Below are 144179 nucleotides of genomic sequence, written 5' to 3' on the forward strand. Positions count from 1 at the left end.
AGCCTTTTCTTGGGATTATGGGGATATGGTAGGACTGATACTAAAACTCTACACCCATAGGATCTACATTAATGATGGAAGCTTGCCACTCCATCAGCCATAGAGGAGAATAAATCCAACATTGCACGAGATGGTTAAGTCTGAGTTGCAGAAGTTGTTAGATGTTGGATTCATCCATCTAATCTCTAATAGAAAATGAGTATTAGCATTAGTTATTGTACCTAAGAAAGGAGATAAGTGGTAGATATGTGTAGATTATAAAGAGTTAAATAATGCCACAAAGAAGGATCACTCTCCTTTTCCCTTTATTGACCTAATTTTGGATACTTTGGCTGGAAAGAAATACTTCTCATTTCTGGATGGATATAGTGGTTACAATCAGATAAGTATTGCTCTAGAAGATCAAGAGAAGACCAAATTTACATCTTGTTGGAGTACCTATGCCTATTTTGTATTACCATTTGGTTTATGCAATGCACCTTCTACTTTTTAGAGAGTTGTAATCAGCATCTTTGTTGGCATATCACATGATTAAATGGAGATATACATGGATGACTTCACTACATTTGGTGTCACATTTGAGAAAGCCCTAAAGAACTTAGAGAAAGTATGAATCTAATGTAAAGAACACAACCTATCTCTAAACAGTGAGAAATTCTTTCTGATGATGCAAGAAGGCATGGTCTTGGGACATTTTATCTCAAAAGCTAGAATCTAGGTAGAGCTTATAAAAATAGAGGTAATTCTCACACTCCCTATTCCTATAAAGAAAAAAGAAGTCAAATCTTTCTGGGGACATGTTGGCTATTATAGGAGGTTTATAAAAAAATTTAGTCAGATAGCTAGTCCTCTATATACTTTGCTTGCCAAAGAGGTTGAATTTTCCTGGACAAAGGAATGTGATGAATCCTTCTAGCAACTCAAGTCACTGTTGACAACTGCACCAATACTTAGAGGTCCTGATGGGACTTTTCCTTTTCAAATACATATAGATGCTTCTAACTATTCCATAGGTGTAGTCCTAGGACAAAAATATCAACACCTTGAAAATGCAATCTACTATATTAGTGAGAGCCTTCATGGACCAGAGTTAAAATATACAGTGACTGAGAAAGAAATATTAGGAGTAGTTTATGCTTTGAACAAATTCTAGAATTATGTAATTAGTTATCCCATATTTGTTCATACTAACGATGCAACAATTAAGTATCTCATGAATAAACCTACCATCACAAGTAGGTTAGCAAGATGCATACTTTTTTTGTAAGAATTTGATATCACAATCATTGACAAACCTGAGAAAGAAAATGTGATAGTTGATTATCTATCTAGAATCTACCATGATGAAGAAGATACTACTTTGATAGATGATACATTTCTAGATGAGAATTTATTTAATATTGCTGTCCAAACCTCATGGTATGTAGACATAGCTAATTAAATTGTAGCTAACAAAATTCTTCCACATTTCTCTTGGATTAATAACACTATTTTATACTGGACCTTATCAAGTTATGAGGAGATTTATGTGAGAAATGAGATGTATGAAATTCTACATGCATGTCATAATGAACCATGTGGGGGGAACTTTGCAACAAAAAGAACAGTGTTGAAGATTTTAGCAACTAGTTACTATTGGCCTACACTTCATAAAGATGTCACCAGTTATACACAAAAGTGTGATAAATGTCAGAGGACGGGTTGACCAACAAGATCAGATGGAATGCCTCTCAATCCATAGATGGTGCTAAGACCATTTGAAAAATGGGGCATGGACTTCATTGGTCCAATAGATCTTCCATCCAATGGAAAATCATGCATCCTTGTATGCACTAACTACCTGACAAAATGGGTCGAAGTCAAAGCCATGAAGCATGTCCAAAACCATAAAGTTTCTAAATTTCTAGATGAAGAAATATTTACTCAATATGGCATACCTAGAGAACTTATTACTGACAACGATGCTCAATTCACTTCCAATCTGATAATAGAACTCATGAAGGAATATAATATCAGACATTGGAAATCAAGCCCCTATCATCCTCAAACTAATGGACAAGAAGAAGTTACAAATTAGGAGATAGAAGTCATCTTGACAAAGACAATTTATTTACAGCATAGAGATTAGCATAGCAAACTACTAGAAGCTATCTGGGCATATCGAACAACATGGAAGACTGCCACAGGGTTCACACCATTCAAATTGTTGTATGGAAAAGTAGCAATTCTACCCATTGAATTTGAACACAAAACTTTAAGAATAGCACTGGAGTTAAACATTGAACTTCCTATAGCACAAAGGGTGCAAACCTTCTTCCTAAAGCTCTTCAATAAGAATTCCTTTGAGCATTCCCATAATAAAAACTTTATGTTTACATAAAGTTCAATTCTCCATTCACTTTCTAAATTATTCTTGTTCAACTCACTTCAGTTCTTTCCCTACCACCCACCCACCTTCCACATCATCATTTTTCTATGCTTTCAATAATATGGTGAGTCTGTTGACATATGTTGTCAATGTCATCCTTCCACTCTTGCCACCTTTATCTAGCATGTGCAATGATCAAATTGATAGGTAAAAGCTTTTCAAATTTTATTCATTTTTAGTGCATAGATTTAGTTGGTTATATCTATTACTCCATTAAATATATCATTATGGCATTATGCCAATTCTATACCTCATGCCAAGTATGATAAGTGAGGACACTTATCCATGTTTCATAGGGGGAAAGGAAGGTTAATAATTACCAATGACATTTCTATTTATTCATTAAAGATCCTCAAATCTTTACTCTCTCTTTGTTTGATTAAAATCTAGTTGCAATAGTACGCAAGTGTCAAGTGTTGTACCTTTATTCCCTTATAATCCCTCATTTTTAGACTAACACATAACTTGAATTAAATTAGATGTGACCCAAATTAAATTTTGAAGTGATTCTCACATATATAGGATTTATTTTGTTAAACCCATATTATTATTTCTCATGATAGAAATTCATAGAAAAGAATGTGAAAAGGGTCTATGGTTTTATAAAGAAGAAGTCTAAAATTCATAGAAGGGAAGAGGGTAATTATTGAAAATAGAGCAAAGGTCAAGATTAGTAAGAACAAATGGGAGGTTAGTGTAGACACCTAAATTTGATTACACCACTTTGGTAATCCTATTTAGTCATCTCTAAAGGCATCATTAATTAAATTTCTATTTAATTAATCCTTTGCCATCCCCTAGCTGATTAATTTAATTAATCATCTATAGTCCTAATTCATAAATCAAATAACCTATTATTTATCAATTAAATCCTATTCTTCTATCTAATTCCAAAAATCCCCATTTATTAAATAAATCCATTTGATAAATAAAATCCTCAAATCTAAAAACCCCTAACCTATGTCTAATCCTCCATTTAGCCTAATCCACCCCATCCACCCATACTAACCTAGCTTAGCCACTAACTCACCCACCCTCATTAATGGCATCCACTTGCACATCTCTAACATACCTAATATAATCCTAAACCCAAGCCTAATCCACCCCCTAATGTTGTCACATTCCCTAAACAAGTTTAAGACTTTCCTAAACCAAACCAAAGTCTCCCCTCAAAAATCCCAACCACCAAGTCATGAGTGCTCTTACAAACCATAAAAGACTCTTACAAGCCCACTCATGACTCTTACATCCATCTTCCACACTCTTCCCTCTTCCACACTCATTCCTCTTACACCTCTCTTACATACTCAACCCCACTCATCATGCCTTTAACCAACCCTTTACCCTACCCTCTCACACTCATCCTCCTTGTGACAAGTGTCACCTTCCCATTTGTGCTAAACAAGCACAATCCATGTGTTCCCCTTTGAGTGCATCTTAGCCCTACTTAACCATCTCCCCATCCTTGCATCTAAGCCCTCCATCCCTCAAGCCCTTAGCCTATAAATTGAATCCAATCCCAAGCCATTCATCAAAAATCTTTGAGCTAAAGTTACCATGCTATTTTGAGAACCAACGCCATCAATCTTACCCTTATAATGCCAAATTAAGAGCTCACAAAGCTACCAATTTTCCATTACCCACCTCCATTGAAGCAGCTTTGAGCATCTTGAGCATACATCCACATTAAAGGACACATCTACAAAATCAAGAAAGCATGGAGTGTTTTCTCTTGTGAGGTTTGCACTTCTTGTTTGCTTTTCTTTGTCTAAACATATATGTGAATTTAGTTTTGGTTTGTGAATGTTTACTTTATTGTTAATGTTCTTTGCATACTAAATCTTGTTCTACAGTTAGTTGTAGTAATGTAAACTAGTAGAACATAGTATTTTACTTTCTAATGTAGAAGTACTATGAAGATTCAAGGCACGTGGTTGGCTAGGATATTTCATGAAATTAATGGAGTTTGATGAAAAAGTAGCTACTAAATTTACAAATACATTTGAGGAAGGTGAAGCAACAGTATGGTGATTGAAAGTCATTGCCATAGAGGAATGAATAGCGGAAGTAATTAGGTTACCAATAGTAGGGGAACACTACCCCAATGTGCACAATGTCAGATCAACTAGGGCCCGATTTTCCCTACCAGGTGAGCCTCCATTGGATATTATGAACTAAATGAGTTGACCATGCATATTATCAAGTATTTTACCTATGAAGGAATATTTTCTAATTTACACACACATAATTTTAAGTTAGTTATGTAAGGCATAATTTTCTAGTAAATGTCCCCAATTTCTTGTTTAATATGTTATGCATTAGTGCTGAGGAAATCGATAAAGGAAAGGATAATTTTGTTACTCATCATCCCCTAATTAAATTTCTCATAGAAGATTCCTCACATATGTCTCTCCTATTTCATGGGAAAAAGTTATCTAGCATAAAACCCTCTAGACTCATATTGCCCCTAATGTGCAACCTAGCCAAGATGATGTAGTCTCCATTGACACATCTATTAAGAAAGGTACCCAAGACATGAAAACCAAAAATGTGCAAGAAAATGTACCTTTACCACTCAAATGAGAAATGTACCTATTTCTACCCAAGAAAAGAGAAAACATAAGTTACAAGAAGAAACTTTAGTTTCAAAAGTAGAAAAATGAAACCCTACAGTCTCAAAACAAAAGAAAATAAAGTTGGTTCCTACAACAGCTACTCCTGTAGTAGAGACACTAAAGAGGGTTAGTAAGAAAAAGGTTGTGGTGCTTGAAGAAACCCCTATACAAAGAAATCCTAGAATGAAAGGATAAATTCCTAAAGTGCCCTTAGAAACCCAGTCCAGTTTACCTAAAATCTGATGAAGAACCTCCAATACAAGATATCCCAGATGATTCCCCTAGTTAACCTAAAATTCTAGACATTTCTTAGAATCCTGATGAGAAATTTAAAACTAAGATAAATGAATGCCATAATGATTCCCAAGTAAGCCAATAGGATACCCCAATTTGTGAAGTAGAAGAAGACCCAATAATGTACTAGTTAGCTTGTTCAAAAACATCCCTAGTTTCCTACAAGAAAACATGGTTTACATGCTTTGTGGAACACTCATGGAGGGAATAGAGGAAGGAAAATAATTGGGATGAAGAAAGTGGCCTGATTACCTTAAAAATGCTTCTTTTTCAGCTATATAATAAACATGTGTTAACAAAAACCCTATGGGAAGAAGAGAAAAAGAAAATGAAGAAGGTAATAAAAAACCAAGGTGAAGAAATTACAGAATTAAAAGAGCAATTGGTGAAACAAAATAAAAAGATGGATCATGCCCTTAAGCTAGCTGAACAAATAATTGCTTGTAGGATGCCACCTAGGATCTATGCCATCTATATAAAAGAGCAATTCCTCTTATTCTAGTTGATGATGACCCTCAAAGATATAGATATAGAATTTAGGTCAGCTTAGGAATTTTATGGTTTGTACTTGACTCTTCCATCATGGTAGAAAAATTTACTTTGTGAATTGTATGTTCATAATTTCATTATCTCTACAGAAACTCAATGGAGCCCTCTATTTTATATAGGGGATATACACCTTAGGGCCCTAATGTCTTGGATTCATAATGAGGCCAATTATGATAGACAACTAAACAATTATAGAGTCCAGGAAAGAACATAACCCCTACCATTAAGAGAAAAAAGTAGTACACTAGAAGAAATCCTTAGGGATTGGTTCAGACTAACCTATGGAGACGTTTACAAGGAAATAAGAATTTAACAAATCTTTGAGACCAAAACAAAAGTGTATGTAGAGTATGATAGCATGTCCTACTTTTCCTTTCAAAGAGCCATGGTTGGTGTCAAAGAAAGATGGAATAGACTACCTGAGGGAGTTAGAAGGTCAGAATGACATAGCCCTATCAACCTAGAGGAAACCCTTCACCACACACAAAAATACATGTAGCTAGGAAGGCAAATTAGACTAGAACTTTGGTGTCCATTATAAATGTAGCCACCCATGATCCTTTGGCCCTTGTATGACATCAACTCTGAACAACTTGATAGGTTGTAGGAGGATCATAGGAGGGAAGTTTGGGAAAGAACAAAAGAATTCTACTACACTTTTAGGAGTAACAGGTGATGGAGGATTGAGGTTGGAGACTTTTGATCGATGGCTAGAAGATGTAATGCTTGAGAACAAGAATTAAATTTACTAGGGGGTAGATGATGAGGCCAATCATTGTCTCTATTTTATGTTAATTCTAATACTTTATTTTTAATACTACTAGGACATTTGTGAACTCATAACAAGTTGAACTTATTATAAATTCCAGATAGAATTATTAAACCATGGGTAGATAGTTATGTCATATTTTTCCAATATTATACATATAATGTAGTATTTCATATAACCATCAGAATGTGTATTCTAATATTTTGATTTAATTTGATTATGCTTATTTTCATAAATATTTTTGCATCACAACTAATTTGCTAGGAAAAGAAGAAGATGGAGAGTGGTCAACAACATTCAAGAAGGAGCGTTAAGGCCCAACTACTACAAAGGAATCATTATGGTACTAGAAGACATGACCACTAAAAAGGAGGAGCTATTATTATAGGAATGTAGGGATGAAGTGTTGCTATATTTCCTCTATGTTTACTATTGTGCTAAATTGGTCACCCAAAATTTATTGCTTATTCCATGGGTTGTTATATTTCCCTCTTCTTCTTTGGTAGATCTTTAGTCAGTTTGTTTTCTTTTCTATTTTATAATAAGTGCTAATCCTTTATTTATAGGGATTGGATCGATAGTTTTAGAAGGTTGGAAAATTTTTATGGAAAAATATTGTTATATCTTGTAGTGAGTTATCTATAGTTTTATGTATTATTCTTCTGTAAGGAATTTTTGAAATATAATGAAGTAATTCTTGCTTTACATCTATGTTAGTAGATTAGAAGAAGCCAAACAAGGGAGGCCACTTGGGAGGTGGATTGGATTAGAGTAGTGTAGATTTACTTCCATCATTTCTAGTATTTTAGATAAAAGTTACAATTTCTTCCTACAACATTGTACTTTGTGAATGTTCCTGTAGCATCTGCAAGAGCAGTTATAGTGAATGGTCTAGGTTGAAATATAGGTTAGCATAGAGTTGCAATTCCAACATTCATTTTAGTAAGGAGTTAATTGTGTTACTTTATTGCAGCACTACTGTTGGTTCTTTATATGCATTTTACTTTCCTATAGCTTAAGCATAATGACTCTTCAAGGAAACTAGTGTACATATCATGCTGACCATGTCAAGTATACATTCCTAGGTTGAAAAAATAAATGCAAATCATGGTGGGAGAAGTAATCCTTAGATTGAATAAACTATTCCTAGGCAAGGCTTTGGGCATGATTATCACACACCTATTGTGAGGCAGACCAGGAGTCATGACATGAATGGGGTTGACATCTTTAAAATGTCATACAAAGAGGATGAGACCTTGGTAGACTATTTCTCAAGTATATTTAACTTGCAGTGCAATAACCAACACTAGTTGAATAATGAATCAAAGAAACATCTTTTTCTAAAAGGTGTAAATGATGCAAGTATAGAGATTTTAGACCTTATAGAGGGATGATACTTTACTCAAAGGAACTAGGCTGATATACATAGTATATGCTTGAATTACTCAAGATCCATTATGAAGAAAGTTAGAAGAATTAGGTCCATGCATAGTAAGACTAATGGTTTTGGAGTATCTAACATTGACTTGTCCAATCTTCTATTTGATTTCAAACAGGAAATCATTATTGATGTTGCCACTCAACTAGATAACATGAAAGAAAAAAGGAAGAAGGAGGAAGCTAAATATTGTCCACATTGTAGAGAAAGGAAAAGGAAATGAAAATAAAAGACTATTGCAAGTTTGGAGCCATAGCTAATGGCTACTAAATTCAAAGTTATTGATGAAAATGAAGAGGTTCTCTATGTTGCTCAATACGGGCCATGGGCCCAAAGACTAGGTATGCCACAAGACCTTCTGCAAAATTATGGTAATAATAGTCAATTACAAATCTATCAGAATGTAGGTCCTCAAGGTTTTATGGGAACATCTATTGGAAAAAACCTCAGCAAGGTTGGCAACAACCTTAGCAAGGTTAGTAGCAACCCTAACAAGGTTGGTAGAAACCTTAGCAAGGTTGGCAGTAACCCCAAAAATGGTTTAATCAACCCAATTAGAAAGCCTTAATTCCACCTCCTTAGAAATAGGCCTTAATGCCTCCTACAACCAATAACAATCTAGCTAAGAAAACCTTACTGCCATCTTAGCCCAATCCTAATCCTAATAATAGCAAGCCAACAACCTAGCAACAAAGTTATGATATCTCTCTAAATGACATCCATTTAAGTTCAAGAACCACTCATGCTTCAACTCAAGGTGTTATAGTCATAGAGGTTGAAGATCCTTCTAATAAAAAGGTGGGAAAGTGCACACCACAAGCTTCTTTTGCAAAAAAAGACCCCTTGTTTACTCAAAGACTAGTAGACCCACCTGTGCCTATACAAAACCAAGATAAACCATATTTTCTTGATTAGGTGAAGCATGTGACTATGAAGACACCGTTAATATATTCTATAAAAGAAGTTCATGTTTACACTAAGATCATTAAAGAATCTCACATTAAAAAAACAAGGGAGAAAGAGGAAAGATCCTAAAACTATTAATGTCTTAGGACAATTGTCTAACTTTATGTTAGAAAAGTTGACAATACCTAAATATTCTAATCTAGGGAGTCCTATAGTTACTATCACTATTCATGGAATTCAAGTACAAAATTCCTTGGTTGATTTAGGCACATCTATCAACGTAATGACAAAGGAAGTCTTATCTCATCTGTATATCATTGGTCTTAGAGAGACCCCAACAATTTTATAGCTTACTGCTAGTTCAACTATTAAACTAGATGGGATGGTAGAGGATGTTGTATTTTCATTAAACTCTTGGGAATATCCTATGGATTTTCTTTTCCTTCCCCCAAAAGCCATTATGGGTGGGTAACCTCTCATCTTAGGGAGATAATGGTTAGCTACTATAGATTCTTATATAACTTGTAGGTCAAGAAAGATGGCAATATCTAATGGGATACATACTAAGAACTTGACCCTATACTCTCTTGCTCAACCTTTGTTACAAGATGACCAAGTAGTTGGGCCTGATTTAGGAGATGATGAACCAAAAATTAATTCACTCAACCAGCGTATGATGATAATTAGAGATCCATTTGTAACCCCTCAAGAAGATGATGATGTCATCTTATCCATTGTCACAAATGAATATGGAGTCCATTCTCAATTGTATTCACAATAGGATTGTACCTTGGAAACTATTTTTCCACCTCCAAACACACCTCAATACTTAGCATCCTCATAATTCCTTCATTCATTACTACCACATGAGATACATTCAACTCCAATTTCTCAAGTATTTATGATGGAAAAAGTAATTAGGATTGAAGTTATCCTGGGAGAAAAATAAAATATTAGTAGTGTTGTGAACCCCTAACATTAGTAAAGTATACTAAAGTTGTTGTATTAGAATCAACAAACATTTTCTTGGGATTATATATACATGAAAGGATTTATCATAAGCTTTGTACTCATAGGATTTACATTAGCCCAAAATATAAGCCCATGAGAAAACCTTAGAGAAGGATTAATCTTGTCTTAAGAGACATAGTCAAGACTCAATTGCAAAAATTGTTAAATGTTAGTTTATAATACCTAATCCCTAATAGTTAGTGGATTCCTCTACTAGTAATTGTTCCAAAGAAAGGTGGAAAATGGAGAGTTTGAGTAGATTATAGAGAATTGAATTTAGCCACTAAAAATACCATTTTCTATTGCCATTCATAGATCAAGTCCTTGATAATTTAGTTGGAAAAAAGTATTTCTCTTTCCTAGATGGTTTTAATGGCTATAATCAGATCCAAATAGCTCTAGAAGACCAGGATAAAACTACTTTCACATGCCCATGGGGAACCTTTGCATACTCAATCTTACCTTTTGGCTTATGGAATGCACTAGCTAAATTCCAAAGAGTTGTTATCAATATTTTTCTGTCATATCTATTGAATGCATGGAAATATACATGGATGAATTCACTACCTATAAGGGCACTTTTGAAGAAGCTAAAATGAATTTTTAGAAGGTCCTCAAATGATGCAAAGACTACAATATTTCTCTAAATAGTGATAAATGTTTCATGATGATGGAAGAAGGTGGTGTATTGGGTCATTTCATTTTTCATCACAAGGCATTCAGATAGATCCAACAAGAATTGAGGTAATCAACACTTTGCCTACTCCTGAGAAGTAGAAGGATGTGAGAATCTCTCTTTGACATGTTGGTTATTGTAGATGATTCATCAAGGATTTTAGTTAAGTTTCTACACCTCTCTACAACTTATTGAAAAGGAGTTTGAATTCTCTTTGTACTCTAATTGTGACAAGTCTTTCCTACAACTTAAGGATGTTCTCACAACAACACTAGTATTGAGAGGTCCCAATTGGGAATTTCCATTTCATATTCACACAGATGCTTTTGACTATGTCATAGGAGAAGTGCTAGGATAGAAAGAAGTGATAGAACAAGCCATTTATTTCATCAGTAAATATTTGTAGGGAGAAAAATTTAATTATATTATGATAGAAAAGGAATTTCTTGCAGTTATTTATGCACTAAATATGTTCAAGCATTATATTACTAGTTATGAGATATTTTTCCATATTGACCATTCAACTATTAAATACTTGATGAATAAATTTACCATATCAGACATACTAGCTAGATGGTTGATGCTAATGCAATAATTTGATATCATCATTATGGACAAACCTAGAAAAGAAAATGTAGTAGCTGACTTCCTATCTCATTTACATGCACCTGAGGATCTTACAGTCATTGATGAAAATTTTCTAGATGAGCATCTATTCCTACTATTAGCACAAAATCCATGGTATGTTGACATTGAAAATTATCTAACCATAGGGAGGACAACATCTCACTTTTCTCCCAAGTAAAGGAAATTGTTAGCAGAGAAAAGTTTTATTTTTTCTTGGATTGCTAGATTTATGTTCTACACTGGTCCTGATCAAGTGATGCATAGGTGTGTAAGAGAATATGAAACATATGATAGCCTTTTGGAATGTCATTATGAACCATTTGGAGGTCATTTTTTTGCTAAATGAATGACTTTCAAAATATTGACCATAGGATACTATTGGCCAACACTTCACAAGGATGTAGCTAGGTACACCAAGAAATGTGATATATGCCAACAAATGGGAAGGCCTACTAAGTTAGATGAGATAACCCTATCACCATAGGTTTCTATAACACCCTTTAATAAATGGCGGATCAACTTTATTTGACCTATTGAACCTACTTCACAAGGTAAATCTTATATTCTAGTTTATATTGTTGATATCACCAAGTGGGTAGAAGATAAGCCTATTAAGCACCCTAGGGATAACAATGTTGCTAAATTCTTATATGAATCCACTTTCTCTAGATTTGGTATTCCTAGAGAATTAGTATCTAACCAAGGTGGTCAATTCACTTCAAATCTTAGCATTTCTTTGATCTAGGAATATAAAATTATGCATTGAAAATCTTCTCCCTACCATCCACAAACCAATGGCCAGGTGGAGGTAACTAATAGGGTACTTGAAGAAATTATTACCAAAATAGTGTTAGTTCATGAAAAGGATTGAGCAATGAAACTTCTTGAATCACCATGGACCTATAGGACTACATGGAAAACCATCACTTTATTCACCCCTTTTCAACTTTTTTATGGTAAGTCAACCATGATGCCTATGAAATTTGAGCACAAGAATTTAAGGAAAACACTAGAATTAGATTTAGATCATACTACTACCCAAATGGATCAAATTTTAACATTGAATGGATTAGATGAATTGAGGAAATCGTCCTCGCATAATACAAAGATGGTGCAACAAAAAAGAATACAATGGCATGATAAATTTATAAAGGATAATTTTTTTTGCAATTGGTGATTGGGCCCTTCTTTATGATTCCAGATATGAACATACCCCTAGGAAATTTCAAATAAGGTGGTTGGGACCATATGAGATTGTTGATGTTTTTCCCAATGGTGTCATTCAATTGTCAATTGTTGATCCTGTGTGTTTCAAGTTTCTCGTAAATGGACAAAGGATTAAGATCTATCATAAGTCTCAAAGTAAAAAAGAGTTCCTGCAGTAGTTTCAATCTAGAACGGATGAAGAAACTCCTATATCATCTTGACTTAAGCATTTTGCTCATGACTATTCTTCTCTTTAGAGTTCAAATCATTTCATAATAATAATTTCTTGCTTTAAGTACATTCTCCATAATAAATTCTATATTTCAACCTCACAATTTCCTCTCTTTCCATCTTTCCACCTCATAATTCTCCACCAATGAATGAAAAAAAATTTCAGCCATCAACACATTTCTAGGTTCATACATACTATTTATGGTATATATTTCATTTTTTTAAATCATTTTTATCAATGCTCTTGTCACATGTGCAGTTGTGGAACCAATTGCTCAATTAAGTTTTTGATTAAGTAAAAAAAGTTTTACAGGGATCCTAAAACTTGAAAGTATTGCAACATATCAAAAATAGAAATATTCAATTAATTCCAGCATAAACAAAACAACTTAACAAAAGCCAACCATAAAGACTAGCCCACGACCAGGAACAAAAAACTAGCAAAACTAGAACAAAAGAGAACCAGCTACACTAGGAAAAAACAACCTAACTATCAATTCTCTTTTTTAAGAACCTACAGGGATTATGTAGCTTATATGGTCTTCCTATTGTCCATGTCCTCCTAGTCCTAGTTCTAAGCATCCACCTTGTCCCTTGTCTCTTTTGGATAATTCTTAGCCTACCTATTTTTTGGGTTGGACTCGTCTAGAATTTCCCCACCAAATCCAACACTAATCAGTGATTCACCCAGGCTGTTAATATTTTTGTTTAGGGTATTTAAGGTAGCAATCACCTGATTCACCAAGTTGTGGTAGAAGAACTTTATCCTATGGACTCTTTGTTCAACCTTTGTGATTCTATCCTCCTTGTCTGCACTATGATCTTGGATGTTAATATGTTTTTGGCTTTCATCCTAGCTTTTGTCCTCTTCATTGTGCCCCTGGTCGTTGCCTCTATTTTGGTTACCTTCCTGACTTTTTCTCCCCTTGAGTTCTTCAATTTCATGAAATAACCACTTGATAGACCAAAAATTGTCTATCATTCTATTCCTAGCATTGTTCAAAAGGTTAAGTTGAGTTTCCCTTGCATTATCTAAGATCACAACTAGACCAGGATCAGTGAGATCATCATAATGGGTTTTTCCATCAATGTCCTCCATCACTTGAATATTCAAAGGCTCCCTGACAATCCCCAATTTGGCTTTATTCAAATTAAAATTCCTCCAAGACCTCCTCCTATTTTTTGTTATCACCTCCCCACTCTCTTTTCCCAGAATGTCAACAGTTAGGGAGGAAGTGGGGCTAGGGCTAGGAATCTTAGGCATATGGTCTTTAGTGTCAAAGGCCTCATTTGCTTTCCTTTTCTTAGGATTCCTCGACATGTCGACATAATCCTCCTCCTCCTTTTCACTATCCTTCCCCTTCTTCTCCTCCTTCTCATCATCCTCTTCCTTCTCCTCTTCCTCTGAATCAATTTCCTCTTCATCCTCATTATCCTCTTCCACCTCTTGAGGCTTAGGCTTAGGAGGAATGAGGGGTAAACCTCTTGGGCTCTTTTTATAGGGAATTTGGGTAGAGGCTTTCCTTTCTTCTTTGGATTTAGAATCCTCTTCCTCCAATTTTATGCTCTGTACTTCCTCAGAGTCTGAGCTCCCTATTTCCTAAGAAGAACACCCAACATCACCAAGGGATTGCTCACTTAAGTTGGGGGGAAGATAGTATTCTTTTTTTTTATGTGATTATCATTTTTTTTATATGGTATTCTCTCCAAATCTTTTCCAATCATGCCACATATCTAGTTTTGTGTATGATGTAACAACTCTTATCTTTGCAAATCTTTCCTCATATCTAGTTTTGCATATGATGTGATATCTCTAAAGAATTATTTATTTTGCATATTATTTTCTAAGGTGGCTTGTACATGAAATCTAAGGAGATAATTATGAGAAATTAACTCATGATATTGACAACTTAACTCTAATAGAATTTTTCATTTTCTTCTATGATTATTGTCATTTTCATTTTCGCGTTTTAAATTGTTTTTGGCTAAAATCCCTTGTTGTGACCTTGAATTCATCTATTCCTGTGATAATTTTGTCTTGCATGTGTTTTGGTACTCTAAGAGAATAGGAGGAGGTTTGGTTCACCATGAACCTACATTATATAATGTCTTATTGGGGGATCAATCATGCAGGCCACATTTTCAAGCCAAGGGTCAGCTTGACTACATTCAGAACCTTACCAACTAGGATGATGAAGTGGATACTTAAAATTTGAGAACATTAAGGAATGATGTAGCTATGGTTAAGGGATTAAGGGTTCCATTCTCTGAGGAAATTTTAGTAGAAGTCATGGGATTTCCACAAGAAGGGAAAGAGTTTTTAGAAAGTTTTGATCCCACAACTACTAGAGCTTAATTTATATTGCATACAGACCCACCAATGGGCATTGAAAAGAAAAAAGGTATGAATAGATTGTCATTGCTAGAACCCTACACATATTGTGTGACATATATCATAAAATATTTTACTTGTAAATGGTAGAAAAAATTGATGCATTCTATTCATTACAAGTTTCTAAGTTGCCTATGCCATGACAACCAACCAATGAATGTTCTCAACTTCCTATTCCATATTATGAAGAAGAGGGATTCACTCATATAGGGAGGTAATATTAACATTGTTTCTCACCATTATTCAATTAAGCTAATAATGGAAAAGGCATTATAGAAACAAACAAACATGTTATGGGAAAATTTTCTTTTAGGAGAATTTGATTAACAAACCCTAAGTCATATAGGGTAGAGAGTAGGAAAATGGGTTCACAGTGAACATGGGGTTACAAAGATAATTGAAGAAATGGAATCAACATCTTCTTTTGGGAATTCTAGAATTTCTAGGCATTAAAACCCTGAGAATTCTCCTGGAGCCTCTACATCTAGGTCAAACTAGGCTAAAGGCAAAAAGAAAGTCAAAATTTCTGAAGAAAAGACTATACTCTCATTTGTAAAAACTAGGTCTTCTATGAGAGAGGAATAAGAAGAAAGAGAAATGCCCTCTAGTTCTTGTCAAAAGACAAAAGAAGATGTTCCTATGGCCTCACCCATTTCCAAAAACTAGAAAAATCCTATAAGAGAAAAAGAAATGCCAGTACAGAGAAGCTATAAGGAGAAACACAATTTGTCTAGAAATGAACCACAAACTAGGTCAAAAATTAATCTTGAATCTTTTGAGCCACTTGAGCAATGGATAAATGAACCTAGTAGTCATCAATAAAATTTGTCTGTTTCACCACCTAAAATTGAAACAAAGTAACCCTCTGTAGATGAAAAGGGTGAAGAATGAATAGTGATTGAAGATGATTATGTTCTAATGAACATAAATTTAGGTTTTAGAGGAAGGGTTCATCTTTACAAGAACCCCAATTATTTAATGACCCTATGAACTCAGAAAATGACAATGTGTCAGAGGGAAACTTTCCTATGGAAGAACACATCCCAGAATCATCTAATATAGCATCAAGAAGAACATTTTATGGAGAAGATTTTGGAGTTGACATGAGTTTCATGAATGAAGTGGTTGAACAAATACTTAAACAAGGTTTATACATGCTAGCTTTAGTTTCTCAGTAGTGAAGACATATGCTCTAGAGGTTAGTGTTCCAATTAATAATAATATTGTTGCTCTAAATAAAACAAGAGGAAACCTTAATGAGAATACCACATTAGGTGCCTCTCATTATAAATCACTACTCTTTGATATTTCTTAGTTGTCCAATCAATTAACTTTGGAACAAGAGTAGTGGAATTAGAAACATAAGAGGTTGAATTAAACCATTGATATTCATTATCAAGATCATTTGGAAAAGGAGGAAGAAGTAGAGAAACTACAAACAAAGCTTACCAAGGTAACTTCAATGATACATTAACTTATGATTTGTCATTCTCTATCTCCTATTTATGCATTGTTCCTAAAAGAACACATCTTGTAGTATCAAATGACTTGTGTAATGAGGGATAAATATCCATCCTTGGTTGAACCCCTTGAATTTTCTCAAGCTTTGCATATTTCTTTTACATCCATACAAAAAATTTTGTGTGAGCTTTTCTTCATAACTTTGCAGTGCTTGATAATAGAGAATGGAATCCCTTGTTGTATGTTGGTGATGTGCATTTAAGAGCCTTGATGTCATGAATATAAAATGAAATAAGTAGGGAAGTACAGGTTAAGTCTTATAGGGAATTAGAGGAAGAAATTCCACTATTTCTAAGGCCTAAAGCTATAGATCCAAAGACATGCTATTATGACTAGTTAAAAGTTGCTCCATTAGATACAGGAAGCCACACAATTTATCCCCTTAGAGATGCAACATTTGATGAATATGTTAAAATGGCTTAAACTGAGTTGCCTAAGGCTATGAAATAAATATAGTGGTGATGGGCTAGTATGACCAAGGATCTCAGAAATAAAGAGCCATATTCACCCCTTAATTTTATCACAGCTAATAGAAGAGCCCCTTGGTACATAACATTAGGCAAAATTTGATAGAGTTCTTGGATTCCTCTCACCTTCCAGCCACCCATGTGTATTTCTCCTTTGCTGGCCAATGTCCAAAATCTAGATGATTATGATATGGCAAGATAGGTGAGAAGAATGGAAAAATATAGGAAAAAAAAAAGGTTTTACTAGAGCTTTGTAGAAGGAGGTACAAGACAAAAAATTGATGTAGATTATAGAATACCGGCCAAGGTTAAGAAGTTCATGTTTGCTAGAGGACTAGGAAATTTTGTTTTTTGGGGGAGATGATGAGACCAATTAAGGCCTATTCGGTTCATATTTTTAAATGTTTTTATTACTAAAACTTGAGAAATTTATGAATTTTTGATGGCCTTATTCATACTACTTATAATTATACTATTATATGTGTGTGTACTTTGACATTTCTAAGATTGGATGAATACACTATATATATATTATATGGTTACATAGAGTGGAATGATGTATCTTTCTATCATGCATTGATTGGGTAGTTCTTATTGTATCCATGTGATAAGAGAAAAGTTGATATGAGAAACTTATTATGAATTTTATCTTGGATATGTATTACGATTTTTGTATGTGCACAGTAATCTTTTATAGGGAAATGACAAGTCAACAATGGAAGAAAAAGTCAATGTCAAAAGACAAAGTGTTGATAAGAAGTTGGTTGACTGCTTTGAGTTCATAATGATCCCATAATTTTTTAGCTATTAGTAGTTATTATTATAAGCTAAGTCAAAGTAGTTATTAATCATTATGGAATAGATCTAGAAGCCATGAAATCCTAAATTCATGTGCAAATTAAGTGCAACCTATTCTTGTATTAAATGATGTTGGTGTGTCTTCAATATTGTCATACCCATGACATTGGAGGAGCCTAGATTTAGGGAGTTTTTTTTTATGTTGATGTTATAAATAAGCTAGAGTTTATATTCCTAGGTTAGTTTTTCTAGGAGGAATTCTCTTTTAATCCATTAGTAGTGATAACTAAAACTTTATTGCTACAATATGTACTTATGTGTTGCTCATGAATGAAATGATATTTACAGTTCTTAATCTTTGTGTTGTTATTCATCCAGTCTTCTATGGGGGCCCACATGGGAGGTGAAATTAATTCATGGATAGGTAGGAATCAGTCTTCCATTTTAATAGCATAGAAGCATTTTAGAGCTCTATTGCTCCTACAACCAAATGGTAATATAATTGTTGGTTGTTTCCTACATCATAATAAATAGTTCATTTTCATGCTTGTAGCATTGTTTATGAGTACTATGATCAACTAAAAATGGTCACCTAGACTATTTCCCCTCTTCTAAACATTTTTTTCTAAATTAATTCATCATTTGCCTAGACCAAATTGCTAAAATCAATTAATTTTATTATAACCTATAGTTTGACTAGGCTATCATAAGTTCATTATTTGATTAAAAGAACATGTCCTCTTTTAATTAAATAAAATTTCCCATTATTCTAACCCACTGAAAGTGCACACATAAAGTCCTTTTTCTATTTTACAAATTAAAAGAAAAGGCTTTGTGATTTTTCTCTTATATGGGGAGTCAACTTCTATTTTATTGGTTGACTTATGTGTGCACATGGGTCACTCCTATTTTAAAACTACACCCTTGATCTTCCATCATCTTGACCTTGATCTATACCATTAGTATGACTTTAAAAGAGAGAGAGCTTTACCCCTCAAAGGACCCACACTCTTGAGTACAATTATGTTGCAAGTTTATCATTTGAATTCTTGAAGAGAATTTGTGGAGAACTTACATTTCTTGTCTACATTCTCTCATACAATAAAATTTTAACTTAGAATCATGTTGCATGTTATTTTAGCTTCTGTTTTGCAATGATCGTCACATAGCATAACTAGGCTGGTTGGTAATACTTTTTCATCTTGGTTACTATTGCTGCACTTTGTATTTCATCTTAGCTTGCTTAACATTTGCATTGCATCTTTGAGGAACTCCTTGTGGACATTTTAATTCTTGCATCTCATCTTTGAAACCTCCAATTTCATGGTTTACTATCAAGAAGAGTATCTCTAAGGCTCAATTGAGAGCCTTCATTTTTGAAGCATACTCTCTTACACTCCATGGATAGGGAGCTCTAAGCTAGCATCCAAGCATTCCAAACTCATGGAATCACTTAGATAGAAGGGTTTAGAGTGTGACAAAAATTGATTGCACATTTTTGGTGCCCATCATGGGGTAGAACCTCCTCATTTTTCTCTTTAGGTCACTTCATTTCTTGCATTTTTGACATTTTTGCTCATATTTTCTTTTTTTTACCATGGGGTAGAACCAAGTTGTTAGCTCCATTTTATTGCTTGCATTTTGATTAAATTATCATTTCTAGTCTTTTATTGTATTGTATTAGATATAATTAAGTGGTTTTGTAGCTTTTTCACTTTGGTTTTAAGGCTAACCCTTGTGCAAATTGGTTTTCAATCTACAACCTTAGGTTTTCAAAGATTTGATCATATCTCCTAAATTGCTTGGATTTCAGTTCTATTTTTTTTTGCAAGTTTGGCATCCATCTGAGATGTCTTAGTCTAATTTTTAGATCATTTTGATTTGATTTATGTCTATTATAATTTTTTCTTTATTTTTCATAAAAATTCATTTTTGGTCATAAATCAATGACTTTTTTATAAATATTTACATTTTTAGAAAGGTATCAGAATTATACAGGGGGTTTTTTCTTTGTGTTTTGAATTTAGAATTCATATTAAGGATCAATAACACAATTTAATAAATCTATTTTATTTTGACAAATGGGTCCCTAGGGCACAAATGAAGAGATATTGCTAAATTTCTTGCATTTTTAGAAATCTCTCTAGTTTTTAGTAGGGGTCTCTTCTTTTTATTTATATTTTTGGAGCCAAAATAATAGCAACAAAATCAGATCTTGATAACTAGGTCAAAAGCAAAGAGTTAAAGGAGATCATTTTGTGATTAGCTTGCACTTTCTTTGCATACACTTGGTTGGAAGATATCTTGGATTTTTCTTTGGAAACTAGCTACTTTAATTTGCAGGTCTTACTTATTTTTTCTGCCCTAACCTTGTTGTTTTGTAAGGTTTGGATACTTAATTGCCAAAATAAAAACAAAAAAAGAGCAGATGTCAAAGCTTCAAATGCATAAGGGCTACTAACACTTGTTTGCAAGGGCTGCCCAAAGCATAAAAACCAAACTTTCTAGTATTTATTTTATTCCATGTCTAACATTCTACTATTTTCTTTATTTCCCAGGCATATTAAACTTGTGATTGAGATTCTTTAGTGATAGGAGAGTATGCTCTTTACCCTTGTGGTGAATCAAAAATCTTGACTCACCTTTGGACTTCAAAAGAAAGGGGGTAGTTGAAACTTCTTGGCATGTTTGGGTAAGTGATAAAGATAAGAGAATATTCTCTTCATACGTATGGTGAATCAAAAATATTGACTCTTGAAAGTGGATCCAATCTATGGTAGTTAGATTCCTTTAGCACACTAGTACATTTGGGTTCATTTTTTGACCTTTATTGGTTGAATTTTCGACCCAATTTTTGACCAAATTTTGACCAAATTTGACCAACCCATTGGTCAATATTTTTTTGGTCAAAATTTCAAACAACTCATTGGTTGGTCAAAATTTTGACCAATCTATTGGTCGAAAACCCACCAAAGCCATTGTTTAAGTCCATATAGGAATTGGTCAAAATTTTGACCAACAAAGGTAGAAAAGAAATTATGCATTGGTGGAAATTTTGACCAAAAAAGGTAAAAAAAATTTAAGCGTTGGTGGAAATTTTGACCAATGAAGGTGGAAATTTTGACCAAGAAAGGTAGAAAAAATTTTAGGCGTTGGTGGAAATTTCGATTAACAAAGGTAGAAAAAAATTTAGGGGTTGGTGGAAATTTCAACCAACAAAGGTAGAAAAAAATTTAGGCATTGGTGGAAATTTTCACCAAGAAAGGTAGAAAAAAATTTAGGCGTTGGTGGAAATTTCCACCAACCAAGGTAGAAAAAACCCAGGCATTGGTGGAAATTTTGACCAATGAAGGTGGAAATTTCCACCAACAGGTAGGTGTAAATTTTTTTCAAGCATTCTATAAAATAGTTCACATGTCTTTCCTATGATATGATGTTTTACATGCATCCTACACTCTCTCATCTAGCTGATGATGGATTATGCAGAGTGATCTGAAACCATGATCCTAAAAAACACACACAATCAAATCCAAAATGAACTTGCACTACAAATGGATTGTGGAAATTTGATATTGTTAATTTTGCATGCATGTCTACCAGGACAAATATATGTTTAAGTTGTGATTGTCTTGGTAGACATGCATGCAATTTTACCAATATCATATTTCCAAAATCCATATGTAGTGCAAGTTCATTTTGGATTTGATTGTGTGTTTTTTAGCATCATGGTTTCAGATCACTCTGCGTAATCCATCATTAGCCGGATGAGAGAGAGTGTAGGATGCATGTAAAATGTCATATCATATGCAAGGCATGAGAACTATTTTATAGAATTCCTAAAAAACACTAACAATAACTAATATGAAGAATATATAATTAGTTATATGAATGAGAAAAATCATTTACCAGTGAGTTGGTCAAAATTTCAAGAAGCAAAATTTCAACAAATGGGTTGGTTGAAATTTGGTTCAAAAATTGGGTAAAAAATTTGACCAATAAAGGTCAAAAATGAACCCAAATGTACTAGTGCAAGTATGCTTGCCAAGTTGACTCTTTGAGTTTGGTCATCAAGTCACCCCACCAAAGTGCCTCATCAAGGTTAGTCTTTAGGTCTGCTCATCAAGCTTCCTCACCAAGTCAGCTTGCCATCTCGCATCTCTAAGTGGCCTTGCTAAGTCAGCTTGCCAACTTGCCCCGCCAAGTTGCCACTTTAAGCCCACTCACCATGTTAGATTGTCAGGCTGACTCCCCAAGTCAACTCGCTGAGCTGAGAATTGAAGTACGCTTGCCAAGTTGACTATTCAAGTGCACTCACCAAGTTGACTCAGAGTTCATTCATCAAGTCACCCCACCAAAGTGCCTCATCAAGGTTAGTCCTTAAATCCACTCACCAAGTCAGCTCACCAAGTTGCCTCACCAAGTCGGCTTGCCCACATGTCCCACCAAGTCCCCAAGTTCACTCGCTAAGTTGTCAATTCAAGTGCACTCACCAAGTTGACTCTTTAAGTTTTCTCACCAAGCCCATCCCCTAGGTCAACTCTCCAAGTCAGCTTGCCAAGTCACTCCCACCCAAACACCTCAATGATTTGACTCTTTTAGTCAGCTCACCAAGTCTATTGTTCAAGTATGCACTTCAAGTCGGATTGCCAAGCCAACCCACCAAGTCATGTCACCAAGTTGACTGTTTGAGTATGCTCACAAAGTTGACTCTTTAAGTTCACTCATCAAGTCACCCCACCAAAGTGCCTCATCAAGGTCAGTCTTTAAGTTAGCTTGCCAAGTCACCACACCAAGTTGACTCACCATCTTTCCCCACCAAGTGGACTCACTAAGTCGGCTCACCAACTTGCCCCACCAAGTCGACTTTTCAAGTATGCTCGCCAAGTTAACTATTTGAGTTTGGTCATCAAGTCACCCCACCAAAGTGCCTCATCAAGGTCAATCTTTAGGTCTACTCATCGAGCTTTCTCACCAAGTCAGCTCACCATGTCACATCTCTAAGTGGCCTCGCTAAGTTGGCTTGCCAACTTGCCCCACCAAGTTGCCACTTTAAGCCCACTCACCATGTTAGAACATCAGGCTAGCTCCCCTAGTTAGCTCACCGAGCTGACAATTGAAGTACGCTCATGAAGTCAACTCTCTAAGTTCACTCACCAAGTCTTCCCCCTAGGCCAACTCTCTAGGTTAGGTCACCAAGTCACCCCCACTTGCCCCACCAACTCGCCATGTTAGCTCGCCAGGCTAACTCCCCTAGTCAGCTCACCAAGCTAACAATTCAAGTACACTCACCAAGTTGACTCTTTATATGCACTCATCAAGTTTTCCCCCTAGGTTAGCTGACCAAGTCACCCCTACCTAGTCACCTCAATGAGTCAACACTTTAAGTCAGCTCACCAAGTCGGCTCACCCAGTGGTTTTACCACCTTACCTCAGCAAGTTGGCTCATTATGTGTGCTTGCCAAGTTGCCCCACTAAGTTTCTTCTCTAAGCCCACTCACCATGTCAGCTCACTTGGTCAGCTCACCAAGTTGACTATTCAAGTATGCTCACCAAGTGGGCTCACCAAGTCACCCCACCAAGTCATGTCACCTAGTCGACTGTTCAAGTATGCTCACCAAGTTGACTTTGAGTTCGCTCATCAAGTCACCCCACCAAAGTGCCTCATCAAGGTCATTCTTTGAGTCAAGAATTACAATTTATAAGAATTACTAGTCAAGACTTTATCATTGACAAAATTCATCTATTACTCAAAGAAGTATTTAATAGTGAAACACTACAGAAGACTAGACACATTTCAATAACTTCACCTATATAACTACAACTCCTCTAGTTTAGCAATCCTTTCATTCAATTTTTCTTTCTCGTAATCTTGTTTAGAAGCCTAGAAATAAAGAAAATATGCAATTGTCAAATACATTCTACAAGCTAGGTTGACAATAGCACAATTCTCTAATGAGTTATTCTTCACCAATATATTGATATGATCAAAAAAGACAGAGTGTTAACCATGATGAGATACTAGGTGCAGACAAAGGAGAAATAACATAAAGAATAAAACTAAAGTGCTCTCATTACAAAGCATAAGACTGATAGTCTATGTTAAGGCCCAAAGAACACACACACAGAGACAAGAAAGCATACCTCAATCATGCTCCTAATTTGATTAACTCTTCTCTGAATAGCCTCCTGATTCGTTCCATCACTAACTATTTTTGTTGAATCTTTTGTCAGCACTATCTTGGCAATAGTTCCCAAAACCTCATTCCCAATAGTTTCAAGGGCCAGCCCCACTTCATCTCTAATGACAGTGCTTGCATTAAAATACATGGTTCAGATTATAGTTGTCTATATTACTGAATAACATATTAGGAGAATGAACTTTGAAATGACAATCCTAAGCTGACAACTTACTTTTTGCACTCAATTTAAACTCATGTTCAAAATATTAAAAAGGCTACTTCATTATGGCCTATGAAAAACTAACCAACCTAATTAACATTAGATAGAAAACTGCCATGATAAATGATTGAGACAAAAATTTAGGGTTCAATTGATAATCATACTACTAAATAATACTCAATAATACCTCCAGTTGACACGACAAGTTGGGGGGCAGGGTGGGGAAGTGTTTTAAACTACTCTTAATTAATTTTCCTTCCTTCAAACTTTAGAACTCCTTCAGCAGACCCTTGAAACCTACAAACATTTAGTAGACCCAACCGTCTCTCTCAATGATGATAAAATTTTATTGAAGGAATATCATTTTAAACTGCCCTTGTCATATGATTGTTCCTTGCTAGGCTACATGTTAACTTTGTTTCTCTTTAAATCTCTGATAAGCATTTTGCATGCTTCTCACCCCAGTTTACATTTGTTTGAAATAGGAAATGCATGTTTCTAGATTCAATTCAATAGAATGTAAAACAAAAAAATAATGATAAAAAAATTAATTAGAAATCTTTGTAGGAAATGGCATAGGATACAAAAGGTTCAAATAAGTGTTCAAAAATTATTTGTACAGACTCAAGCATAAGTAGAATCAATGAAACATGTCTCAAAAAAAAAAGAATGGTGTAAGATGTACATCAGAAACATGTTGGAGGTAAGAGAATTATATTGATTAATAATGGGAAACAATTTGTGAGCCTTTTGAAAATCATTCTGCATGTTCATGCTGCATCTCTCCCCCCTCAACCAGCAGGCATCTTGATGGGTGCAAACTACATTCACACCTATCTTGGCATTTATTTCCTACCACCAAATGAATGAATGCTTCTTCTGTGAGCCAGATGGAATAGCAAGAATACTGCATACAAAAGAAAAAGGGTAAAAAGAAAGCTACCAAAACTCATTCAAAGCTTCGTTGAGATCAAGTTGTTTTGGGAGATGTGACCACTATCACAAATGGTTGAATTATTGTGATTGCAGAACAAGTCATAAGATACATTGATCTAGAGGTCAAAGTTACAGGAAGTACCATCTTCATCTATGCTACAAAAAGCATCAATAAAAATCACTAAAAGTGATTAATGAAACTACAATGCGCATCAAGCTTATTTATTCCCTACTTAAATTCCTAGGCTAGGCCAGTGGATCTAGATTAAGTGATTAATTTCTCTTATGGCATCTCATGACCGCTAAAAGTACATTTGCTATGATGGATACCAATGCCATTAAAGTTCTCAAAGAATGAATTGTACAATTTTCCTCCAAAATGGCGTAGGTAACTATATTGATATTTAGTCAAAGTCCATGAAAGTGCTTAAAGAAACCAAAGAAAAGAAGCACGCCCCTATGTTTGGATCTTGGGAAAATATAATGATATCTAGTGATTATATCTGAACTTGCATTTTTAATAGTATGAAAAATAACACAAAATTATAAACCAACAAAAAAGGTAGAATAATGTTCTTTTGTCCAGGCCATGTACACAAACATGATAATTTTCTTTGCTAAAAATAATATTTGTATTCCAGATTCATCTTTCAATTGTTAATTGCAAATAATGTGCTGTAATTCCCATCTATCTATGATTTCAAAATTTAAATCCATGAAAATTTTTATTACATCATCCTGTTTCTAAGTGATTATCAAATCACTATTTGGTAACATTGCTCTTAATCAAGATATGCCTAACAAGTAATTGACTATTTCTCAAATAGACTAATATGGACAAAGCTATTGTATCCTCTTCTATCCATCTGACACTTCAAGCCAAAGACATGTAGTTGTTCCCTTGACACTACAATAAAACTTAACTTGCACATAGAGATATGCAATTAAATCATAGGAATGTATTTAATCATATTTCCAACTTCATAATTGTTCCCAGCACTTACTGAAAAAATACAATTAAGGAAAGATCATTACTGAAAATACTATTTTGGAGGTTGCATCAGTGAAGCTGTCAAACCCTTGTTTGAACTAAAGTTGTCCTTTCCTTAAAAACCCTACTTATAATATAAGAAAGAGGACTATTTATAATACTAAGTGATAAGACAGTCTACAAGAAGAAATGAAAGTTCAGATTGAGATAGAGGGCATAGATTTGGGAGCATATGATGACTGGACAATGTGACATGTGATAGTGAACTGAGGACAAAGAGCATAAGGATCTTAAGTGAATAGATACATCAAAGTGGGTTAAACTATGAACCTTATGTTGATTCTACTAATAGTTATTAGTCTTTGACATATCTCAAAAATATGGGAGAGAATTATGTTATTTATACTTTGTAACATGCTCACCTATCCATGATAGCTATATGATGCTTATGAGTATCATATGATTATGTACCACCCATTGATATTTATAAATGCTCCCTTGTGAACCCATGAAACTCTGTCAAGATCTAACAATAAAGAAATCATACCCAAAAAATGTAGTGCACTAAAACATATAATTAAGAAGGTATGGTCAATCTTCACTGGTTAAGTATCTTTACATCTAGAGCTTTTTCACCTACCAATTGCAAATACTTTGATATAAATTTTTTTTGTCAAAACTATGATGATCTGCAACTTGTCATATAAAACCATAGGATGTGTCAACCCCCATAGTATTCTTAAATGATATTTTTCCTTAAACAGTTTTAACAGAAAAATTAATACCCATGGATAGGTGAGCATGTAAATTAAGACATCAACAATTACAAGTAATATAAAAAAAGACGTCAACAAGTCTAAAATTTACAACAACTAGCAATTCAAAAATGTTTCACTACCTTTCAAGGGATTCATTTATATTTTGATTTAACATAGTTTTAATTCATCTATAGTGGCTTTTCATTCTAATCATATTACATTGACTAACTGAATTGTAAGTTTCTTCATTGTTATGTATTCAGGCAATAGTTTTGTATAATCCCTTGGGATGGAAGTGCAATGAAGTGATTCAAATTCTGGTAATTTTTTATTCCTAAGGGATTCTCTTCTTTAAATAATAGATTCTAGATCTATGGTAGTTGAGATCATTACATTCACATGTACATCCTAAAAATGAAATCTGAATAAAATGTGGAAGATTTAAAAGCTTTAGTCTTTAGTGACCATAGATGGATTGGTCACCAAAAGGGCTTGTAGCTCAGTGGTAGATCATCCCAGCATCAAACTGGTGGTCCTTAGTTTGACTTCTGGCTGGTACATAAAAAAGTTTACCCTAGTATCAAAGCCAAGGTAAAGTAGGCTAGGGCCAAGATAGGAGCCCCAAGCACTTGCAGTTTGAATGAAAGGGAATGTAGGAAAAACCTAAACCATAGATGGACTAGTAAACAAGAGAGCTAGTAGTACAGTGATAGAGCAGCCCAAGAACAAATAGATGGTCCCAGATTTGATTCCTAGTTGGCCAATGAATTTCTTTATCACTAATCTAGTTGAATTTTCTTCCTTAGCTTTATCCCTAAAACTTGAGTTAACAAAAGTATGACTTTTTTATTTTACTTGATCTGGGTCATTCTTTATTCAATACCAATATTATTCCTAAGACTGCAAGTCATATATCCACTCTTAAGAATGTTCTTATTTTTCTAGACTTTTAGTATATCCAAATAAGCCTAAAGGTTGGACAATGCATAGTGCAAAAATTGTACGTTTGAGACAAATCATCACTTTAGAAAGCTTAAATAATAGTTCTTCTGTCCCATAGGCTATCTTTGTTCTTGTGGATATTTAAAAACTTATATTCAATATTGTACACTAAAAAAATGCTCAAGTCTCTAAAAGAGCCCTCAAAATACTATAATATTTCTAGACCTTATATTTTGAATTTACTTAATAGGTTTCTATGTCTAACCATCATCTACCACTTATCTTTGTTACCTATGATTATAAAGTTGCTCAACAATACTTGTTTCATATCCTAGGTTGGTATGGCAATGTCTTTGAGGGAACTCCATGTAGGAATTGAAGAGAGAAAGATAGTACAATAATTTTTGTGAATGACACAAACATAGATCAACAAAGGGTGTAAACTGTAAACAATCTTCTCCCTTGAATTACACAAGAAGAATGCCACCCTCAAAAACTTGATTAGTAAGAATGGAAAAGAATAAATATTTAAACCTCCGCTACACTTCCTTAACATAAATAGGAAAATTTAGTTGCAACTCAAACAAATTAACTACATTTAGACATCTATATAATGCAAATGTCATCTGCAAAACAAGAGGAATCTATATAATCCAAATGACATCTCTTTGATCAACACTTACAAATAGGCATACCAAACTAGAATCACTAAAAGATACAATAGCTGGCAAAAAAATCAATGTCAAGACTACCACATTGTATAGAATGTAGAAACTATAGAAAGAGATTAATGAGGAAGCTTACTCACCATTGATGGTATTCAAAGTTCAAGAGATTTAGTAACCTCGTTATAATTCAAATTGAATTCATAGTAATAACAACTAAAATGAGAAAAAATGTCTCCAGAGTTTTAAGAGCTTCACAAAACAAAGGAAATAAAAGTATATAAGATGAATAGTCGTTATCATGAATGGAGATAACTTCTAGCCTAGCATGAAAGAGAAGCATAACCAATGGGCTACAAAATCTAGAACATTAGTAAAGTAGTTCAAATTGGCAACTATAATCTTATAGAATTGAGAGTTTATTTTACTTGTAAGCTTTAACCACATAATCATCTACAACACAATGGAAAACATACTTCAAAGATTAAAGCTCTTGTGCATAAAGATGTTGTATGAAGCATAATGCCTTAGGTTCTTGAGCTTCTTGCTTTCAATAAAAGGTAGATGAGTGATTGTGTTCAAGGAAATTCTAAAAAGTAAATGCATCACAAAAGCATCCAGATGACCCATGAGTTTGGAGTATATTTGAAGCAAGAGTATGTTATAGACTGTATCCAAGTAAATTTGGGTCTATTTGTAGGTCCTAGCCAAATCCACAAGAGAACTATGTTAGTACCTAGTCTGTGTACAAACTAGTCCTAGATCCAAGCTACAATATGAGTGAATCAGTAACACAATTTTTAGGCTCCATGAAGCTTTTCACACTAGAGAAAAGGATAACCATGTACTAAGAATTCTTAACACTAATTCATGGTTATTTATGACCAAAAATACATCAAAGTTGCTTGTGGATATATTATCAGCTTACTAAAACCATATACTAATTCATGGCCACTTATTCCTAACTTTTTCTCGAGATTATAATATGAGCTGGAAGAAGTTGTTGAAAGCCAACCTATAACTACCTTTTAGGGATGCCTCAAGAAATACCCACCCTTTGTCAAAAAAGGCCAATAAGCAAAGAAACAAATAGAAATTGTCTCCATGCATTAACCAAAAAAAAAATCCTCTCATAGTAAGAGAGGTGAAAGCTAGAACCATTTTAAGATAGTGCCTCAAGAAACTCTCCTCACTCTATTTAAAGCTTGATTACACAATATTAATCTAAAAAAATTAAAATCAGTTCACAATAGAAAAAGGAACATTAGACATTGAAATGACTAAATCTGAGCATTCTGCTCTCATGAATTTAAATCATAATCTTGTACACTTTGTAAAGCCTAAGTTTAAATTAGGAAAATTATTTGTAGTTCATACCCATATGTGTCAAGCAGTCATGTGATCACCTTAAACAACTTGTAGTTCATTTATAAATATAACTTACCCAAGACTAGACAAATGCTACCATTTCAAAAGCATTCTGCAATATCAACATAAAGCCTCTATTAACATTATTGAAATCCAACATAGACAAGCATGTGTTCTTAAAGTAAATTTCAATCTTAGGACACCTACCAAAAGATCTTGATTACCTAAAATGAAATGAACTGAATCAACCACAACAAAAGTTGAGGTTTACCAAACCAAAAAAGTTGATCACAAGGCTTCAATTGAGTCCCTATAGCTGCATCTATTGCTGCATTTTCCAAAGCTAGTTTTGCTATCACATGTTGAAGTTTTGTGCCAACAAATAGGTTCAACTTTCGTAAGTATGGAGGAAAGTGAAGAGATTTGAATCAGAATAAATAAGGTGGTCTGTATACTCAATAGTTTAGTTCTTGATAGAATTAACTAAACAAAAAAGTCATTGGACATAAGACAATATCAGAAAATAAAGATAAGTACAAAGAAATAAGTGATTGGCTTTAATCGATGAACTTTTCATCACTTACTATCGCAAGGATGAATGATATCTAGAAGTAGAAGTTCAATCCTAATTCAAAAATTAACAAGATTTGATTAAGCAATTAAATATTAAAGATGATGGTTATTAGTTGGACCCAAATATAATTTTAGAATAGATTTCTTTATGAAGATAAGCAAGAACCATTTTTTCATACATAACAAATTGAGGAATTGAGCATAAATTTACCATGCAGATTGAAGAAAATGCAGATAATTGCATATCCCCAGAGTGGCCAACTACAAAAATACCAATCATTACCTAATTTTAGGTTATTCATTCACTTTTACAGATCATATTTTTTTTTTTTCAAAATCATATAGGTAGAGATTGAATTGTTGTAATAAATTATTAATTATGTAGTGGTATGTTCTCTAAAAGAGGCCATATATCGTCAATAAACATATCCAAAATACAAAAGGAGGTCAATAGATTATAGAAATAACTATTTTTCTTAAAGGGCCATGTGAGATGCCACATGTATATTTGTCTCTCCTCTCTTTGGTCCTTTTACATGCATCATTATCTCCTGTATTGTCAAACACATTGTTGTGCAGGACTTAATTTCAATTATGTATTAGTAGGTATTGTCTGTCAGCAATGAACAGTCACTTGAAGTTCTTTCTTACAATTAAATATGAGTAAAAAGGTAAAAAGGTAAATTTATATTTTATAAAATAAATAAATAAAATAATAGGAGACCATACAAGTACACCATATCCAGGAGACCATATATTTATGATTTTATCCAATATTGTCAGCAATGCACTAAAAATAACAAGTATACATCATTGGATGTGCTATAAATGCCAAATGCAAATGGCACTATCATCCATAAATAGATTGTGTGTTTGCAAAATCCAGTGAAAAAAATAATTCAATAAACTTGCCTATATGTTGTTGAATTCCAAATGTGTATAGTACCATCTTCAAAACTTGTGATAATGATAGGAAGTTCAAGATGAAAGCCAACTACTGATACATTATGGGTATGTCCATCAAGAGTCTGGATACAACCTTTTGTCTAGTAATCCCACACCTGATACAAGTACACCAAAGAAAATGAACCATGGACTATTATTCAAAAAGTAACAAATGTCAACCAGGAAGGAATTTGTAAAGAGCACCTTGGCTGTATGATAATCTAAACCTGAAATCAAATATGGTTTGTCACCTCCTGTAAAGTAATCAACACAATTTACACCCTTTGTATGGGCATCAAGGGTAAATTTTGGTTCTTATAGTGAACCAAGACTCCAGATCTAGATGATAAATTCAAGTTAGGAAAATTAGTTCAAATAAACATGATATCTAATAAATAATTCCAATTTTGGCATACAAGAGGTACAAAGAAACTTGTCAAATCAAGCCCAATTTTTTATTTTTTAAACTAGTAAGAGAACAATGATTCCCACCTTTATAGTGTGATTCAGTGAGGCACTCACAAATGTATTTGTTTCCTTTGGATTAAAGGCAACTTGCATCACATAATGTGAATGACCTTCAAATATTTGTGTGCATTTCCAACCTTTATCCTAGTCCCAAAGCTTGATTAGCATGCCATCTCATGATGACAGAACATAGGGCAAGGTTGGATGAACTATCACACACCTGATATAATCAGTGTGTGCTTCAAATACTTTTACCTTGTCCATGGTGTTATAATTATAGACACAAATCATCATGTCATCTAAACTAGCCACAACCAACTACTTTCAGGCTATAAACTTGGTAGAGCGTACTGCTATAATAAATTCTTGTTCATTAATAGATTTTTTGTGGAAGAAGATTGTGGAAAATTTTACATTAAACTAAGAATGTAAGCCAGCTCTTACTTGACATCTGTAGTATTGAAAGATTTGTATCCTAATTTGACAATATGTTTTTGATCCATGGAAAAAAACTTTAAAGTTAAATAAAAATATGTTTCACATGCCAATAATAGGTTGGCACAAGGAAATGTAGGCATTTGTACATTGAATTGACACTAATTTATTTTCATGATTGCAATCTATAGCCAAATAAATATAAATGCATTTCATCCCAAAAGAATTATAGCAAGGGCTTAAGAAACTTACTTTAGAAGTGCCTGGCGCCATTTTGGCTGAAGCTAAAACACAAATTCTAGATCTAGATCCTTGACAATTGTAGTCTCATCAATTTCAAATTTGTCTATTGATTGACCTTGAGATGAGCCTTTTAGACCAAACTGCCTATGTATGCGAAGCTCTAAATAGAACATATTTCCCATAACTATAAGTTTAACCTATTACAAATTTCCAAATCCAAATTTTAAGAATTTGTGATAAGTTTTTCTTCACAATCACTTTGGATTCATAATGGCAAAGGATTCCATGACCCGATAGGCTAGCAACTAGCTCTAATTCCACTATAATATCCTACATTGAGTAGTGTTGGGACAATGTTTTTCATTAAATTTATAGCAAGGGCTAAACAAAAATCTTTGAAGATCTAGAAATCAAACTTACCATGGTCCAAAGGCCTATAGTTTTAAGAAAGAATGTTTGAATCTCAAGATCCAAACTCCAAACTCATGACAATTTTTCCTAGAAAAAAATTTCTTAACGCTCTTTAATGGTTATGTTGTGCATGCTTAGTAAAATACTCTGGTTACTGTAAAATAAGTTTGATCAGCCAAAAAATTGAACATGTGTAAATTAATGTAATCAAACAAAATGTTGCATCTAAAATCAACACAAACCTAGACTACAATTTTCCTACCCTTAACGAGTTCGTAAAATTGCATACAAACTCTTTTGGATCTTGAATCTTCACTGGTCTTCACATCCAATTTGACAAAACATCAAAATCAACCATAATATTACCCTACAATGATTTTCTTTCTCAGATCCTGAAGCTCAACTTAAGCTTTGATACTAGATTAAGAAAACAAAAAACAAAAAAATTATCAAGATATTCAATTGATAAACTAAGAAAGAAAAACTTTCTTATATAGACTTACATAGAGTTAAAAAGTAAATAGAACATAAAGACTTATTTCAGACTAATCTAAACTCCAAAAGACTTTATTAAACTCTAAGTTGCACATTAATTGATCATTAAAGAATATAATTGTATTCTAATAGTGGTAAGCTGAGAACTCTAATTTTGCACATTAATTGATCATTATACAATATGGTTATACTTTAACAAAGGTAAGCTGACAAAAGAGAACACTGAAGATAAATTAGCTAAGAAACACAGCCTTCCCTATTAGGAAATATACCATAAAAAAGAAGTGAATGTAACACCTGAAAATTAGAGTGCTGGCCAGTTCCAGCCAAGCACCACAATATATCGTTCAAAGTCAATATCAGAGAAGAACTGAAGTTTAAACCAGCAATATTAAGATAGAAGAAGAGACTTTGCATGAAAATATGAGTTCAATAAGGAAAAACATCTATGGGAGCAGTGCCATGTTGGAAGTATAATTGTCACTATATCTGCAATAGGAATGCAACTTCCCTAGTTGTATGATGTACATTTTGCAAAGCTCCTTGGAAAATGCTATGATATCTAATAACAATATGCAAAGGCATTGAAATAGGTAGCTGCTGATAAAAAAGATTGGCTTCCATAAACATTAAATATTTATGAGCTCAAGTATATCATAAAAGTACAAGAAGACAACTTCATTTTAAAAAAAAATTCCTAAAAAAAGGGGTAATAAGACGAGCATTTCCAATTTCATTAAATTTTTTAAAAGTATATGTACTAAAATTTTAAACTCTAGTTCTCAAAACTATACTTAAGGTTTTTTTCTCCAAAATGCTTAAATATATAGCTTTTAAATAGTTGACGCATGTGAAGCATTGCACATGCACATAATCAAGAAAGTAGGCAAAAGGAAAAAAAATCACTTTCAAAATATCGGATCCAAGAATGCATCGCCTCTTTGCTTCTCAATCAAGAAAATATAACAAACCTTTCCAGCTAGATTATGATATGTTTCAGCAATATCATTTGTCGGGCATATTATTCTTGACCTACAACTAGAATTTTATTCGAGCTCAAAAAAAGAAAATCACAAAATAGATATAAACCAAGAACATCAACTTTTGTCTAGATTAACTTTTGCCATATGTAATTCACTCTGCATTAAGAGGCAATACTTACCTAGGATCATTGCTGAAGTGGACCAATTAAGAATGGCTCCTATAGCAGCCTACTCATTTTTCCTAAACATACTATAATTAGTTGATCAATTAAGAATGGCCCCTATAGCAGTCTACTCATTTTTCCTAAAGATACTATAATCAATTGACCAATCAAGGATGGCATAGTAGTGGCCTATTCATTTTTCTAAAGATATTGGGAGTATTGCAAAATCTTGAGAACCTAGACTTGGAAAAATTGAAGTTTTTTTGGTGGTTCCATGCTATGTAAGAGTGTTGCATGGGGAACCAAAACATTTGGTGATTATAAATAATCTAAGCATGACATAATTTTCCTACTCATGTCACACATTTTTTTAAGACTCTACCATACAAGATAGAGTGACAAATTCAATTGAAGTAGAAAGTCTACTATAAATATTGTGCAAGAAATATATATTGAAAGGACATTGCCAGCGTAAATTGTGACTTGCATCCATAAATATTCAAATTTAGCTTTTGTATTTTCCTTGGAACAAAATAGATTTTCAACCTTATGAGTTACAAATGTTTGAAGACATATTATACAATACAAAATGATAAATTCAAATGAGAATGACAAGTGTGTTGTACACTATGTGTAAGAAATATTTATTGTGAGGACATTACACGTAAATTTATGGGTGTAAATTGCAACTTGTACCCATACATATTTAATCTAATTTTGCATCATCTATAATTAAAATAATTGAATGAAACAAAAGCAACAACCAAAACTCCAAACTTCACTCCATTGTTGAAGGATACATAGCACACAACATATCTAACTTGAGCAATATATATATATACCACACAACATATCTAACTATTGGCATCATCGTTACACCTTATAGGTGAATGTGTTGGTCATTACAAAATACCAATATTAAATATTCATTAAACTGAATCAGTAAATAATAGATAAGAAAGGCTTGACTTCCTTATCCCTTCGCACACATATACAGAAGAAGTCATCAAATAGGAGGGGGAAAAGATGGGAAGGTATCTGCAAATCAAAGAAATATCAAAGTTTAGCTAGATGGTTTAACTCAATATTGTTAGAGTATCTAGTACTTGGTCAAGTAGCTGATAAATATGTTGGTAGAAGAGGAATTGGTAAGACAAAGCCGGTAAGTTTGAAAGAAAGTGTGCCTAATGGTATCAAAATTGAAATCAATGAGAAGGCAAAGGAGGAAGGTTCTTTTGACATTGATCTACCAGATGCAAAAATTGGGAAAGTTTGTACTTAGTTTCCTCCTGAGTTGAGTGAATATCTTCATATTGGACATGCAAAAGCTATTTTTTTAAACCAATAATTTGCTCAAAGGTATAAAGGGTGCTTGATTATATGCTTTGATGACACAAACCTTGCTAAAGAAAGCAACGAGTTTTTAGAAAACATATTGAATGACCTTGATATGCTAGGCATTAAAGGAGAAGGACCTACATACACTTTAGATTATTTTCTGCAGTTAGTAGAAATGGCTAAGAAATTGATATCTGAGGGGAAGGCATATGTGGATGACATGCCTTGAGAGAAGATGCAGAAAGAGAGAATGGATGGAATTTAGTCTATCAATATGAATAACTCTGTGAAGCAAAATATGTGTCCGTGGAAAGAAATGATTGTTGCTACTAAGAGGGGGATGCAATGTTGTCTAAGAGGTAAGCTAGATATGCAAGATGTTAACAAAACATTGTGAGATCCTATTTATTATAGCTGCAATACTATCCTCCATCACCATGTTAGATCTAAATACAAGATATATCCAACATATGATTTTGCATGCCCATATGTGGATAGCATTGAAGATGTGACACATGCTTTGTGGTCAAGTGACTACCATGATCATAATGAACAATATTATAGGGTCTTAGAAGACATGTGTTTATAGAAAGTACATGTGTGGGATTTTAGCCATTTGAATTTTATTTATACTCTCTTGAGAAAGTGAAAACTAAAGTGGTTTGTAGATAATGAAAAAGTGGAGGGTTGGGATGATCCTCGCTTCCCAATAGTGCAAGGAACATTGTGAAGGGGATTGATAGTAGAGGCCTTAAAGAAATTTATTCTATCACAAGTTTAAATGTTGGACTTTTTCTTTGGAACACCTTTTTTTTCACTTAATTTCCTATAGTTTCCATACAGATTCTTATAACCTATACCAATTAAAATTATAAATCTAAGTTTTCTTTGGCACTTTTGTTTCAAGGAGCATCAAAAAATCAAAAAATCAAAATCTAATGGAGTGGGACAGACTTTGGACAATGAATAAAAAAATCATTGACCTTGTCTGTCTTAGACACACTACTCTTTTTGAAAATTGTGTTCTTCTATGCTTGACAAATGGGCCTAAAGAACCTTTTGTCAAAATTTTGGCTAGGCATAAAAATTATGAAGGTTCTAGCAAGAATGAAACTACTTACACAAAACACATTTGGTTGGAGATTGCTAATGCTGCTCTTGTCTCAAAAGGTGATGAGGTAACACTGATGGATTCGGGCAATGCCATAATAAAAAAATATTGAGAAGGATTTAAAGGGTGTTATTGTACGGCTTCATGGCATGCTCCATCTTGAAGGATCAGTCAAAACAACAAAGCTAAAGCTACCTTGGCTAGCAGAGATTTCAGAGCTTGTCAACTTGTCACTTGTTGAAGTTGACCATTTGATTACTAAAAAGAAGGTATATTTTTCACTGCCTCAAAATATTTATGGTCAATAATGGATGAATTTACGTATGTTTCTATACATTGTGTTGGTATTTTACATTGATTTCCAAATATGACTCTCATTGCAAGCTGTTGATATAGCTTTCAGCAGTCTATTTGAATAAAGATGTCCAATTTGGCTCTGTGTCACATACACACTGGTAGGGGAGCTCTCATAAGTATCAATGTTTTGAATTATTTTGTATGGGAAGGTATCCACAGAACATATACCGGTGAACATTTAAGAATTTATACTTCAAGCAATTGTACAAGAGTGTATTCTAATAATATATGAAAGTCCTTAAATTTAAAATTAAAATGCCTGCTTTGTGTGACTTCAGGACATATTCCCACCCTTTCATTCTCTATGAAATAGTCTGTAGATTATTTTTCAGTGGAGAATGAAGAAGTAACTTGGTTCAATTTAATAGCATATTTAATCTGGTTGGTTAGAGGTATGTTACCTTGTAAATAGAGTTGAATCCCTCTTCTCCAAACTTATTATCATCATGAAAATTTCTAGTTGTAGCCTTTATATTTTCCAAGTTGAGCAAAATTCCATGCTCCTTCCCAATAGTAGAGTACACCTCTGTATTAGGATTCTCTACTAATTGATGCATGGGAAAAATATTACCAATTTTTTATAGAGAAGATTTTATTTTACAAGAAAAAATAAACGAAAATTTCCCCCCTTATTTCCTTTTTGAGTGAGTAGCTCTTATATAATCAACTAGTCAAAATTTTTGTTGACATTTGAAAGAACGATTTATCGAAAAACAATCACCTCAAAAGTACCTTTCCTTAATGCCACATACTTGAATCTTCTTTTGAATGAAAATAGGCATAGCAATAACCTCAACAAGAAGCACCTAAGAATACCCAAAACTATACCCACTTTGTTTGAAGACTTTCCTGCACAGGAGATCAATTCAAGTGTTTGGTCATAAAGAAAAAAAAAACCCCTAAACAAAACTCTATTCTAGTCAATTAAAAACATCAAGACATAATTAAAACATCGATGGTTGGAATCAATACTTCATGATAAGTTCTCATTCTCATTAAATCTAAAGATGAATCATGAGTATGATTCGAAACTTCTATGGAATCTTAAAATATGATGCGAAACTTTGATGCTAAAAATGCACATACAAAATGATTTAGAAATATATATATGTTACATTTCATATATTGTAAGATGGGAAGGTATCCACAAAACATATTTTTGATCATTGTTCTGCCATAGCTCATTTATTAAGTCACGACCAAATTCTGAATAAGTCTCTCTATTTGAAGTTGCATCTTGTTGTCCAGATGGGTTCCGCTCAGGTTGCCAAAGATATTCAAACATGGTTATGATCAAAGAAAAATTATTAAAAGAAAAGGCCTAGTTAGATACTCATAGTAGCATTATCAATATTGTTCAGTTCATTCTTAATTTGTGTGATCAATTTTTTGATCTCTAGCATGCCCAACTTTCCAAATATTGCCTTGAGATTAAGCATTCGATAGACCAAATATAAAGCTCGTGTTTAGCATAACAATGTAGAGTGTGCATAAAAATGAAATAGGGCATGACCTTTTACATTTTCAAAACAGTATGAAGCCCATGTTGGTCAAAATTTCAACCAACTCTTACTATTGGTCGACCAACATAGGCATGGATTTTAAAAAAAACACATTTTTCTTTGCCTATTTTGACCAATTTGACAACATTTTAATAGATGGTTGAAAATTTTGGTCTAAAAATAGGGTCAAATGTACTAGTGGTAGGCTTGCTCTTGAGAAATCAAGAGGAACAACCCAAGTGGGGACAAGAAAACCCAGCTATTTTGATCCACTATAATCTCAAGGCTATCAAGGACACAAAAAATCAGTAGACATATCACTTGTCTTACCTAGTGTGATTGCTTGTGGGATTGTGACCATGAGGAGATCACTAGGGAGGAATGCTTAAAGTACTCTTATGGTTGCAAGACTGGTTACTCACTACAAATTGAGGTTTCCTGGATCACCCCAAGATTTTACACTCACCATCTGTGTCCCCTTGGTTATGCTTATGGAATTTACATGACAAAGCTAATATCTCTTTTGGGAAACCACTTTGTGTGAGGCAAAGGAGCACTTAGTGTGGGCCAAGTTGTTGAGTAATGAACTATGATTTTTAGGTAGGTATTTTTTGATGTGTTCTTGAATGTGCTAGACCCATGGAAATATTTTGAACATACACATGATGATAGTTATATGGCTTTCTTTTGAGAGCTCACATATGCTTGTATCAGACAAGGTTGCTTTGTCTCTTGCTTGATTATTTTGAGACCTCTCCATGTGTCACAATCTTGCTTGGAAAGACATTTCTTTTGAACATCAAACTTGCTATGCTATCAACTATTGTCAAAATTTATCAACCAAGTCAAAACATCAAGTGCAAACATTTTCTTGTGTTCCTTACTAAGGGGAGTTTCATCATCTAACTTTGATTTTCTACATATCTAGTTTTTAAACATGCTTAAAGTGGTTTTTTGGTCTTAGTGCTCTTGGTCTTTTAATCTTCGTGGTCTATGTCCACTTGCTAGTTATCTTTTTTCTTAAATGGTTACCTTGATTTCTTGACTACACTCTTGGATTGGGAAATTTGTTCACTTTTTCTTGCTTGCTCTATCTACTTGGCTATTTGGGTTTCTTTCCTAGCTATTGACTTGAGTCATTTACGTCATAAGTTTCTTGGATACATTGTTTGATAAGTCATTTTCTCATTTCTACCCTCTATTTGACAAGTGATCACTCTATCTACTATAATTTGAACATCAAGTTATTTTATAGTCTCTTTCATGCTTAGATTTTCATCTAGAAGTATGGGATCTAAGTCTTATGCTATCAAATTTCAACCAATTCTAGATTATCCTAAGTTGCTTTAGCTCTTTAGGGAATTACAAACCCTATGCACTATATACAATAAACTTGAAGAGATCCCTAACCTTTCTTACACTAGTCTTACTAAGTGCATGATAAAAACATATGCTAGATTTCAAAAAATGGTCAAGGAACAAACAAAATCCTCAGATAATTCTCTTTCTAGTTCTCTATATGTACACAATTCACCCTCTTTAAGGTCATCCTCTTCTTCTAGGTCTACATGTACTACTTCAAGACATTAATTATCTTTTCCTACTAGATCTAAAGGCCTTTTTAGAGAGCTAGAAAATGATACATCCTTGGAGCATATGTCAAATTTCATGACAAGCCTATATTTGACCAATATAATGAAGACATGAAAGCTTGTTATTTTCTTGAGAAAAAAAAAATGACCCTAGACACTGTTGAGAGAAAATTTACTCCCTTGGGAGATTCTTATAATGTCAGTTTGCAAAATTTCTTGGCACCAAGCTCATCATGTTGCCTAAGTCTAGCTCATATGGAAACCCATTCTTAGATGTCTATTGTGCTTATCATCAACATAATGAGCATAGTGCTTCAGATTTCATAGAGTTGAAATATAAAATCCAAGATCTTATTGATGATGGGATTGTTAATACCTCTAATGACTCATGTGGTGAGGATACTTCTCTTAAGCAATATCATATTAATGAACCTATGTCTAGTGGTGGGTTTCTTAATACCTCTACTTCTTCCAAGACTCATGCATCTACCAACACTTCAAAGCTTTCCAACATGAATCCATCAAACAAAGAACTTAGTGCTTTCCATATGAAATATGTGTACCCTCAAGGGTTACCTCTAAAAGAAAGTCAAGCTAACCTTCACTTGGTTACAAACCTTTTCCATGCTATTAAGCATAAAGATCCTCAACCTTCATGCACTACTATGCCTACTCCAAGCACCACTCCATTCACTTGTCATTCTCCCTTATCCTTATAAGTGGATCAATGTTAAGAGGACTCTCAAAAGGAAAAAGATATAAATGTTAAGAAAGATCAAGTTCAAGCACCCTTTCATCTCCTTTAAAATTTCACTCCTCGATATCCTATGTCTTATCCTCCACCTAAGTATGATGAAGACACCACTTCAACTATTTCCCTTGAGCTTACTAAAAATTGTGAGAAAAGATCTCTTCCTATGCTATCCAAAGCTACTTCTCAAGATCAAAACATCCCCACATGTTCTAATTCTCCATATCCACTTCAAAATTGTACTCAAGCTTCAAGTGCTCCTATTAAAAATGTTGCTCCTATCAAAGCTTCTTGTGAGTCTATTAATAGATTTGACCATGTTTCTCACTCTAAAGATGTTGATTGCCCTTTCCACTATCCATTTGCATCTCCTGAGTCTATCCTTGGTCCTTATCCATCTAAACTAATGCCTTCAGAACTTTGTTCCATATTAGGACCTTATATTGCTTCATCTCCATTTTTCACTCCTAGCTCATTGCCCATTCCTCCTATCTTATCATTTCCCACCTCTCCTCTTACACCTCAAGATCAATAAAGACACACATAATTGAAATCTTCATATTCACCTTTCCATCTAAACCATTCATATTGGTCTTATTCATCCACAAGTCCCAAGTCTTTTAGAAGTAATTTGAATGATCAACTCAAACAAAAATGCATGAATACATCTTCAAAATTTCACTATGTCTCCTCTAATCAACATGTGAATGCTAAGAAAGAAAATGCACAAAAGAGACTGCAAAGGTCCACTACTCAAAGAGCTAAACCAAAGAATGTATGTGTTCCTAAATCCATTTCCAAAGAAACATGCACTAAAAAATCCAATGAAGACTCTAAATCTATATGGTTTCCCAAGTCTTTGTTAAAGGAATTGAATATTGAAAATAGTTCAAATTTGACATTCAAGCTTCTAAAAGCTTCCACTTCATCTTCTTCTAAACATGTTTATAATTATCTTTTGAACCCTTCCATTCCACCTTCCTCCAAAATTATTTTGCAACTTCATAAATCTCAACCTCAAGCTATTTCATCCATAACTTCTCAATCATTCCACTACCCTTTGAGGTATGTGTCTTAGATGACCTTTTCTAATTTCACACCTATACTTCTACAATCATTTTAAGCCTACACTTTCCTATTATCCATCCTTGATCTATCTATTCAAAACCTACAACTTGGTCCTCCATCTACCTCTCTTCTTCCTACAGTCTCCCTTCCATATCAGCATCTTTGAGAATACTTTTCTATGCTCTTTTATTATCATGACATATCTTTCCTATAAGAGTGCTATCCAATTTTAAAAATATTGAGATCCTTCTAAAAATTCAACAAATAAGAAAAAATGAAAAATCATGAAATTGTGCCTTGGTGAAAACCATTTCTTGTGGCACCTTGGTAGCAAAAGTAAAGAGAAATAAAATTCATCCTATGGTGAAAACTACTTCTTGTGGCACCTTGGATAAGTACCATGATGAAAACCTAGCAAACAAGCATCATACATAATTCTTTCATAATCCATCCATTCCCTCTTCCTCTTTGATCTTGACATTTTAGAGCTATCCAAACACATTGGCTATCTTATCTATTGCTCACCCCATCCTTCTCATTCGCTCATATCATTCATATCTAACTTTATCCCTATTTTTATCTTATTTCTATCCTATCCATTTGACCCCCTTGGTCTTGATCACAATAAAGAAAAACATGGTTCTTAAGCCTCTTGGCATGCGTACTCTTTTGTACTACACACTTTCATGCTATTGGCTTCCATTGCTTACCTATATGCTATCACACTTATGGGCTTCCACTGCTTATCCTACATGCTATCTCCTTTCTTTCTTGGCTTGCCCAATACATGTTTCATATGACTATTTCACTATCTTTCCCTAGCTTGGTTACTCTTCAGGAGTTAATCCTTAAGGATCACTTTCACTTGCTTCACACTCCTTTCTTATCCATCTCTACTTATCTACAATTTCATTGCTCCATCATGTCGTATACCTTGCTAAACATTGAAAAAAATGATGTGATCTTGCTTGAGAAATAGTAATCTCTAAATCATTCTTAAAAATCTTTAAAACCATATATGATGCTAAAAAAATATTAAAAATATAAAATGTCCTAAAAAAATGAGCATCTTAGTCAAAGCTTATTCTTGAATACTTTGATGTCTCACTAAATACAATAGAAAGTGATGCAGGAGCATCTAGAGGTATAAGGGCAATCCTGTGTCATCCAAAAAAATGTACTTAGACTTAGTTTATGTTTCATGTGTTTTAATTTTTGGATACCCATTTGGGTCAAATAAAGGTTCCAACTCTCACAATTCCACTATTAGTGTTCTGGGTTAGAGTTTTTAATCACCTTGGGATACGTGTAAATGTTAGAAAAATAGGAGTATGTAATTGAGCCATCATTTTGGTGAACTAGAAGTTGTAAATTGGTTAGATTATTTTCATTGTAATTTAGAGAATTCTAGAAAAAGAATCAGATCAAAAGGCCCCACGGTTTGAAAGTTATTGCAATTTTTTAGTTTCTAGAGACATCCTAAGAATGCTTAAAAGTCAAGTTAGGGTCATTAAATGACCTCAAACAGGGCTAAAAAAATGGGGGAATGAGTCAATCACATCCATAGGGCTATAGAGAACTTTGAGAGCTTTTTAGAAATGTAAATGGTTCGTCAATCAGAGCTACGGTTCAAAAGTTATGCCTCCCAGAAGTTTGGTTACCATTTCTAGATTTTTCTAATTTTGTGCTGACTTCTAATGTGACTTCTAGAGCCTTCTATTTGGTCAGTGGATGCCAACTAGCACTTTCTAGAATGTATTCCTAATCCTTAACCCTCTAGGGTCTATTTTAGAACATTTTTGGCATTGTAAAAGGTAGTTCAGAGTGGAGTTTGAGAGAAGGTACTGGGAGAAGAATTTATCTCCAAACTTATGCTATTATAAGCCCTTAGGGCATGTTTTGAAGTCTATTTTATTTGTACTGAATGTATTAGCATATTTACATAGTTAATACAATTTTTCCTTTCCTATTGTGTTCATTCTGTGCTTGGGTTGTGTCCCCATCAAGTGGTATCAGAGCAGGTTTTCCTAAGTGTGTAGGCGTCAAATGTGAGGCATTTTGCACCAGGACTATGTGGTTGTGGGTTTGATTTAAGAAGATGCCTCCATGAAGAGATCATGGAAGAAGGGCCAGAGCTATTAATCTCAAGGAGGTTAGAGCCCTCCAAAGGTAGGTCCAAGCATTGCAAGAGGAGCTCTATAGGGGAACAAATGTTGCTGCAGGTGACGAAAGTGAGGATGACAATGAAGAAGAAGAATTTGGACCAGAAGGGGAATTTGACAGAGAAGTTCTAAATTAGGTAGAGGAAAGGCTTTTTAGGGCCATTAATAAGTTTTGGAAAAGACCTACAATTGATGTGGATGTATTTTTAGGAAATTTGAAACTAGATGAGTTGATCGATTGGATCAATGAATTGGAAGAGTACTTTGAGTATGAGGATATCAGGGATCCAGATAGGGTTAAGTTTGCAAAGGGCAAACCAAAAGGACATGCCAAAATTTGGTGGCAAGAGGTTCAATTAGAAAGAAATAGAAGAGGAAAGGATAAGTTCACAAGGTGGGATCGTATGGTGGACAAATTGAAGAAGCAATTCATTCCTGTTGATTATGAGCTTGATTTGTTTAAGAAGATGCATGGGTTAAAGCAAGCAGGAAAATCAGTCCAAGAATATATGGAGGAGTTTTATCAACTTCTGATTAGAGTGGCACATGCAAAAGCAAATAAGGAGAAGGTTTCTCATTATATTAGTGGGTTGTGACCTAGCATCCAAGAGGAATTAAGTCTGGTAAGAATGACCAGTGTTGAAGAGGCATACCAGTTTGCCCTATGAGTTGAAGAGAACCTAAATAAAAGGTTTGAAGGGAGACAAAGAGGGCATGGTCAATGAGGAAGGGGTAGTGGTAGGTCATCTAGAGGCTAAAATGAAACCCAAAAGAAAAATAAATATGTGGGTACTAGCAAGAACCAGAGGAATGAGAGTTTCAACTGCTCCTGTGATCAAGACTTTGGAAATTAGAGAGGAAGAGGTAGAGGACATGGACAAGGAAGAGGAGGCTTTTGTGGTACATGCTTCCATTGCAATGAAGAAGGTCATCGTGCCTTTGAATGCCCTCAATGACAAGGAAGGACAGACAGGAGAGCTGAGGGTCAAGCTAGGGTTGCTCATGTGGATGAGGATACACAATCATCACATTTAGAGGATGCAGAAAGAGGAGAGACTTTAGTAAATGAAAGGGTCCTACTAAGTGGTGAGATTGAACCAGGACAAAGGAGGAGTTTATTCCGTACCAGGTGCAAATGTGAGGATAAAGGTTGTGATGTGATCATTGATGGTGGTAGCACTAATAACTTGGTATCAGAGGAGATGGTCTCTAAGTTGGAGCTCAAGAGGGGAAAACACCCCCAGCCCTATCGGATTGCTTGGGTGAAAGATGATCATAAGGTCCTGGTAAGTGAACAATGTTTAGTGAAATTCAAAATTAGGAGTTACCATGATGAAGTTCTCTGTGATGTTATTCCAATGGATGTTTGCCATCTACTATTGGGTAGACCATGGTAGTTTGATAGGCATGCAGTACATGATGGTCATGCAAACACATACTCCCTAAAAAAGGATGAAGTTCACCACAAATTGAAGCCCATGAAAAAGGAAGGCAAAAAGGTATGTAGCAGTGCTAGGATTTGTCTTGTTGATGGAAGGAAGTTTTTAGATGGCATGAAACATCAGCGTATGTGCTATGCTTTGATTCCTAAGAAAGATAAAGAAGGTAGTAGTGAAATACCACTTGAAGTTTTAGATTTACTAGGTGAGTTTGGAGATATCATCTCTGATAATGTTCTAGAAGGATTGCCACCAGTAAGAGAAATCAGTCATCAGATAGATTTAATCCTAGGAGCTAGTTTTCCTAACAAGGCTACTCACAAGATGACTCCTACTGAAACTGAGGAGTTAAATAGATAGGTTAAGGAGCTATTGAGGAAGGGTTTGATTCGGAATAGCCTGAGTCTATGTGTAGTACCTATAGTACTGGCACCAAAGAAGGATGGAGAGTGGAGGATGTGTATAGACTCTTAAGCTATAAATAGGATAACCATCAAGTATTGGTTTCCTTTGCCAAGAATGGATGATCTTATGGACTGCTTGAGTGGAGCTTAGTACTTCACAAAGATAGATCTCAAGAGCGGCTATCATTAGATATAGATACGAGAAGGAGATGAGTGGAAAACAACCTTCAAGATAAAGGAGGGTCTTTATGAGTGGTTAATCATGCCCTTTGGATTGAAAAATGCCCCAAGCACCTTCATGCGGCTTATGAATGAGGTACTTAAGAAGTTCTTGGGAAAATTTGTTATTGTCTATTTGGATGATATTTTAATTTTCAGAAAAACTTTGGAAGAACATTTATTGCATATTCATAGTTTCCTTGAAAGGTTAAGTCAAGAAAAACTATTAATTAATCTAAAGAAGTGTATCTTTACAAAAAGCGAGTTAGTCTACTTGGGGTTTGTTATATCACTTGAAGGTCTTAAAATGGATTGAGAGAAGGTAAAAGCCATCTTGGAATGGCCTACTCAAAGATCTGCTACTGAGGTAAGATCATTTCATGGTCTAGTTAATTTTTACAGGAAGTTCATTAAGAATTTTAGTGGCATATGTGCACCCTGACTGACACAATAAGAGGGGATAGAAAAGACTTCAAATGGACTATGGCAGCTGTGAGAAGTTTTGAATTGTTGAAGAAGAAGGTGACAGAACAACCTATGTTGGCACTTCCAAATTTTAGAAAGGTATTCTAGGTGGATTTTGATGCTAGTGGCAGCACTATTGGGGTTGTATTAAGCCAAGAAGGTAAGCCTATTGCATATTTTAGTGAAAAATTGAATGATGTGAAAAAAAAGTATTCTATTTATGATCAAGAGTTCTATGCAATAGTTCAGGCCTTAAAGAAATGGAGGCATTATTTATTGCCAAAGGAATTTTTTTTATATACTGATCACCAAGCATTGTAGTACCTAAATAGCCAAGGTAAATTGAATCAAAGGCATATGAAGTGGGTAGAGTTCTTGTAGAGCTATACATTTGTGTTGAAGCATAGAAGTGGAAAATCTAACAGGGTTGCAGATGCATTAAGTAAGAGACAGTTGTTGCTTACAGTAATGCAGGTTGAAGTAGTTGGGTTTGATGAACTCAAGAATTTGTACCCTAAGGATCTTGATTTTTTTGAAGTGTGGAAAGCTTGTAAAGAGCCTATTGCTGATGACAGAACCAAGTGGCTAGACTATTTGATTCAAGATAGTATGTTGTTCAAGGGTAGTCAACTGTGCATTCCAAGGAGTTCCATGAGGGAAAATCTAATTAAGGAGAAACACAGTTGAGGGATGGTAGGACATTTTGGTCGAGATAAGACCATTGCCATTCTCAAAGAACATTATTTTTGGCCTCAAATGTCACAGGATGTGAAGAAGTTTGTACAAAGTTGTCAGATTTGTCAAGTTGCCAAGGGATTTAGTCACAATATTGGACTTTATTAGCCATTACTTGTTCCACCAAAGTCATGGGAGGAAAAAAGTATGGATTTTTTTCTTGGATTGCTGAGGACACAAAGGGGTAATGACTCATTATTTTTGGTGGTTGATAGGTTCTCCAAAATGGCACATTTCATTCCTTGCCATAAAACTCATGATGCTGTCCATATTGTAGACTTGTTTTTCAAAGAGGTGGTAAGACTACATGGCCTCCCAAAGAGTATAGTTTCTAATAGAGACACTAAATTTGTGGGGTATTTCTAGAGAACATTGTGGAAGAAGTTGAGAATAGACTTGAAATTCAGTTCCACACATCACCCGCAGACTGACGGCCAAACAGAAGTCTAGACAATTTGTTGAGATGTTTAGTTGGGGCTAAGCCCAAGGTGTGGAATTTGATTCTACCACAAGAAGATTTTTCTTACAATAATTATATAAATAGGAGTATTGGTAGATCACCATTCCAAATTGTACATGGTAGTAGCATAAGGACTACACCAAAATTGAGGAAGATAGAGCAAGGGGAGAGGACAAGTGCTAAAGTTGAATAATTTTTTGAACATATCAAGCGTCTACATGAGGAGGTTTAGGCACACATTACCAAGATGAATCAAGAGTATAAATCTAGGGCTGATCAAAGGAGAAGACATAAGGAATTCCAAGTAGGGGATCTAGTCATGGTACACTTACGAAAAGAAAGATTTCTAGCCAGTACTTACAAGAAGCTGAAAATGAAGAAATTTGGCCAGTACAAAATTTTGAAGAAACATGACTTAGGAAATGCATATGAAGTAGAGTTGCTAGATGGAATTCACATTTCTCCTATTTTCAACATTGCAGACTTAACATAGTATCATGATGATGGTGCAGATGAGGAGCTGATGGTAGAGCCATGTCTAATTCCTACTTCTAAGAAGGAGGAGATTGAGGAGATTATGGATAGTCATGTGGTTAGGAGTACCAGAAATAGGTAGTATGAAGAGTATTTGGTCAAGTGGAAAGGATGGTCGATAGTGGACTCAACTTGGATTTCAGTAGCTGAGGTTTCCCATTGGGGATTTCCTCTACCATTCATAAAGTGACATGGTCACTTTTCAATCTACCCTGGGTGTCTGATGCAGGAGCATCCAGAGGTATAAGGGCAATCCTGTGTCATCCAAAAAAAATGTAATTAGACTTAGTTTATGTTTCATGTCTTTTCATTTTTGGATACCCATTTGGGTCAAATAAAGGTTCTAACTCTCACAGTTCCACTATTAGTGTTCTGGGTTAGAGTTTTTAATCACCTTGGAATACGTGTAAATGACAAAAAAATAGGAGTATGTAATTGAGCCATCATTTTGGTGAACTAGAAGGTGTAAATTGTTCAAATGATTTTCATTGTAATTTAGAGAATTCTAGAAAAAGAATCAGGTCAAAAGGCCCCACAGTTTGAAAGTTATCACAGTTTTTTGATTTTTGGAGACATCCTAAGAATGCTTCAAAGTCAGGTTAGGGGCATTAAATGACCTCAAATAGGGCCAAAAAAATGGATGATGATTGAAGCTCATCCATAGGGCTATGGAGCACTTCGAGAACTTTTCAAAAATGTAAACGGTTTGTCAATCAAAGTTATGGTTCAAATGTTATGTCTCCCGAAAGTTCGGTTACCGTTTCTGGATTCTTCTAATTTTTTGCTGACTTCTAATGTGATTTCTAGAGCCTTCTATTTGGTCGGTGGATGCCAACTAGCACTTTTAAAAATGTATTCCTAATCCTTAACCCTTCGGGGTCTATTTAAGAACATTTCTGGCATTGTAAAAGGCAGTTCGGAGTGGAGTTTGAGAGAAGGTACTGGGAGAAGAATTTATCTCCAGACTTATGCTATTGTAAGCCCTTAGGGAATGTTTTGAAGTCTATTTTCTCTGTACTAAATGTATTAGCATATTTACACAGTTAATACAATTTTCCCTTTCTTGTTGTGTCTATTTTGTGCTTGGGTTGTGTCCCCGTCAGAAAGGTTCCTTGCATCTATGTTTATCAGGCTTGTTGCACATTTTTTTCCCACCCACTTTACTATTCTATCTTTCCTTGACTAGATTGGAATTAACCCTTGTCAAAGTCTAAGGGTCATCATTTGTCTGGCTTATCAAGGATTTTCTTGCATGAGGAGGTTTTTTCTTTGATAGTGTCTTCCAAATAGTGTTTCTCAAAACTACCGACACTTGACATCAAGTTTTTTGCAACACTTTTTAGATAGTTTACATACAGTCTCTGTGTCATGATATTTCTCACTATCAGAATCAAGTCTTGAAGAAGTGGCCAAGTGACTTACACACACACACTTAAACATTTAAACAACTAAGCTATGATGAACTTTATCTACCTTGTGTGTTGTCTATGATGATTTCTTTGCTATTTGTTCCCTTCCAAATAGTCTTTTGAGGATGTCATGGACTAGAAGATTGGGATCATGTGGCATATTTTCTTTCTTTCTGCTTGTGGGTATACTTTTTTTGTCTATAGTGTTTAAAGCATTCATTCTTGTCCTATTTGACACTTTGACTTTCAATCATATTATCCTTGGCTATTTTTTGCAAGACTACACTTGGGGTTATCCTAACACTTATGCCTTAATACAGGTGTAATCTTGTTATATCAAACCTGGGAAATCTAATCACGTAGCCATCTTGACATACATGTCTTTGATGCTTATATTGTGTTTCCACATTCCTATATAATATTTGTCATATTTTTATCCTCATAGTTTCACTAGTGATGGTTGTATGATCTCATGATGTCCCTAATAAATGCTCAATGATGAAATTAAAGTCTAAATGTTATGCATTTCTTGCTGGTAAACTAGTTTGCATATTAGTTTTCATTTTAGGTTCATTTCCTAGCTTAGTCTTGCATTCTTTCTTATGAGGAGAGCTCTCTCTTCATCTTTTTTGAAAATGTTGGGTAACTTCTTTCATATCTTCTTCACTTTCTTCTTTATCATGTTTTTTCACCTTCTTAATCTTTTGCTTCATCTCTTTTCCATACTATCATCACATCTATATAAATTTTTGAGCATTTACATAATTTCAATTTCTTGGATCCATTTTTGTGATCAAAATCAAAATTTGAGTTCATCTTGATAGGCAAAATTACATTTTAAAACTCTACCTTCTTCTATGTAGTTAGCTAACCTTTGGAGGTTTAGTTAGCTAACCTTTGGAGGTTTATCTTTGAATCTTCACTGGGGCATCATCATTGCTCCATGTCTTCACCATTTCCGTTCTTCATGTCTTCTTCAATTCACATTTTCATATCTAAAATCACCTTTCTACTTGATTTGACATAATTATCATGCTTTATCCTTCATGGTCAACTCTGGTCAAACTAGGGCATTCTATCATTTCCTTATGGTCACTCTTTAGTTTTAATAATCTATCAGTCATCATGGACTTTTCTATATCTTGATTTACTCATATCTAGCTCATTTCTACATCCCCTTACCTCATTTTGATTTTGATCCCAAGGGTGCATAAATACTGTATCATCACTTGCTACAACTATCTAGTTCTTAGGAGCATATTTTTGATCTTTTCATTTTCTCTTGATCTATCTTCTTTACTAAGTGTTAGAATTCTTCTTGAATTCTAACATCATCTCTTTTGTACTATTCAATACTATTGCTATTAGGTTGTACATTCAATATTTGCTATCTATTTTTGCATTTCATTCTTCAGTATCAAATATCTCTATATATTGTTGCCTACTTGGTTTCTATTTTCTTTGACATAATGTGTTCCTGTATTGATCATGCATTAGTCAAAGAGGGGAAAATATGGTCATCTAAAAATGGTCACCTAGACTATTTGCCCCCTTCTCAACATTTTGGCTAAATTAATTCATCATTTTCCTAGACCAAATTCCTAAATAAAATTCATCATGTCCCCTTTTAATTAAATAAAATCTCCCATTCTTCTAACCCACTTAAAGTGCACTCATAAAGTCCTTTTTCTATTTTACTAATTAAAAGAAAAGGCTTTGTGACTTTTGTCTTTAATGGGAAGTCAAATTCTATTTTATTGGTTGACTTGTGTATGCACATGGATCACTCCTATTTTCAAACTCCACCCATAATCTTCCATCATCTTGACCTTGATCTCTATCATTTGTATGACTTTAAAACAGAGAGAGATTTCCCCCTCAAAGGATCCACACTCTTGAGTACTGTGTTGTAGATTTATCATTCAAATTCTTGAAGAGCATTTGTGGAAAACTTCCATTTCTTGTCTACATTCTCTCATACCATAACATTTAAGATTAGAATCATGTTGCATGATAGTTTATCTCCTATTTCTCAATAATCTATCTCACATAACATAACTAGGCTAGTTGGTAATACTTTCATCTTTGTTACTATTGTTGCTCTTTGCATTGCATCTTAGCTTACTTCACATTTGCATTGCATCCTTGAGGAACTCCTTGTGGACATTTTCATTCTTGCATCTCATCTTTAGAGCCTCCCATTTCATGGTTTACTATGAAGAAGAGTATCTCTAAGGCTAAGCTAAGAGACTTCATATTTGAGTCATACTCTCTTGCAGTCTATGGATAGGGAGCTCTAAGATGGCATTCAAGCATTCCAAACCCATGGAATCACTTGGATAGAAGGGTTTAGAGTGTGACACAAATTGAGTGTACAAGTACTAGGTTAGATTTCTATTCAATTCCTTAGCTTTGTATTCCTTTTAGTGTTTCAGTTGCATAGTTACAATGAAATATCAGATTGATTGGAGCATATACTTTATAGGAATCATTTTAAGTTTACATCCTTGGTTGATGATTTAATGAGTTTAGTGTGTTATTCTAGTATGATACTTGGTACTATTGAGATGTAGAGTCATAATAAGAAGGATGTCCAATCTTTAGTTATAGAGTCATTATACTTACTAGCCACCATGCAAGAGTAACTCAATTAGTTTGACCATATGATGAAACTCTCTAGTTTGTAACCTAAGTCTACTCTATAGGTATTTTGTATATTTCTTTGGTAGTGTTTTTAATTTCAAATGATATTTATTGTTGGTCATTTACACTCTTTGATGATAGTAGTTATCTATCAAATATTGTGCTTTTGACATTTGTCACTTGGTTTGGAAATGGATATTCTTTTAGTATTGTATCTCTTTGGTTTTTATACTTGATTTGTGCTTGGTATCTAGATGTTGAATCTGGTATATGATGTTGGTTTGGTTGGTAGTCTTTTCAACTTTCGATATCTTTGTTTATCAATAGTTTTTGTACCCTTGAGATATATTTTACTATAAGGATTCCTTTCTTAGGATTGATTTATAATCTAATTATCTATGTGTGGATTGTCATTATCTTCCCTACACAGTGGGAGTGGTTCCTAATTAGGTTACCATGAGGTTGGGAAGTTAGGGACTTCTTACCATTGGGTTCCCCCATAGATTGGTAGTTATTTAATGTTAGTTGATACATATATACTTTTATTATTCTTATTCATGTTGGATAACTAAGAGGGGGAATGAATCAATTATCCTAGGTCCCTTTAAATAAATTTTCACCTTTAAACCTTTGAACAATTAATATTAATAATCATATCTTATAATTTAATCATCATTCAACTAACCATTAACACATTACAAAATTACGTTTCTAAAAATATAAAATAACATGCAATACATCCAATCACACATTAAGATCAATATTTAATGTGGAAACCCAATTTGGGTAAAAACACTTTGGAAATCGTCACCAAGAAGTAAGGTCAATTAAGAGCCAAACTTGCTAAAGGTTACAAAGACATTTTCTAGATGGGAACCTACTAGGGGATTTTCACCAAAGATAAATTAGATATGTCACTCTTCAATGAGTGACCTTATTAAAGAGCTTAGTATATTTTTTAGAGTGCCACCTTATAAAGGGTTTACGAATAGGATTGTTAAATCCACTTGGTTAAGCAATTTTTTCTACAATAGTTAGAAAGTAAAAATGAAATGATTGCTGAAATAACAACTACCTTTGCTTGTTCAGATCTCCTTTTTGCTCCTTGACTTCTTTGTACTCCTTCTTGATGGCTGATCAACATGCACACTTCATCCAATTAACTTTTCTTTACTTGATTCACACTTTACTTAAACTATTTTCTTCTTAGTGCACCCTTTTTTAATCATTTGATTATTAATAATATAAATATTTTTTCTCATCCTTTATATGGGAATTTTTTTTTGCTTAATCATATTCTTTAGGGTTTTCATGATTTCCTCTCAATCGTTTGATCACATCTCTGCTCACATTCAATATATATGTCTCTCATAAAAGTGTTTTATACATCATACCACTTGTAATTCACTTTAGAACTTGAACTTTTATTGTATCACAAACCTTTCCTTAAGTTTTCTCCATTTGATCTTACCTAGCCAATTTTATCCATGGATTTCACTAACAAACTTCTTTCCTTTCTTATAATCTTCTAGATTAGTCTAGATTCTCACTTGATATTGTCCCAAGATTTCATTTACCAAAATTGTTCATCTCTATTGACCTATGTCCTTTCTTCACTGAATAACCTCACTTGATCAGTTAATACTTTCTCCTTGGTAATAATATTTTCTCAATAACACTTGTGTACTTGGTGACATCAACACTTCCTTGATTTACTTAAATATGTTTGGTATGCTTCCATTGAACAATACCTTTTCTTATCTATCACCATTTCTAGCTCAATAACATACTTGTATTCCATTTCTTTCCACTTTACAACTTCAATCCTTTATTAACAACCAATATAAGTTACTTGTTCATGACTCTTACACTTCATCAAATCATGTAAAATAATCAAATCAATATTACCTTGTCAAATACTAGCTAATCAATTTCTCATTGTAATCTCATACACTTAACATCACTTCTTGATTTCACTTTCTATCTTAAAAACTATTCCTTTACTCAACACAACATTCTTTAGATGATTTGGCAACTTACATTAATTAGTAAGTCAATAGGCTTGATATCAATAAAAATATAATAATTTATCCAATTCTCTTACATCCCTTTCAATTCTTGGTTAACTAACCTTTTTCATCATTAACTTGAGTTTGGTTCATCAATATCAATCTCCCGCTTTGGCATTGATGGCAACACATCTAAAATATACCATCTGATACCAATAATCTTCATCAATTGTATTCAATTATTTGTTCTTCATTCTTCTTGTTCTTGATCATCATCATATGCTTCCTTTTATAATATTATCATACTTATTAATTTTTAGTTCTCCTCCTTTGATTATTCTTCTCCTTATTTTCTTCATTCTCTCTCCTCTTTCTTCATGCTCTCACCCTAACTCAACTATATTCTCATCCCCTTTGACATCAAAGCCAAAGGTTCCTACAAAACTAAATTTAAAACTTTTAGTTATACCTTGTACCTTTCTTGTACCAATCACTTATGTTTCCTCACATCTTTCACCTTCTTTATAACTTTAAGAAACTCCTAAAGAGTGAACATTTTCATCTACTCATAGATATATAATTTGATAAAGCATGAATCTTTCTCTAATGAACATTAGATATGGGAATGACCCCTATTTTAACTTTTACATACTCAAAAGTGTCCTTAGGTAATGTATTTGTGAATATATCAATAATATACTTTTTGGATATCACATATTCTAGCTTTACTTGTTTCTCTTGTACCTATTTTCTGATTAGGAGAAGTAGGGATGAACTAATCACTTATTCATGCTTCTTGTCTACCTCTAAGACTTAGGGTATCATTCTAGACCACCACATGGACCTATAGGAACTTTTTCAAGCTAAGATCCCCCAATCCAAAACTCTACAACACTATCTTGAACAATTTCCACTTCTTGTTGTCTATAGGCTCTCATACTAGATGAAGAGCATTTAAAGTCTTCAACAAAACTAGGTCTTTTTTACCATTATTCTAAAAAAAAATTAGGATCATGGAAGGATTCTTAACACCTTTCAATGTACTCCTTTGGCATCTTAAAATATCTTTCTATAGTCATTTTTCTACCCGACTTCACCCTTTTTCTCCAAAATAGGGCTACAAGGAAGAGCCCCAATTAGCCCTATTTCACCCACAAAATAGGGATTTACTCACTTTTCTTACACTAAAAATTTCACAGTGTCTTTATGAACCTCTAATTATTTTGTGGGGGCTTTAAGAATTTCTAGATTTTAGGCCTTGGAATGGTTGTACAGTGTCAGTGCTAAAATGGCAAGTTTTTGAGGGTTTGTAAAGGAAAATTGTTGTTTAGTCTTGTTTGATGGATAAATGGATTTTTGGAAGCTTTTCCTTCCACCCAAGGAACCTCATATCACTCCTCTTTCAACCACAAAAAGTATTCTACAAAAATCTCCACAATCCTACAAGAAATAAGCTCTGTAACAATAGTATTCCCTAGTTGACCATGTTTTAGCTCGCCTAGGGAAAGAGCTTAAAAATGCTTGCCATCATTTTGAATGGCCCTAATTTTTCCACAATAAAGTAAATTTAGTACTCACTATCCCCAAGAGGTCATAAAATTCCAATAGTGGGATAGTGAGTTACAACTTTATTTCTAAAAGTTGTTGAAAATAGGACAATAAATTGTCTAAAATGGAAAGATTTTTATAACTATGAAACAAACAAATTTTAAAGAAAAAATGTTCTAATTAACCTTATCCATGATTCCATTAGCTACAACAACAAGAACAATGTCAAAAATGTCTTAAAACTCAAAAAAATAGTATTTTTGCCTTCAAAATGTCATGCTACAGCACTTGTCCGTACAAATGACAACTCCTTATGGAATTTTAGGGTTTGGGAAGTATTTTATATCTCCTCCCAGGTCTTTTCACTCTATCTGTAGGGTTTTATATCAGAATCTTTAGTGTTTTTAAAAAGAAAATCACAATTTCCTACAAAATCAACATTTTTGCAAAAATTGCAAAAATGCAAAAGAGAAACTTTTGAAATTTTTCTTGCTTACTCTTTTTAACACTTCTAATTTTTTATTTAAGCTATCCCTTAGCAATTCCATGTAAGCTAGTGACCTATCCCTTAGGTTACTCATTACCCTATGGTAAGGTATACCTTGCTTTTTAAGCCATTTATGACTCTACCTAGGACATTTTCACTTCCTACACCCTAGCTATCACACTTAGGTCCAATGAACCTTATTCCTACTTACAAAATATCTCTTGGAACACAACACAACAAAATTAAAAAGGTGAGGGCCCTATGTTTCAAGGTACCCCTACACCATACTCCCCATTGAAGAAGCTAAGTCCCCTCTGAAGACAAAAGGTGGAGATCTATGCCTTTCAGCTTGAATTGATTCTCAGGAATCCATGTAGCCTTTGAATCTAGTTTACCATGCCATTTGACAAGGTTCTCTTTGTATGTGCCAGTTTTTGTATGAATCTAAGAATCCAAAATCCTCTGTACTTGAAGCTTTGGCTTAGGAGGTAAAGTTGTTGTTTAAGCATCCTTCTAAGCTTCCTCCACATGCTAATCCACCTTAGTAAGAGGGACTTTATACCTAGTTAATTCTACTACATTGAAGATGGGAGAGATAGCTAAATCATCTAATAATCCAATCTTGTAAGCATTCTACCCATATTTGGCCAGTATTGGACATGGGCCAATTCTTCTCATTTTTAGCTTTGTAGAAGTTCCCTTGTCCATTCTTGCTTTGTTAAGGTGAACCATGACTAAGTCCCCTACACCAAATTGGACTTCTCTTTTCTTGAGGTCAACTTTATCCTTGATCTTCTTGGTGTTATCAATAAAGGATTTTTTTACTTGCTCATGTACTTCCTTCATGGTTGACTGAAATCTTCAGCATAACCACTATTAGGTACTTGTCCATCTAGGTTTCTCAACACACATACAACCCTAGGATGCATCCCATACACAATCTCAAAGGGACTCTTACCTATAGTTCTATTAATCCTATCATTATACAAAAACTCCACTTGATGAAGGACCAAATCCCATGTCAAACCATACTCCTTGGTTAAGCATCTTAGCAATTTGCCAAGTGTCTTATTGACCACCCTAGTCTAACCATTAGTTTGAGGATGGTAAGCTAAACTAAAAGAGAGATTGGTGCCTAACCTCTACCATAAGGATCTCCAAAAATGTCCCATGAATTTACTATCCCTATCAGATACAATGCTAGTTGGTAAATCATGAATCCTCACAACTTCCTTTAAAAAAAAGTAGGCAATATGACTTGCATCATGAGTGACTTTGCATGGAATAAAATGACTCACTTTTCTAAATCTGTCCACTACTAGATAGATGCTATCAAAACCACTTTTTTTTCTAGGTAAACCAACCATAAAATCCATAATTATGTATTCCCATGGTCTTCTTAGTATTGGGAGAGGCTGATAAAGTCCTATGTTTGCAGAAGTCCCCTTTCCTCTTTGACATATGATGCATTGCTCGACATAAAATTTGACATCTCACTGGATTTTATGCCAATAGTAGTACCTTTGAACTAACTCCAAGGTCTTATTCAAGCCAAAATGGCTACTCCACTAATACATTAGGGGTCAATTTGCAACGTTAATTTGCGATGGCAAGAAAAGGTAATGTTGTTTTGGCTTTTTTTTTTCAATTTTAGCCCAATTCCATCGCAATTGCGATGGCCGGCATCGCAATTGTGACGCCAGTAGGATATAAGAGAAAAAAAAAAGCCAAAAACCCTCATTTGAATGAAATCGCATGACACAGGGTTCTTCTGAAAGGAAAGGCATGCACGCGGGAGATCACTTCAACAGCATTGAGAGGGGCATTGAGGTGAACTCGAGGCATTCAGAGGGTCAGGCAGAGACGTGCATCAGCAAGGTGTAAGACAAATAAACCCATTACTCCTTTCTTCTCCATGTTTTTTAGGATCAAAAGCATTCCCATTCATTTCAGTATCCAAATGTTTGAGCTCCTTCAAGTCTTTCTGGTTGATGGTTGGTCTGACCGCTTTCTTTAAATATGGGTTTGCTTGATGGCAACAACCCAATTGTTGAGAAAATTTGGGAGTAACCTAGTCGCTTGCAACGGGTTTTATAATATAGCAGGTTTACAATTTTGTCTTGAGCTGCATGGTTATATATTTGCAATATCATTTTTTTCTACAAGAGCAGCAAAGATGCCAAAAGAATTGAAGTCAAATTCCTGAGTTGTGTGCCATAACCATAATACAATGCAGTTTTTGGAAGGGAATGCAGGCTCGCAGTATCATATTCTGTGTAATGGAATAAAATGCAACATATTCTTTTGGAAATAGTGGTCAATTTGCAATAGACCAGACTGCAAGTGCATTGTTATATCGTGTAATTCCAATCAAAATTTTAATAGTCCAGCACATTGATAAAGTTAATTGTAATAGGCCAGCTCATTTCAAGAGTTAATTGTAATTCTCTCTTTTTAAAAGAGCCTGTAACATTATTGATCATGGCATTATATTTTATGTAAATGAAAGTTTGTAGTGGTTTCCTACTATCTACCATAGTAGTAAAAATCTTCTTAGTAAAAAAAAGGCAAACCAAAAGATTCAAAAATTATCGGACTATCATGAATCAATCAAGAAAAAATCATATTTTCAACACACGTATTGTTGCACTTGCATTATTGCATTTACAACTGACATTTGACACTTGGATTTGATATGCACGTTTCTTTGAGGTGGGTGATAACAAAGAGCTCATAAATTTTCACTATGTTATCTTCTGGCTACAAGTCTACACCATTCTTCACTATTTTTTATTTATACCTAATACAATTTTATTTTTCAAAATGTTTATCACTGCCATAGTTTTTGACAGTTGGCTTCTTTGTATTAATTCCTATAAGGAGCCATTGGATATTGGAAGATAAAGGTTATAAATCTCAAGTAGTTTGTCTGCGAGATTTATTTTGGATTTGGCTGTGTTAATGAAATGCTGAAGTAAGATGCACTGATTTCAACCCATTCTGATTGATTTGTACAGATTCTTATAACTAGTTCCATATATTTAATTACATTTAGACACTATCTTTTAATGCTTTATTTCAGTGTGCTACATATTCTATTTCATATTTGTGATATATGGTGAAAGTATTATAACATATGGAGGAACAGTCCATGAGTGGCGTGGCTAGTTGAAATGGTTTTAGTTTCAATTTTACACCATTTGATACAAATAATCAGTTTACCAATCGACCCCTAGGTTCATTCCATTTGCAGTAAAATATTCATTACATAGAAAATATTCACAAAATCTATGTCAATGCTCACACATCTTCTTGGACTTACACAAATCTATGTCAATCCTCACACATTTTCTTGGACTTACGCAAGAACTATGCTGCTCTGCAGCTCTCTTTAAATATGTTATCAACCTGACTTTTCTATTAAAGGCTCTCATTCTAAATTGAAAGCCAGGTAAAGAAAAAGATATTATACACTATTTTGTTGGTACCCTATGTAGCACAACAAACTTGTTCTTAGTATAAGAAATTTTTCTTTTCTTTTGTTTCATTGCAGATCTTCTGCTTGCATGGAGGTCTCTCCCCATCATTGGACACACTTGATAACATTCAAGCTTTGGATCGCATACAGGAAGTGCGTCTATACACATAAGAATAAACTTCTTCTTTTCTCGCAACACATATAACAACAATTTTAAGTGCTTGCAAGGTATATACTTATGAATAAATATTACATCCTAATTTAAATGTATGAAAACAATTTTCATTCCTTTTAAGCTTCATTCATCTCGAGGTGCAATTCACAAACTCAAGAATAGTGGATTTTGTTCTTCAGGATACCTTTAGGGGAAGAGTATGTGAATGCCCCCTCATGTCTGGAGCCCAGTTTAGAGGAGATAGCTATTTACATTGGTAAGGTTTGTTGAATCTAATTCTGAATAACATTGCTTGCTATTGTAGTTTGTATAATTTGATTGCTGGAGAGCTTCTACAGCTAAGCAAGAAGGCCATTGCATGAGTTATAGCCGTGCGCTCGGGTATGAAAATTGTTTTTTTTTAATTCTAATGTATATTTTAACTAGACTTTTAGCTTATATGTTTTGAAATTGCTTTTAGTGGCTTAATGTTGTAAGGTCTCTTGAAATAATACCTTCAGGCAGTTGGTCAAAGTTTTACAAATAATCTTAGGAATAAAGTCAAAGAAAGTATTTTTAAAATATTAAAGTATTTAGCTAGGTCTAAGAAGATTTGTGTACTTTCGACAATTTTGCTTAGTTTGTGAAAGTTGTAGACCAAAGTTTTCATAGCCCAATTTTTGCTTCCTGCAAAGAACGATCATGTCATGTAATATAAGTGAAGAACAAAATAGGGAGACAATCACTAGATTGTGGTCTAACTTGAAAAGAAAAGGTGATGGAAAATGTTATTGTCCTTGCAATATTTGTAAGGGCTTAAACCATAGAAGACTACTAATCAAAATAGTTAAGAGACATTGTAGGGAGAATGGTCACATTGAAGGGGGGTATGACTATCATCCACTGGTAAGTCGTTCATTATATCATTTTAACAATTTATATACATATGAAATCACTTGATGATGAGTTGATGATCATGGTTTATTTATGTTAATCAATTTTATATAGGTTGATCTTCTTAGGGAAGTACATGATATGAACCACAACAATTTGAAGAATATGGTTTTCGAAGTGGAGGAACATGGAGGTGCAAATATCCAAGGTGAAGATAATGATCCCATGGAAGATCATGATCATGTGCCAGAAAACACAATTGAAGAGGATGGTATAAATACATTGATCCATGACACATCTAGTCCAAGTGTATCTGATCATGATGATGATGATAGCCTCGATGTACCTCTACTTTAGAAGGCATACGAGCCCCTATACAAAGACTCCCAAACAACTCTTCTCTCTATTGTATTTTTGTTGTTGAACTTGAAGGTTATGAATGGTTTATCCAACATAACAATGTCATGTATGTTAAGGTATGTCATATATGTCTTTATAGTTAACAAAGGGTGAATAATGTACCACTAATATTGTTTATATTAACAACTTATATTTTTTGTTGTAGATTGATAGGCGAGTTTCTGTTACCATCATCGAATATTCTACCTCACTCATATCAAGAATTAACTATTGTTATGAAAGATATTGGAATGGAGTGTGAAGCAATACATGCTTGTCCCAATGATCATATTATATATTACAAAGAACATGAATTTGCAACACAATGCCATGTATGTCATACGAGTAGATATCGAATAGATTGACTAACAAAAAAGGTGCCTCAAAAGGTTCTTCGTTACATCCCCATTATTCCACGGATGCGAAAATTATTCAGGTGTAGTAGCTTGGCTCAATTTATGGATTATCATGCACACAATAGAAGTCAAGATGACATTATTTGAATCCCTACGGATGGTTCAACATTTATGCACATAGAGGAAAAGTGGCAACACTTCAAAGAAGAACCTCATAATCTCAGGCTTTCATTGGCAGCGGACGGTGTCAATCCATTTGGAGAGATGAGATCTGTTTACTTGGTGTGGTCTATTTTTGTTATCAATGATAACATTCCTCCGTGGATGTCAATAAAGAGGGAGCACATTATGTTGTCAATGATTGTTCCAGGTATCTTATCATTTGATAGTTATTAATTTACATGTACTTACAAATCTTGCAGTAAAATGGTGACAATAATTATGTAATGTTACTGTTCATTCAAGTAGGTAAATATCAAGTAAAAGATATGAATGTATATATTGAGCCTCTTATCGACGAGTTGGTGGAGTTATGGAACGGTGTCACTATGTATGACGTGTCTAGACCAATAGGACAAAGACAATTTCAATTCCATGCAATACTTGCATGGACAATACATGATGCCCCAGGGCTAACACATTTTTGTGGTATGTTATAGTGAATTCAAGTTGCGCACAATAATTCTAATTATAAAAATCAACATATTTAATAATCTGATTACATCATTATCTTGTAGGTCTTCAAACAAAGGGAAAATTTGCATGTCCAATTTGTGGTCCAAAGATGAAATCTCATCATTCAAAAAGTTTAGGAAAGCGGGTGTTTGATGAGTGTAGACACTTCCTCCATAGGAATCATAAGTATCGAAGTACAGAAAAACCTCTTTTCAATGGGAAAGAAGAGACTACATCAAAGCCACAAAGAATGACACCTCGCCTATGGAAGTTGGAATATAATAGAATTAATCGTCGAGGTAATGTCGTTCCACCTAATGGTTTATGATTGTAATTTATATATTTCTATTGTGATTTTTGTTGACTAATTGTGTAATTGATGATCGTGAAGGTCATCAAGACAATACTGACAACCTTCCAAAGGGACTAAAAAGCTATCCCAAAAAATTTAGTAGGTTGCCCTACTACGAGCACTTACAAATTGTGCATTTGTTTGATACTATGCATATTGGAAAGAATATAACAAAGACATTGTGGAAAATATTGGATGGAAGGCATGACAAAGAAAAAATTGTCAAAATTTGTAATGACATACATGAATCCAATCATGCATTGAAAAATTTCATTCACTCAAATAGCAATAGAGATCAGATTAATATAAGTGCCCTTCCATGGTTATTAACGGAGCAGCAAAGTGATGCCATAAAAGAAGTCATGCGAAAAATTTGATTTCCCACAAGATTTGCTACGAACATAAACAATCTCATATCAAAAAAAAGTGAATTTGGGCCAGGGCTCAAAATGCATGATTGGCATACTTTTGTCAAGGTAACTTATGTTCTTCTATATTTACAATATATTCATAAACTACGTGTACTGTTTGTTATGTTATGTTAGAAAACAATGAAATGATTGGTTTATAATTACTACAGTATGTGCTTCCTCTATCTCTCCCAAAGCACTTCAACAATAACATCAAACAAGTGATATACGATCTTGGAAAATATATGAGGTAAGCATTAATATCTATTCAATTTGTTGTATATATTTATTATATTTGCGATTTGTTTTTCTTGCTATGTAATCTATTGTATATTATTTTGTGTAGTCTCATATCTATATATTTTTTGTGACTTGAATCTCTTAATGTAGGTGGTTGTCATCTAAAGAAATCCATAAAGAAGATATAAACTATTGGAAGATAAGAATTCCTCATTTACTGTGTGAAATGCAAAAGTGTCTACCTCCAACTTTTTTCAATGCACAGGAATACTACCTCATACACCTAGTTGAGGAGATTGAATTTGTGGACCTGTACACACTAGGTCAATGTGGATGGTTGAGAGGCATTTGAAATCTTTGAAGGCTTTGGTTTGACAAAGAGCACATCCTGAGGGTTCTATGGTAGAGGGATATATGGTATACCAGACTATGGTGTACATTACTGAATATCTTCCTAAGTTTGCATCAAATATCCATGTAGATCGCATTTGGGATCTCGAGCCTTTTAAAAAATTAGAAGGGGAGTACTTGATGGGGAAAGGTACATTGAGGAAAGTGAGAGGCAATAAATTATAAGATGTTATTGTAATAAATTATTTCTTAATCTTCAAACTAAATCGGTTGTAAGTTGTCTATTTTTTTTTGTACAGGTGCTCGAGAGTGGGATGCACTACATTTGTATATTGCAAACAATCTTGATTGGATGACGGTATGGATTGAACGATGTCAACATTCTGGTCACACATTAACATGGGAAGGTGTATCTTCATTGGTTAAAGAAGCTCATCGTAATGGAGATTCCAATGTTACGCAAAGGGAAATAGATTTAGCACGTGGTTCAAGAGATTTCTAGGTACGTACAAATTTATTAATCACCTGTATGTTTATCAACTCACGATACAATAATTTTGATATGTTTCACATATTATTGCAGGTTAATCACCACAAGGCTATGTTCTGTAATGGTCAGAAATTTTGCGTCAAAGTGTTGGATGACACGAAGAAAACTTGTGATTCAAGAATAACTGTAGTCTTTCAAGTGACTAATATTTCATCTAGAAATGACTTACATCCTCAAGAGTCTAAAAATTGATACTATGGAATTTTGGATGAGATACTTGAGTGTGACTTTAGTTCCTTCAAATTAGTACTCTTCGGCGTCAAATGGTACAAGCTATGACTTAATCCAAATGATCCTAATAGAACTGTTATTGAACATGATAATGGATTTACAATGGTTAATACAAGGTCATTTGAACTAGTTGGGGATGAGCCTTATGTTCTTCCAAGCCAATGTGAGCAGGTATTTTACTCAGAGGTTCCACATAAACTGGGTTGATCATTTTTTGTTAGACATGAACCGAGAGGAAGACCAATAAAGTATAATGCGATGGAAGAAGAAGATACTGAAGAAGTAGAAGATGATGTAGATGGTGATCCTGATCGACAGTTATTGGATGATGTTCCTGACACAAATTTTCATGAAGAAGAAGAAGAAGAAGAAGATGACGATGATGCTGCTACTGATGATGATGATGAAGATGATGTTGATGTTGATGATGATGTTTATGATGACGATGATGAAAATGACGACAACGATGATGGTGAGGATGATGATGATGATGAGGATGATGATATGAATGAGGACGATGATGATGATGATGATGATGATGATGACGACGAGGATGATGATGATGGAATTTAGAGGTATGTCATCAATCCTTAATCTATTTAATATTCATTTCTTGATAGAAATATATTTGTCTTATATATATGGTTACATAGTTTATTCATTATCTATTTAAAAGCTACAAGTTTCAACTACAAATAGAATACTGCTAATCTAAATTAACTATTAATCGAAATTAATTAAATAAAATTATTTAAAACACATATTGATGCATGAATGTATTGAGCCTTATTTTCTTTCAGGTCAAAAGCATTTGTAAGTGTTTAGTTTAGAAAAGGGAATTCATTAAATATCTATAAAAGGGAGTTGTACCTAGAATATCATAGGGAAAACATAATATAAGTGCTTACCCAATTTGTTGGTTAATAATTCTGCCTCCGTAGGTGATGCAAAGACCCTAGGTGGTTAATAATATCCATAGTGTTCTCACAACACCAACCAAGCATCTTCATAAGATCCCTCTCCTTGATCCAAGCCAACTCCATAACCTATCAGAGTGCACACCAAATCCTTATGCCACCTTAGGTTCTACATCTTTCGAATAATCCCATGAATGTCCCTCAATCCATCCAATAGATTCATCCAAGCAATCTAATCAACAAACTATCAAATGCTCACAATGCTTCAATTGGTGCCAAACTTGACTTCACCTTAACTAGGTGTTTCCTCCACCTCCACAAACATCAAAAAACTTCAAATAGCATGTCCCCAAGGTGACTAAGCCCTCAACTCATCAGCTGATACAAAAACCTAGTTTTAGCCCTTCACTAGGCCTACTTCCCTAGTAGGCTTATAATGTGAGCCTGATTTAAGTGTTTTATTGTGTACCTTTTAATGTTTTTAATTTTTATTTGATGCTAATGATGGATGTGATTATGATTATGATGTGATTATGCTCATGATAATTGAATTACATTTACAGGAAACTGAACCCCTTTCAAAAGCATCCTGCACAGTCTCATGGATCAACAGGTATAAGTCAATACTCCTTATAGACAGTCTATTTAATACACTTATTAATAGTAAGATTGATGTCTTCTAAGATCTCTCCCATTTGCAGGTACCAGTGAATAGGTATTTGTCAGAAGTGTCTTCCTCGAGTGAGGGAAATATAGGAATAGAAGAGGAAAGTGAGACATGCAGTTTATCTAGAACAGGGAGATTAACTAGAGGTCAAAGGACTAGAAGGAAATTCAATAAATGCATGAAATTTTTCCTTGCTCAAGGGGGGTCATGTTCTTACGATGATGAGACAGAAGGTGACATCAAGGTGCCCTTGAGGTACCAACATCTACAGAAACATTGGGTACCCAAGGAACTTCCTCCAATAAACACTGATTTTTGTGTTAACAAGAGGATATATCGCATAGCACCATCATCACTACATGGTTTGGGCCTATTTTCTATGGACAACATAAAGGTGTCTTACAACAAAGTTTCTGAATTGATGGAGTATGTTGGACCATGTTACAATTACAAAAGTTGGATGCATATTGTTAGATATAAAAAAAGTATGCATAGGTATGCCCTCTCGGCAAATTATATACAACAGCAAGACAATAATCAAAGTAAAAGTGTGTCTATATACATTGATGGAAGGCCAAAAGCAACAGGGAATATTGCGGGTTTTATAAATAGTACACAACCTGGGTCAACTATAAAGCAATCCAATTGCATATTTGAGGCACGCGAGGGAAATCATGTATTCATCTGTGCGATAAAATTAATACGTGCAGGGGAAGAGCTTCTTATTGATTACAATTTGAACCGCATAGATACAAACGAGGCTACTATCATGGGGGTGGTACATACTATTAAACCAACTTCTAATCAATGACTCCAACATACCATTTAGTCAATAAATTTTTTGCTAACATTTTTATACTTGATCTTTGACACAGGGGCACAATATGGAGCAACCACCCGGAGGGGATGCTGGTGATGTTCCCAACTCATCTAGACACGAGTAGGTAAAACTCATTGTAATTGTGCAAACTAGATAGAAGCAAAATGTTATTTTTTTAATGTTGTTTTCTTCATTTTTTTGGAGTAATTTTGATAATACTAATACTATTGTTGTCACAGAGGGCCAGTGGTCGGAGGGAGGGAAAGGAACCTGCAGTCCCTGATCAGTAGCCCCCCCCTGAGGAGGACCCTTTTTAAATTGATTTAGTAGACACTGATGACTCAATCGGTTCGACTAAAAAGTTGCTAAAGAAAATTGGCAGAGAAATTTTACATTTGGCAACCATAAAGCCTACTACTCAGGAAATAAGAGAAAGGGGAGCTGAATTGATGCACACCTCTAAAACCTTAAATGTAAGTATTAATGAAATTTTTAATTATAACAAGAGTTCAATAATGGTTTTTATGTTATGCTCTTTTATGACATTAATTAAAATATGGATGCGTTGTCTTTATAGATTTTTTTACGTGATTTCGAGCCCCGTTCCTAGGATGAGGGTGCTGTAGGTGGTTCAGGAAGATCGCATGTTCCATTCCCCACTTCTGTTTTCCACTGAATATATATAGGAATGATCATAATCATTGACAATACATGCTCGAACAATCCTTTTTTTAATGCTCTAACAATCTTGTCCATGCTAGTCCACGCATTCTATATTTATGCATGCTCTAACAATTTTATTCTTCAACTTCACATCAATTGAATCCTATGATGATGCCACCTCCATCCAGGACAACCAAAAATCTCTTTCCAACTACTGAGTTAGCAACGCGCAGCTTACAAGCATCGACTGTTGCACCATCTGCTGGTACAAAAATCCCTCTTTTTCTCTCTTATGACAGCAACAAATAGTTTTTTTTTACAACTTTTTAACATCAATTATCATTTGTTCTTTTATACTTCATGACAAAGACTTCTGAAACTTATGGAACTTTTTGCAATAGGAGCTGCAACATCATTTCCTGGATGTTCCTATATTCCTTGTACAAGAATGGTGAAGGATGTCACATTGATCATCAGCGACGATGAAGGCATTCCATTAAAAGTAGCCAAAGTTCCAGGTACTTTAAAGTTATTATTATTCTATAGTGATATAATAGTAATTTATTTTTTGATCACTCTTCATCGACTAATGATCCCATGATTGTTTTGTAGGGAATGATCTTTTTTGGAGAAAACTTGGTGATGAGTGTTTGTGAATATTTGGGCCCACCATGCGTACCTGGTGGAACATCATATCCTAACTAAAACCCCAAACCACTATTTTGATTTCATATCATTGCTATAATAGTTTTCCTTTTCATCGATTTCTTGAACTATATTAAAGGTAGCTTCACTTCATTTATGAGTCTAACATGTTTTTTTTTACTTAAAAGGTGGAATAACCAATGCAAACTGTTGAAGGATGATCTTATAGAGAGCATGACCCAACTCTTTGGACCTCGTGCATTCAAGAGAAACAAGCTCCTTGAAAAATCTAGTTTATGTTTGAAGTATATTAGGGACCAATACAGAAAAAATTTATGGGATAACCCCAGGTACGAGCATCTGCCCTATGTTCCTGAGGCTGAGTGGTAGGCTCTGATTTTGGATGGAAAGTATAAAGCTAACAAGAAAAATAATATTACACCAGTGGAGAGTATAGCAAGGTATGCGATACAATTGAGAATCTAATTATGTACTAATTAACCTCTATATTTATACTATCTAACATATTTCAAACTTTTCATAGATTGCCTGACACATCAAAGGCAACAAAGGCAAGACTAGAAAAGCACGGGACACACAAACTCGGCTCTGGTGGTTTTTCGAAACTTCAAGCAAGAGTTGTAAGTATTAGTAAATGAAAAATTGTATCAAATTTTTTATATAATGTGATGGGAAATGCTAGGACTCCCTTATTTAGCTCATCAATTATAAATAGGTCAATAGAATATAATAACAGTAGTGGATTTTCATATTCAATATAAACAATTCAACAATTGAAGTCAGACTCTGCAATCTAGATTAGTGAAGATTCCTTCATTTACTAATATGACATTATTTAAAATCTCACCCTTGATGTTTCCATCTCCATAGATTTCAAACTGATCTTGGGGAGGAGCAAGCTCAGAGGGATGGGTATGATAAAAGTAAGGCCACCTAACAATAGAATTGCAGTAGATGTAAGTGTATGGAATGTTGGATGCCTCAATTGCCCTCCTAACAACTCTCTTTTCTTTGTAAAAGCTTAGCCCTGGTTCTACTGGATTGGCTCTCTCTATATCATGCCCAAATTCTGAAGGAAGACCTCTACATCAAAGTTCAACAATTCTTAAGTCTATTACAATTAACAAGCATTCATGGTAATAATGTTAGGGTCCTATGTTCTGACCTTAATAGTGCTAATTTCTTTAATGGCATCTACAATCTTAAGCTTATCTATAAGTTGACCACTGCCCGCAATTGAAATAACAATATCAATGCCTTGCATGGCCTTTACCATTGAATTATGATCACTTAAATCTCCCTGTAGAACACCCATTATAATATACATGCACATTAATAAGACCCATTACAGAACATGTAGACATTAATAAAACCCATTACAACACAAATTTTTACAACTATAATATAGCTCATGATCCCAACCAAATTAGACTCATTGATAAGGAGATCACTGACTGAACACCCCTTCTTAACATAATTTCTAAATACCCAACTTCACAACAAGACAATCAAACATGATTATTTGTGAGATGACCGCTATCTAACAATTTAGCAAACAGCTGCAATAGTAGTTACCATGAAAAAACAAGCAAAGCTTAATCATATATTCTAAACCTATATGACCAATCAAAACAATCTACAGTATGAAAAATCAATATTTTAAACAAGTACACACACTTTACAACTGTGCCATACATATCTACCACAAAATCTTAGTTATGAATAGAGCTAGTGACATACATAGACAATGTTAACACCAGAATCTTTCAATTCATGGAGGCACTTTTCTTTGGCAGAATCATGGGCAGTGATGGGTCTAATGAGAGCATAGGTAGAATGGCCTGCATTTATAGCTACAAGAGCAACAAAGAGACCAATATAATGGGTGGCTCCAATCGCTAATATTTTACTTTTCTCTTCGTTCACAAAATCCTCATATGAAGAAATCTCACAAATGGAGGCCATGGTTGAGACTGAATTTTCCTCCAATAGTTGAGAATAAAGGCAGTGATTGAAAGAATGAGGGAATGCAGCAGCACTTGCAGCCATTTTTATTTCCAAAGAGCTAAACTAACTCTTACCCAACTTAAGAATTTGGAGAAAATATGTTGGTACAAGCAAAGCATACAAACACACAACATTTATATAGTAGATTGCTCCATCAAAACTGCTCAATTTTTCTCCTATTATATTGTGATGGATATAGATGATTTGTTGTTGATATTTTAACTACCCTCCATTGGTTGATGAAACAATGCAAGTAAAATTCACCATACCACGCAAAAATGTAGGGCTCAGAGTTCAAGAGATGCCTCACAGAAGAGGATAAGAGAATTGGCTTCCAACAAGGCTATAGAGTTGTGGCTCAACAGCTACAAGCTGAAATCAGTGTGGAAGGTTCTAATAATGATGCATCTAAGCCACAGGTAAATAAGCTAAATGAAATTTATTTCAAATTGAATACTTTACCAATTAGTCTATTTGATGTTAAGTTCTAATATAAAGTGAGTATATCTGTTTTAAGCAAGCAATGATAACAATGCGTAGGATGTTGGAATGCAGCCTGACAATCCTTCTACACAATCTGTGGATGCTGAAGGTTCGCATGATGTGCATCCTAGTGGTGGAGGTATACATTTGCTATTAAATTTTTTATATGTAATTGCAATTGGTGTTTGATTAAAGTAACATTTTGTATAGCAGTTGTAGAGGATCGAGGGGTCGATGTTCATGACCGTGTTGATGTTGAGTCCAGACAAAATGATGTGGTCAGATCAGGTAAAGAGCACCACAGTTATGTTATTTAAAATAATTAAATACTTGTAACAATTATAATAATTTTTTTTTAAATTTAACTCTTTTATTTTTTATTGCAGAGGACCCCCCTTTGCAACAACATAGGAATTTGAGATCATCAAGAACAGAGAACAGAACAACTGATGAGGGGGGAATTGATGATGACATTGACGCTCCTCTTAGAGCTTACATAGAAAAAAGAAATAGAAAGAAAAAAAAGAAATGATTGTCATCTACATACCTTAATTAATAATGAATGAATTTTATGTCTCAATGAATTTAATTATGTGCTAATGAATGTTCATGAATTATGTGTTAATGCAGAATATTGATGAATGTTGCATGTTAACAAATCTAATGTGTTAATGAATGTTATCATGTGATATTGATTGAATGTTATCATGTGATATTGATTGAATGTTACATTTTATTAATGGTTGAAAGAATGAATGAATGTTAGATGTTAACGGGGAATGTAGAGTGATGTTAGGGGGAGGGGGGTAGGGCCAAATGAGCTTCCACCTTCATGCGGTTGGCCCTGTTTAGTAGAGAATATTAAACTATTATTGAAACAAAGTGAAGCTCAATAAGATACTAGCAATAGGTAGAAACAAGAAGCAATAAAAAGCTCCTTCTAGAACATAACTCTTACCAATTATTGCTATCTTCCCCACACTAGGAATCTCCATCATATTCTCATATGCCTGCAACAAAATTAGAATAACTAACCAAAAATAACTCATATTTTCATACTTCTCCATGCTTGGAATATAATCACCTTGTTTAGCCTTCCCTTGGCTCTTCATCTCCATTGTCTTCTCATCCTTCTCTTTGCACCTTGAGACCTCTACTACTGCCTGCAACATGTCTTCACACCCTTGCCATTTGCCTTGGTATACCAACTCCTGGTTGGTGGTTGTTCTATCTGATTCAGTCATCATTGTCTTTGTGAATTTTCTTTGTCCAACTTTCAATGGACACCATATAGAACCAATCAATATCATATCTGCTTCTCCAAGCCTTGTTTCTTTGCTATTTACATCAGCATTTGTACTTTTCATCTTTGTTCCAATCATCTCCTTTCCCTCAATCCCTTCAAGACCTGATATTTTTCTGTCTTCATCAGCATCCTTTCTCTTTACCTCTACTACAACCTCTTGAACCTTTTTGGTGTTAGGTTCTTCTTTCTCTTCAACACTTGATTGCTGCTCATTTGTTATTTGTCCTTCAAATGGACAACTTTTCTTCATATCATCCTTTTCTAGGTTCTTTTCCTCAACCTCATTCTCATTAGCTGTTTGCTTCAAAGCATCATCATTTTTTATAAAAACATCTTCCATTGCTTCACCATGTTCCTCTTTTCTTAGGAACCTTTCCCTCTCAAAGATGCCAATGCTCACTGACACCTTTGAAGTTGTCTTGTGCTCCTCCAATGGTCTTAATACCATCTTCTCTCCATTATTTGTGAAAGTGTAGGTGTTCTTTCTGACATCATGTAGGGATCTCTTCTCAACCTGCCAAGCCCTTCCTAAAATTATATGACAACCACTCAAAGGTACAATGTCACATAGCGCAACATCATTATACAATCCAATGGTGAAAGGAACATAAGCTTGCTCCTTCACATCAACACAACATCCAACATCCAATCCTTGTGCTTTGTAAGGCCTAACATGTGCTATTCTTGGTAGATTCAATTTGTTAACCATCTCAATTGAAACAAGATTTGTAAATGAACCACTTGAAACAATAACCTTTTAAAATTTCACAGATTGGAACATGAGATTGGATGGCTTGAAGCTGGGAAGCTTTTCTATCCAACAATGTTTGATCCTGTACTTCAAATTTTTAGTCATGACCAACCACTTAGTTGTTTGGGAAGACCTAGGTATGTAATTGAATTGTATTAGATATGGTTTATGTTTTTGTCGAGATTCTATTACTACAAAAATGTTGTGCAGTCTGTAACTTCTAATTGTATGGTGTTTTAACATAATTTTTGTTTTAATTTGATTTAGTTAGATTGAAAAATGTCTACACAGTTACTGCTAGAAGCTCTTTCAATTTTCACCTGATGGAATGTAGAAATATCATGTCTTCAAATGTTTAATAGAATATGTATATGAATTTTTCTCACTTTCTTTTATTGTAGGTCAATTATTCAACTAATTTTTTGGGATCGACATTTGAACTTCCATTTTCAGAGGTTAGAAAGTTAGGCTTAGAAACTCAAGTTATGTTGAACCATGCCTGGACATCAATGTCTGGTTCAAATAATAGTAAATCTACACAGGAATCTCAATCTAAGAGAAGCTCTAAGGTATTCTTTTGGTCAATAAATAAGTTTTGTTCTTGAATTGTGTTCATTGTTGAGGTTGTACTGAGATTTGAAACGATCTATTGTTTTAAGTTCTTTCTATCAAGCTTTTGAGTTTTCTCTCCAATTCATGCCTTTTTGGATTTTGGATTTTTTGGACTTTGGTTATGGTAGTTTTTATAACCTTGTGAGTAAAGGAAAAAATAATTGGTTCTAGTTTTTAGGATTGTAACAAGTCCAAGTAGGTCTTGTGTCATTTGTTGCTGGTTGTTGATACTAGTTTAAGAGCATAGGATGGTTTAATGTAACCTTGATCTTATATTTGATATGGCTCATTAGATCTACTTCCTATTTCCTTTTTATTTTCTCTATCCCTTGATTTTAACATTATGTCAACAGAAATTAATGGATTAATCTGTGTTGTGGTTCTGATGTCATTTTCAATTTATCAATTCTCTTTTAGGTCATATGTATAAATTATTAATGTTATATTTGTATAGGTATTGCTATATGGTGGACAAGTGACCTCATGGAAGAGTGAAAATGGAGAAGAGTTACTTTTCATGAGCAGTAAGGTGACTGTGACATCACTAATCAATTCATTATTTATTCCTTAGTTACTAATTAAGAAACTTGTAACTTTATAAAACTTGACAAACCCAAATTTGACTTGGACTCAACTCAACAAAATTTCCAAACATAAAAAAAGCACGTTTAACAACATTTATAAAACTGATATCAGAGAGAAAATAAGTGGTTTGTCATTCATTCACAAACAATAAAGAAGCTTAATACAATCACAGTGTTATATGATAAAAAATTGCAATTACAATTAATATTTTACAAATTTCTTCTATGAGTAGAACTTCTTAGTGGCTGTGTGGGTGCTCTTAAATTTGATGATATTGATTCAACTTGAGAAAAATTATCTCTTTAATAGGAATATTGTAGGCAGTTGCATCCATTCACATACCTTCTGCCTTCTTATGTGGTTATACCTTCTGCCCATTCTGGTACTTCTTTATTAATTTTAGTTTTACCTTCCTTAAAAAAGAGTGTCTCTTAGGCTTGTCCATATCATTGATAGTTGAATTTAAATATGAAAGTATGTCATGAAGGTCAATGAGAGGTAGATGCTAAATTTATTACACAAGAACAGGGTTATTTAAGTACTATTGAGTCAGTATTTTGCACTTCTTGGTGTGGAGGGCTTCAAATGTGCTCAAATTCCACTCACAACTAGAACTGCTACAGGCCTGGCAAACTTCAAAGATTGTGCACCACAATCTTCTCACTAAAAATCTACAAAGACAAAATTTAGAGATTGAAAAGCTGGAAAATAAATTGAAATTTTTAGTAAATGATTGATTTATTTATTTATTTGTACTAAGTTGTTACTTTTCTAATGTATAAAGGTGAAGATAACAGCCTTATGTTTGTGTCCTTGTAAACTTCTTCAAAATTTTGTCCTTAAGGTCATTGTGAGGGACCATCCTCTATATTCATGTGTTGGGGCCATCCACGATGTTAACTTTCAAATTGTGTTTATTTCTATTTTTCAATTTACTCATGCCAAATATTGGTAAGTGGTGTAAAAAGTACAAATCTAACTGCCACTCCAATGCATAGTGCTATGTACAAAAGACTGATTCGTGCATATGTAGAAGCAAAGGGTTTCCATGAGCTAGAGGTGGAGAATTTAAATCCTAAAGCTACTTGTCTCCATACAACAACCACAACATTTAAACCGAGAAAGAGGAAAAACTGAAGCCTCACTTGAAAAAGGAAGAATGAGAAAAAACCAAGTTAGGAAGTGAATGAGAGGAAGATTTTCAGAATCTAACCTTAATAGACCACCAAAAATAGTGGTAACAAGATACAAGGAGAGAAAATTGTTTTTGACACTTGGAAGGAATAGAAGTAGTTAATTTTTTGAGTCCTCCTTCTGTCACAAATGAAATGAGTACATGGATTGATGATGATTATGAGATTGTTCTTACTGCATCTCAATGTCATACATTGAGGATGACGTAGTAGGGATTGAATCTAGGGGTCATCATTCAGATTATGTGAAGCTGCTTGGAGATAAGGATGTTGATCAAAATTATCCTTCACATTTTAAAAAGTACATGACATTGACTAGCATGTCAGTGTTTGTGCATGAGAAGAGTAATATTTCTAATGTCAGTCAATCAGAAAATACATTGTGTGTCAAATCTAATCACCTCGAGGAAGATAGAAAAAGAGATGTGATAGTGAAGGATAGGAACAAGTAGGTGAGAAAATGTTTTGATGAAACTATGGCAAGTGAAGAACTAGGGAAATTAAGGGATCATGCTGAAGATGTTGAAAGAGCTCTATGATATCTAGGCATGCCAAGACGATAGCCAATGGATCACATTTTCAGTGGAATCTAATAATATAGTTTTTGTAATATCTACTAGTTTTTTAATAAATATTGCACATTTGAATGATATTCTAGTTTCTCTGTCTATTGATCAATCACAGGAGGGCAATTTTAAGAACACTCTTTATGGTGTTCTTGTTCATGATGGCTGGAGCACACATTCTAGTCATTATTTTTGTTTTATTCGTTCATCCACAAGCATCTGGCATGCTTTAGATGATAATTGGGTATATATTTGCTACAGTTGTGAAGACATGTTTAATTTTGTGGAGCAAGCTCATTATAATTTGTGTATAACAGGATACACAAAAGAACTACAATTTTATGTAGAAACTTTTCTTTATATGGTAACACTAATTATACTGAAGTTGCTTAGACTGATTAAAGTTATTCTTATGACATTTTTTACTCTAGGTCTATTCAGTCAGTGAGAAAAGTGTGCTTTCCTAGAAAGCTTACATGCTATTCTATATACGAGATAAGAAAACTAGCATTCAAACAGTAGGTGGGTCTGAATCTTAGTATAATGGCTCTAAACTAAAGAAGAGGGTGTCATTGAACATTGGACATCCAAAGGAAAACCACTTACAAGATTCATATGCCCCCCAGGTGATAGAAAACATGCATTCTTTCCAAACAACAACAATCTCTTTTAGTGTTGTAGGTGTAAACAAGATATCCCAACAGGTAGAAAATTTGTCAAATGTCAATTTTATTTCAAAAATCCTAGAAAAGAACACAAGTTCTAGCTAGTCATGCAGTAAATCCAAATCATCAACAGATCATGATGCATCATGCTTGCGGTAGGGCCGTTGTGGCGGCAACGCGAGCAACCTCGTCGCAAGCATGATGCACCATGATCTGCTGATGATCTAGATTTACTGCATGACTGGCCAGAACTTGTTTTCTTTTCTAGACTTTTTGAAATGAAATATACATTTGACAAATTTTCTACCTGTTGGGATATCTTGTTTACAACTGTAACACTAAAAGAGATTGCTATCGTTTGGAAAGAATGCATGTGTTCTGTCACCTGGGGGGCATATGAATTCATATGCCCCATGATGCATCATGCTTGTGGCAGGCCTACTGTGGTGGCGACGGCAGTTTGGCATCGCCACCACAGCGGCCCTACAATATTGCTAAGCACGGATGTCACAATTGCGACGTCTGCCCATGCATTGCGACGAATTGTGCATTGCATGCTTAGCGACGTTGTCGTAATTCTTGACTTTGCATCGTAATTGCGACACACTTGGAAACATTGCAATGACCAGTGGCATCGACACCAACACTACCGTGTCGCTAGCACCATCACGTCCCCATCACAATTTTCCAAGGCCATCGCAAGTGCGACACCCAGGGAAGAACTAGAAAGGCTCTCACCTCAGCGAACCCGTGGACAAATGCCGACGCCACCCCATCACAATGCATGGGGAAGACATTGAAATTGTGATGGGATCTGCATGCATTGCAATGGGAGTCATTCCAGGTTAGATTGATGAAGTTGCAACAAAAAGGCATCAAAATTGTGACATCCAAGGATAGGCATCACAATTTGTGACTAAAAAACAACGACATCTACTACCGTCGTAGTGGTGACACATTACCGTCGCAATTGCGACACTTAGCCGTCACAAATCAATGCCAAATGTATTAGTGCTCAAACTTCTATTATGTTTTTCCTATATAAGGTTCTCCCTCATGGAACCTTTATGTACACATAGCTGCCCACCTTTGAAGAGTAATCCATTTTTCAATGTAAAGTCTACAAACTCACCATGAAAGTGATTTTGGTGCTCTTGACACACCTTGTATGTTGCTGCAAAAATCTTCATCAGTTTGATAGAGTTCTTTGAAATTATCCAACCCTATGCTTCTTACTTGGATTTCTTGAATTGTAAGTAGCCTCCTACTCAAAGCATTGACTACCTTATTGAGCTGTCCCTTCTTGTGCTTTATGGTGAAGGTATAAGACTATAGATACTCCACCCACTTGACATTTCTATGGCTTAGCTTGTCTTGAGAGTTAAGAAAACTCAAAGCTTGGTTATCTGTGAACACTACAAACTCCTTAGGCAAGAGATAATGACTCCACTTCCTGAGGGATTGAACAAGTGCATAGAGTTCCAAATCATATGAAGGGTACTTTTGTTTTGCTACATTTATCTTTTCACTAAAGAAAGCTAGTGGTCTATTGCTTTGGCTTAAGAATCCTCCTACTATTATATTACTTGCATCACATTCTAGAACAAAGGTTCATTGAAAGTAGGCAACTTAAGAATAGGATTAGTAGCTACCTCCTTCTTTAATGTTTCAAATCCCTTGTTTTCTATTGGTGTCCGCAAAAACTTAGTCTTTATTCCACGTTTGATAGTATCCATCATGGGAGCACATATCCCACTAAAGTTCCTGATGAACTTTCTATAGTATTGAGCTAGGCCATGGAAACTATTCACTTCACTAGCATTTTGAGGAGTTGTCCAACTCAATATTACTACAAATTTGTCTTCATCCATTTTTATATCTCCTTGTGAAAGAAAAAATCCTAAATAGACTAGTTCCTACTTCATGAGGTCACACTTGTCTAGATTGATAGTTAAGTGTTCTTCTTTCAATTTAGACAATACAATTCTAATATGCTCTAAGTGTTCCTCTTTACTCATGCTGAAAATTAGTATATCATCTAAATAGACTACCACAAACTTACCTATGAAGTATTTGAAAACCTCATTCATGAGCCTCATGAATGTACTTGGAGCATTTGAGAGGCCAAATGGCATAACTAGCCATTCATAGAGTCCTTTAGTGGTTTTAAAGGTTGTTTTCCATTCATCTCTCTCTTTGATTCTAATCTAATGATAACCACTCTTAAGGTCTATTTTGGTGTATTACTTAGCCCCTCCTAAGCAATCCATTAAAACTTCAATCCTAGGTATGGGAAACCTATACTAGATTGTGATCTTGTTTATGACTTTAGAATCTATTCATAATCTCCATGTTCCTCCTTTCTTAGGTGCCAAAATAGTAGGTACAACACATGGACTAATACTTTTCCTTATCAACCCTTGATCCACCAACTCATGTACTTGCTTTGCAACTTCTCTATTCTGCTCAGGAGTTATCTTGTAAGGTGCTTTGTTTGGAAGAGATGCTCCTAGAACCAAGTCTATTTGATGTCTAATTAATCTTTTGGGTGGTAGTACTACTGGTGTACCATCTGATTTAATGTCCTTAAATTCATCAAGAATCTTCTACACCTCATGAGGTATTGCCTCCTTCTTAGCTTCTCCTTCTTCCTTGGGTTTCACCACAATGGCATAACCCACTCTCTCTTCTTTGTCAAGAGTCTTCATGAACCCTTTGCCCTACAATAACAACACATTAGGTCCACTTCCTTGGTTTTAAAATTCTATTAATGATTTAATTTTATAATTTACCCCATCCTTCTTGAAGGTGTATGAGTTGAGCTCACCATTATGTATGACTTTCCTGTCAAACTGCCATGGTCTAGCTAGTAACAAGTGGCAAGCATCCATGGGAAAAATATCACATAGAATCTTTTCTTTATATCCTCCTATGGTGAACTCAATCTATGCTTTCTCATTTACCAAAAAATTATGCTCCTTGTTTAGCCAAGTGACCTTGTAAGGAGTGCTATGAGGTATTTTTGGAATCTTGAGTTTAGCTATGGCTTCCTCTAAAATGATGTTATCAGTAGACCCTGAGTCTATGATAACTTTACATACCTTTCCCATAATCTTGCATCTCACTCTAAAGAGTGATGTTCTTTTCTTTGGCTCTCCTTTGACTAGTTCTTTAATTAGGATCCTCTTTATCATCAAGTTCTCCCCACTTTCAGTATCCAACTGGATATTAGGTGACTTCACACTTGAAGCATCTTCATGGATGTAAGCTATCATCTTTTCTCCTTGTGATGTTGATCCCCTTTTATGACACCTATAGGTAGGATGCCCAAGTTTTTGACAATGCTAAAATTTCATTGTAGCAAAGTAGGATGATCACCTTCCTCTTTGTGATCTACCTTGGCCTCTACCTCTACTTGAACTTGCTCTTTGACTGGTTTGTCCATTTTGTTCAATCAGCTTGGACTCACCTTGAGATCTTCCTTCATTGCTCCTACCTCCATAGCTTCCTCTTTAACCTCTACCATCTCCACCTCTTCCTCTATTCTTTGAGGTATAGTCTTTCTTTCTTTTTCCTTTCTCTTCCACCTTTAAAGCCATCTCATAGCATTGACAGTCTATTTTAGGAGTGACAAGGCTCATGTCTTCTTGGATAGACCACTTGAGTCCATTTAAATATCTTGCCAATCTAATGTTTTCATTTTATACCACCTTGGACCTCATTCATAACTTTTGGAACTCTTCAATATAAGAGTGCACATCCATGTCTTTTTTCCTCAAATTTTATCTCTTCCTATGCAACTATATTTCATAATCTTTAGGAATGTAGGTTTGTCTGATTTTAGCCACCATTCCTTTCCAAGTGACAATGGGACTTTTTCCTTCTTTTTCCCTCTTTGTTTGAACAAACTTCCACTAGGTTAGAGTAGTACCTCTTAACCTTGATTTTTCCACCTTGACTTTTTGAGCATTAGAGACACCACCAAATTCAAAACGGTTCTCCATTCCTTCAATCCATTCCATGATGAGGTTTGGATCCATCTTTCCATTGAATAGAGGAATACCTTCCAAGGCTTTACTATTTATTGCCTTTATTGCCTTCAAGAAAGGATCTTCTAGCAGAATAGTGTCTGGTGTTGAAGTTTCTTCTTCCAACTCAATCTCTTTCTCTTTGACTTCTTTCTCTTCTTTTCCCTCTATCTTGTCCTTGACTTTATCAGTTGTGTCTTGGACCTCACTCAACAATTGTTCAAGTTGTGTCTATCTTTCTCTCAAAGATTTGTTGTCTTCCTCTTGTTGTTCTACTTTCTTCTCTTGTTCTTCTACCTTCTTTTTCAATTTAGAATTGGTCACCATTGTGCTAGAAACACTAGATTCACTAGGTGAAAACATTCACCTTGCTTTGCACTTGCTTTTTCTCACACTTTGTGCAAGCTTTGATACCACTTGATAGGGAGACGTAGGGATGAACCAATCACTGATGCATGCTTCTTGTCTACATCTGAGACCTAGGGTTTCTTGCTAGGCCACCACATGGACCTAAAGGATCCTTTTCAAGCTAAGATCCTCAATCCAAAACTCTACTCCACTATCTTCAACAATTTCCACTTCTTGTTGTCTATCAAGCTCTCATACTAGGTGAAGAGCATTCAAAGTCTTCAAAAAAATTGGTCTTTTTGACCATTCTTCTCAACCACTTGTAGTATCATGGAAAGAGTCTTAAGAAATTTCAATTTAATCCTTTGGCATCTTAAAACATCTTTCTATGGTTAAGTTTCTACTCGATTTCACCCTTTTTCTCCAAAAAGGGCTACAAGGAAGAGCCCCAATTGGCCCTATTTTACCTACAAAATAGGGACTTGCTCACTTTTCTTCCACTAAAAATTTCAAGGTGTCTTCATGGACCTCTAATTATTTTTTTAGAGCTTTAAGAATTTCTAGGTTTTAGGCTGTAGAATGGTTGTAAAGTGCCAATGCTGAAATGGAGTTCTTTTTAGGGTTTGTAAGGGAAACTTGTTGTTTGGTATTGTTTGATGGATAAATGGATTTTTGGAAGCTCTTCCTTCCACTCAAAGAACCTAATCTCACTCCTCTTTCAACCTCCAAAAGAATTCTACAAAAGTCTCTACAATCCTACAAGAAATAAGCTCTACAACAACACTATTCCCTAGCCAGGCATGCTTTAGCTTGCCTAGGGCAAGAGCTTAAAAATGCTTTCCAGAATTTTGAATGGCCTTTATTTTGCCAAAATATAGTAAATTTATTGTACTCACTATCCCCAAGAGTTTTTACAATTCCAATGGTGGGATAGTGAGTTAAATCATTATTTCTACAAGTTGGTGAAAATAGGACAACAAACTGTCTAAAACGGAAAGATTTTTATAACTATGAAACAAAAAAATTTTAAAGAAAAATTCCTAAAGAAAAAATATTCTAATTAACCTTATCTATTATTCCATTAGTTACAACAACCAAGAACAATGTCAAAAATGTCTTAAAACTTAGAAAATCAGTATTTTTACCTTCAAAATGTCATGCTACAGCACTTGTCCGTACAAATGACAACTTCTTGTGGAATTTTAGGATTTGGGAAGTATTTTATATCTCCTCCTAGATATTTTCCCTCCATACTTAGGGTTTTCATCGGCCTCTTTAGTGTTTTTAAAAGGAAAGTCACAATTTCTTGCAAAATCAACATTTTTGACAAAAAATACAAAATTACAAAAGAGCAACTTTTGCAATTTTTCTTGCTTGCTCTTTTTAACTCTTCTAATTTTTTATTTAGGCTATCCATGCTAGTGAACCTCCCCTAAGCTAGTGACTCATCCCTTAGGTTACTCATTAGCCTATGATAAGCTATACCTTTCTTTTTAAGCCATTTATGACTCTACCTTGGACATTTTGACTTCCTACACCCTACCTATCACACTTAGGTCCAATGACCCTTATTCCTACTTACAAAAGCTCTCTTGGAGCACAACACAAAAGAATTGAAAAGGTGAGGGCCCTATGTTTCAAGGTTCCCTTGCACCATTCTCTCAATTAGAGATACTTGATTGATATATATTTTGTCTTGGAATACATCACCAATTTCTTTGAAATTTCTATAGCACTAGTATTATCACAATAGGTTATTACATGACTATTTACTTTCTATTGTATCCCTTCAAGTAACTATTTGATCCACACAATATTGTTAACCAATGGAGGTATAAATATAATAACAAGATACTGAGAGTGGGGTGAATGAAAATCTTAATCACTTTTTCTTTTCACCAATTCATTCACACATTCACCATTTATCCTATGCATGCAAAACTTGTAATGATGAACTTGTTGTATCATGTAAATCTGATCTATTGCATGCATGAAAATAAACACATAACATAGTATTTGTTACACAAAAACCCTCCAAGGTGGCAGTAAAACTGAGGTGGGAATAACACCCACAAATCTTCACTTTTGTAGTAATAAAGTTAACCTATTATGGTTACATTGTTAAGCTCAGATTGGTTTGAAATATGAGTGACACTATACTTAATTCATTTACTTAGTTCATGCCAAACAAGTAATACATGTTGAGCATAAGTTGTCAGATAGTATATGTTGAGCAACAAATATTTAGTGTGACCCAAGTAACTAGTAAGTTCCAAGTCACTCAAGTGTTGATTAGATGGTATGTGCTGAGCTATTCAGATGACAAGTGATCAATGGATGCTAAGTCATTTAGAGGCTAAGTTATAATATTGAATTTGTAGTTGATGTTGAGCATCAAGGACTTCAAGTTTTGAGTTACACAGTTTTGACATAGTTGTTGTAATGGAAAAAACCAAACTATGTAAGCCATTTTTGGGCCGACTTAAAGATTTTTTTATGATATTTGTTGATAAGGATTAATATTAAATGTGAATCCCTATGCATTACATGCATCCAATTAGAAAAAGGGAAGGTTTAAGTGGCAATATGGGTGAATCACAACTTTTTATTTATACCTAACCCTAAGTCACCTAGGTCTTCTTAAGGAAGGCAAACCCTAAATTTTTTGAGAGAATTCTTAAGGAGAATTGAAGAGATTTTGGAAACAAAGCTTTTTGATTAAGGTGTTATGAATTGAGCTACATTGTAAAATTAGTTAAATAAGAATGGAGGAAAGGAATCAAAGGACAAAAGAGATACATCTAATTAGAAAGGATCAAGTACACATCACTATAGAGGTGATCTAACATCAAGTAACAAAGTGCTAACCAAAGGATCATTTTTGAGACATTTTAATAGGTGAATCAGTTAAATCTCTTAACAGAGTAGTTTTAACAAGTTGTTGTAAATCCTTTAACAATGTGCTTACTTCATTGTAAGTTAAAATCCTCTTACCAAGCACACTTTTAGCAGGGTGTAAAAATCCTTTAACAATGTAAGATCTAATAATCTTGTAAGCCTTTAATAGGGTAAACCTTTCATAGGGTAGATCATGTTTCATGATCAAACATTGCAACCTTCATTAGACACACTTTATTACTATAGTAGTGAAGATATTTGTGGGTGTCATCACCACCCTAGTTTTACCTTCTCCTTGGAGGGTTTCTAGGTAACCAAATATGTTGTGTCAAACATGTGTTGATTATTTTACTTTCATGCTATGGATGTATATGTTTAATTTGGTATTTCAGTTTATATGCATAGATTGTGAGATGGACATGTGGTGAACAGTTTTTGAGGTTGAAAATTTTTAAGTGTTGATTCAAACCTCCCCCTAGAGTTTACTTCCCTATTGTATTTTAAAAAATAACACAATATTTGATACCCAGAAGCCCTCCAAGGTGAAGGTAAAACTAGGATGGGGATGACATCCATAAATCTTCACTACTATAGTAATAAAGTTAGCCTATTATGGTTACAATGTTTGATCATAAAATATGATCTACACTATGAGGGGTCTTCCCTATTAAAAGCTTAATACACTAATAGGTCTCAACTTGTTAGATGATTTAACACTTACAAAAAAGTAAGGACTATGTTAAGAGATTTACAAAGATCTGTTAAGACCATTTTGTTAAGAGATTTACCCTAATTCAAGTTAGTTAGAATTGATTTAGTACCTAAATCTCGGTATGCTTTGAAAGATGATTTTGAGTCTTCTCCTTACTAACTAATCCTCTCCTCTAATCTGATAATACTTGTCTTCCCCTTTCAATTCATTGATATGAATAGGTCACTTGCTCTGTTAAGTAATAATAAAACCCTTTCACTAACTTCTGAGCTGATCTCGATCCTTCACTTCACTATTTGAATGCATACACTTCTCTTCTCCACTCTCTCTTATACTAATCTAGGTTAATATCTCATCTATTTAAAGAGTTTCATAAAGAGTTTTCTAGATCTTTCCAAAATAGCCTTTCCATCTAAATCATTGGTCACAAAACATAGAGATATGTAATCCACATTATTCATACATAAAATTCTCTATAACAACCTCTAAAAATATTAAATATTCCTTCCATGCTAGCTTAAAAATGGTGTACCTCAAAATCTTTTCCATTCCTGACTTTTATGTAAACTCAACATTGCTTGGCCTTTACTATTTTCTACACTCAATATTATTGTTGCTCAATCATTATTGAGCTTGGCTCGTATAGAAAATACTCAGTGATCATACACTTACTAGGATCCTATAGAGCTCGGTACATACTTTCTTATGTACATGACTTGGACTAAATGGAGTAGCTCAATCATAGTGATGAGCGTTTGACTCTGCCTTGTAAATGACAAAGTGTTTGACACTAATAGACAATAATTGTTAGAGATACCAAAAAATGTTTTTGATTAATTGATTGTAGATGGTACATATTCAATCTCAATAGTTGATTGTAAAAACCAAATTTTATTTTTGCTAATCCAAGTCACCAATCTTTCTCCTGAGAAAAAATCTTCTATTTGTGTTTTTTCTATCATCCACATTTCCTACCTAATCGGTATCAGTATATACTTTCAAATCAAAATTTCTATTCATTTTTACCATAACCCATAGTCTTTGGTTCCCTTTAAATATCTAAATATTCTCTTCACAATAGTCATATGTGTCTCTTTAGGATTAGAAGAAAATCTTGCCACAATACCAATAGTGTGAACAATGTCTAGCCTATTACGTACAACATATTGTAATTTAGTAATCTGATCTATATAGGGTCTCATTTACCTTGGTAGAGTCTCTTAGAAAGTGAAGTCCACCAAGATAATTAAGAGGGGTGGCTAAATCAATTTCACATTTAAAACAACACTCAATATCTTCATCAATTTAAAAACATGTAAATATTAAATGAAATAACCATAGAAAGATAACCATGCAAATTAACTAGGGAAACCCTTGATCAGAGGGAAAACCCCAATGGGAATGATGATCACAAGATTATTTACTAATGTAAAAGTCCCTTGTGAAAGAATGGACTCTATTAGAAGCCAATAAAATATATTTAGTTCATACGAGTCCTTGTTAGGAGACTTTGAATCCTTGTTAGAAGATTCCAACAATGTTAGGAGTTGGAAGGAAGACGATTGAACCCAATTTTCAAATAGCCTCAAATTGTCTTCACCAAATAATCTTTAGGATAATCTTATCCAAGTTGTGAATTAACTAAACAAAAACTTCTTTACTAATACAATTCCTTTAAAGTTCACTGTGCATTCGCAACATCAATCGCTTCTCTAATCAAATACAAATTTTATTCAAGTTTTCATAACCAACCCAAATTATCTTTTTGATCAATACCACACTACTAAAAGGAAATGATATTTCCTTTATACCAAGTCCTAAAACAAGTATTGAGTTAAACTTTATTCTTTCTCACTTTATAATGAATAATATTGGACATCATTACAATACTACAATACACTTTACATTACAATTTATACTTCTCATAATGATTTTAACAATAGTCAAGTCATACAAAACAACACATTGAAAAAACTTCATAAGTCATCTCAAAATGAATATCTAATTTTTTTATTTGGAACATAGCATCTTAAATATGTCTCTGATATTCCTGTAATCTTGTTTGATCGAATTCAATCTCAGTTAAAAGATATATTTGATTTACCAATATCCTCTTTCTGGAAACTCTCTTTGAAAGATATGTTTAGATAACATCTGATAACTCTATCATATCTTCATATCTCCTTCTATGAAATTAATTGTAGCATCTATACAAATATCTAAATATATTCCCAGGTGTGCATAACCTAACTTGATGACCATTAACTGCGCCAAAAAAATCTTCCTTTACAACTCTTGTAAACTTCATAGAATAGTGTATATGTTGACATCAATGACAAACTATGTCATAAATCCAACACATAACCACTAAATCATATCTCTTGAAATTCTAACATACTCCCCCATAGGAATAACATCAACATTCATGCTAACAATCTCCCCCTTTAGTATTGATGGAAATATAGATTAACAATATCTAAGCACCATGAATACCAAATGTATTTCTTCCTTATCTACATTTACTCCCTCATTCATGTTACCGAGGAATGAAAACATATATCTTAGTCTCAGATAGGTTTTAAATATTTTTTTATGTTATTATCACAACCATATAGTAAATCAAATAACTAATATGCACAAAGAAAGCGTTAATCTCCACATAGATAAACATCAATATTTTCTCTCCCATTAACATCAATAACAAAGGTATCATTATATCAATATTCTAAGTTCAATCATTTTCAAAATAATCTCTAACAACAAAGTATCCAAAAACACTATTAAATGCTAGTATTAAGACTCCTTAATGACTCGGTTCAAATACAAATGTTCCCCCATAGGAGAAGCATCAAGCATCAAGTCTAGACAAAGAAAATTGAGTTCTACTACATTTTGAACTGATGCAATCTCTATATCAACTAATTTGAAGTAGGTTGGGGCATGACCCCAAGCATACCTCTCAAATACTCAAATGTGCCCTTAGGCAAAGGTTTTGTAAATATATCTACTATCTTCTCTTTCTGCTAACTTCTCTCTCAAAAAGTGATATTTAATTGATATGTTATTTGTCTTTGAATGTAAAACTAGATTATTTGACATAATCATTGTACATGTGTTATAAAAATGTATTATAATAGGCTTAGTAAACTCAATTCCAATGGCCTTTTGAATATGCTTCATCCAAATAATTTGATTGCAATTATTTGGTGATTCTACATGTTCTACTTTTGATGTACTTTGTGAAATGTTATCCTATTTCTTACTCAAACAAGAAACCAATCTTCCTCCTAAAAAGAATGCTCCACCACTAGTGCTCTCTTTTTCATCCACACTTCCTTCCCAATTAGCATCATTGTATGACATATTGTGAAATCATGTGATCTATCATACTATAATAAATAATCAGGAGTTCCTTTCAAGTATCTAAAAAAATTACTACTACAAGGTGTGTTTCTTTAGAAATTTCTTGAAATTTCACCACAATTCTAATTGCATTAGCTATATCAGGTCTAGTAAGTGTCAAATACTACAATCCACTAATCATATATTTCTACTTTGTTTGTTCTACACCAGGGGATTTATCTTTGGAAGATAACTTACATCTAGTTACCATAGGCATTCCAACAGGTTTACAATTCTCCAGAACAAATATCTAAGATACTCAGCTCGTGATATAAAAATTTGGCCATCTTCGTTTTGTACAATCTACAATCCCAAGATGTATTTCATCTCTCCAATCATTCTCATCTCAAATTATTTCTCCATTTCTTCTAAAAATGTCTTACTGGCTTCATTATTACTTCCAAAAATAATGTCATCCACAAATTCTACAATAATCAATTAAACATCATCATTTTTTCTTAGCTACAAATTACTATCAACATTACCTTTCAAAAATTCCAACTTTGTCAAGTGTTGTCCAATATTGCATACTAGGCTTTAGGTGTTTATGTTAATTCATAAAATGCCTTCTTCAATATGAAAACCATGTCTTTTTCATCTATTAAAGAAAAACCATAAGTTTTTAAAATGAATATGTCTTCTTCAAGTTCTTTATTAGAAAGGATAACTTAAAATCCATTTGATAGAATTTAAATTTTTTGATTGTTTCTTATGCCAAAATAATTTTCACTGCCTCTAATCTAGCAACATGTGCAAAGGTTTCCTCAAAATAAATTCCTTCTTGTTGTGAATTCCCTTTACAAACTAGTCTTTCTTTACTTTTCACAACTTCACCTTGTTTATTCATCTTGTTTCTTAACGCCCATTTCCTTTCAATAACATTATTATCTTTAGGTCTAGGAACCAATCCCCAAGTCTTGTCCTTTTCAATATGCTCTAATTCCTCTTTCATTAATTTTCTCCAAAAGTCATATTACAAGGTTCATTAGAATTCTTATCTCCAACTTAAGATATTAAACATATTTCTTCACTAACCCTGTTTCTTGTCATAACTCCTTTGTTCATAAATCTAATGATTTGTTCAACTGAGTGACTCTTTGCCACTTTTTTTTAGGTATCACTTGCTCAATTCTAATTTCTTATCTAGGTTCTAATGTTAGTTCTTCTCTCTATTCTTCTCTTTTTAATTTAGTTTTCAAGTCAATTTCAAATTCATAAGTTAATTCCTTCTCGACATTCTAATCGTTAGTTCTTTGATTAGTCTCTCCATTACTCGATTGTCATTTTCTTGAATTCTAATCTTGTCATCAACTCTCACATGAGAAATTTTAACAATAGTCTTTAATATCTGATTAAAACATCCAAGAGTGTGGGAAAGTATATGATCAGGCAAAGAAAGAAATTTCTCACATGACACAAAGCGAATCCTCACACGGTAAGTTGCAAAGTCTAGCATGTGACTTGACATTAGAATATGGAAAATTTTCATTTTTAAGTCTATCAATCCTCATTTTTATATCTAACCTCTATTTTTTAAGCATCTATTTATTATTTTTAATTTTTGAAGCATCTTAACAGTGGTTTGTAGGACGATTGTTGAGGATACCTCAAAATAAATGTACAAATAGTACTAATGGTTTGATTACAGGATGTTTGTCAAAGATCTACTTTTCAAAGAACAAATTCAAACCTAATCAAGCAATGTGTTTGTTTTAATGTTTTTCAATACACATAGTTTAATAGGGCTTGTGAACTTTTTAAGGATCTAGACAAAGAAATAGGGGATTATGATCTTTGATATTTGGAAGTGATGCCCAAGAGTAAATCAGAAACCTATATGCATTTGGAATATGGTACACAAGGAGGCAAGAAAGGTAGTGGTTTTCCCAAGAAAATATTTTTATCGAGAGATGATGCTCTTTTCCTATTAGGAAAATTGAAATCTTGGAAAAAGATAAGTTGGGATTGATAAGCTTGCTCGGTGATGAATATGTTTTGCATGTTTAGGTAAGGTGATGAGGTAGAGGAGTATTCTCTTTTCCCTTTGGGAAAATTAGAAACTTGGACCCTTGAATCTGAGCTACAGTCTAAGTCAACCTTTTAGAGGGCTTGCCAAAGAAATCCAACCTTCGAGAATGACCCAAGTGAGCATACACCTAATTTTGATGATTCCACCTCACTATAATAAATAAGCTTTTTAGAGTCAAAAACTCCAAAGCCATGTTAATTTCTTCTTCTTGATTCTAATATCGCATATCAAGAGGAGGCTCTTTCTATTGCACTAGATGACAATGCTCATAGTCTTTCTAGTCAAATGTGTGTACTTTTAGGTATTAGTGTGGATTGTTGGCCTTAACCTTGTTCATGAGGCCATCAAGGATTAATGTGAATGAAAGCCTATTAAAAAATTTGTAGTTAGTTGCTATCTGGTTCACCTTTGAAAGGGGGCATAATCTTTGTGCAAGGAGGGGGAAGAATCTCTCCTATAGATCCTCACCATAATCATGTACTTGGACGTTAGAAGGTGGTATATGCTCTTAACCCCTACTACAAGGGAAATCATTGAGCATATATATTATTGAGTTATTAGAATACACCAAAAACACTGGTACCCTCTAGTGGGGTGACATGGTTGTGTGAGATGAACACATGCACAAAAGTTGTGAGACAAAGGTTTTGCTACCTCTACCATTTTTGGTTATAGGGATAAAAGAGTGTCTTTTTAAAGTCAACAAATTGTCCAAACTATCCAAACAAAAAGGTCAAGACTCCCCTATGCCTCTGAGTTTCTTTTTCCTCAATTAGACTATTTACAACTACTTCTTTTATTCCCTTGCCTAAAAATCAACCATCTACTTGCAAGTTGAAATGGTGTCCAAATCTGAAAATGATGTCCACATCTAACTGAAAACTACAAACACTCTTGGTACTCTATACTAAAACTATTAGAACTTATTAGAATCTCTTTAAATTTAGTCAAAACCTATCATTTTGTCCTTTACTCACTTGCACTTTTGCATAATTTTGTGCAAGTTAGGACCTATAGTTCTATCAGTCTGCATTTCCTCAAATAGTACTTTATACTTCCTCACATCGAAGGCTAAGTTTCCTTGTGTGAGCATATACTCAAACATTGCCGACTAGTATAAAATTGATCAAAACATTATTTAAACTAACAAACTATCATTTCCTCATGTAGTTTAATACACAACTTTGCACGAGAAAATACTTGGAAAATTAATGTTCTATTATCTCGCATGGGTCATTGTACTTCCTCACACAATTCTTCTAGAATCCTCACATGAGATTTGGTGATTAAACTATCAAACTTTGGTGAAATTTGGTCTATCAAAGGTCTTTTCTTGCTTGGGTCACAATATTTACTCGTATTAGAGTCATTTCCTCATGCGAGTCTGTTAAGAATTGTCCAAAAAAAATGAGCTATTTTGAGCTCCCTCATTAAAACTTGATCCAAACTTAGTCTTTTTATTAAAACATTAATTCATTCCTCTATTTGTAGTAGTATCAAACTCATACATCTTTCTTACTTGATCATTTATGATCTACACGTGAACTAGTCTCATTACTTTGTTGTCCTATTTTCTCTCTTGTGTTTTTCATAGCTTGTGTCACAGTTGTCAAATTCTCAGTTATTCTATCCATTTCTCTAACTAATTGTAACTAGGTATAAAACATGCTTACTGAATACTTAATTAATTTGAGACAACATTCTAGTGTGATCCTTGTTCAAACTTTTTCATAAGTCATTGTTTATGATGGTTGCAACTATGAGTGGAAATATGTTTCCTTTGCATAGGCCAAGATGAGGTAGAGATAGAGGTATAAATTATGGTAGAGGTCATTCCTAGGTCTACATACAATGTGAGTATAGTGAGGGGTCCTCATGATCTCTTTCACCTATTGGTTCACCTAGTGCTCAAAGAGTTTTTTCCATAAACTTGCAACAAGTTAGAAATCTATTATTCTAAGAACATCCAAACATTGAAAAGACACCTACACCTTTAAATAAAATAGTTTAAATTCTATTTGAAACACCTATACAATATAAACAAATTGAAAACTTCCACACCCCTAGAATGATAGATCAAGATCAAGAAATAGGTGAAAATAGTAGGAGACAATACATAGTTGACTTTCAAAGAAATGAAAGGATAATGGATCCTTACACCTATATGAATGATTATGGAGACACTAAAGAGATACCCCTAGAAAACATAGAGAAATATCATAATGATAAAAACTTCCAAAAAATGATGGAAATATTACTCCATGATGAGAAAGAGAAATATTTCCTCGAACTCACTTAAGAAGGAGAAAAACTACCTCAACACTTCAATGTTGAAACAATTTTCATACAAGAAGAGGAAACTAAAATCTCTAAGTTACAAAAATAACTCTAGGCCATGTTAGAGAAATTGGCCCAAATGTTGAAAGACAAAGATAAACCGACTAAACAATACACATTAAACACTATTTGTTCATTTCCTTCTGACAAGGACTTGTACATGCCTCCTTTTCCTAGAGGAGTTGAGTTACCCAAACATAAAAAATACTTAGGAACATCTGATCCCCAAGAGCACTTAAGAGAGTTTGGTGCTTTTTCCATGGAATTTATTCACAATCAAAATCTTATGTGTTTGTTCCCATGGAATCTAGGTGGTCAAGCCATGGAATGGTTTTTAAGATTACCTACTAGAATAAAAAAAATTGATGAGATTGCTAATATGTTTATTTAGTAGTACTCATACAATATCCAACATCCTATCAACATATGAGATATGTGTAACCTTAAACAAATAATTAGCAAACCTTTCCTAATATTTCTCCAAAGATGGTGACAATTGTATACCAAATACTCACGTAAAATCCCCAAAACTAAAAAAATTGATATCTTCATGGATAATCTTTTACCTAATTTTGGGTACATAATACAACTTCAAGGTCCACATACCTTCAAATAAATGATTACATAAGGTATCAAAATAGAAGAATTCATGGCAAAGAAAGGTGAATTAACCCTTCAAAAAGACATCAAACAAGGATCTATCTCTAGCAAATATAAATCCAAACATTTTAATACAAACTAAGAGGTTGTATATGATAGAGTGGTGGATAGCATCACTCTCAAGACTTCTAATATGGATTTTAATCTCACAGATAACATCAATGCATCTAAAACCACTCAAATTTCTACTTTAGATAACAAGACATTTGGAAACAAAACAAAGAACTCATCTTGGGTTTCTTACCCCAAACGTGAATACACACCTCTAGGTAAACCTCTAGACGTGGTCTATAAAAATTTACTCTAGAATCATATTATTACTCCACTTTATAATTCTCATCCTTATTATCAACAACTACAACCCACATGGTGGAATAAGAATGCATATTGTGAATACCATCAGAACAAGTGTCACAAAACAAATAACTATATTAATCTATGTCGTAAGGTTCAAGACCTCATTGATGATGGTGAAATAGTTGTGGGTGGACATAAAAAGAATTTGGATCACAAAGTTTTAAAGGAACCATTTCCATATTATGACAAGGGAGAAAGTTCTAAACAAGGCCAACTATACATATACCAATGATGATAACGTAATCAACATGGTTGAACCTTTGGACTTTGAACATTGTGATGAACCTTTAGACTTTGAACATTGTGATGTTAACATAATTAAAGGAAAACATGATAATACAAAATCTAAGACTCCATTTCTCATAAGAGGTGCTACATCTCTTACATTTGTTCACAAACACTCACAATCTTGTGCCAATGTCATTACATGTTCTCATGCCAAGATAGTACTCAAAGGCCCTGCACCTTCTGCTCTCAAAGTAGATCAACATAAAAATAGACCTATTTCTAGTCCATTCAAAAAATATGAAAACCACAACATCCTCCATAGATAGAAACTATAATATCCTTAAACAATTGCAATGAACGAATGCTCAAATAATATTATTTGAACTACTTAAAATCTTGCCTACTCATAGGAAGATTCTTGACAAAGCCCTCGATGAGGGAAGTGTACCTGAAGATCTTGATTTTGATAGGTTTCAATAAATGGTAGGTCACTTGACCTCACCTTAGTATTTATCCTTTTCTAAAGAGGATGATAATTCATTGAGTCATCCTCATAATCAACCATTGCATATTGAAATCATGATACATCAAAAGTGTGTTCATCATGTGCTTATAGACAATGGAGCTGGTCTTAATATTAGTTCAGCTATTTTTCTCAAAAAATTAGGTTATTCTAAAGAGTCAATTGATCCTCATTGCAAAATAACCATCAAATAATATGATGAAGTAGAACACAAATTCTTAGGTCTTGTTGTGTTGCCTCTCTGATTTGGTCCTATAGAAAGAGATGTTACTTGTCAGGCCTTTGACATTCCTTTAGCAGACAACGTACTCTTAGGAAGACCATGGATTCATGAAATGCAAGTAGTACCTTCAACAAACCATAAATTCATCAAGTTTCCATTTCAAAGATAAAAAGTTACTATACCTACTAATACTAGTTACACATGTAACATGCACAAGTCTGCTAACAGTTTTGTTCCTAATAATATAGAGTCTACAGACAATCATTTCAACAAGATCAAAGAAACAGAGAAGAATTTCAAGTTAATAGAAACAAGAATGGGTGAATATTACATTGAACCAATTTTTTCTCTGACATCTCTTCCTAAATCTCCTCTTCATTATGGGAGGCCATCAAAAGTAAAGAGACATTTTATAGTCTTACCTAAGACTATATTCAATGGTGCCTATGTAAAGGCCACTGTACCTCTAGAAGATGAAGATGAAGATAGAGCCATCATTGCATGGTTATACAAAGAAGATAACTCCATAAAATTATGGACTAGGTCTTGAACTCATAAATTTCCTTGGCTACAAAGACAATGGTCCTATTAGATGTAATAACAATGGGCTAGTTGATCTGATCAAGGCAACATCTAGAAAGCCTCTTGGCACAACAAGCTTAGGCTTCAATAAACTTCCCTTTCATCTAAGGATCAATAAATTTGTGCCAGAATCTAATAGCTCATCTGCACATAAGTCACAAACTAAGTATAATAATCAAGAAGATAGTTCTAATGATGAGGATACTTTTCCTTATCCTACTCCACTAGATCTTGCTATGATCTTTGCAAAACTAGATCACTTTGTACCACATGTTAGTACTTCTAAAGCTGATAGTGATTCCTTTGAAAATACTAATGATGCTCCCCAAATAGGAAAAAGGAGAGTCTATTCATACTATAGTTTTTGAACAACTTTGTAAAAATCAAGAGGATAATGAAAGTGGAGAATGGATATCCATACCTATTGGGGAATTCTAAATCTAACTCCATGTAGCTCAAAATATCAAGAATATTAATTTGATTCTCTTTCAAAGGAAACTTTTGATAAGGATGTAGGTCAAGTTCACATATATGAAATTAGCTCAAAATAGGAGATCAATCTAGGGTTTGGTCGGATGAGTCTCATCCTCCTAATGTCAACTTGTCTTTGATTAATGTCGTTAGAATTTAACGGAATTCAAACATACCTTTGGACAAAATTGTTTTAGTTTTTGAATTACTTGTCCATGCATTTGATTACTATACTATGAACACCATCAAACCTTCCACTTCTCTTTCACTCACTTATCCCAAGTTAAAAGACATGAATTCCAATACTACATCTCGTGAAGTCCCTATGTTGAAGAATGACTATGCTCTCACCTACTATCTACATGTTGTTGAACTAGTAATGTCTTCCACTAGTGTATAGAGTGTTATTATGACTAAAGGTGACATCAAATATCTCAGTCATACAATTAAGAAAAAAATAGATGTTTTGATGGTGAAAACCATATTGTGGTTGTATCGGTACCAAAAATAGTAAAAACAAAAGCCATATCCAAAGGTGAAAACCTCTCTAAGGCACCTAAGGATGAGATATTTGATGGGATTCTAAGTCACTTTTAGGAGAGATCATTAGTGTTGATAGAAAAAGCACAACCAATCAATCTCAGAACTGAGAAACACCCTCATATTATACATCTAAAGAGGAAAAACAGGAATTTTGTTCTTTCTTCTAGGAGAAGAAGATCAATTTTTTATGGACTTACTTAGATATGCTAGGATTAGATCTTGATATCATAATACATCATTTTTCTATCACACTAGAGGTGAAACCTATCAAAAAAAAATTAAGGAAAATGCATCCTTATGTGGCACTACTTGTTAAAGATGGACTAGAAAAGCTAGTGAAATCTGGTTTCATTCGTGCTATTGATTGTGTTGAATGGATCTCAAACATAGTCCCAGTCTCAAAACATGAAAAGTCTATCAAAGTTTGTACTTATTTTGGAGATCTAAAAAAAGCATGTCCCAAGGATGATTTTCCACTACCCAACATTGATATCATAGTAGACATGACAATGGGATATGAAATTTACTCACTTATGGACTTTTTTTTCTAGTTATAATCAAATTAAAATTGCACCATAAGACTAGGAGAAAATTTCTTTCACTTGTGTATGTGAATTTTCATTGGAATGTAATGTCATTCAGTTTGAAGAATGTTGGTGCCAAATATCAATGAGAAGTTAAAACAATCTTCCATGACATGATGCATAAAATGATGAAAGACTATGTTGATGATACCTTGGTAAAGATTATGTAGTGAAACACTCATCTTCAAGAATTAGGACCTATCCTAGATCATATGGAGAAATTTAGTCTCAGATTAAATGAAATGTGCTTTTGGTGTCACATTAGGGAAGCTACTTGGTTACATTATATCTACAAAAGGAATTGAGGTGGACCCATAAAAAGTTCAAGCTATAATGGAAATTCCTCCACCTTATAACATTAGTCAAATGAGGGGCCTAAAAGGAAGACTTCAATCTATTTGTAGATTTATGTCCTAGTTAGCAAAAAAGTCAACCTTTTACTAATAATTTGCATAAAGGTGTGAAATATGACTAGAATAATGATTGTGATCAAAGCTTAGTGCAGATTAAGTAGTAACTTACTAATCCACCAATCTTAATGCCTCCTATTTATGGGAAGCCTCTCATTTTGTATATCTCTATGACAGACTTGTCTCTAGGAAACTTGCTAGCTCAAGAAGATAAAAACAACAAGGAATGAGATATTTATTATCTTAGTCATACATTGATCTCTTATGAGATGAACTATAGTATTATTAAGAAAGCTTTCTTGGCAGTTGTTTTCACTTCCCAAAGTTTAGACACTGCATGCTTTCTCTTGCGATTGATTGCAAAGATTGATCCATTGAAGTATTTTCTTAGTAAGGCTACTCTGATAGGAAGGCTAGCTAAATGGATAATGATCTTGAGTGAGTTTGACATTGAATATGTCAAAAGGAAAGCTATCAAAGGACAAGAAATTATTGATCAACTAGAAGAAGCACCAATGCAAAGTCTTCTACCACTGACTATTGAATTCCCTGATCAATCAATTTTATTGCTAACACATAAAACATGGGTGATGTTCTTCAACGATTCCTTCACACAATAGGGATCTAGTGTTAGACATTTATTTATAACACCATAGAAATATTCTTTACCTAAGGTGTACAAGATTCTATTTCCTTTTATAAATAATATTGTAGAATATGAAGCCTTAATCAATGGCATGAAGATTGTAGTTGAATGGAGCATAGATGAACTGAATATCTTTGGTGAGTCATGGTTAGTAATCAATCAAGTCAATTATGTTTATCAAACAAAGGATGAGAAGTTGATAACTTAAAAAAGAATGATTGATCATTTAAAAAAGTGCTTTGTACATGTCACTTTTCTAAAAATTCCTTGGGCACATAAAATGGTGGTTGATGCAATGGACACTCTTGCTTCCATGCTATGAATGCTAGAAAATGAATTTCAACATGAGATCCTAGTGGAGACATTATCCTACCTTTCTTATGATTCACTTGAATCCCAAATGATCTATTTTTTTATAAGACAATATTCTTCTCACTACCATCATATCTACTCTTACCTACATGACCAAATTGTTGCAAACAATATAACCCATAATGAAAAATGTCACCTAATCAAAAATTATTCATGGGTATGTCATCATTTATAATGACTTCTTTAGGAGAGGTCTTGATGGTACATTTGTTAGGTTTTTAGAACCTAATGAGTTGAAACACACATTAATAAATGTATACAATGATATTTGTGGGTCCCACTCAAATGGCTTGATATTGGCTCACAAACTTATTAGAGCTGGTTACTATTGTCTAGATATGGAGAAAGAGGAAATTAAATATGCCAAGTTCTATAAATAGTGCCAACTCCATGGAAATATGTTTCATGCTCTAGCCAGGGAACTAATCCCTTTCATCACACTTTGGCCATTTCAACAATGGGCCTTTGATCTGGTGGGTGAAATTCACCTATCTTCTTTGAATGGACACAAATTCATTATCACGGCTATATAGCACTTCACAAAATGGGTAGAAGTAGTCCCTCTTTCTGAGGCTAATGGAAAAACTATAGCTCTTTTCATTCTCAACTACATCATCTAAAGGTATGTTGTACCATTCTCCATCATTATTGATAATGGGGGCTAATCTAAAAATAAGGATCTCAAGGAGATGTGTTCAAAGTTTAAAATTGCACAACAATGGTCTTCCAGCTATTATTCCTATGGTAATGGACAAGTGGAAGCATCCAATAAGGGTATTCTTAAGATCTTGTATCGCACAATCAAAAAATTGGGAAGGGACTGGCACCTTCAAATCAATTTGGCTTTATGAGCTTATAGAACAAGTATCAAATCAATCTCAGCTGGAAGAGCTAGAAGTACTAGATGAATGTTGACTAGTGGAATTTGATCATCTACAAGCTTATCAAAAGTGAATGTTTAAAAGCTACAATAAGAAATTCAAACCACATGACTTCCAAGTGAGTGACCTTGTCCTAAGGGAAAACCCAAAGAATTAGCAACAATAGATATAGAAAGGGTAGTTTGAACCTAACTAGCTTGGTCCATACATAGTCATTGTAGTGTTTGGATCTGGTGCTTATCAACTTTCAACAACTAAAGGAGAATCGCCCAAAGAGTCGATCAACATCCTTCATCTAAAATAGTTCTAAAGTTGACATGCTTTATGGGCCTTTAAAAGGCCATTGTTTTAAGATCTTTGTATTTTTTTCTAAAGTAGTCATCTTGCAAAAATAATCACTTTATGGTTTTAAGTGATGTTCCATACTGATAAATGTTTACTCATTCATGTTATGTCTTGGATAGTTTTCCTCCTATAGTTGTAAGATTTGCAAGAGTGGTAATTTGAACTTTACACATTTTCTAATATTGATGATAAAATAAATATATGTATATGGAAGTGGTGTGTGCATTGAATTCTTTTCAAGTACTTTCCACAGATATTCAAGGGTCAACACCTTAGCATTAAGTCAAAGCCAACCAAATTGTTGAATCATCGTGAGTGGAGCAAGTCATTATATACTTTCTATTGGAACAACACATGAATGTATCTTCCATGACTTGCTATATTCTTGTAGGATTTATTCATGGTTAATGGAAATTCTATTTCAAACTTTATGATTTTGTAATTTGTCCTCATTAATGGAGTGATCATAGAGTTAGGAAGTAGTTGTAGTTTCCTTTCAATAACAACTATTGTACCTTTAAGTGCAATTTTTTTGGAAGAATAAGATAAGTTGATTTTCATAGCAGCAAAGTGTGATTCAATTTTTAATGAAGTCTAATTCCTTCACCCTAAATGAATAGAATTATATTTCTCTTGCAAGCATTGATAATAGAATCAACGAATTGTTCCTACAACATAGGTGAATAGATAGGTTTACTGTTGCAACATTACTTTCAAGATTTAAGTTAAGTTTTTTCTTTAGTTGCTTGCATAGAATTCCTTCAACATTTCCTTCAAATTAGTTATAATGACTTAAAGGAAAATTAGAGCATAGACTTTGCAGTCATCCTCTCAAGTTTACATTCCTAGGTTGACAAATTAAATGAATTTAGTATATCATTTTAAGTAAAAAACATGATGTTGTTTGACCATGAAATCACTATGAAAGGATGTCCAATCCTTTGTTATTAAGGAAATAAGAAAACTAGTCATTTTTGGCATCATTACTAGGGAGGTGTCAATCTAGTTCAACCTTGAAGTCATTATGTTAGTTTAAATTCTACATTATTTTTCTTGCATAGAAGAAGAGACCTCCTTGGGAGATTTCTTCCTTGTAATATTTAGGAAGACATTTTTTATCCTAAGCCTAAAGAACATTTTGAAAATCCTTTTGATGTTGCTCAAGAATGAATACCCTCATCCCATGATGAATTCTTGCATTTGAATGATCTCTTTTCTAAATCTAAATACCAAGATAATCCACTTGCCCTTGTTATCTATCAACCACCACCACTAGGTCCTTCTCCAAGAATGGATCAACCTTAGTTTACATTTCCCTTTCCTATCCCTCCTCAGCAAGGTAATCAAAACTTGAAGAACATACCTTCTATTGCACTTCCAAAGTTCTATGACATAATTAATGAAGACCTTGAAACCTTCCTCTTTGAGTTTGATATCCTTTATAGAAGTTATGACTATACAAATCATGCTCACAAGCTAAATTTGTTTACATCTCCCTTAAAGGAAGTTGCTTTGAGATGGTTCATGGGTTTGTGTGCCAATGTTGTAGCAGATTGGCTTGTGATGAGAAACTTGTTTCTAAGAAAGTACAAAGAATACTATAGAGGTTGAGATTTGAAAGAGGATGAAATTTTAAAAATGTCCCAAAAGGATGATGAAACCTTGGAAGACTATGTTTCACAATTCATGTTCAACCTGTAGCGTAATACACAACATCAATTGGATGAAGAATCAAAGAAACACCTTTTCCTGAGAGATGTAAATGATGGGAGTATTGAAGCTCTAGATTTAATTGCAAGAGGAGATATCACTAAGAAAAATTGGATTGATATACAGAGTATATATCAAAATTATTCTAGAGCCATTGTAAAGAAAGGTAGGGGACTTAGAGATCTACGACATAAGTCTAACAAAAGTTTAGGAGTATCAAAGATGGAACTATCTAATTTACTGTTAGATTTCAAAAAAGACATCATTAATGATGTAGCCACTCAATTTGATACCATGCAAGCTAGAAGGAACAAGGATGAAGCTGATGAAATGTTAGTTGAATTCTATCCATATTGTAGGGAAAAGAAAAGACATGTTTGATAGAAGTTTGTTGCAAGCTTGGAAACATAACCAATGCCTACTGAGTTTAAAGCCATTGATGAAAAAGGAGAGGTTCTCTACATTTCTCAATGAAGACCATGGGCTCAAAGAAAAGTTATGCCACAAGATCCTCTTCAAAGTTATAATAGTAACAAACAATGGAAAAATACTAGTGTTAGTGGAAATAATAATTGGAAACAACCCCAACAAGCTTGGTAGAAACCTTAGCATAGTTGGTAGCAACCTCAACAGGGTTGGTAGCAAAACCAAAATTGGAATACCCAACCTAGTCAACAATTTTTAATGCCACCACCTCAACAAGAGGCCCTAATGCTTCCTCTTGTAGGCACTAATGCTCCTCCTAAGCATACTCAGCTACCAATTCAGCCTAATCCTAATGCTATCAATACCAAATAGCCAACACAATGACAAAGCTATGCTATTTCCTTGAATGATATCCACTTAAGGTCAGACACTACTCTTCCTTCACCCCAAAAGCCTATAATAACTGAAGTTGAAAATTCCTCAACTAAACAAGTAGATATGTCAAATCCACAAACCTCTCCTACAGCCAAAGAACCACCATTTCTTTATAAGTTGATGGAATAAAGCCAGCCTACAAAAAATCTCACAGTAACTGATTCGCTCAATCAACTCAAGAAAATGATAGTACAAATACAATTACTTGATGGTATCAAAGAAGTCCCTACCTATTCTAAAGCTATCAAGGAAGCATGTATCAAATAGTTATTGACACAAAAGCTTACGCCCTAGTATGAGGGAATACTTCTCAAAAAACCTTGTGTAACATGGAAATAATCTCAAAAGTGTGGGACTTTGCAACTTGAGATTGAGTCTTTGGAGAAGGCTGATTTCCTTTACTATTAAGATTTACTTAATTGATCTTCAAGAAGAAAATGAAGAAGTAATGCATTTAAGAAAAGCTACCTAATCTAATTTAGAGGGTGATGCACCAAATAGTATGTGGGTCTACTTCTTTTCAAATAAATGCACTAAAACTTAATAGATTTCTCAAAATATACCATTATCTACACCTTTTCAATCTCTATATCATAAAAATCCAATTATAACACAATTAGAGAAGGAATACAATGGATTCACTTGATCTAATCACCCACCAAATATGAAAATGATTATATGATATTTTGATTGTCAAATACATTCAAAAAGAGAGGCCACAAGGATATGCACACACTTGGCTATCAAAGAATGGATACAATAGAGAAGATCTTTATTTATCATAGGAAAAATTATAGAAGAGCTCCAAAACGTTGAAAATGGAGAGCTCTCTAAGAATTATAAAAAAGAGAATCCTTGAGAAAACAAAAAAAACTTGCTTTTATAGTTCAAGCATAACTCCTAATTGCTTCACAATTCCATTCATGAATTTAAGACTATTAGAGGATGATTGGATTAAATATGGGTGATAGATTGGATCTGATATGCCTTTAGAGTCATGGAAATCATCAACCTTGACTAGAAGAACCATGATCTTGACATTAAATGACACCCATTAATGTACAGCTAGGTAGATGGATACCTAGGTGATAAGTGCATGCTCCTTTTGTGTTTACTAGGCATGGGAAATTCTGAAAGAAATCTACATATGATCAAAAATTTGATCTTCTATTAAGAGTTGTTTCTTCTTTGCTATCAACACACCAAGTTAGAGATATCAATAGGTCAATAATATGAAATGTTCATCCTATACCTTTCTTGTAATTCTATTTCATGAAGATCCTTTTCTTTTCCAACTTAGATAAGCTAAACACCTTTATTGTGGTCAACTCAAGGTTCTACGATCATATGATCATCAACCTATCTTAACATCAAGCCTCCCTTAAAGTCTCCTTATGATCTTATGGTCACCACAATGCTATGACAACCCTTTTTCTTTGTGCCTTCAAAAGACTTCTTGAGCCACACCTATGATCTTACAATAATTGTACATCATAAGATTGCAACCCTTCTTACCATCTCTTGCAACCATACACTTCTATGATGTTACAATAGTTGAATATCATACATTGGAAACTTTGACAATTAACCTCATGATCTTACATTGGATTGTAAGATCATATCATGGAAACATGGTTGTATTATCGTAGGTTCGACCTTTCACCTTTTGCATTCTAAAGAAATGGAACTCATTGGGGACACATACTGGGACCTCACCATGTTGCTATGGGTATCCATTGCACAACTTTTGTTAGCAACAAAATGATGACCACTTGATCATAATCCATCTAACAGCTTTGAAAACATACCAATTTGTGTTAGAACCTAACTAGTAGAAATGCTACCTTTTGCCAACTCCTCTGAAAATATGTCCACCTCACCTATGGCCCACAAGAAAGATAGGACCCACATGCCATGCGTCAACCTCTCACTTTTTCTCCAAGGATAATGACCTCATAAATTTGCATAGAAACAAAGAAACAACCATGGATTATTTCAAATATAATGGTGGACAAAAACTTATTGAAAACTATACTAACTAAAGAAGAAAAAAGCCCCCACCTAGACACATATCATACTATCACTTTGTCACATGGAATAAAGTCTATGTTTTTCTACAAAGTGACAAAGTGATGCTCGTTGATCTGGGAGGATTTGAAGATGGAGAAAATGCAAGCCTATAGGGATATTAAAATATGAACTTAACCTTGGGACTTTGGATATAATGCATATAACCAAAGTATTCTTGTGTGACCTAATATTTAAATTTTCAAACATATGGACGTTAGGATATGCTTACGCCTTTGAATTTAAATTTTTGTGGGAAGGCATTTTTGGTTAACAATTTTGGTGACTCACGAGGGATGCAAACCTGCTATGCATAAGACCAATGACCTAAAGCATCCATTGGGTTGTACAGTCAACATGAAAACTCGTCCAACAAAATCCTAAAATTGTAGAGGGACATACCTAATGAAACTCAAAACTGCTCTCTGGATTGCGAAGCATAGGAAAAATTCTTTGCAACTTCAATAAGACCTAAAAAACTCAAAACCTTGCTATCTCACAAAGAGACAAGTTTTGAGGAACAAAAGGGAAGCAAACTACTCTAACTATGCACAAGAAAAAAACTCAACCCTCTTTAGAAGTAGGGCTTGAGATAGATTCCATTGACTGGTATTGGCAGGACATCACCATTGGGCCTGGCTAACTAAAAGGCATTTGCTTGCTTGAAACTAGTGATCACATAGGGTCCACTCCATAATGCATCAAATTTTAAGTGCCTTCTTGGCTTTTCCCTATCTATATCCCATTTCAGAACAAGATCCCCTTCCTTGAAAATCGTAGCTTTGACTTTTTTGTCAAAAGACCCTTTTATCTACTCCTGATGTATCTCCAAGGTTTTCATAGCTTGTTGCCTCTTTTCTTCTAACTCAATTAGTTCTACCAATTTGATTGTGATGGGGTCATATTCTTATAGCTCCAATTGATGTGCTAGTTCAAGAGAGGGGAACTCTAATGAGATAGGAAGCTTGGCTTCTTTTCCATATACTAGCATGAATGGAGAGTTCTCAATGGCCCTTTTAGGTGTAATTTTGTCAGCCCAAAGGGCTATTTTTAACTTGGCATGTCAACACCTCTAATTATCTTTAATTTTCCTCTTCATGATTATGATGAGGTTCTTATTAGAAAATTCAGTCAAGCCATTACCTTGGGGGTAATAATTTAAGGAGGTGCTTAGATATATTCCATGTTCTAAAGCCCAAAAGAAGATATGAGCTCCAATAAAAGATTTGGCATTATCAAATATAATTGCAGAAGGGACACCAAATCTAGTTATAATTTTGTTAAGGAAATCAACCACAGAAGCCTCTGTTGCATCCGTGAGAGCTACTGCTTCTATCCATTTCATGAAATAATCTATGGCTGCTAGGATCCACTTGTGACCAGCACTAAAGGATGGGTTTATTAGACCAATAAAATCCAAACCCTATTAAGTAAAAGGTTGATCAACTTGAATGGGATGGAGGGGAAAGGTAACTAATCTTTACTTCCTAGAAAAGAAAGCATATTTCTCACATTTCCTTACCCATTTATAATAGTCATTAAATAAGGTTGGCCAATAATAGCCAGCCCTCATTATCTTCATGGCAATAACTCTAGCTCAGAAATGGCCACCAGTAGGACCATCATGGAAATCCTTTAGCAACCTACTTACCTAGTTAGTCTGGACGCATCTTAATAAGATTCTATTAGAATGTTTCCTAAATAATATTCCATCCATCAAGACATAAGGAATAGATTGCAACTTGAATTATCTCCTCTTTATTTCATTTAAGTCTTGAGGATACCTTCCTTCTAGCAAGAAGGTTTTCATGTCCTACAACCAATCAAAGTGACCATCATTACCTACTAGTTGCTTGCCTTGAATCAAGAGGGTAACCTCCTCAGGTATCTCAAAAGATGAAACCATCTTCCTACAAAGTCCTTTACCTCTTACCAACTTGGTGATCTTGATATCAATGTCATATTCCATGACCTTAGTAATCCATCTAGCCCTAATTTCATTAATATCTTTGTTCAAGAGGAAGTCCTTCACATCTACATGTGGAACTAAAAGTTGGATTTTGTTATGAGACAAGAGATGACTAAAATTTTTGAGAGCTCTTCCAATAGCAAGGACCTATTTTTCTACATAACTATATCTATCCTCATAATCATTGAGCCCTTTGTTGAAAAAATCAATGGGTTGTTCCAAATTTTCATCATTCAGTTGTATCAAAATAGCTAATATGCTTGATTCTCCTCTAAAGGAGTAAAAGATGAAATCTCTATCAAACTTAGGGTTAACTAGAGTGGGGGATAAGGCAATTGATTTCTTGATTTCTTCAAAACTATATTTCCCCTCCTTAGTCTAGGTGAAGATTAAATCTTTTTTTAACATGGTTGTAAGGTTTTTGACCATAGTAGCAAGGTTTGGAATGAATTTTCTTACAAAATTAATCCTAGCAAGGAAACTTTGCAACCCTTTCTTATAAGCAGGAAGTGGGAGAGCAAGAATTTCTTCTACCCTCTCAAGATCTATCCTCAATCCATCTCTTGATACAATATATCCTAGGAGCTTTCCCTGCTTAGTGGCAAACAAACACTTCTTGGGATTTAGGGAAACACCATATTCTCTACATCTAACAAATACCTACCTCAAATGATCAAAGTGATATGTTGCATGTTTGGAGAAGACAATTATACCATCAAGATATTCTAGCATGAAATTCTCCATTACACCTTTGAAAGCCATCTCCATTGCCTTCTATAAAATGTGGCACCTGCATTAGTTAGTCCAAATGGCATCTTACAATAGGCATAAGTACCCCATTTAGTGGTAAAAGTTGTCTTATGTCATTCTAATTCCTTGATGAGTACCTAATTATAGCTTGAAAAAAATCCAAGAAAGAAAATCTTTCTAAGCCACTAACCTTGGATAGAATTTGTTCCATAGAAGCAAGAGGGTGATGGTCTTTAAGAGAAGCCCTATTAAGGTCTCTAAAGTCCATATTTATCCACTCCTATTCCTAACAAGAACAAGATTAGCTACCAATGAGGAATGTTTAATAGGAAAAAAAATTTTAGCCTCTATAATTTTTGACAAATATATTTTCATTAATGGCTCAATCCTAGGATTAACTAGCCTGTGTTTTTGTCTAGTAGGCTTGGCATCTTGGTTCAAATCTATAATATGCTAAAATAAGCTTGGGTCAAAACCCTTTAAGTCTTCATACATCCATGTAATTATATTATTAAATTCTTGACATAATTTAATGAAAACTTCTTATTTAGCTTCAATACATACCATTCCTAAATTGAGAGTCTTTCCATCAACAACAATGATGGGTGTGTAGTCATCTTTACTTGTAGTCAAATTTGAACCCTTGCTCCTTACTTGATCATTAGAATTGAAAATCCCCTCCAAGGTAATGATACCCTTAGGTAATTATTTAGAGTTGAAATTCATGATCTAGTCCCCATATTGACTTTGGAGTTTGGGTTAATTTTTAGCAGAGAATTTTGCTTCATTTTGCAAAAGAATAAAAATTGCACATTAGAATCAAACATATACTAGTTTGTACAATTTTTAGGAACAAATGGTCTTATGAAAATCATGATTCTTTGCTCCTTCTCATCAACAACATGCTTTGGTATGTCATAGTGGGCACCAATAGCTACAAGTCTGTCAACATGTTCGTTCTTGTTCCTTCGTTCTTGTTCCTTAGAACACTCTAAATATTAAATGCCTAAAAGTCTTCAAGTAGATCTCATACTCTATGTTTATATGACTTGAGGAGATTGTTCTTCATGATGTTCTAGTTCCTAATTTGATTTACAATTAGCTTACTATCCCTATACACCTTTAAGAGTTTAAAATCTCTCTTTCATTCTAGATGGAGACCTTGGATCAAGGCTTCATATTCTACTACATTATTTGTGAAGCTAAATTAGAGCCTATAAGAAAAATAATAATTTTCTAATTTAGGAGAGATCAGCATAATGGCAGTCCCTAAACCATTTTTTTTTTCTTGAATCATCAAAGAATAACTCCCACAATCCATTTGTATCCTCTTTTGTTTTCATGAGATTGGGAATAGAAACACCTTCAAATATAGAATAGGTCCCAATACTTGTCTCTTTGGAGTCTTGTATTGGATTAAACTAATAGGGTATGGCCCACTCATCCAAAAGAAAATTAGGGACCTTTGCTAATGAAATAGAAAGCTCATGGAATGTGTACACTTCTTCCTCTTCCCTAATTGTACAATTCATGTTTATAGGTCTTGGAGTATAAGTCTCCATGTGGTTAAGGGCTAAAGGCTCTACCCTTATAGAAGCTCTTGCCCATATCTTGTCCTAAAGAACATACATGACCAATCTGCTACAATATGACCCCCTATTTGTGCAATGAAGTTTCTAGAAAGACAGATAGAAAAATAAGGTTCTACCTCTGCTATTGATGTATCTTGGGTTACTCTACAACTAGGACAAGAATGTAATGCCATCTGCACCCTTTTTTAAGACCCCTATAGTCTCGATAGAGCTACCATCCAATTGAAGGACATCCTAGATCATGGGATCATATTTGATTTCTATAGCATTAGTAACACACCTAGGCATCATTGAACTACTAGCCCTTGAATCAATCATGCAATTGTGGACTATTATATCCCCTATAATCAGAGAAACATAAAATGGAAGAGGTCTAACCTTTTTACTTATTTCTACCTCCCTTGACGATTCTACTAGGCTTGTGGCACATTCCATGCTAGGTGGTTGATCCTTTAGTTCAATAATCTCTAATTCTTATTGTAGTAGCCTCTTTTGCATGGGTATAGTAGCAACAACATCCCACTTTGAAATATTCACATTTATCTTCTTCATATACTCTATCACACTGAATGAGGCATTAGGTGCTCTATTAGAATCCTTAGTAACATGCAGGGGGTGAGTTGGAATAACTTGGGGGCCATTCATATCTCCTTTGCTATTATTTTGTCTCTTTTTTTTAGGGGAATTGGAATGATCATTCACCACCTATACATGATGTACTACATTTGATATTGAAGCTTGATTAGGAGGAGGAGGGGTAGCATCTTCAACAACTCTTATTCTGTTCCTAGTATTGTGAGCAATGAAGTCCTAGTTTATATTACAATGTTCCTCCACTTGATGATTCATGAAGGAGAAATCACCTTGTCTTTGCATATGTGAGGCATCTTTGGGTTCGCTTTCATTATATGATTGTCCTACTGGAGGCTCCTAAGTGGTGAAAGACAAATAAAATTCAACCTTTTGACACATACAATAGGCATAGGAGTAATTGCGAGAGAAACAAAAATGTTGGTCTAGAGCCATATTTTTTTGAGGGACTATGGCCCTACTTTGATTTGCACTTGAAGTAGAGGTATGACTATTCTGTCTACTTTGATCAAAAGAAGTATTCCCATAATTATGATTTGGGGCCTACCATTGTTCAGAGTTTGATATTGCAATTGAGGGGCCTTATTACCTTGAGCTTGTTGTCTCTCCAATGTCACCACTTTGTTTCTCACTTTCTACATCACAAAGAATCTATCTTCCAACTTCTTTTCTTGACCTTGCAATATGTTATCTATGTTCAACATCATAGATTGCATCATCTCCTTTATTTTATCCATTCCATTTGAAGATGTGGAAGCTTGAGGGGCTAGAGCAAGGGGTTGTGATGTGGAAGTTATGGGAATAGGGGTCATTATTGGTTGGTGATTTGGGATATCAAGGAAGAAAGGCATAGGAGGTCTTGGAGCTAACTTTCCTCCTTGTATCAATATATTTTTGTCCCTTATTTCTATTTCATAAGCATCAGGTAAGATATCTTCTCCCATAGTTTGGATTGTAGTGGAAATATCACCATTAAAAGCTCTAAGGTAATGCAAGAAGGCATTACTAGGGGTAGGCTTCACTAAGGTAGGTATTTTGTCCCATGTTTTTTGAAATATATAAATTAAATTGGCCATACATTCATAGGGGGCTCTTTGTATGGTAGTTAGTTGTTCTAAAAGTGACAAATAGTCACTTTTGTCCACAAAATGTTTACATAGTCCTACTCCTAACCCATCCCAATCTATTATAGAACCATGTGATAGACCCCTATACCATTTTGGGGCTTTCCCTTTTAAATATAAAGCTAGGAGTCTAATGGCCACATCATCTTCTGTAATATCATGGATATTGCAGACATTTGCAACCTTTTGAATGTGTTTTAAGGGAGAGATGGAAGTTTCACTTGTAAATTTAGGTATACTTTTAAGTGTAGCTATTGGCATGTCATATCTTTGGGCCAATAAAAGAGGACTTCCACCATTAAAGGTGACAAAAGCATGAGCTCTAGCCATATAAGCAAGTGATCTATTAATATGAGCTAATGGCTTTCTAGGTTAAGATCTCACAATAGGAGGTGTTGAGATTGATATTGTAGGGGTATGTATTTCCATTATACTCTTAACTAGTGATAAAGATTCTCTAGTCTTTCTTCTTCAAGGATTTGAAAATTAAATCTCTTGATATTGGAAATTACCTCTAGAACATTACCTTCTTTCAACCTTGGGCATGAATCACAACAACCTTGGTCTAGAAACCATGTGTGAATGATGTAGAGTCTCCAAGTGCTTTGTGGAAAAGAGCCATTTGAAGGCTTGGAATACTGAGAGAAACACTATCTTCTCAACATTAAATTGAAATTTTTCCCTTTTGACACCAATAGACTTGAAATCTTCTTGAATATGAGTCCCACCGAGTGTGCCAAAAACTATTGAATCAAAAGCTTGCACCTTGGTCTGAGGGAATACTTCTCAAATAACCTTGTGTAACATGGAAAAAATCTCAAAAGTGTGGGACTTTGTAACTTGAGATTGAGTCTCCAGAGAAGGTTGACTTCCTTTACTATCAGGATACACCTAACTGATCTTCAAGAGGAAAAGGGAGAAGGAATGCATTTAAGCAAAGATACCTAATCTAATTTAGAGGATGATGAACCAAATAGTATGTGGGTCTACTTCTCTTCCAAATAATGCACTAAAACTTAATAGATTTCTTACAATATATCATTATTTATAACTTTTCAATATCTATATCATAAAAAGTCAAAGATAACACAATCAAAGAAGGAATACAATGGATTCACTTGATCTAATTAGCCACCAAATATAAACATGATTATATGATATTTCAATTGTCAAATACATTCAACAAGTGAGGCCACAGGGATATGCACACACTTGGCTATCAAAGAATGGGTACAGTAGAGAAGATATCTATTTAGCATAAGCAAAATTATAGAAGATCTCTAAAACTTCAAAAAAGGAGAAATCGCTGAGAATTAGAATAAAGATAACTCTTGAGAAAACAAAAAAACTCTATTTTATAGTTCAAGCCTAACTCTTGATTGCTTCACAATTCCATTCATGCATTTAATACTATCAGAGGATGATTGGATGAAATTTGGGTGATAGATTGGATCTAATATGCCTTTAGAGTCATGGAAATCATCAACCCTAATAGGAAGAACCCTGATCTTTATGTAAAATGGTACTCATTAATGCATAGTTGGGTAGATGGATAACTAGGTGATAAGTGCATGCTCCTTTTGCATTTACCAAGCATGGGAAATGCTAAAAGAAATCTGAAGATGATCAAAAGTCTGATATGCCATTAAGATTTATTTCTTCTTTGTTATTAGCACACCAAGTTAGATGTATTAATGGGTCAATAATATTCAACATTCATCCTTTACCTCTCCTGCAATTTGATTGGTTTAAGACCCTTGTCTTTCTAGCTTAAACAAGCTAAACACCTTTATCATGGTCAACTCAAGGCTTTATAATCATATGATTGTCAACCTATCTTAACATCAAGCCTCCCTTGAAGTCTCCTTACAATCTTATGATCACCATGATGCTATGACAACCCTTTGTCTTCATGCCTTTGAAAGACTTCCTTAGCCACACTTATGATCTTACAATAACTGCATATCATAAGATTATAACCCATCTCACCATCTCTTGTGACCATATGCTTCTATGATGTTATGATAGTTGAATATAGTATATTGGTGGCTTAAAAAATTAACCTCATGAACTTACACTAGATTGTAAGATCGTAGCATGGAAACATGGTCGTATTATCATAGTTCTGACCTTTCACCTTTTGTGATTTGAAGAAATGGGATCCACCAAGGACATGTGTTAGGACCTCGCCATGTCACTATGGGTATCCTTTGTGCAACCTTCGTTAGTAAAAAAATGATGACCACTTGATCATAATCCATCTAACGGATCTAAAAACACAACAATTTGTGTCAAAACCTAACCAATATAAATGTTTCTTTTTTCCACTCTTCTAACAATTTTTCCACCTCACCTATGGCTGAAAATAAAGATAAGATACACACATCATGTGTCAACCTCTTGCTTTGTTGCCAAGGATAATGACCTTGTAACTTCACATGGTGACAAAGTGACAACCATGGATTATTTTAGATCTGATGGTGGATGAAAAGTTACTGATGATTGTACTAACTAAAGAAGAACAAAGGCCCTACCTAGATGTGTGTCATACTATTTCTTTGTCACATGGAATAAAGTCTATATTTTCTACAAAGTGATGCTCGTCGATCTAGGAGGATTTGACGGTGGAAAAAATGTGAGCCTGGGGGATATTAAAAGATGAACTTAACCTTGGGACTTAAGATATAATGTGTATAACCAAAGAATTCTTGTGTGCCCTAATATTTAAATTTTCAAACATATGAACATTAGGATATGCTTAGGCCTTTGAATTCAAATTTTGGTGGGAAGGCATTTTTGGTTTAAAAAAACCAAGAAGAAAGAAGAAGGATCCAAAAAATATTCATGTTGTAGGACAATTATAAGATCTAATGTTGGAAAAATTAATTATACCTAAATATTCTGACCCTCGGAGTCTTGTGGTTACTTTCACCATTCATGGGATGGAAGTTCAAAATTCTTTAGTTGACTTAGGAGCATCTATAAATGTCATGAGAAAGGAAGTATTGTCTCAATTGCATATCATTGGTCTTAGAGAAACACCAACCGTACTTTAGCTTGCTAATAGTTTTACTATCAAACTAGATGGGATGATAGAAGATGTCATACTCACCTTGAATTCCTGGGAGTATCCCATAGAATTTGTTGTCCTTTCCCCAAAGGATAACATGGGTGGGTATCCTTTAATTTTAGGATGACCATGGTTGGCCACTACAAATGCCTATATACCTTGCCAGACTAGTAAGATGACAATATCCAATTGTATCCATATTAAGAACCTAACCTTATAATCCCCTACTCAGACATTATTGTTAGATGACCAAGTAATTTGGCCATACTTGGGTGATGAAGATCTAGAGGTAAATTCCATCCATCAGCTAATAATGACAGGTTGAGATTCATTTGTAGCCTCTCAAGAAGAAGATGATATCATTTCATCCATTATCATGATTGGATATGGAGTAGAAGCTCAAGTGTGTCCTCAAGCAAAATGTGTCCTAGAAACCATATTACCACCCTTGAACACACCCCAACATTCAAAAGCATCCCAATTCCTTCACTCCTTATTACCTTATGAGATGGATTATTCTCTTGTTTCCCAATTATTCATGATAGATAAGGTTAATAAGGTGAAAATTGACCTAGAAAAGGAGTTGAATGTAAACAATGCCTTATCACCTTCCCATCAGAAAATTATGTTGTAGTTACTACAGGAAAATCAAAAAGAATGTTCTTGGGACTATATAGACATGAAAGGACTAGACCCCATTCTTTGTACTCACAAGATTTACATTATTCCTAATTTTAAACCTATCTAGTAGCCTCAAAGGAGAGTTAACCATGTTTTAAAGGATATAGTTAAAAATGAATTGCAAAAATTATTGAGTGGTGGTTTTATCTACCCCATCTCTGATAGCCAATGGGTTTCACCCTTGGTTATTGTAAAAAATAAAGGAAGAAAATGGAGAGTTTGTGTAGATTATAGGGAGGTCAATTTAGCCACTAAGAAGGACCACTTTCCCTTACCATTTATAGACCAAGTTCTTGACAACCTAGCTAGCAAGAAATATTTCTCTTTTCTAGATGGTTTTAGTGGTAACAATAAAATACAAATAGCTCCAGAGGATCAATAAAATGCAACTTTCACATGTCCATGGGGTACTTTTACCTACTCGTTCTTACTCTTTAGCCTTTGTAATGCCCCAACCACATTCCAAAGAGTTGTCATAAGTATCTTTTTAGATATATATGTTGACTGTATGGAGATCTACATGGATTATTTTACTATTTATGAGACTAATTTTGAGGGGGCAATAGATAACTTAGAGATAGTACTAAAGAGATTCCAAGATTATATCCTTTCTGTAAATAGTGAAAAATGTTTTATGATGATGGAAGAAGGAGTAGTACTAGGTCATTTCATTTCATCCAAAGGAATTCAAGTAGATCCTACCAAGATTGAAGTAATTAGTGCATTGCCTACCCTAGAGAAGTAGAAGGATGTCCAAAGTTTCTTTGGACATGTTGGATATTATAGAAGATTCATCAAGAATTTCAGTCAACTTGTAGCACCCCTTTATAACTTGTTAAAAAATAATTTTGAATTTTCCTAGGACTCTGCATGTGCTACATCTTTCCTATAGCTTAAAGAAGTTATCACCACAACATCAATTTTAAGAGGACCTAATTGGGGAGTACCTTTCCACATCCATAAAGATGCATCAGACTATGCTATAGGTGTAGTGTTAGGCCAAAAGGTAGATTTGGTTGAACATGTCATTTATTTCATTAGTAAAAATCTACAAGGTGTAGAGTTTAACTACATAGTTAATGAAAAAGAGCTACTTGCAGTAACTTATGCACTAAATAAATTCAAGCACTATATTACTAGATATGAAATATTTGTTCATATTGATCAATCTTCTATAAAGTATCTGATGAATAAGTATGCAACATCTAGAAAATTGGCTTGCTGGTTGTTCCTTATGTAGGAATTTGATATCACCATAATAGATAAACTTTGTAAGGCCAATGTGGTATCTAATTCTCTCTCTCTCAGATGCATGTCCTTGATGATCTTGTAGCCATTGATGATAGTTTTCCATATGAACACCTTTTCCTATTGCCAGCACAAAATCCATGGCATGTAGATATTGCAAATTACCTAACCATAGGAAAGATGCTAACTCACTTCTCTGCCAAAGAAAGGAAGTTACTCCCTAAAAAGAGCTTTAATTATTCTTGGATTGCTAGATTTATATTTTATACTGGCCCTGATCAAGTAATGTGTTAGCACATCAGAGAAGATGAAACATATGATATCTTGAGAGCAATGTCATGATGAACCCTATGGAGGCCATTTGGCAGCCAAAAGGAAAACCTTTAAAATATTGACAACTAGGTACTATTGGCCAAATTTAAACAAGGATGCAACTAGATGCACTAAGAAATGTGATAAGTGTCAATGTACGGGGAGACCCACTAAAACATATGAAATGCCCCTATAGCCTCAACTAGTTGTTGTACCCTTTGATAAATAGGGGATTGACTTTGTAGCCCCTATCAAACCCTTTTCACAAGGTAAATCCCATATCTTAGTTTGCACTAATTATGTGGCTAAGTGGACAAAGGCCAAACCCATGAAACCCCGCTTAAGAAAAAAGTATAAAATTTTGGCGAATCGAATATTAGTTCAGCAAAAAATAATTAATTTCTATTGGAAAAATTTTATTTTTATGTAGGAAACTTTTTAATTTCATTGGCGATTATTTTTCAATCATATAAAAATTGTATAAAATACTGTCAAATCTTCCATTATTGACAAAAATAGTGGAAAAAGGTACACATAGCTAGAAATAATGATTTCATTATTAATAATAATATTATTATATGGAGCCTAATTAATTATCAAATTTTAAGGTTAAATGTAGCCCACTTTTATCATTAGAGTTTCTCTCCAAATTATTGAATGATGGTTTGGGGGGAAGCACCCCTATTATGTTTAACCATTGGATGATCCTAAATCAATGACCTAAATCCTTTTTGAAGCCAAAATTTAAAAATGATAACAAGTTTCACATAAATTTCCCAATGTAAAGACATATGTCCCCAATCAAATCTATTTCAGGGCAAAGTGAGAAAGGATAAAAGTTTCATGAAAAGTCTTCAAAATAGAGACACATATCAAATCTACATACTTAATCTATAGTGTAACTTAAGTTTTACCAAATATTGGCAAATATGACCACAAATTAAGACAAGCCTTGAAAATTGTAGGTAAAAATATTCAATTTACTACATAGAAAAAATAGATTCCATTGGAAAAGTCATCAATAAATAAATACTTCTCTATTATTATTAGTGATTAGCATAACCATGGAACCTAATTTTGATAAAGTGCAGGCAACATGGATACCCCAAAAGTGCAAAAAAATTAGCCAAATCAAGGGTCCCCAATGAGTGAGATTAGCCAATTGGTGAATATTAGCCACTAAAGTTATCCTTGACAGTAGCATTTCATAGGAAAGATTGGGCCACATGCCTTCCTAAAGCTCTTTGGGCTTATAGAACCACCTAGAAACTACAACAAGTTTTACTCCTTTTGAGCTCGTCTATGGTAGGTCATCTATAATGCCCATTGAGTTTGAATATAAAACATTGAGCACTACTTTGGAGCTCAGTATAGAATTCACTATTGCACAACAAGAGAAAATCCTGAGTTTAAATGGTCTTAATGAATGACACAAATCTGCATTAAACAACACTGAACTCAACTAGTAGTAACATAAACAATGGCATGATAATTTTATCAAAGAAAAAATGTTTTTTGTAGGAAACTAGGCCCTTTTTTATGATTCCAAGTATGAGCACAATCTAGGCAAGTTTTAAACTTGCTAGTTTGAACTGTATGAAATTATTGTTGTATTTCCAAATGGAGCAGTCCAATGTTCCACTATTGATCCTATTCAATTCAAGCCAATGGGTATTTCCTCAAGCTCTACAAAAATCCAATAAGCCATGAGGAGATCTTGCAACAGTTTTAGCACACTAAAGATATCCTCATTCTTGCAATCGAGTAGTCTAGGTCTTCTACCTTGACTACTACCAAATCTTGATTTCATTCAAGAATTACATAATAAACACTTTCTTCATCTTGCATTTCATCTCACCTTCTCTCTTTTCCATCCTTCCACCCCATCCCATCACTCCATCACTTATGATGATCTTTTTCAAAACTCTTTCCTATAGCGCCTACCAGGTACGTGCCACATACTCTTGCATATATTTTATTTTACTCGCTCTTTATTTAGAAATTTTTGTTACTTAAATTTATTCATCTTGCATATCCTATCCTGGTGGTACCCGTGCCTAAACTTAGTTGGGGGTGGGGGGGGGGGGGGTGATATTCATATTTTTTAAAATTTCAATCAAAATTTCAAATTGCATGTAAAATTTAAAGCTATTGTCTTATGAGATGTCTATCGTCACACATTGATGACCTATCCTTTTGTGATTGCATCACTAATGGAGTTAAGGACATTAAAGCTGAAATTAATCTTTAATGATAATTGACAATGTGTTCAAGGTGATAAACCTATACATGTGTCAAAATTATGAGATTAGATGTAATAAAGGAGATCATGAGATTGTGTGCATTAAAAATCTTTATGAAGCACAAAGTGATAGTACATTATTTTCTTTGTCGAGCACCATAATATTGCAAGTTTTGTTAACTCACCATTGTTGAAACTCTAAAATGCCACAATTTTGCCAAAATTTTAATGTGGAGTAACAATGGGTGGAGGTCTCCAGAGGTATGAACCAATTGATCACAGAGTTTTTTTGGGTGACATGGCCAGTTGCAAAATGGTTAGATTACTTACTTGGTTACAAGCTAGAGTTGTTGTTGCACCAAAAGATTGACCTATTAATGCCTAATACAACCACTAGACTAATAGAAAATAGGAGGTGGTTAAGCCATGTCACAAATCTTGAAGGGGAATGTTAGCAGTTAGTCCAACAATCCCTCTCTTAGCATTACCCAAGGAGATTCAAACCTGTGACCAAGCTCTAATACCACTTGTTACAAACTAGGGATTTCGTTGCACCAAAAGATAAACTTGTTAATGTCTGATACAACCACTAGACTTATAGATCACAAGAGGTTGTTAAGCCATGTCACAAATCTTGAAGGAGAACATTGGCAATTAGTCTAATAGTTTCTCTTCAATTTTTGAGCACCTTGCAAAATGATTTTGTAATGGTTAAGGGCCTCATAATTGAATTTATAGAAGATGTGGTACCTAAAGTCACTGGGTTACCCAAGGAAGGAGAAAATTGGGCAAAAGATTTTGACCTACAAATAGCTAGGGCATAGTTTAGTGTGCATTTTGATCCTTTGTTGGATATTGACAAAAAGTAGGGTACCTCTAGATTATCATTTCCTTTGGAGTTTATCTAGCCAACAAGATTCATCATTCAATACTTCACTTGTGAAGGTCATTATAAATATGTGCATGTGCTACATTTCAAGATTTTGGCTCACATATGACATGATTATCGATACGTAAATCTTCCCAATTTCATGTTTAAAATTATTAAGAAGAAAGCTTATTTAGTGCAATTAGGGAAGGATCAATCTGTCTCCCATTATTTCTTGATAAAATTAGTTGTGGAAAGAGAATTAAATAAACAATCAATTGGGACATGGGAAGAGTTTTTGCAGTTCAAAGAGGTAGAGCCTAGGCTGGTTGGCCCTAAAGGCCAATGGGTTGGATGAAGGGAAAGGACATCTACTAGTTTTTGTAATGTTATTCCCAGGATTAAAAATGTTCCTAAAGCCTCTCCCTCTAGTTATAGACCAACTATGAAGAGAATTTATGAAGTTGATGCCTCCATTTCTAGCAAAAAGAAAATCAAAAGTAGAGAAGTTGCTAGTGTTCACAAGACCCCATCGTCTGTTAAGACTAGGTCTACTGTTAGGGAAGGAAAAGGTAAAGCCATGGAACCTGAGGAAGAAAAATTAGAACACAAACTTGATGATGAAATTTATGTTAATGAAACCCTGCACTTGCAACAAGAGGAGGTTTCAGAAAAGCCTCCTAAAGCACCTATTGTAGAAATGTTTGGAAGCAAGAGGAAACAAAAGAATCCTCCATGCCTATTTAAACCTACTACAAGGTGAAGTGTGAGGATTTCTAAAGAAAATAAGGGTACTAAAGCCTCTATTTTCAATGGTTAACCTAGAATCTTTTGTGGCTAAGAAGGAGTCCTCTTCAAGGAAAAATTGCAATAAAACATAGCCACTAATAATCAGTGCAATAACCAGAGTCCACAACTTGAAGTTGATCCTAGTGTTAGCTATGTGATTGTTAATAATGATAAGGAGTCTAATGAGTTGAAACATTTGAGGAATTTGAAGAAAGCATTATTATGTAGGATACTAGTGAGAATCTAGAAAACCTTCCTTCTGAGGACTATCTAGAATCTAAACAAGAAATTGTTGAGGAAGTAATAGAAAAACTCAATCAGGATGGGCTAGATACATTGGCCACAATAGTAGTTGAATCTAGTAAGGAAGAGAATGTCATGAAAAAAAATTTCATAAGTGAAGAAGAATGCTCCACACCACAAAGTATCAACAAAATTCCTCATTTGACATCTGAATGGATAAACATTTATAACAAGGAACCATTGCCACCACCCAATTTGTCTACAACTTTGTCTATAGGAATCAATTTTTTTCAACAATTATTATGGGAAAGAGCTTAATGGAAGCTGGAAAAGAAAAATTTAAACATGTTATTAATGAACAGAGCTCTTAGTTGAAAGAAAGCTCAGATTAGAATGAAGTTTTAAAAAGGAGGATTAAGCAAGTTATAGGATTGATTCCTGAACTGATGGAATGCAGATCACCATCACTAGTATATGCATTGTTCCTGAAAGAGTAGCTTGTAAATTTTAAGTTGACTAGAATTGTGGAAGGGCTTAATCCCTCTATTGTAACTTTGCATGAGTTTTATGATGCATTCTAATTTGTTCCAATTCCTTTAAAGAATTTATTGTATGAATTGTATCTCCATAATTTGTCAATGCCTGATGACATAGAGTGGAACTCACTCTTGTATATAGGGGATGTGCACTTGAGAGTAGTGATGTCCTGGATGTAGAATGAGAGAAGTAGGGAACATTGAGTTTCACCTTATAGGAATAATAAAATGATAGTTCCTCTTCTCATGAGACCAGAAGTTCAACACTCTAGACAGACATTTCTAGATTGAATTTCTATTCTAGGAAACCATGTTGGAGCTAGTAAATTATGCTCAGTTAAAGAACAAGCCTTTGTAGATTGCGGACATCACTCCTCTCGAGATGTTAAGACATCTATTTTTGCTTCAAGACAAAGATGGACACAGATTCCACATGACCTAAAGATAAGTGAACCCTACTACCCTCAAAATTTAACTCTTGCTACTATTAGAATTCATTGATTTTGGAAGGAATCGGTGCAAATATTGGTTTCCATTAAAGTATCAGCCCCATTTTATCCGGCAACCACTACTAGTGGTAAATGAAAATGTAGAGGAGCATGATATGAAAATAGAAGTTTGGCAATGGAAAAAGCTTAAGGAAAATAATGGGTACTTTGATTATGTTAAGAATGAGCTAGGAGAGAGAACAACTAGTGACTAGAGAGTTCAGGCCAGAATCAAATTTTTTATAGTTGCTAGGGACCAACAATAGCTAATTTGGGGGAATGATAGGCCTCTAAAAGGCCATTGTTATAAGATCTTTTTATCTTGTTTTTAAGTAGTTATTTTCTAGATATAGTCATGACTTTATGGTTTTAAGCAGATGGACTTATGTTTTTATGTATATGTATATATATGTTAAGACATGAAGTATAAGTATGGATAGTTCAAATATGCTATATTTGTTTGAATCTATGGTCAAAAATGGTATAATCAAGTAATTTTTCATGCTAATAAATGTTTCCTCATTCATGCAATGTCTTGGGTAGTTTTCCTCTAGTAGCCATAGGATTTTCAAGAGTGGTAATTTGAACTTTACACCTTTTCTAATATTGATGATGAAATAAATATATGTATGTGGAAGTGGTGTGCGCATTGAATGCTTTTTAGGTACTTGTAGTGGATATTCAAGTGTCAACACCTCAATGTTAAAGTCAAAGCCAACTGATTACTAAATTATTGTGAGTGGAGCAAGTCATTATATGCTTTCTGTTGGATAGCACAAGAATGTAGCTTCCACAACTTGCTATATTCCTAGAGGATTTATTCATGGTTTATGGTGATTCTATTTCAAACTTTATGAGTCTATAATTGATCCTCATTAATGGAGTGATCGTAGAGTTAGGAAGTAGTTGTAGTTTCCTTTAAATAATGACTATTGTAGCTTTAAGTGCAATTTTTTGGGATAAGATAAGTTGATTTTCATAGCAACAGAGTACAATTCAATTTTTAATCAAGTCTAATTCCTTCACAATGAATGAATAGAGTGAGAATTTCAAGTTTATTTCTCTTATCTTGATTATCTTTTCTGTTCACTCATCCAATGGGGCCCACTTGGTGAGTGAACTATTTCATTAGAATATATTTCATTTCCTTGTTTGTCCCCTTGTAAGATAGAATTATGTTGCTCCTACAACTATCGATAACAAAATCAATAAATTGTTCTTACAACATAGGTGAATAGATAGGTTTACTATTGCAACATTACTTTCAAGCCTTAAGTTAAGTTGTTGTTTAGTTGCTAGCATAGAACTTTTTTAGCATTTCCTTCACATTAGTTGGAATCACTAAAGGAGAATTAGAGCATAGACTTTTTAGTCATCCTCTTAATTTTATGCTCCTAGGTTGACAAATTAAATGAAGTCAGTGTACTATTTTAAGTAAAAACACATAATGTTGTCTGACCATGGAATCACTATGAAAGGATGTCCAATCTTTTGTTATTAAGTTAATAAGCTAATTGGTAAATTCTTTCAAAGCTCTATGTACTTACTTAAATGTCTTGAAAAAATCTATTATCTTGGTGGAAACCTATCAATAAGCACCTTGGTAATACCAAAAAAATACAAAAATAAGAAAAAGTGCCATTGATAAAAACTTGGCAAATAGACATCATGGTAGCAAAAATAGAATCTTTTCCAAGAAAGTGAAAACTTGCTAAACAAACACCTCCTATTTCAAATGCTACATCTTGCAACACATCTTCTAGCTTTGGTATAGTTGTTTTCCTGCTTTAGTTTGTTGCTTTTGCTCATACGTACACTCTTAGTTACATTTGAGACCTTTCTCAAAACTTATATGGATTGAAATTGGTCATACTCTCAAGGGAAACACCCTATGTCTCTTAGAAAATCTCTTAAGTGCCAGACACCAGTTGTTCTAGCTATGTTTGTTTATTGTCACTTAGTTTACTATTGAGATTCCTCTCAAAGAAGATCTCTTACACGTCAGTCACCAATTTTTCTAGTTATATTTTTCTATTGTCGCTTACTTTACTATTGAGATTCCTCTCAAAGAAGATCTCTTATGTGTCAGTCACTAGTTATTCTAGTTGTTTCTATCTACTGTTGCTTACTTTACTATTGAGATTCCTCTTAAAGAAGATCTCTTACACCTTAGTCACTAGTTGTTCTAGTTGCATCTATCTACTATTGCTTAGACTCCTACTAAGATTCTTCTCAATGAAGATTTATCTTTGATGTCAGTCACCAGTTTTCCTAACTGAGTCTATCTATTATCATCCTCCTAGTGAAGAGATTTATTACACATATGTTCTAAACATCAACACTTGAAATCAATCCAATGAAACTAAAATAGAAATAGAAATGTTGACACTATTTGAGCTATGTTGATCTTTTCTTTGTTTGTTTTTCTTTTTCTTTTTCATTCCCCTTTGAGAAACTCAAGGATGTCTCTTTTGACTAGAGAAGTAAGGATTGGGGGCATGCTCTTTTCTTTGTTTTCTACTTGATGGTTTAGTTCCAATGATTTGAAGCATACATATAAAAGGGGTGTCCACTTTAACAACCTCTATCTCATGTTGGATGGCCATGTGTACCTTGACTCATTTTATATGAACACTTTAGTGATGTTGGTTCTTTTCCTTGACTATTTGAGAGAATTCTCTATGCTATAGTAAAATACTAATACTCATTCTAATAAGTGAACTTCTAGGTCACTACAAGTATACATACCACACTTATGTCTTAGGTTATAAATGCAAGGGTTGGTGCAGATAGAATACTTGCTGATTACTTAGCATGAGAATGATCTCTCACATGTCTTGTGTGCTTGCACACAAGAAACATTATGGTCATCCTAGCGTTTATGCTCTCATGATTATGTTCTCTTGCAACATTAAAAGAGACATATGTTATGGTCATTCTGGCTTCTTGTGCCTTAATGCTTACATCTAGTGCCGATAAAACTAAGACACATTTCATATTCATATTCTCATGATTGCAATGTTAGTGTGAACTATATGACATTTTTGGGTCTAACTAAATGCTTTGTGATAATAAATATCTTATGGGTTCAGTAACCAGTCCTAGGGATTGCATCTAGCATAAGGTTACATTTCATACTCAAATTGCATTAGGGTACAACTTTTTTAACTTCTTTACTTGTATCTTTCAACTTGAGAGATCATTGATTTCTTCAATGTAACATGTTTCATCTTGACTACACAAGCATTCAATTACTTAGTCAATCTTTTTGAATTTGACAAAGCACCTATCATGAGCAACAAGTGAGAATCCTAGTTAAGATGTTAGTACATATACATTTCACATTACCATATCATTCATCTACATATTTTCATGTTATGTCATAAGCATACATCATATCCATTTGTATTAATCAAAATTGTATAGATATACATCTCATGTATGAACAATCATAAAAGAAAAAGTGTGATACATGCAATGATACTAAACAAGAGCTCATACACACACACACACACACACACACACACACACACACACACACACACACACACACACACACACACACACACATATACATATATATACAGATATATACATATATATACATATATATATATATACATATATATATATATACATATATATATATATATACATATATATATATGTATGTATGTATATATACATATATATGTATATATCTATATATATATACATATATACATATATATGTTGATGCAGGAGCATCCAGGGTTGCCTTGTTATCCTGTTCATTTTGTTTAGTTTCCAGTTGATGTCGAGTGCCAATTTCCAGTTGATGTCGAGCTGCCAATTACCAGTTGATGCCGAGTGATGTCGAGTTGCCAGTTTCTAGTTGATGTCAAGTACCAGTTTCCTAGTGGGTGTTGAGTTATCCAATGGGTGTCGAGTTGTCTATTTTTGGTTCTTAGTGGGAGCCAACTTGCATATTTAATTTCAATCATGAATCTAATGATAGGATCTTGTGTCGGCCTTTCTATTATGTAATTTTCTAGAATATTTTGTAAGCCATTTTGGCGAGTATAAATAAAGGTCTTGTTGAGTCTTTTGGGTAAAAAAAAAAAAAAATTGGAAAGAAGATATGCGAATTTTAAAGAGCTAGGGTTGTGGCTTAAGAACTAGAGGATTGCTTGGTGGACCTGTAGGTACAAGTGTGGATTCTTCTTGGTGTTCTTATCTAGTTGTGTATCTAGACTAGCTAAGATTGGTTGTAAATTGGATCTTGTTGGATCTTGTAGAATTGATTTTGTAATTTGCTATTTGTATCTAGCCCTAACCCAAAAGGCCTTATAGCCAAGCATATTGCATGTAATCAGTTATCTTTTATGAATAAATTATTGTAGTTTGGTATCAGATCTTGCATTATTTCTCCTTGTTGTTGTGTTTCCACTGTGTGGTTTTATAGCTGGGGGCTAGGACATCTCCTTTAGGGATTCTCCTACCTTGCACTGTGTCAGGTGGTATCAAAGCCAAGGTTTTTCCTAAGTGTGTAGACAAATCGTCGAAGGGTTTGCTAAATTTCGAAGATGCCTCCAAAAAGATCAGATCCTAAGGAGATTGATGATGCTATGGAAGAAAGGATCTTAGAAAAGGTTAAAGAAGATTTCAGATCTAAAATAGAGGGGCTTAGAGTAGAGTTCAGATCTCAGATAGCATTGATGAAGAGTGACATGATTGCTAAAATTGTGAGTGCTTTAGGTGGTGTACCTAGGCATGTGGGTACTGAAGATGGTTATGAGGAAGTTTCTAAAGACTTTGAAATTTCTAGATCTAGTAGTGAGGATAAAACTAATCATGTGGAGAGACCTATTGGGACTAGGGCTGGTCAGTTTGCTAGACCTAGATCTCAGTTGAAGTTGAAGCATAAGATGGAGGTTTCTAATTTCTTAGGTACTTTGAATCCTGAAGACTTGATTGATTAGATTGGTGAATTGGAAGACTACTTTGAGCTTGAGGACATTGAGGATCCACTCAGAGCAAGGTTGGCACAAACTAAGTTGAAAGGACATGCTACTCTTTGGTGGAAGGAATTGCAAAGAGACAAAGAAGAGGAAGGTGAAATGAAGATCACTAGATGGAGATTGATGGTGACTAAATTGAACACTGAGTTCATTCCTATTGATTATGAACTTGAGTTGTTTAAAAGGTTGCAGAATCTAAAGTAGAAGGATATGACTATGAAAGATTATACAGAGGAGTTCCACAAATTGACTATTTAGTCTGGGCATAGAGAATTGTCAAAAGAGAAGGTAGCTCGATATATTAATGGTTTGAGATTCAATATTCAGGATAAGGTTGGTACGATGAATATTTCTTCAGTTGAGGATGCTTATCAGTATGCTTTGAGAGCAGAAGAGAAGCTAAAGAGGAAGAATCAAGGTAGCTCTCAAGGAAAGGAGAAGCAAGATAGTTTAGCACGAGCTAAACTAAAAGTAGAAGGTGAACCAAAACTTGTTGAACAGACAAGAAGGATAGGTGGAGGTGGGTTCAGAGGTAACTGTTTCAAGTGTGGTCAAGAAGGGCATAGATCTTTTGAATGTCTGATTGGTAGGATAGTTGTTGTTATGAATGAGGTTGAAGTCCAAAATAGTTAGCTTGAACAAGGAGAAACTTTGTTGGGTCAAAGAGTACTAGTTGGTGAAAGGGCATTGGATTCTTTTCAGAGGACTAGTTTTTTCAGGACTTGTTGTAAGTTTAGTGGTAAAATCTGCAAGGTGATTATGGATGGTGGTAGTACTGATAACCTTGTTGCTAAATAGATGGTTCAAAAACTTGGTTTGAAGAGAATGAGACATACTTATTATTATAGGATAGGCTGGTTCCAAGGTGAGCATGCTTTGGAAGTGAGGGAGCAATGCCTTATTGATTTCCAGATTGGGCAGTATAAGGATCAAGTGTTGTGTGACATTGTGGACATGAATAGTTGTCATGTGTTTCTTGGTAGACCTTGGTAGTATGATTGTAGGGCTATGCATGATTTTTTCAAGAATGTGTTTACTATTGAGAAAGGTGGTAGGAAGTTTTCCCTAATTCCTTTGCAGAATGAAAAGCTCCGTAGGAGGAACCTGAGTATTGGCAGCCAAGAGGAGTTGGTAGATTCTGAGAAGGTTGGAGATCAGTGTGGAGAGCAGACCTGTAGCACACCTCAGATGGATGTGAAGAAGTAGAAGAAGAACAAGGGGAAGAGTGTAAAAGTTGAAGATTTGGAGGATATGTATGTGAAGAACCAGTTTGGGATTTATGTGTTGAATCCCAGAAGATGTTCTTCTAGCTATTAGAACATCTTTTTGAACCTAGGGTGTCTTATGCAGGAGCATCCAGAGTTGCCTTGTTATCCTACTCATTTTGTTCAGTTTCCAATTGATGCCGAGTGATGTCGAGTTGCCAATTTCTAGTTGGTTCCGAATGCTAGTTTCTAGTTTATGTCGAGTTGCTAGTTACTAGTTGATGCCGAGCACTAATTTCTAGTTGATGCTGAGTGATGCCAAGTTGCCAGTTTCAAGTTGATGCTGAGTGATGTCAAGTGCCAGTTTCCTAGTGGGTACTGAGTTATCCAGTGGGTGTCGAGTTGTCTATTTTTGGTTCTTAGTGGGAGCTAACTTGCATATTTAATTTTGATCGTGAATTTAATGATAGGATCTTGTGTCGGCCTTTTTGTTATGTAATGTTCTAGAATGTTCTGTAAGCTATTTTGGCGAGTATAAATAAAGGTCTTGTTGAGTCTTTTGGGTTTAAAAAAAAAGCTTTTTTTGGAAAGAAGATATGCAAATTTTAAAGAGCTAGTGTTGTGGCTTGAGAACTAGAGGATCGCTTGGTGGACCTACGAGTACAAGTGTGGATTCCTCTTGGTGTTCTTATCCAGTTATGTATCTAGACTAGCTAAGATTGGTTGTAAGTTGGATCTTGTTTGATCTTGTAGAATTTATTTTGTAATTTTCTATTTGTATCTGGCCCTAACTCGGAAGGCCTTATAGTTGGGCATATTGCATGTAATCAGTTATCTTTTATGAATAAATTATTGTAGTTTGGTATCAGATCTTGCATTATTGCTCCTTGTTGTTGTGTTTGCACTATGTGGTTTTATAGCTAGGGGCTAGGACATCTCCTTTGGAGATTCTCTTGCCTTGCACTACGTCATATGTATATATGTATATATATATATATATGTATATATATATATATGTATATATATGTATATATATGTATATATATATATATATATATATATATGTATATATATATATGTGTGTGTATGTATGTATGTATGTATGTATATATATATGTATATATATGTATATATGTATGTATGTATATATGTATATATATGTATATATGTATGTATGTATATATGTATATATATATATATGTATATATGTATATATGTATATATATACATGTATATGTATATATATACATATATACATATATATACATACATATATATAAACATACATATATATATATATATACATATGTGTGTGTGTGTGTGTGTGTGTATATCCAATGGAGTCAAGATGTACATTGATACAAAAATGAGTGCTACTTGAGCATTGTCAATCTCAAAAGTGATATAAAATGATGTTGATACATCATACAATACATGATCATAACTCATAAAAAAGAGAGAAAGCTAACAAAATCCTTCTCCTTCATCCCTGGGTAGAAGAGGAGGAGGAGGTGCATCTATTGTCACTAGTGGGCATGCACCTACTGATGCTTTGGCATACTCAAAAATATGAGACACCTTCTTTGCTACCTCTAAGACTACTCCAACATAAGCCACATAATAATATTGTGTTCTCATTGTTTGTATACAAGCCTCATCCCACTACTTCTCTATCCATTCTCAAAGCTCACAAATCTCTTGATCTCACTCTTCTAGGTGTGTGTCTTGAATTTCTAGCTAGATCTGCAACTCGCCCAACTACCATTGTGCTATCCTCACTCAATACCTGGATCTCCTAAGAGTATCCTAGGTCTGCACCAAGATATCTCTACCCTGTAGCTTAGGAGCATGTTGGTCCTTCATCTCCCTACTATAGAGGCTAGTCCTCCACCCTCTACCTCTGAGCATCACCTTTGATGCAACCTAAGGTGCCTAGATCACCATGTGCTCTCCTCTTCCTAGATCCACTACCACCAGTTCCTAGAACCACTCTCATGTTTCATAAAGGGATAAAAACCTATGTAGTATGTTGTCTTGGACCCTACTATTGTGGTTGTTGTGGTTCCTGAACCGGTTCTACCAGTACTGCCATCCCTATTGGATTTTTGATTCAAGGGAAGGGATGACTCACAAAATGCTCTCTATGCTTGGGAGACATCCCCCCATCTTCTACCACTGGTATGTAGTCCCAGTGAGTTAGTGTGATACTACATATGTTGATCATAGACCTACCTATATCCAATTTTATTAACCACCCCTTCTTCACCTCCTTAGTAAAGTGGGCATATGCACAGTACTCCTGTGAAATGTCTTGTGGCCTATCTTACTACCTCCATAAATGCGTTAGTAGAAACCACTAAAAAACATGGATTGGGTGACCAATCAATGGCCAAGAGGTAAACATATAATTGAGCTACGCTCAGGCATCCCATGCCTCTATCTCTTGCCAGGACAGCCATACCATGCCATTGCTATCAAATCATCTAACTAATCTCTCCTCTGCTTAGTCTTACCCAACACAGTTTGGGTCATCTTCCCTCAATATTTGCAAATGTAGGGCTTATGAGGCTATCACTCATCCTCACATATCAGTCTCATGATGGGTAGGTGCTTGCATGCCCATACCTACAACACATATACTCTTGTGGCCTTAGTCTTCATCTCTCTATAGATGATCTCGTACATCTCATGGAACATATGGGTCAACATGCACTAACCTCACCCAAAATGTTTTGGCTACTCCAACATCCTCTAAAACATTTTTCCCCATCCACACTCTAGACTATGTTGACCTCTATCAAGCATCAAGTAACACCCAAGGAAATTTTTGAGAACCACTGTTAATGTATGGGTTGGACTATATACTTGCACTAGCTCCTCCCATGGGATAGCTTTGTCGATGACGATATCATCCTAAAATATGGGCCTCAGTGCCAATGTCTCTAGTCATGGTTGTGTACCATAGTCCTCTAGTGTGATGATCATCTCTCCAAGGGGATAATGGAAAGTGTTCATCTCTGAATGGAAACGCTCTGCCAAAGAAGTCAATAAATTATGATTCACTTGCAGATCGGGGATATCAAAAAGATGAGAGAGACTTAGTGTATCAATGTGTGCCAAATTTTTTGTATCTAACTATCTAATTAGTGCCCCAATGCTAGGATAATGTGATCAAAATTCTACATCTAAAAATTCAACTTGCGAATGAAGAAAAACCATAAAATGGTGATTATTCGATATAACATAAACATGCTAATACCACTTAACTTAAAACATCCTAAAAAGATGCTATAATGACCAAACAATGATGCAAACCATATGATGACTCAATAATGCTAAAAATCTTGGCTATAGGCTTCATAATCTTGCATGCACAACTGACATCCTTGTGCAAGGAAACTCTACAGATCGTGTGATAAAACAACCTTGTGCAAGATGGAAACATTTCTTCTATGAAAAATGACCTTATTCTAGGGTCACTTACATGAGAGAAGGGTGCCTTCAACACAAGGAAACCCTATACCATGCGTGAGAAAGTGTTCTAGTGGTACTTCTTCGGATGAGATCTCCTAGCACCTCACGCAAGAAATTGACTCCTCGTGTGAGGACCCAGACAACACAGAGTTTAAATTACTCAAAAAATGGATAAAATTCAACCAAAATACATGAAATTTGAAATAGTTATGGGGTTCATCAACTACTCATTGGAGGCCTATAGTTTGTTGTTCAGTTGTTTTGTCTGGATCACTCAAATCAGTGAGAATGCACAAGGACCACCATTTTTGCCTCAAAGCTCCTTCTCCATGAAAGAAAAATGTACAAATGTTTTGAAAATGACCCTTTGGGCCCTTATATAGAGTTTGACCTAATTTTTTCAAGTACTCCTATGGATGTGAAAATCAACCCCTGCCTAATTAGACTCCTCTAAACTCATTTTTGGGATCAAAATCAAAATCTAGCAAACTTGAATAGCTTAAAGTTACATTTAAATTATTTTGGGACCGACAAGATTGAATGCTTGTGCAATATATATTTCTGATATTTTATGAATCTTGGAACATTATCAATTCAACCTCCCTCCAAAAAATTTTGTAATCGTCATAAAAAGTCAACTCTAGACAAACTTGGTTTGAATCAACCTCAAAATTACTTTGAATCAACTTCAATTTTTCTTCATCACTATTATGTTGTCTCATCTTTTGATTTCTCTCTCAAGAGGGCAAGATGATTACATTATTGAATGCTTCAACTTAATTTGAATGTAATTTCCTAATCGCTAGGGGTATCTCATCACTCGGGGCATTTGTGTTCCCTCTATCTGGCATCATATGCTATCTAATCTTACTTATTGATCAATTAATAAAACTCATAACAATTCTAGTCATACATCAATGGATAGGTATGGGGGAATTGTAACCCTGACTCTTGAGGATGAAACCTCATTTTGGAGATAATCCTACAACTCATGATTAGGTTTTTTTAATCTTTTATGGACCAGTATTTAGGTGTTCTATCTGGACTCTAGAGGATTAAGCTTTTTTCTGAAGATAATTCTAAGTTTTCTTTCCAAGCCTCATTCTGGGGACAATTCTATGAATCGTGATTAATCTTGTCATCTTTTAACGGACAAGTATCGAGCAATTCTAACTTTGACTCCCAAGGATTGAGTCTCATTTTGGGAATAATCCTGTGAATTTTGAAAATGTTTGTTCCATAAGACCAGTATCTAGGTGTTCTATTTAAACTCTGAAGGGTTAAGATTTTTTCTGGAGATAACCCTAAAAATTTCATCAATTGCTTTTTGTATCATCAATCTCAGTTCTTGATCAATACTTTAGACTTCTAATTTGTTTGAATCAACATGTTGCTTACACATTTATTCAAAGAGTGGCAAATGTAATATCCCTAAATTGGTACATTGGCATTTTGAAACAATTTCAGTGCATCAATCTTACAACATCTATTTGTTTATCAAATTAAGTCCTATTGTACTAGGCATTTTTTATTCTGATCATCTCTACTTGATCTAAGTGTCGAACATAGAAAATCCCTATTATGTATTAATCATGTACTTTATTTAATTCCTAAATATTGATTGAAATTAGATAAATTAATCTCCTAATTGATTTAATTTAATTATAAGTCCTAAGTACTTTAATTAAATTAAATCCACCCTCTTTAGCTAATACACATCAAACAAGCATTAAAATACATTGATTTAATTAAATATACATATCATAAGTGTTGAAACTAATTATTTAATTAATTTGAATATTCTATTATGATGTCATGTTTGAATGGATCAATACTTTTTCCTAATTCATCTCATATGAAAAAGGAATTAAATATATTGATTTAATCAAATTTTCTCATCATAATTGTTGAAACTAGTTATTTAATTAATTAGAAAAATAATTATGAGTGCATATTTGAATGGATCAATATTATCTCCCATTTCATCTCATTCAACTCCATCAAAAATGGAGGACTCAATCTCACATTCAATCTGAACTGTACACTCAGTTTAATCTTAACCATTCATTGGGTTCAAGATTCTATAAAAAGAGATCCCTGACCTCTCATTTGGGAACATGTACATGAAGAGTATTGAAACACTATTGGATTGATTGATCAAGTGCTTTGCATTCAAATCTTCTTCTTTTTTACATGCTCATCATCTAGATTATAATGCACTCATGTAGATTAACTTTATTTTCATTCGTCTTAGATTAATTTGAAAATAATCTAGATTAATTCATAATATTTACATTCAAAACATCAAAAATAGATTTGATTGCATTTTCATTCATTCAAATCCTTCATACTAGTTTGATCCAATTACTAAACTCTCAAATCTAAGAGCGTATAGTAAAACCCTGTCTAGTTAGAGGACAACAGATTGCCTTGTTCAAAAATACTAAATGAATAATCTTATATTCATTTCAGGATGTTACTGACAAATAATGATCATGTTGAAATGTGTGTGGAATTAGAGGCCCATATTTAACACTCACAAGTATAACACACCCTATAAACTACAATGCATAGAGTAATTTTTTAACGTGATTAATATCGCTTGAAAGCATGTCCTTGGGTACCACATGGAATGGGAAAATAATAGACCTTGTGGCCTCATGCTTTACCACATGAATCTTTCACCAATTGAGCTAAGCCCCAACCCTTTCTAACTCTACTATTCACAATGCAACATAATTTTAGTTAGTTTAAGTCATCATACAATAAAATATTTTTGACATACATAAGTTTCATTAAATTAAAATATAATTTTTTAATCAAGTAATAAAAATAGGTTGAGATTAAAAATATCATATTATCATATAATTTAATTTATCTTATGATTATTGCATACAAGAAAGTTTCAACTATTAAGATACCTTCATTGAGACATGAATTTATTCAATTATCGATTATCCATCATCTCAAAGATCCCATTGGTCATTATTACTCATAGTAAATTTTATTTCTATAGAATGTAACCACATCAATAATTGATTAAATATAATTATATAAATCTATATCTAAGTTGAGTCCTAATATCAAAGTGTTGGGCACTTTATTGAATTTTAATTTAATCACTCATAATCCACTAGTTTAACTTATTCAATAGAAATGGTAGGTGGTAATGGATGATGTGGTGAAGGTAGTTTAGGAATTCGTTGGAGCCAGGAGCATTCTTAAGGAGATTAACTCCACTTTTTTGGTCCTCATCCCTAAGGTGCCCAAGGCTAACTCTTTGGACAAGTTCAGACCTATTAGCTTGTGCAATTCCTTTTACAAGATCATCTCAAAGGTTCTTACCTCTAGGTTGCTCAAGCTCCTCCCTTTGATTATCTCGCAGCAACAAACAGGTTTTGTCCCGGGTAGACAAATTTTAGACTCGGTCATGATGATGCATAAAGTGATCCACTTTTTGGAATTTGGAAAATGAGAAGGGATGCTGCTCAAACTAGACCTTTCTAAAGCCTATGACCATGTTGACTGGACTTTTCTTGATATGGTGCTCAAGGCTTTTGGGTTTGATTTAAAAGTTTGCAAATTGATATCTCAGCTTGTCTCTACTTCCTCTCTTGTTGTGTTGGTTAATGGAGCTCCTTCTAATTTTTTCAAACCCTCAAGAGGGTTGTGGCAGGGGGATCCTCTCTTGCCTATTCTCTTCATTATCCTAGATGAATGTATGGGAAGTCTTATTGACAGAAAGAAGAAAGAAGGTAGAATTAAAGGGATAAAACCTTCCTCTAAAATTGATTCTTTCTTGCATCAGCATTTTGTTGATGATACCATCATGGGGGGGGAGGCTTTTGTGAAGGAGGCAAAAGCCATGAAGGATGTCCTAGATATCTACTCTATAGGTTCAAGCCAACTAATTAACTGGGAAAAGAGCTCTTTATATTTTATTAATACCCTAGAAGACAGACAGAGGAAAATTTCTAGGATTCTAGGTTGTAATGTGGGAAAGTTTCCCTCTACCTACCTTGGTCTTCCTTTGGGTTTGATTCCTCTTGACTCCTTCTGGAATAGTATTATGGACAAGTTCAATAAAAAGCTTGTTGGCTAGAAAGGAGCTATTCTTAGTCAAGCTGGCAAATGTTAGCTAGTTAAATCCACCCTTCAAAATTTTCCACTGTACACTTTAAGCCTCTTCGTGATTCCAGTTAAATTCACAGAGAGGATGGAGAAAATTCAAAGTGATTTCTTATGGATAGGTGTTGAAGGGAAAAAAAGATACCCACTAGTTGCTTGGGACAAAGTCTGTCTTCCTAAGAATTATGGAGTTCTTGGCATAAGGAAGCTTACTCATCTTAATAAGGCTATTTTGGCAAAGCAATTATGGTGCATCTTCAACAACACTAGGGAATGGAGAGACACATTGGTCAACAAGTACATTAAGAGGCCTTCTATTTAGTTCAACCTTTTTAGTGAGGACATTCCTAGAGGATCAGCTATCTGGAATGGTTTTCTTAAAGCCAGGGACCTGACAAAGGCTAAAGTTTCTTGGAAATTGGGGAATGGGGAGGATATCTAGTTTTGGTCTGATAGTTGGCTTTTTTAGGGCCCCCTAATGAACAATCCTATCTATGATGTTTGGGCGAACCATTGTATTCAACTTTTTGGGCTGAAAGTTTGCAACTATAGGAATGACCAAGGTTGGATAGATCTATCTATAATCCTTGATGATCTAAATCCAATCATGTTAATGTTAAATTCAATGATTCTTAGCAACAAGAGGGATGAAATAATGGGGGGGGACAACTCCAGTGGAAATTACTCTATAGCTTCTAGGTATATGGCTCTTTGGAGCTTAAAAGAGAAGCCTCCTTGGTTAAAATCTGTTGGCATTATGATACATTTTTGTAAGCCAAGCTTTACCTAGTTATCAGAGTTTACCGAGTGATCAAGGTGAACAAAGAAATTAGAGTTTACTGAGTGATCAAGGTGAACAAAGAAGTCAGTGTTTACCGAGTGATCGAGGTGAACAAAGAAGTCAGTGTTTACCGAGTGATCGAGGTGAACAAAGCAGCCAGTGTTTACCGAGTGTTTGAGGTAAAGAAAGGAATCAGTTTTTACCGAGTGAAGATGTACTTAGTATTGACCGAGAACTTTGTGATAACCGAGCTCCTGAGGTTATCAAGGAAATTAATTTTACCGAGCTTAGATGGTTATCAAGGAAACCAACTATCACCGAGTCACAAGGTTCTATCAAGTGTTTCCTTTGATCCCCGAGCTACAGTTTAGATAGAAGTGTTCACCGAGTGACATCTCTTCTACCGAGTCTCCAGTAGTTACCGAGTTCAGAACTACTCAAAGTGTTTAGTATGGACCGTGCCTTCACTTCTACCGAGTGCATGACGATGTTGAGTAACGCAGTGGACGCCGAGTATCAGAAGGACACCGAGTCAGTTCAGTGAACCCGAGTTTTTTACCTTGGGCCGACTTTGTATAGAGATTTGCATTTTTTGTTTTGGCCAACCTTGCATGTATTGTTTATTTGGATGGTATATATATGCAATGTATTGTATCATTCAAAGCAATAAAAAAAGATGAAAAGCAATTGTAATGGAAATAGTAATGGTAATGAATATGCGAAAGTGTGAAAGAAATACATGCGTGCGAAAGTATGTGTACTAAGTTGTGAAGGAATTCAGCAAGGTCGAGTTTTGGAGTAGAAAAGTTTTATTTATTACATCAAGGTGAATTAGAGCATAGCGGATCTTATCAGCAATCAGTTGTAATCAGATCCACTGTTTCATTCTAACAGGTGAATCAATTTTTGTAAATCCTTTAACAAGGTAGACTTAACAGTCTTTTGTAAATCTCCTAACAGAGTGCATACTTTATTGTATGTTTGTAAATCCTCTAACAAGGTGGATCTAGCAATCCTTTGTGCTCCTAACAGGGCAGATCACCAGAAGTGGTCATTGTAAGCCTTAACCGGCCAACTTCATACTGCAGTAACGAAGCTTTGTGGGTTTTATCCCCACCCCAGTTTTACTTTCTATTTGGAAGGTTTCTGGGTCACCAAATCTGTGTGTTCAAGTGTTGAAAATGATTTTGTTTCATGCTTACAGTAGGTTACTTGGATGAATGGTGAATATATCAGTATGCAATTTTATTGTTAAAATTTTAGAAGTTACTGATTCACCCCTCCCCTCTCAGTAACTTGTCATATCTTGAATATTTCCAACAATTGGTATCAGAGCTTTAAAGTTCTCAAGATAAAAGTTTCATAGCTTGAGCAAAGATCAAGGACAATGGAGATATTTAGACTTGACAAAACTATTGAGAATGAAAAGCTAGATCTGAAAATGGCCATGGCTCAACTCAATGAAGCAAAAGAACATCTTTCACAATCCTTGAAAAGAAGAAAAGAACTTGCAAGGCAAATGAATGACCATCAGTATGTTGAAGAAAAGATTGAAGATCTCTCACCATCAAGTAGTTCAGATGAAGCTGACAAAGCAATCAAAGAACTCTTAGAAAAAAATGGATCTCTGCAGGAAGAATTAAGAAAGCTCAAAAGGGAACAAGAAATCCAGTCCATCAGGCTATGTGAAATCTTGGAGCAAAGGAACAAGGCAGCTGAAGACTTAGAGGTAAGGAATAATCAATCCTCTCAGCTTGAAAATCTTGTAACTCAATTATCTAATGCAAATGAAGAAATTATGAATCTAAGATCTGAGAATGAGAATTTGAGAAATGACTTAATTACTGAAAGGCAAATCAATGCAAGCTTACAAAGTGATCTAATCTCTGAAAAACAAGTCAATGAGAGAATGGTAAAATCTCAAAAGGACATGGATCAATTGAATCTGCAAAATGAAGAAAAATTTCATAAACAAAATGGTAAAGCAGGCCTTGGATACAAGGAAGAAGGTGAATCCTCCAAATAGGGTACTCAAAAGAATCAAAGACCTACTTGCAACCACTGTGGTAAGTTAGGTCATACATCTAACAGATGTTGGAGCAATGAAAAAGGCAAATTTAATGGAAAGTGCTACAATTGCAATCAGCATGGACACAAAGCCAATGAATGCAAAGAGAAACCGAAATTTGAAGGTAAACGTCACAAATGCCAAAAGCAAGGTCATAAGGCAGCACAATGCAAATCCAAATCATTTAATCCAGCTGAACAACTTGTCAAAGCAATATTTGGTTGGGACTACAACACTTGGTGCAGATGTCATTATTGTGGAGAATATGGTCATACTGGCATAAACTGTGCAAGGCATCACCTAAGAAAAAGGGATACCACTGTAAGATGTTATACATGTACAGAACTTGGTCATATATCTAAAAATTGCATGAACATAAAGAAAGTCGAGGATGAGAAGAAAATCAAAGTAGACAATATTCGGAAGCAAATGAAGTAGCAATGGATTCCAAAGTCTACCGAGCCAGATAATTCAAGTGATGGAATGGTCACTCAAGAAGTGAGTGACTCTACCATTTCCAATTAAGACTCATCAGGATAAGACCAGGACTGTATCTACAAAGCAATATCCTAAGCAATCCTAGAAATGAAAATATGATCAAATTAGTATTTCAGATACATCAGGATCATGGTCGGTACATGACCTTACCGAGCTCAGTCGGGTGCAATGAGGCTTCTTTCACCAGGTTGCACTTACCGAGCATGGTTGGTTCTTCTCTTACCGAGTTAAGGTCAGTTTAACCTATTTTCTTTTGGTCACCAAGTTGCGAAGTTTAAGCCGAGCTAGTGGATGAAAGTCTATCGATTGCAGCTACCTCCATACTGAACATTAATGGCGATTTTTTTATGAAAAGGACAGATTTCAACCTCATTTTTCACCGCGAAGTCGAGATTTACACAGAAAAAAGGCTTTCAAGCGAGTTCAAGCGATTTGAAGAGATTTTCTAGCAACGTATTCTTACGAAACCTTTTCACTCACCGAGCAGCAATGGCATCCGCAAGCACCAGCAGCAGCAAGGCGAAGAAGGGTTCTGAAATGCTTGTGAAGGTAACGGAATGGAAGGCACCTACGTTCAAGCTCGTTCCTGCCATCGCTGAATCGCTCGATCCCAATGGAGCTCAATCACAGATTCCACCCAAGGTACTCCTCGTAAACGACATTCGCACTCATTTTAAGTGTGCTATTCAATAAATAGGGACATTGGACATGGATAATGCCCTAGCAGAGTTATGTGTAAATGGTTCTCTCAAAATCGAGCACAAACATTTGGAAACTAAAGGTTTGACTCACATCGCGCATATGCCTAGAAAATTCCAAACCAAATGGATTAGGTATATCTTGAGTCAAGTGCATAATGGTCAGTTGTGGTTGGAACAACCCGTTTTGATAACCAAAAAGATGATTCACAAAATCACGGGTCTCCCGATGCTCAGCAAAGCCAAAACCACCAAAACCCTAGGACGGGATGAGTTACAGAGGAAAACCCTAGCTGAGTGGGACGGTAGAGGTTTGAAGGTTAACACTGTAACAGATCCGGAACTAAAATTTGGCATACATATTATTGCATATAAGTTATATAGTTCCAGCAGATTAAATAGTGTACCGTGTGAAGCTGTGGATTTGCCCCTGAAGATTGTAAAGAAGAATCTTGAGTTTGATCTGTCAGAAGTAATGTTGAAGTAGTTAAACAAGAACATGGATAGTATAAGGACATCGAAGAATAACCCCTATAAATTTGGATCTCTGTTAATATGTTTACTATTTTATGTACAAAAATTCTTTCCATCAAAGGGAACCGTAGAATGGAGAAAAGATGTCCCAATTTTGTATTAGATTAAAGAGTTTATAGCAGAGATGGGAGAAAATTTTGATAGTATCATGGATAACTATTTTGAAGACTTTAAGGAGAGAATGAATAACCGATTCAGAATTCCTCCTAGGCTTGTTGAAAAATATAAAGATGATGTATGTTTTATGGTTGACTGTGACAAGGTGTACATACAGGCAGTTAGACCCCGAGTTGCATGGGTGAAACCTCTTCCATATGAGGTAAATATTGATGAAACAAGGGATATCATTGAAGCACTAGTAAATGAGCCAGTAGACCCAAGGCAACGGATTTTTGGTACTTATGATGAAGCAAAGGCCAGAATTGAACTGGAAATCAAAATTCCACAGGCCATCAGCAAAGGTAAGAGGAAAGTGGCCAAACTAAAAATTTTAATAGGTCCTCTTATGCTCACCGAGGGACAAGGTGAAGATAAAGAAAGTGAAGGAGAAGAAGAAGGAGAAAAAGAATCAGAAGAAGAGCAACCGGCAAAGAAGAAAGGCAAGGTAATCATTACCAAGCCCAAAAAGTAGCCTACTGCAGTATTTACTCAGAGGACAAGAAAAGGTATTCAGGAACCTGTATTGGTCAAGCCTGCACCTACATTTGAGCAAAGGCTCAAATCATTGGAAGAAGGAACTAGCATCGCAAATTTCAAGGCATTGAAATTTGAGACAAGGACTGATGCAGAGAAAATGCAGATTGAGGAACTGGTACTTAACAAAATGGGAAAATGGAAATACTCCCCGGACCAGATTGCTCCTCATATCTCTAAAGAATTATTGGAGAGAGTACAGTCAAGATGGGAATTAGCCACCAAGACGGTAAAAGATATATATGAGCAATCCCTGAAGAATCTTCGGCCTAGTCTCACTGGAGTAGAGGTAAAATCTGAATTGAAAACCCATGAAGGTAAAATGATGATCAGATTTCACACTTGTTTGATTTTGATCAAAGATATAGAGCATGTTGTAAATGATGCTACAAACATGTGGAAAAACATCTATCATCTACATAAGCCCAGTGTAGACCCAGTAGAAATAAAGGATGATGACAGCAGCAGCAGCAGTGATGAATCAGATAGCGCTCCATCCATCACAGTTACACCAGGAGAGTTGCATGCAATGATGGAAGAGAAAGAGGAAGAAGACAAAGAGGAAGAAGTTGAAGAGGAAGATAAGGAGGATGATACGGTAAAAATTGCAGCAGCAGTTATTGCATCCCTTCCTCACTCCCCAGCTAAACCTGTGACATCACCAAGGTTGGAGTCAGCTTCAGAAAGTTCATCTACACCATATTTACCATCTACACCTGCCATATCTTAGCTCCAGGTATCATCAGTGGAAGTGACTACCACTTTATCTACCGAGCTGCATCCCTCTTCATCTACTAAGTTGGCCTCCTCGACTCCATCATCATCAGTTGGTATTGCTGTGAGTTCTCTAATTTTGACTACTCCAATTTGTTCTACAATTTTGTCGCCATCTACTTTAGGCACAGTGAGCTTAGATACTATATTACCGAGTGTATCACCATTTTTGGCCAATACTCAAATTTTTGACCCTGTACATACTCCTATTGGCACTCAAACCTCAAGCATCCTAGTTTTTACTGCTAGTCCTTCTGTCTCTACTGTTGTGTCTATTCCAAAGGTCAAACCAGTCATCTCAGAAGTCAAACAAAAGCAACCATTAAGACTTATGATCACTGGAAAGGAAATTCCTGAAGACATTGACTTGGACACAGAGATAGTAATTCCAAAGATTGACTTTGATAATGCTACCATTGAAGAAATGAGGTATGCTAGTCAACTTATCGAGAAAAAGGCTACTCAGATGCAGTTAAGATCGGAAAGGGATAAGGAATACAGGATAATTGAGGATGCCCGGAACATAATTACTGAGGCTATAGGTGTTGATGTTGATACTTCTCAACACATCTTGATTCAATTGGAAGAGGCAGTTAATAAATTCAATGAAGATGCCTCCGGACAAGAAAAGTTGATTGAGCGTGCAGCAAAGAAATTTGATAATAAGGTGTTGGGGCACATTGCTCAGAACATTGCAATAAATCAGGTTGCATTAACCTCAGTTTTGGCAGATATGGAAAATTCTTTTAATAATGTAACATCTCTTTTTGCTAAGCTTTGTGATGTTACCGAGTACACTAAGGGAATAAGAGAGAAACTAAATAAAATTGATGAAGATCTGAAGGTGAGCGCACAGAACTTGAAGCTTGACCCCAGTTCAAGCTCATCTCATCACCTCAGGATCAAATTTTTGTCAGAGAAGCAGGCAGAGCTGTTGAGAGAAGAGGCAAGGATCCGATCTACATTAATAGATATCCAAAACATGATCCTTCCCATCATGGATTCAATGCAGAAGCACATTGCACATTCAAAGACATTAATCCATGATAATAACTTCTCCATTGCAGACCATGTGATTGAACTTTCGGCTGAAGTTCAAGTAGCTATTTCCACCTGCAAAATTTTGCAAGAGAATTGGGATAAGACTCTCCAGCTTATTCTCCAGGTACATTCAGAGTTCATCTCTCATTTTGGTGTTTCTATATAAGTATATATATTCTTTTATTCTTTGGCATTATTGTCAAAAAGGGGGAGATTATTGTTGGATATATATACTATGGGTGAATAAGTGTTTTCGGAGAAATTGTACAAAGGAAGAGATATACAGCTCATGTAAATACTGTATGAACATTCTATGGGGGAGTTGTATATAACAAAGCTATGTATATTCAGAATCAGTCATCAGCATGTCAGATAAATTTTGTCTCATAAGTGTTTTTGTCACTAATGCCAAAGGGGGAGATTGTTGGCATTATGATACATTTTTGTCATTAGTTACAACACTTATTGGATTCTGAATGCTTACCGAGCTCTCACCAGACATTCCTTTGTAAGCCAAGCTTTACCTAGTTATCAGAGTTTACCGAGTGATCAAGGTGAACAAAGAAATTAGAGTTTACCAAGTGATCAAGGTGAACAAAGAAGTCAGTTTTTACCGAGTGATCGAGGTGAACAAAGAAGTTAGTATTTACCGAGTGATCGAGGTGAACAAAGCAGCCAGTGTTTACCGAGTGTTCGAGGTAAAGAAAGGAATCAGTTTTTACCAAGTGAAGATGTACTTAGTATTGATCGAGAACTTCGTGATAACCGAGCTCCTGAGGTTATCAAGGAAATTAATTTTACTAAGCTCAGACGGTTATCAAGGAAACCAACTATCACCGAGTCACAAGGTTCTATCAAGTGTTTCCTTTGATCACCGAGCTACAGTTCAGATAGAAGTGTTCACCGAGTGACATCTCTTCTACCGAGTCTCCAGTGGTTACCGAGTTCAGAACTACTCGAAGTGTTTAGTATGGACCATGCCTTCACTTCTACTGAGTGCATGACGATGTCAAGTAATGCAGTGGACGCCGAGTATCAGAAGGACACCGAGTCAGTTCAGTGAACCCGAATTTTTTACCTTGGGCCGACTTTGTATAGAGATTTGCACTTGTTATTTTGGCCGACCTTGCATGAATTATTTATTTGGATGGTATATATATGCAATGTATTGTATCATTCAAAGAAAGAAAAAAAGATGAAAAGCAATTGTAATGGAAATAGTAATGGTAATGAATATGCGAAAGTGTGAAAGAAATACATGTGTGAGAAAGTATGTGTACTGAGTTGTGAAGGAATTCAGCAAGGTCGAGTTTTGGAGCAGAAAAGTTTTATTTATCACATGAAGAAGCTTTAATCCAGAAGGTCAATCAGAGCATAGCGGATCTTATCAGCAATCAGTTGTAATCAGATCCACTGTTTCATTCTAACAGGTGAATCAGTTTTTGTAAATCCTTTAACAAGGTAGACTTAATAGTCTTTTGTAAATCTCCTAACAGAGTGCATACTTTATTGTATGTTTGTAAATCCTCTAACAAGGTGGATCTAGCAATCCTTTGTGCTCCTAACAGGGCAGATCACCAGAAGTGGTCATTGTAAGCCTTAACCGGCCAACTTCATACTGCAGTAACGAAGCTTTGTGGGTTTTATCCCCACCCCAGTTTTACTTTCTATTTGGAAGGTTTCTGGGTCACCAAATCTGTGTGTTCAAGTGTTTCAAATGATTTTGTTTCATGCTTACAGTAGGTTACTTGGATGAATGGTGAATATATCAGTATGCAGTTTTATTGTTAAAATTTTAGAAGTTACTGATTCACCCCTCCCCTCTCAGTAACTTGTCATATCTTGAATATTTCCAACAAAAATCTTAGATCCCAGGCCTCACCCCTAAAATCAATATATTTTATTGGCCGGCCTTACAAAACAAAATTCTCACTCAAGATAACCTTATAAAAAGAGGATAGATTTTGCCAAGTAGATGTAGTTTATGTAAGAACTAGCTGGAAACATGCAACCACTTGTTCATTCACTGTTCCTTCTCTAGGGAGGTCTAGGACTTCCTGACCCAAGACTTAGGGATTAGCTGGTGCATGCTAGATAATCTCCTGGATTTTTTCAGCTAATGGAAATTCTTGTTCAAATCCCCTATTTTGTAGGAATTAGGAACCTAGATCTTACTGCACTATTGTTGGAGCATATGGAAGGAGAGAAATGATAGAACCTTCAGAGACAAAGAGGAGCTAGCCATTGTTCTCAGGAAGAAGATTCACAAAAATATAAAGGAAAACTACCTAGTAAGGAAGGGGGGAGATATCGAAGTGGGTGGTAGGAAAATGGAGAAAAAAAAAGAAAGAATGTTAAAAAGACAGGAAGCCAAGTGGCTTCTCCCCCCAAAAGGATGACATAAAGCCAATTTTGACGGGGCCTCTAAGGGAAATCCTAGCTCCTCGGGATGTGGAGACATAATTAGGAATGAATTTGGGGATGGAGTAGCGGCCTTCTCTCTCTTGCTAGGATTCCAAACTAATCACTTTTTGGAAGCTAGTGCGGCCTGCAATGTGGTGAAACTAGCTTTTGAAGTTGGAGTTACTAATCTATGGCTTGAAGGGGACTCAAATAACATTATTAAATGTTTAAATG

The 144179-nt window shown here is 34.5% G+C and overlaps 1 pseudogene; it reads left to right on the forward strand.

Moving 5' to 3' along the window:
• The first annotated feature begins 25006 nt into the window (after positions 1–25006).
• Positions 25007–77524, forward strand: LOC149542813 (glutamate--tRNA ligase, cytoplasmic-like; annotated as a pseudogene).
• Positions 77525–144179: the final 66655 nt, after the last annotated feature.

This window comes from Cupressus sempervirens, chromosome 8 (assembly GCF_028749045.1).
Source record: "Cupressus sempervirens isolate cs-2001-9-10 chromosome 8, ASM2874904v1, whole genome shotgun sequence".
In the NCBI taxonomy this organism is placed as follows: Eukaryota; Viridiplantae; Streptophyta; class Pinopsida; order Cupressales; family Cupressaceae; genus Cupressus; species Cupressus sempervirens.